This window comes from Silurus meridionalis, chromosome 5 (genome assembly GCF_014805685.1).
Source record: "Silurus meridionalis isolate SWU-2019-XX chromosome 5, ASM1480568v1, whole genome shotgun sequence".
In the NCBI taxonomy this organism is placed as follows: Eukaryota; Metazoa; Chordata; class Actinopteri; order Siluriformes; family Siluridae; genus Silurus; species Silurus meridionalis.
The window spans coordinates 23215171-23359349 of NC_060888.1; the positions used below are offsets into that span (position 1 = coordinate 23215171).

General features: G+C 37.9%; 8 protein-coding genes across 14 annotated transcripts in view; 3 read left to right on the top strand and 5 right to left on the bottom strand.

The window, feature by feature from the left end:
* nt5dc3 (5'-nucleotidase domain containing 3) overlaps positions 1-7190 on the top strand; it is a 10651-nt gene extending 3461 nt beyond the window's left edge. Inside the window, exons 6-14 of the mRNA XM_046850459.1 lie at positions 1145-1282; positions 2276-2336; positions 2453-2555; positions 2714-2815; positions 2903-2984; positions 3188-3274; positions 4445-4585; positions 5040-5104; positions 5654-7190. Coding sequence (XP_046706415.1) covers positions 1145-1282; positions 2276-2336; positions 2453-2555; positions 2714-2815; positions 2903-2984; positions 3188-3274; positions 4445-4585; positions 5040-5104; positions 5654-5915 — 1041 coding nt within the window. The 3' untranslated portion in view covers positions 5916-7190. The remainder of the gene's footprint in view (positions 1-1144; positions 1283-2275; positions 2337-2452; positions 2556-2713; positions 2816-2902; positions 2985-3187; positions 3275-4444; positions 4586-5039; positions 5105-5653) is intronic.
* A 3111-nt stretch (positions 7191-10301) lies between these two features.
* parietopsin lies at positions 10302-13143 on the top strand. The gene is made up of 2 exons (XM_046850496.1): positions 10302-12199; positions 12508-13143. Exons 1-2 carry the CDS (start codon positions 10742-10744, stop codon positions 12652-12654), a joined length of 1605 nt encoding a protein of 534 aa, XP_046706452.1. The 5' UTR covers positions 10302-10741; the 3' UTR covers positions 12655-13143.
* An 87-nt stretch (positions 13144-13230) lies between these two features.
* On the bottom strand, positions 13231-26382 carry cax2 (cation/H+ exchanger protein 2). Its single transcript, XM_046850495.1, has 20 exons — positions 26231-26382; positions 24737-24877; positions 24528-24637; positions 24305-24413; positions 21696-21812; positions 21542-21603; positions 20707-20859; positions 20243-20428; positions 19612-19705; positions 19328-19469; positions 18597-18780; positions 18405-18504; positions 17747-17871; positions 17590-17627; positions 17384-17496; positions 17121-17266; positions 16872-16966; positions 15729-15807; positions 15251-15359; positions 13231-14461 (listed from the first exon to the last, which is right to left on the bottom strand). Exons 1-20 carry the CDS (start codon positions 26286-26288, stop codon positions 14388-14390), a joined length of 2235 nt encoding a protein of 744 aa, XP_046706451.1. The 5' UTR covers positions 26289-26382; the 3' UTR covers positions 13231-14387.
* A 3072-nt stretch (positions 26383-29454) lies between these two features.
* On the bottom strand, positions 29455-33965 carry armc10 (armadillo repeat containing 10). The gene is made up of 6 exons (XM_046850509.1): positions 33632-33965; positions 33102-33247; positions 32430-32564; positions 32169-32345; positions 32014-32085; positions 29455-31005 (listed from the first exon to the last, which is right to left on the bottom strand). Exons 1-6 carry the CDS (start codon positions 33870-33872, stop codon positions 30754-30756), a joined length of 1023 nt encoding a protein of 340 aa, XP_046706465.1. The 5' UTR covers positions 33873-33965; the 3' UTR covers positions 29455-30753.
* Positions 33966-35838: 1873 nt separating this feature from the next.
* On the bottom strand, positions 35839-39915 carry fam185a (family with sequence similarity 185 member A). The gene is made up of 8 exons (XM_046848755.1): positions 39420-39915; positions 38664-38773; positions 38399-38491; positions 38163-38301; positions 37631-37672; positions 37455-37550; positions 36689-36820; positions 35839-36067 (listed from the first exon to the last, which is right to left on the bottom strand). The coding sequence occupies exons 1-8, from the start codon at positions 39796-39798 to the stop codon at positions 35955-35957; spliced, it is 1104 nt and encodes a 367-aa protein (XP_046704711.1). The 5' UTR covers positions 39799-39915; the 3' UTR covers positions 35839-35954.
* A 1293-nt stretch (positions 39916-41208) lies between these two features.
* Positions 41209-80878, bottom strand: ndrg4 (NDRG family member 4). 7 transcript variants are annotated; one of them, XM_046849078.1, is made up of 18 exons: positions 80713-80878; positions 78975-79048; positions 72766-72856; positions 70801-70929; positions 64539-64577; positions 55201-55306; positions 53146-53266; positions 52992-53054; positions 52725-52785; positions 52373-52516; positions 51533-51636; positions 51116-51172; positions 50569-50620; positions 48372-48419; positions 48219-48254; positions 46990-47041; positions 46592-46630; positions 41209-45262 (listed from the first exon to the last, which is right to left on the bottom strand). In XM_046849078.1, exons 2-18 carry the CDS (start codon positions 79046-79048, stop codon positions 45108-45110), a joined length of 1371 nt encoding a protein of 456 aa, XP_046705034.1. In that variant the 5' UTR covers positions 80713-80878; the 3' UTR covers positions 41209-45107. The 7 variants fall into 7 exon arrangements, with proteins under 7 accessions (XP_046705034.1, XP_046705037.1, XP_046705036.1 ...); XM_046849081.1 differs by lacking the exon at positions 70801-70929; XM_046849080.1 differs by lacking the exon at positions 78975-79048 and having other exon boundaries at positions 80713-80876.
* A 10399-nt stretch (positions 80879-91277) lies between these two features.
* gins3 (GINS complex subunit 3) lies at positions 91278-95485 on the bottom strand. The gene is made up of 3 exons (XM_046849326.1): positions 95136-95485; positions 94058-94291; positions 91278-91665 (listed from the first exon to the last, which is right to left on the bottom strand). Exons 1-3 carry the CDS (start codon positions 95304-95306, stop codon positions 91435-91437), a joined length of 636 nt encoding a protein of 211 aa, XP_046705282.1. The 5' UTR covers positions 95307-95485; the 3' UTR covers positions 91278-91434.
* Positions 95486-97597: 2112 nt separating this feature from the next.
* The window catches only part of znrf1 (zinc and ring finger 1), a 50035-nt gene continuing 3453 nt past the window's right edge, over positions 97598-144179 (top strand). Inside the window, exons 1-2 of the mRNA XM_046849325.1 lie at positions 97598-98946; positions 136586-136681. Of these exons, the coding sequence (XP_046705281.1) occupies positions 98514-98946; positions 136586-136681 (529 nt within the window). The 5' untranslated portion in view covers positions 97598-98513. The remainder of the gene's footprint in view (positions 98947-136585; positions 136682-144179) is intronic.

Sequence of the window (144179 nt, forward strand, 5' to 3'; positions counted from 1 at the left end):
TTGCTTTGATAATCAATGCATGAATTTCCTTACTAATGAAGAACAGAGGTAGATGAAGTACACAATTCCTGTACTCGAGTAAATGTCAAAATGATTTCCTTAAATTTTGCATTGGCATTTGTACTTGAGTAAATACACAGAAAAAATGTACTTTCGATTGGCTGTGAGTATAAAATGTCAGAAAAGTATGACAATTATATTTTAATCTTTCATGGTGCTCAGTGTTCCATTCTTCTGCTCATCAGACCTTTTATATAAAGAGATTTTTCTATAGTCTCAGACACGCAGTATGAGAATGCTTACTCCACAAACACTCATCAGAACAGTGGGGTTACGCTTGTGCTCTTGCCACAGCTTCTTATGTAGCACGGTTTATACCCTCGCTTCAAAGTAGCGAGGAATTTAATGTTTTTCAGAGATGTAACAAAGTAAAAGTTACCCATAATGAGGTATTTTGATAGTATAGATATTAAGTATATTAATGCAGTTAATATTAAAATACATAGATACTGTCCACAACTGGTAAAGAAAACCACACCTAGCAGGATTAGATTTCTTTGGAAAAAACTTTTTTGGAGTGCTTCTTTTTTCTTCATGCAAGGTAAAATAAAATAAAAATTGATTGATTGATTGATGAACTTTGATGTAATTATGTCTGAGTTTGTTAAAGGAAGGTATTTTGCTGGTTTTCAAAAGTCACAGAGAAATCCAATGCAATTTCCCAGACCTTCATACACATTTGAATGTGCTATTTTTCTAGTTTCACCATATAGTACATATCATTATAAATGCTATATTAACTATAAATTGACCCTACCACTGCTGCAGTGAGAATAAAATTCACAACTTTAGTCCTTTTAATTGGTTCTTTAGCTTCATGGTTGCTTGTCTGAACTATTCTAGCATTTAACTGTAGTTGTAATGTGAGATATTGGCGCTTCACCCTAGTGTTTTTATATGAAACAATTGGTGTTCTCCTCACGTTTGCTGACTAACAAAATTAGCAATCGGGTTCTATTAGCCCCTGATGTAAACTGATCGTATACTCACGATTCTCAAAGACATCGCCTTTGAATTCCATGTTGAACAAAGTACTTGTCTGGTTTTCTTCAAGTTTCTTCATATCATGTCCTGTTGTTTTCAGAGTTCCCAAGGACACACAATGAAACAGTTCATGGACATCTTCTCGTTGCCGGAGATGACCCTGTTGTCGTGTGTAAATGATTACTTCATGAAGCACAATATTGATTATGAGCCCGTGCATCTTTACAAAGATGTCAAGGTAAGAACAACGTACACCAAACGTTTCTAGTGACAATACAGATGAAGCTTATGTGTAACCTTAAATTTTGCTGTGGCATTTCTTCCTGCACAGTCATGCTCCATTGAGGTTGTGATAATTTTGACTGGTTCTTTAGCTCTAGAAATAAAAGAGGGTCCACATTTAGAGTTTTCTACTGCTGGTCCTTCTTGCAATTAAGCAAATTATACACGTTGTCTGTGGTGTTCCTGGGGTATCAACATGCTGATAATGATGTCATTAAATATATTGTTATATACACCGCAGTGCTGCTGAACTCTTGAATCTGATTGGTCAGAAGATTTCAATAACAGTATCTTGGACAGTAATGCTGAAATCCAGATAATAGGTTTATAATAATTTATAATAAACTCGTTAATCATTAACAAATAAAATAAATCTGCAGAAGTGACAAAGATTGCTGTGGTCTAAGAGGAAGAAATAGTTTAGAGGACCACCCCAACGGTATTACACCATCTCATCACTGTATATTTTCCTAACGGTGAAACGCTGAAACGCCGTTGAAATTAAAGTTGTTCAATGCGTGCACTCACTGTCTGAATATTGAATCTGCATTTGCGATTTCTCTCATTTGCATAAATTACATTATAGCAGGAGATTTTTGTTGGGGGGTTTGTTTTGTAATTTGTATTGCACTAACATTTTTAAAGGTGATCCTTTTATTAAAAAACCTAGTTTGAGACTTGCATCTCATTGTCCTTTTTTGAACAACACCCACCTCTGTTCTCCTTAGAAAACTGAATTTTGTTGAGCATCCTGTAGCCCTAATGTTTACTGATCTTTCAGGAGAAGTGCTTGGAAGTGTCACTTTTTCAAAAGTAAATGAATGAGAGTGCTCACAGGAGGGTGACTGGCATGGCTGCTGTGTCCACTTGGCTTCCTTTGAGGCTGTACACTGGGTCTTTTGTTCTCAGTTTTAATATTTTGTGCCTGGTTTATCTTTCATGTTTCCAGGAGGCCATAAGGGATGTCCACGTAAAGGGAATCATGTATCGAGCCGTGGAAGCAGATATTGGTAAGCTTTTTTTTTTTTTTCCACAAGAAAATAAATGATGAACATATAAACTAAATATAGTTTAAATATAATATAATGTCAGTATATTATTCACATACATACATGTTCTTTTGCAGAGAAGTATATCTGTTATGGTGAACAGACCCATGCCGTTTTAAAAAAGCTTTCAGCTAATGGAAAGAAAATGTTTCTAATCACCAACAGCCCCCTGGATTTTGTGTAAGCACATGACCTTTGCACTTTAGTTCAAATTATTTCTTTGTATACGCCTAAAGAAATGGGTTTTTGAACAGACTACATATTTGCTTACTTTATTAGTGCTCGCTGAGGCCAGGCTTTAAAAAATGCATTGTTTTTGTGCTTATGTGTGTGCTTAGAGATCGAGGAATGAACTTTATTGTTGGAAAAGACTGGAGGGAGCTGTTCGATGTCATTATAGTGCAGGCCGACAAGCCAGGTTTCTTCAATGACCGTAGAAAGTGAGTTCTAGGAAATGCAGTGAGTAATTATAACTGAAATTGGCAGTAGTGAATTAGTCTTGTGTGCGTGTTTGTGTGTCTTTAAAGGCCATTCAGACGAGTTACTGATAAAGGAGTGTTGCTATGGGACAGAATTCACCACTTGGAGAAGGGGCAGATTTATAAACAGGTGCTGTATGCCCTTTAGGCTGAACCTAAAAATGGCAGATGGCTCATGTATATTCTCCCAGTGCCACTTCTGTCCTTTACATTTAGATGGCATTAGATCCTTGCCAAGACTCTTATCTGTGTGTGTGCTTTGATTATTAGTTATTTTGTTTGTTTAGTTTTTTAAGCTTGTGCCAGTTACCGTGTGCATTTTTTTGTTTCCAGGGAAACCTATATGAATTCTTGAGACTCACTGGCTGGAGGGGCTCAAAGGTTTTATATTTTGGAGACCACATCTACAGTGACCTTGCTGTAAGCAACTCATGCATACACACCAATAAATTATGCTTGTAAACATAATAGAACAAGGCATGACTGGTGGAAAAGGATTAATGCCAAGTTCACCGAAGCATAAATTAAGCTGCATTTATATCATTTTGGATCGAAGAAATACAAATAATGTTTACTAAAAATTGACTTTGTATCAAAGGGTAAGGATGGGTTACAATATGTCACCGTAAATCATTATGATTTTCACATTACATATCAGTTCATATATCATTATAATGTTATGCCACCAGTTTAACATATGAAATATAATAAGTAAAGGTATCACTATACTTTCTTCAATACCTATACTGACACTGAAACCTGTATCAGCCAGTATCTAATATTTTATTCATCAAAAACTACCGAGCTTAAATGTATTAATTTTTCTTTTCAAAGCACTTCATGGAAAGAAAAATTTAAGGAATAATCCATTGCCAAAACTTACAAAAAGCAAAATGGCAATTTGTTTTCAGTTAAACACAAAAAGAACATATAAAAATGTAATAAATATATTTTTTTAATATGTTAGTTTTATTTAGGAGTATTTGTAGTTCTTTGTTGCCTCTAATAGCAAAACCTTTAATACTTTGCTGATAATACATTTTATATGTACAATTAAACATTTACACTTTTTTTTTTTTAATATTAAAAGTATATTTTATTAATTTACAAAACTATTTGTACATATAAATGTATACATGATTTATAATTAAAATGATTAAAAATGAAAGTTATATATTTTAACTTATAACTTAAAATAGCATACATTTAAAAAGTTAATTTTTTTGTTAAAATATTAAATAGAAAAAGAATTTATGAAACAAGGTAAAATGTAAAAACCTGCCTATACATGTTTTTAAAAGAGTAGTGAAGGACCAGATATTTATTGAATTCATAAAAGCAAAATACACTTTTCAAACGAATGTTTATTAAGAAACCCACTTACGTTGGTTGGTTTATTGTTCAGTTCTAACTACACAAAAATGTATTAACATTCTTACTCGGTGTAAAAGCTACTGACCGATTAGTGAAACATTATGAGAACTGAGTCACATATGCAGCATATGGAGATCTGCTTGGATAAACAGTACAGTGGAGTGAGTTCCCGGAACTCTAATTTCAGAAGAAACCAAATGAGTGATGTGTTTTTAGGACCTGACCCTGAAGCATGGCTGGAGGACAGGAGCCATCATCCCCGAGCTACGCGAGGAGATCAAGATCATGAACACTGAGGAATACGTACATTCCATGGCATGGCTACAGAGTCTGACCAGCTTGGTGGAGCAGATGCAGGTGGGAACTTGTTGAGTGATTACATTGGATTGGACTTCTGACTGGACGAATAATTCAGCAGCACCCTTATAAAACCACTTTATTATACATTATGGTGATGTTTTGTGTCATTCTGAGAGATTACTAATGCAAAAGTCTGACTGTATTATTATTTTTTGGATATATGAGGTAAATTCTGTGTATGTCAATAGACAATGCAAAGCTAAAGTAACAAAATAAATTCATATTTCCAGATTAAATCATTATTAATAGATTCTGTAAAACAAAATATGATTTTTGGCTCATCGAAAGAGGGGAAAGTAATTGTAGGGATTGCATTGTTGGATCATTGGTACAGGGGTAGGTAATTGTAGGAGTGGCACCGATTGGAGTATATCCCATTTCAAAAAGCCTAATATAATATTAAGAAACATACAGGACTTCCTTGAAATTTTGCTTAATTTATTTGTTATAGGTGCATCGAGATGCTGCGTCGCAATCAGTGATTCACCAGTGGATCAAGGAGAGGGAGTATGTGAGGTAACCAAGCATTCCTAATCATTTAATTTGACCTAAATATAATAATATTTACCTAAATATTGTAGCATCAATAATAATTTATGAACAAAGTATACAGAATTCATACAGTATATCATATCGGAATACAGGGCTTTAATCGTTTTATCAATTGTTTTCATTAATGAGGCAACTATATTGGGTTCAGGATGGCTCATCGTCATTTTTTTTGTTCTAAATCAAGCCATATGATATTTTGAATAGCTATTGCTCTACTTTAACAAAATTGTACCATGGCTTCAGCAACCCCCTAGCCCTACCTTCAAATGAACAATAAAATCATTATTTTGCATTGCAGTATTTTTAAATAAATGTAATATCAGCAAGACTCGGTAAAAAACATGCATTAATATTATTGTGCCTCCTGTTTCTGTTTCTCAATAAGAAGTTACGTTTTCATTTATTCCATTCAACTGATCACCTCATATAACTAATATGATAATATAATATTTAAATGCTGCCCATGCAAGCTACATTCTCTACCTGTGAATAACCGTGATCTTGATGTGGCAGGTCTCAGGCAAAGGACATGTTCAACAGTCAGTTCGGCAGTCTGTTCCGCACGTATCACAACCCGACGTATTTCTCCCGCCGCCTCTCGCGCTTTGCAGACATTTACATGGCTTCCCTTAGCTGCCTGCTCAACTACGACCTGCAGCACACGTTCTATCCTCGTCGTGCTCCACTTCAGCACGAGGCCTCGTTCTGCCCAGAGCAGTCCAGCACAGGAGCCGTTAAAAATCCCTTCCAGAACCATCACACAAACTCTGACTAGAGCAGGGCTAATAATGTGTTATTATTACATAATCCACAACAGCACTGCAGTGCTTGTATTCTGATTGCAGATTGATCAGCCACATACAAGTGATTTATAGTAAAGACTGGTAGTGGTGAAGAAACCGAAGTACACATGAAGGTTTTAACGTTGTATGTGTGGAAGGGAAAAAAAAGAAGTAGAAGGTTTGCATGTTCTTCTCAGTATATGTTTAGATTTTAGGGCTTAGCTCTACTAGGCCTAAAATTCATAATTCAGGTGACATGCTACAGTAGGTCAATGTCTCCCAGCTATTAAATGCTGTAGCGCTTTAGTATTTTAATATGCCAATACCTTATTTTTATATTTGCAGCATACTTATTCTGTGTTTAACTCTTCAGTGATGTATCTCTTGACTGCCATTTTTTTTCTGAACTGTGTTATGAAAACCTCGTAATGTGGTTTTGATTATTACATTGGCATTGGGAGCTTATTTACATCCATTGCATTTAATATTTGAAAAACATTTTAATGGAATAAAATAATGCATAGATCACTTTTACAGACAAACTGTACAAAGTTGCTGAGGCATTATATGCTTTTAAACAGCTTTTGTGGTGTATGCTGCTTTAGTAGCAGACGTTTTAATTGGCTAGACATTGCTATATACTATATATATTACTATTCTTATAAATGACTTAAACCTCTCATTCTAAAATTGTGTCTGGTTGAAGCAGCTGTCACTTAGTCGAGTAACCAATACATTGTCTAGTGTAATGCAATAAGCTTCCAATATAAGGAATTATTAATGACCGTATTGTAATGTATTAAAAAAAGAATCTTTGCACTAAATTTTCATCCAGAAATGACTTAAATAGAACTAGTTTTATTAGATGTGCTTTTTTAATTGAATTGACTGGGAAAGCTCTATTAATTTTGTTCATGGTTTATTGTATTTGCTTTGTGATGGCCTTCATTTGAAATCACTTGTGATTTATTTATTAAACAATTTCACGGGAGATACTTATTTGTATCAAAATTGTATTTTATTTATGTTTACATTTTAATTTTTGGGTATTTTATGATTTGTAAAAAAAAAAAATAATAATAATAATTACATGCAATGGAGTCCTTTCTGTTTTAATATACATTTATATATGTTTGGATATCAGGTAATTAAGTACACTGCTGCTTTATTACTTGGTTATCACAGATGGAAAGATTGCTATTTTTTTCATTTATTACATTTAAACGCTCTGTTCTAGGTGTGGAATAAAACCTAACATACACTACATACATCACAGGATGATTGTAATTTCCTCTCTGAAGTGATTTTTTTTTGTTTATCTCACCATGTCACAGTGTTTATCCATCTTGTACTACAGCAAATTGCCAACAAATTTATTATATAATTTATGGAATTTATTAATGAATAGCGTGAATTCATGTTGTAACCTTTTTTTTCTCCACGAAACCCAAATTGTTTCCTCAACAACCTATTTTTTCTTGTTAAGATAAAAAGAAAAATAATTTGCAGTTACAGAGAAACCACAATTCTTTATAATTCTTAGCTATGTTGGAAAACAGTACAAGTTAGTACAAGTTACAGCTCAGAATCTCATGGTTATAAATTGCTGACACTGGAGACTCCTTTAACAAATGTCCTGGCAAAAAGTCTCAAAATCACCTACAATGGGCACCTGAGCATCAGAAAGGGGAACATCAAGCAAGGAGGCTTGGTCTGATCAATCAAGTTTTCTTTATCACCATGTAAATAGCCAGGTATGTGCAATTAAAAGAATAATTCCTCCCACTAATTGAAATTAAGCAAACAATTCAAATAAGATATATCTAAATATATCCAGTCAGATATATTTAAAATGCTGTAAAATAACTATTGTTCCAAATTACTCTTTCATAACAACAATGTAATGGGTTCGAAACCGACCTGATCAAATTACATGCACTATACGTGATTTGCTGCCATAAGGTGCAAATGTAGACGTTGCGCATGCGCCTTACAGTTGGAATAAAGGCGGCAAGTCAGGAATAATTCATGCAATACCGATTCATCGACAAAGGAAGATATGGTTGAAAAGATGTGGATATTTTACAAGGTAAGATATTTTCTATATTTTTGAATGATTTACATTTAAACAAATGATGTTTATGATTTAATCGGTCTTGATTTAATAAATATCTATCTGCCGTGACTGGATTTATGGGGAATTAACTATTTCCCGTTTTCTGTTAAAATATATATATATATATATATATATATATATATATATATATATATATATATATACATACAGTACAGCCTAAAAGTTTGGACACACCTTCTCATTCAAAGAGTTTTCTTTATTTTCATGACTATGAAAATTGTAGAGTCACACTGAAGGCATCAAGGGCTATTTGACCAAGAAGGAGAGTGATGGGGTGCTGCGCCAGATGACCTGGCCTCCACAGTCACCGGACCTGAACCCAATCGAGATGGTTTAGGGGTGAGCTGGACCGCAGAGCGAAGGCAAAAGGGCCAACAAGTGCCAAGCATCTCTCGGGGAACTCCTTCAAGACTGTTGGAAGACCATTTCAGGTGACTACCTCTTGAAGCTCATCAAAGCAGTAATCAAAGCAAAAGGTGGCTACTTTGAAGAACCTAGAATATGACATTTTTCAGTTCTTTCACACTTTTTTGTTATGTATATAATTCCACATGTGTTAATTCATAGTTTTGATGCCTTCAGTGTGAATCTACAATTTTCATAGTCATGAAAATAAAGAAAACTCTTTGAATGAGAAGGTGTGTCCAAACTTTTGGTCTGTACTGTGTATATATATATATATATAGGGAGAGAGAGAGTAACTTTGATCATTTTAATATGTAGCGTTGATGTTTTGCAGGAGATGTTTTTTTTTGTTTTTTTTTAACAGCTTTGTCATCTCGACGTACGTTTTAATTTGCTAATATGCTAACTCTCAAACGTGAAGGTTTTCTGTTTGTAACCAATTATGGGATTTCTCTGTTAAACAAATCTTTAGTAAATATTTCACTTTAATCATTTAAATAAATTACGTGTATGTGATTTTTCCTCTCAATGTTCATTTTGCTTAGCCAGAAAAATCCTTTGCAAATAAGCCAAAACACATTTACTCGACTGTATATAAATGCTATCTACATTTAAAGGTTTGACATTTCATGTTTAAACAAATTGTGTACATGAAGTGAAACATACATGAATGTGCTGAGCTTTTACAAAACAAATCTAACTATAATCTGTTTTTACTATTTCAGAGACCTTACCGATGTTACACCATTCCAGAGTTTGTTTTTTTTTCTTTCAGCTCCGGTTTGGGATTTTATTTATTTTTTTTATAAAAAACTGAAATTTACTTATGTAATTCCTTTATAAAATGGTTGCTGTATCTTGTTTTCTTTTTGACATTATTCCAACATTTTTGACTCAAGTTTGGGCCAATCAAATGCAGTGTTTTAAGTTCCAGATCAGGAGAAAGTACAAATTGATACAAGGATACACTGTGGGAGGTGAGCTTGCAGAGGCAGTGTGATTCTCTGGGCAATGTTCAGCTGCAAAAATTTGGGTCATAGCTTTTATGTTGACAGGTACCACCTAACTAATCATTGTTGCATTTCACCTAAATCACACCCTTTAGCAGGATGATGCTCCATGCAACAATGTAAAATGGTCTGAAATGGTTTCTGAATTTCTAGACTCAGACTCCAAATGCCCAAACAAGGCTTATTAATGGAGGCCCAAGCTCACAGCTTACAGAATTTAATAATTCTGCTGATAACATCTTGTCCACAGATACCACAGAACACATTCAGAGGTCTTAGGGTGGTCCAGGCCTTTTGGTTTTGGTGGCACCTACATAATATTAGGCAGGTGGTTTAAATGTTATAGCTGATTGGTGTCTATAATTCTCTGCAGAGAATATAGTGAATTTGTCAGACTATAAAATCATGAAAATTGTGTAATATTGTTTAATGCAAATTCTCTCCAAAAAAAAAAAATCTAAATCTTAAATCTTTTTATCTATCATTTATCATCAGAATCTACTATTATTATTAGATGCATCTTAGACAATTCAAAAGGGAAAAAATGATAATTTAATCACGTTCACCCCCTCTGTGTGTAATTGGCTGTGCCTCAGGATGGATTTAAATGTCTTTGTGCTAATGAATTGACTTTATAAAAACAACAATTCCCCCATGATTGTGCCCTGGCAGGGTGTTAATTGAAAAATGGCCATACAACGTAAGCAGTGCGGTTGTCATGGAGTTTCCAGGCTAAAACAAAAAGCACTTGCAGTTGCTCAAAATACAGAAGACTCAACTGAAGACGCAACGATTATTCGAGTTTTCTCGTTTTCACTCAGTGAAAACAACAGGGATGGATTAAAAATCAAAAGCATAGCACCTGTTATTGATACTTAAAAATCAGTAGGATATTAAGCAACAAGAGATTTAGAAGATTGAGCCTAATTTCTGAGGTATGTTAACTGTTATTAAATATTAGATTTATAATCATATGTATGTTTTAGGATTTGATTCTCTATTTAGTTAATACATGTTTTAATCTGACCACTCAATTTACAAAAATGGAGTATCTGCTATTGTTATCTGTCTGTTCACAACAAAATTTACTCCCAGTGTAAAACTTTTCTCCCCAAAACATTTTTAGTGAAAATATTTTCATGTAGTGAAGGCTCATGGTTGTATGTGAAATGTTTCATTGTGATTAGTAGTGTGTAGTCTCTTTAGGAAATTAAAGAGAAAGAATCGATAATAGGTGCTATGTCAGTATGTTAAATGCAGCTTGGAAATGATTGGTAACTTCACTAATCCTTGGGGACCAGTTGATAAGGATACATGGCAAAAAAATGTCCATTTGGCCATCTTGATTATCAACTGTACAGTGTTGCTTGTAACGTTTTTTGTAGGAATTGCAGCCAACCTTTTTGTCACGTATGCTGTGTATAATCAGAAATCCCTCCAGACCTCCACCAATGCACTGTTGGTTAATCTCGCAGTTATAGACCTGCTGCGATGTGCTACTGACTGTCCATTGCTCCTGGTTGTCGTCTTGAATGTAAACAACACCAGAGACCTCGGGGACCTTCTCTGTGATGGCCAGGTGATGTCATTTTCCCTCAGCTGTTGTGTCCAGTTGTTCACTCTGGCAAGCATTAGCGCTGAGCGACACCAAGCCATTGCGAATCCATTTAAGGTTGCTGAGCGAAGAAAACGAGTTAAAGTGTGGATCCCGCTCACTTGGGCCATGGCCATTGTGGTGTCAGCCCTGTGTGTCATATTTGCCAAAGACTCCTCGGTCTATGTTCAATGTAGAGCTTTGCATTGGGATGCTGTAAAGACATATGGCTCATTTGGACGTTACGTCTTGTTGCCTGTATGGTCTGTGTGCTTGGTGCTTATCGTTGGGTTTTATTTGCACATATTCATCCTGGTCAAAGCACACAACCAAAAGATTTTTGACAAGGGCACTTCTGCCCCACCTTACCAAAAAGTTCTTGAAGGCAAGACTAAAGTGCAAGAAGCTGTGGAAACCAAGGTCACCATTGTGACTGAAGCAGTGACACAGAATGAAATTCATGATACACATTTCATGCAAGAGGCAAATAGGCCAGAACATGGTACCAACCCACGTAGCAGAGGTCATGAGAGCCAAAAGACTATTTTAGCTGTTGCTAAAAGTCAACCTCTTTTTATCGACACCAAAACCTTGCTTGTCAAGACAGAGGAGACACTTGAATATTTAAACCAGCAAAGTCTGATTCTTGTTTCTGAACTTCACCACAACACAACCAAACTGATAGATCTGGAGAATGGGGGTGAGAATCCAGGTGATCCATCTAAAGAGGCTGAGAAACCAAACTCTGACCAGGTTCCCCAAGCAGCAACCAAAAAACAATTTGTGACTATTGTTTTAGAAATGCAAAACCACAATACTGAACTAACAGATCCAAAGAACGTTGAGAGAAACCAAGGTGATCCTTCAAAAAATGAAGAGAAACCAAACTCGGAGCAGGTTCCTCCGAAAGCAGATGATGCTCAAACTGCTTCAGCAGGCCAAACACTGGAGATAATTGGCGAAGTGTGTATGATGCCATCCTTTGCCAACAAGGACAGGAGCAACAAGAAGAAAGAGAGCAAGCTGGCCAAGCGCTCTGGTTACATTATTCTTACTTTCATAGTCTTTTGGATGCCACTGATTGGGACAGTGCTCCTGAACATGTTTCTGAACAGAAATCAGATCTGGGATGTAAGTCTGATGCCACACACATTCTAACATGTCAAGCTGATGAGTAAAAGCAAATAGTAAAGCATGATTAATATGTATGAGTTATGCGTTTATGAAAATTAGTGTAAATCTTTTGGTTTAATCTGTATATGACAATCAGCTAAAGCTAAACAAATTAATGCAAGTTTAAAGCCTGTATTTGTTTACCATTTAAATATAACCTTAATGACATGTAAATAATGTATCCACAGCACTCAGACACACGAGCTTTTACCTAAATATATATTTTGATAGAATGACACTTCCTTCTTAACATTTCTATTTCATAGCTCATCGAGGAAGTCGAACTCCTTGTGGTCTCCTTTGCCTGCATGACATCCCTCACCAACCCGATCATTTACGCAGTGGTGAACCCTCAGTTCCGCACAGAATTCTATAGCCTAAAAGCGAGATGTAAAGCATGGTGCAGAAAATAACGCTTCAGTCCATCCATGTCAAACTTTCGCAACTCTCCAAACCAGATATGTTTGTAAATGCAACCATGAAACACCTACTTTACTGGTTTCAGTAGGAGAATGCATGCAAACTTGAGTTCTGTATAGCTTAACTTGGTATCTGACCATTTATCGACTTTCTATAAACAGAGTTACTTACATCATATATACATCATATTTTTATGAAATGGTTCAGTGACAATCTGGGATTTTGATTTTACCCAAATCTGGAAATGAACAGAAAGTTTTTTCATTCTTTTACAATTAAAAAATTAAGAAAATAAATTAGCTATTTCTAGATCTTTATTTAAAATTAAGCAAATTTGTGATCTTGGGCATATTAACTTCTTTGTAGAAATGGCTAGATTTGTTCTCGTCTTAACTTTTCCATTAAAGCATGTGTTCAACCAACACACATGAATTTGGTCTAACATGGATTGTCAGGTTTTGAAATCCATGCTTCAGCAAATATAGCATGTAGAGATTCACGAAGATTTCGCTGATAATGTGTAATAAAGTATATTACATTAAATTAGTAACCAATGCAAAATTGAAGTATTTTCATTAATGGGATTTTATTTTGAGTCTCAATTGAACATTTTAAATAAAAAAGTTTTGTTGATGTACATGATATTCAAAAGCTTGTAACAGATCTAAAAAGGGCTTTAATATTCCTACAACCTTAACCTGATTTGGATGTAAATACTCGAAACAAACTATGCACTTTAAAGTCCTATCCATTATTTAATTTAAATCACAAGACACTGTGGTAGACAGCAGAAAAAAAAAGGGAAAGAAAAATATTGATGTCCAAATATGTATGGACCTTAGTGCACCTTCTTGACAATAAAATAAACAAATTTAAATACATTTTCCTAAAATAAACAGTAAGACATTAAATGCCATAGATTTCCATAAACATAAATGGTAAATAATGTAATAAAAAAAGTAATTAGTCCAACATATTTTGTAATTTTTGATACACAAAAGGAAGAAGAAGAAGGCAGGATATGGAGGGAAAAATAAATAACTCATATAATGCCGATTTGTAAAAAGAAAATCACAGGTGAAATTAATTCATCTTGATTCATCTTAATTCAGAGATTATGAATTAAACTACAAACCCCCAAAAAATTATATTTGTCATTATAACTAGTTTGTTTCTACATTAGCTATTGGATTAAAAATACAAATAAAGGATAAAATGTTCAAAAGTAGAGAGACATGTTTGTTTCCCTGACACTGCAGCACATAAGAAACTAGAAAAAACACACAGTCTACATAATACTGTTTAAAGGGTTTCAAGTGCAGACAAAACTTTGCCCCGTGGTTTGATATCTAAATAAAGTCCATGATGTCGTAAAGAAAATTTCAGACACACATTCATACTGTAAATCTACACCTTATTAACGACACAGATGCTGACAAGAAATCAAAATACTAATGCGTCATGAGATCCAGTAAATTTAGTGTATCATCAAGAACACTTTCAGCAGTTAATTCAGCACTTCAATGCATTTTAAGAGAATAACTGCAGTAATGACTTAATTTATGCAAATTAATGCTTAATTGTACCTGTTTTTCATTATTGATTATAATTAATTTTGTGCATCAGTCAGCTGCAATCCAGAATGTAGATATGTGATGACGTGTCAATACAGTAAAAATTGTTGTTGATTTAGTCCAGAAAAGTGCAATTGAGAGCAGTCTTCTGATTAACAACCGGCTGGTGAAGGAGCGAAGAAGTAGAGCGCAAGGAGGATGAGATACACAACCACGAGAGCTGTGCCTGAGAAATAATTTGAATAAATCACAATACATTTTTTTTATGTACAAAGTTATTAGATCTTTTATTAGACAGATTTGTGGAGATTTTTCTTTTAAGCATGACTTGAAATGACTTTTAAAATCTGACAAGATTTTTTTATTTGTGTTTGGGTATTACATTTCAAATATTTGGGCTGGGATTTAAAAATTATGATTGGGATTATATTTTAGGTTCTGGTTTACCACTTTTAACCAAACGATCAGGAACTGAGAAAATCTGCCTAATAAAATCATTGTATTAGCTGTATAAAAGAAGTAACATAAACTGGTGCCAGGATTCAAGAAAGTATTTCTTTAGTATGATCAAAAAGGTAAGTCAAAATGTCTGAATATGATTTGATGTTTTACAGCAGAAGAATGCACCTGAGGAGGCAGGTGGGGATGATCTTCTCGAGGAATTAAACAGGACTTTGGTCATGTTAAAACTTTTGCTGCATTTTAAACAGACTTAGACTTTGTATTTACTTTGAAAATTGATGGAAAATTGATGAAAGTTGAGAATAAACATACAATAAAATAAGCAAATATTGTTTCAATCTTAGAAAACCCCTTCAAAAAGCCAATAAAACACGTGTTTTTTAATATTAAATATGATTTGACATAAAAGGCAGGATGTATTGGGATGCAACATGAACTAAACCCAAGAGTGTGTGCTATCTAAAATATTAGAGATCACAATTTTATTTATTTCCTTATAACAGAGGAGCATCCATGAACAGATTATACCATATGACCCATTAAAACTCATTACCTTGAAAGTAATCAGACTTTCCATCCATAAATATGTAGTTGACAAGGATGACACTGAAGATGCTGGCCCACAGATGCAGGTCGCTGAAGATGAGCACAAAGCCCACATCCTATTTACAAAAAAAGAAAGGAGATAATAATTCATATAATTTATCTGTAAAATTTTCACTGATATGTTAATTTAATAGTCACAGTGCTATTACAATGCAGCTTTGGAAAAACTCTTGATTTTAAATGCATTTTACAATTTGTACATATATGTATATAATTATCATGAAATTATAAAAATGTTCACCTTCCCCTTCAAAGCTGTCTAATTTTTTATAAAATAGCTGAGTAGGTTTTGCTTTTAAAGACCCAAAAAAAGCATTTTCTTCAAAAAACAAAACAAAAACAAATTATGCATAACCAGTTCATTATATTAAATGATATTAAATGCCTGAGTCATTTGCATTAGAGTGTTTTCCACAGCGACTTACGTAAAAGGCATTGAACAGGATGAGTATAGGGATCTGAATCATGCACACCTGAACCGCAATGCAGCGTCCGACCTCTAAACTGAAAAACACATCATCACAGCAGCGATATAATTATACAGAGCAGACAAGCATCACTTGACACAGACAGTGCCTTGAATTAGTATTCACCCCCTCTTAACTTCATGTTTTGTCACATTACGACCTGGAATTAATCATTCGTCTAAACATAGTCAACTGTTTAGTCCTGGGTTGATTCCTGGAGGCTGACTAGATTCAACAAATGGACTACAAAGGTAAAATAAACGAATGTACCCAAAAATTCCCAAACAATTAGGACACTGTGCAAAATGTGAATAAAACAGAATGCAATGAATTCAAATCTTATAAATCTCGCAAATGTCATTAAATAAAATGACAGCGATTTAACCAGGATTTGTGGATGGCACAGCAATCTGCGTTCATAGACAGCGATTTCTGCGGATTTTCAACCTTGTGCCTTGAGATTTCTCCAGATTCTTTAAAACTTTTGTTGATATTATGTACTGTAAATGATAAGATATTGAACTGTTTTGCAATTTCATGTTGAGGAACTTTATTCTTATATTTATCCACAATTTGTAGACACAGTCTTTCACAGATTAGTGAAGCTCTGCCCATCTTTACTTCTGAGAGACTCTTTATCTTTAAGATACACTGTGTATACACAATCATTTTTACTGACCCGTTGCCAATTAACCTATTTAGATGCAAAATAATTCTCCAAATATTTACTTTTTTGAGACGTGTTGCAGCCATCAAATTTAAAATGACCTTTTTTTAATTAAAAAGGTACATTTTCCTCAGTTTAAACATTTGTTTTATATGTTTTATTGTGAAAAATAAATATGGGTTTATAAGATTTGCATATCATTTCATTCTGTATATATTTTACACAGTGTCCCAACTTTTTCTGGAATTGGGGTTGAAATAAAAAAGCGCACATTAGTGATACAAATAAAATGGCACCACTTGTGCACACAGAATAATAAGTGTGTAGAAGTGTGTAGCAGTGGAACACAGACATCTCACAAAGGATTGAGTATCTGCTACCTCACTGATGCACAATATTAAAAATGTGTTCTTGTGTATAAGCAGGAAACTCACCTCAAGCTGATATTATTCTGAAGTGCAAACTGTATACCCGTAATTATCTCTGGGATTTCAGGAACCATGGCAAGAACTGTCACACCTATAAAGTACTGATAAGATGCCAGCAGAGGGATCAAAGTAAGATGAACATAAAAAGCAAAAAAAATTATTTATGTGTGATGTTCAGTGTACTGTGAGAGTTCTGAGTGTTCTGAGTGGAGTTAACGTGATTTCTATTGTGTATGTGTTTTTTGCAGGACATGCCTGGGAGATGTTCGGGTGGCTCAATATGGAATGGATGTGCTCAGTGACGAGGTCAGCACAGGCGGACATGAGCACTGTGGCGACAATCAAAATGAGCAGAGCTCTCCAGCGAGACCAGTGGACCACTGCATCGAGATGACCTGCTGCTACTCACTCACACACACAAGCAAATTTTTTCAATAATACATGTGAAGTGTTTTATGTTTTTCCATGTGCTCATTCAGTGTTTCATTCAATATTTCTTGGTGTAGCTGAAACCTCACCGCTTGCATCACCAACATGAATGTCATAAATGTGTGAATGAGTCTTCAGAGTGAACAGAAGGCCGATGATGTAGGACACTGGTAGGAGAACGGACACTGTGTACACCAGGGGTCTGTGAGACAGCAATGAAAAATCTACTGCTTAACCCAGAGGTGCTTTAGGAATAACATGGGAACGAAGCTAAAAATAAACAATTGCTCCTTACTCAATATGGCTATGAAACAGGCTGTAGTTGTTTTGACTCTAAAGAAACAAAGAAAGAAATTTAAATAATTGAGGATTAATAAGCTATTCAAGCTAATTATTTTACATAACAGCTTTATAAGAAGGGCATTTAAGATCTGAGTGTAAAAGTTTCCTACCAGGTCATAGTGGCAGTTCCTGCAGGTGAAAGACCCATTGCTACTATTGGTCGCAGAGGAGTTAGTGCAGTCTTCACACACCAGATTCCCATAGGCCTTAGAGAAGAGTGTGGGGGCAAACACACCTATCACAGAAAGACGTCATTTTTTAGTTTGCTGTCGGAACGATCAGAACCAAAAGTCCCTGAACTAAACGGAAGCTAAAGAAACCATTTTACAACCCATATTTCCAAACTGTGCCGTAAAAAAAAAGCATCAGTAGATGAGTTTTGGTCATATATTTATGTCATGTTTACAGGTATCATCTTTCAACTTTCCACCATTTTGTACTGTAAACAATCAGCAACAAGCATGTGATGTTCCATAAGAACCTAAGCTACTTTTGTTCTGACACTGTGTTGATGTGCTCCTAAATTTCCTCTCATCGGTTTTCGATGATGAGTTTTTGGTTAATACATTTTGTATTCACATCTACCTGGGAATCTAGTGTGAAATACATATAACCATCTGAGGAGGATGACACAATTCAAGGACGCAATGTAATCAGTACTAGAAGTGGTGTTTTTCAACACACAGGATCACTGTGGAATGTGCAGTAAGTGAGATAAGAAAAATAGAGAGATGGAGAGAGAGAAAGAGAGGCAGAAAGATTACTCACCCCCAACAGATATAAAAAGTAGAGAAGCACTGACTCCAGCTGAGCGGCTATTAAACTTCTGCTCCCTGTGTTTCAGCCCTCCGATGATCATACAGATCCCCTTAACATTATTTGAGAAAGGAAGAACGAGAGTAAGAGAAAGCTTACAGACTGTGTAACTACATAGGGATGTGTCTGGACTGGATCTCTTACTGGGATGAATAGAATGCATCCAAGCAATGTCCCAGTCAATGCTGCTTTCACAATCTCATGTAAACATTTGTTGCCCTGGTATCGGCCCCTAAGCAAGGCTGTAATGTAAAAGGTCAGCTCGATGATCGAGCCAAACGTGGCATTAACCACTGCGCCGACTGCAAAGTTACTCTGAGCTGAAATACTATATACAAACAAAGGCAGAGACAGACAACAGTGTGAATCCTCTGAATACAAACTGAATACAAAATATTAAAATCACTTAGTATTGGCCAGTAAATGCCACTGATTCTATTAGATTCACTGTCATGCAGATATAGATGTATCATTCCTTTTTAAAAAATCTAAAAATGTGCACAAAATATCAAATAACAAATAAATAAAGATATATATATATATATATATATATATATATATATATATATATATATATATATATATATATATAAAAGTGTGTAATAAACTCAGTTTATTCATATATTTTATACTATACAATGTGTGTGTGTGTGTGTGTGTGTGTGTATATATGTGTGTGTATATCATATATATATATATATATATATATATATATATATATATATATATATATATATATATATATATATATATGAATAAACTGAGTTTATTACACACACTTTTATATATATATATATATATATATATATATATATATATATATATATATATATATATATATATATATAAAACCTTACTTTTATGTTTTTGCTCACCTGGCGATTCCCATTCCAATATAGTAGGACAAAGGGATGAGTGAACATATTGAAGTGGTGAACTTAATCTCAGCATTGACGAACTGGTTGCTCTGGTCCACAAAGCCAATCACTAGAGAGACGATGACCAAAGGAAGGAGATCTAGAAACAGTTATCTAAGGAAACCTACGGGGAAACTTGACAAGAATACTAAAATTAATATTCACATTGAATGTCACATATTAGAAACTTCCATTCATCTATCAATCTACATCACTTCTACTTGCTTTATTTAGAAGGATACTGACGGCAAAAACATTGATTCCATCAACTGTGTACTTGTAGTAGTAAAGATTCACTGCATGGTAGCAGCACAGGATGGCTTGACCTTCGCTTTCCTGCAATTTTAACATAAAAATAAAATAAAATAACAGACAAATAAATAAAAGATGCAATAAACAACACTATATGTACAAAATTATTAGGACCCCTGACTTCTCCAGCCAAACAGTTCAAACAAAGTTGGAGGCACACAGTTAAATAGGATGTCTCTAGAGGTGACTTTACTAACGTTACTAACTTCTATCTAAACAAGCACACTACAAAATTTAGTAGAATATCTTCCCAGAAGAATAAATGAATTATTATTTCTCAAATGGGGAAAAATATTGTATGTTCAAAAAGCACATAACAATTTTACGGTCAGGTTTCCACAAACTTTTGTCCACATAGTGTATGTTTAGCCAAGCTACGTAGCATATGTCCATGATTTAGCATAAAAATAGTTAACTTCACATCTCGCATCAAGCTCATTGGAAAACTGCTAATTGTTTCACAGCATGTATGACCTTAAAACTAGAACTATATCCATCTTTATAGTACATTACACCATAAAGTACTGCAAAATGTACATTTTTATAAAAAAAAATTCTCACTCCATTGGTGTCATTTATGAGAACTTGCTCAGGAGGCATTAGTAAGACATTGCTCATGGTTCGGATACTCATTTTGGACACAGGGATGGTGACAACCAAAAGCCAGGAGAGTACACACAATATGAGATGGGCCACAACCAGAGGGGGGTACCCCAGCAGCACCCAAACATACACACTTAGATGACTCTGGAAAGAGAAACACAGTTAATAGAAGTTGTTATAAGTCCGTTTGTCAAGAATGGCAAAGTAGTACAAACGAGAGGTGTTTTTTCAAAAGTAGAAAGGGGTTATGTTGTATGCAGAAATCTTTTTTGTTGTTAAAAATCAGTTTGGAGTTTTCAGTTTTGTTGTCTGATTGAATTTAGCAACATTTGACAAATCTTAAAAGCTTTAAAAGTTTATTTGCAAAAATAATAATGCACTCTTTTTATTTTTTTGTTTTGATATTTTAACTGGTACTCTACCCAGTACGACTGCTCTGGAGGCCTGCATGATTCCACCACATCCTCTACCACTGGAGTGGCTCTTAGTAGGGGCGAGGCTGGATTCGCTTCATCCCCTTCACCTAGCAAATCAGTGCGTTGTTTAGCACTGACATTTGACACTGAACCACTCGCCTGAAAGAACAGACAAAGAAGCTCATTTTTGACATTCTGACAGGTGGTTTGTTCTGTACTGAGGTACTCTATGACAGTGGTCCCCAACCCCCAGACCGCGGACCAGCGCCAGTCAGTGGGTCAATTGTTAAAAATTACATTATTTTCATTTGATTTATTATCTGATTCTGAACGATATTTCATTTTGAAAAATTAACGAATTCTCTCCGTCACATCTGTCTTTGACTCACTCTTGATGCATGTCATGATGCCTCAGTCACATGTCTTACCTACATACACTACCTTCTTACAAGGGCTGCCCCGGCCACTAACACATATACATTACCACCAAATTGAATCCCCCAAGCTAGCAAAATGAGCAAAAAACAACACAGTGGATTCACGTTTATTATTATATATAAGAAAATACCCGTTTTATGCCGATCGTATCATTTTATTTTGTTGTATTTATCCGTCACACCTTCCGTGAAAATATTGTCTGACATTAAACTGGGGTGCAAAAAAGGTTGGGGACCACTGTTCGACATCTTTATACTACACTATTCAAGGCATTTGATTTAAGACTATTAAATGCTTTAAATGAAATATTCTCACACCTATCTATGGCTATTGCCACTTTATCTAAAAAAGATACTATGACAACAATGCATGCAGAATAATGATATGATAGTAAAAGGTCAACCTTATGTACTGCTTTTCCAAATGGCCAAAGAACGTAACGGGACAATCTGAAACACAATTTACCTAAAAAGAAGCAAAAGCTAGTTTAAAAAAAGGTAGTGAAAAAAAGTACACAGTTTAGATGTTGTAAAGACTTTGTTGTAAACGCAGATTACCATGAGGCGCTCCAATAACGGTGATGTACATCATGATACTGACGAGAAGGTACACAAGAGAGATCCACCAACCGAATAAAAATATATACACAACATTGCCACATGTAATTAAGGAGCCTGACAAAACAGAGGGAGGGAACAGGAGAAAACTGTGAGATTATTAAAATTATCAATATTCTTTTATCAAAATGTATCATTTAAAAATATCATTACAATTAATATGTGGTAATAATTAAGATAATTACACACAAAATGTTATAATAATAATAATAAACCTAACATTTACTTTTCTTGTTACATTTATTTATGTATTTATTTATTCAAATAAATAAGTTGATGTGATGTTTCAGTCTTATTTATATGTATTTAATACTTCACCCTTGTTTTGTATGTATTAATAGTGAGTGAATGCAAATGGTTTTGATTCATTTCAGCCTGTTCTGTTTGGTTAAGTGACATTAAGCATTCAAGTCAAGTCAAGTCAAGTTTATTTCTATAGCGCTTTTCACAACAGACATTGTCTCAAAGCAGCTTTACACAAATCAACAGTGAAGGTGAATGGTGTGAATTTGTCCCTGATGAGCAGCCTATGACTGTGGCAAGGAAAAACTCCCTTAGATGTAATGAGGAAGAAACCTTGAGAGGAACCAGACTCAAAAAGGGAACCCATCCTCATCTGGGTGACATCAAGAGTTTGATCATAAATCTTTCAACAATACAGAACACTGGACAGTGAGAACTAACATGATTACTGGAGTATAAGATTATAAGTGATGTTCTTTCTGCAGTCTTATACAGTCTAATACAGCATTGAATCTAATCATTTTTTTCAGTATATTTAAACATTGTTTGACTTAATATGTATTATTGAATCTGTCCTGTATTCCGTTTGGCTTAATTTAGTTTAATCAAGTCTGAGCTAATGATTATATCTGAGTCTAAATTTTGTTTTGTTTAATTGCGTTAATTGAGCCTGTTTATTACCTAATAATGTTTGAGGAGGATATTGTGATTTGTGGTGAGAGTAGGGAGCAGGTTGAGCAGAGCCTGGAGAGGTGGAGGCACACGCTGGAGAGAAGGGGAATGAAAGTCAGTAGGAGTAAGACAGAGTACATGTGTGTAAATGAGAGAAAGGGCAGTGGAGGGGTGCGGTTGCAGGGAGAAGAGGTGAAGAAGGTAAAGGAGTTCAGGTACCTGAGGTCAACAATGCAAAGTAATGGAGAGTGTGTTAAAGAACTGAAGAAAAAGAGTGCAGGCAGGATGGAGTGGGTGGAGAAGAGTGATAAGAGGAGTGATTTGTGATAGAAGGGTATCTGCAGAAGTGAAAGGGAGAGTTTATAGGACTGTGTTGAGACCTGCGATGTTGTATGATTTAGAGACAGTGGTATTGAGTAAAAGACAGGAGGTGGAGCTGGAGGTAGCAGAGCTGAAGATGTTGAGGTTTTCGTTGGGAGTGACGGCGATGGACAGGATTAGAAATTAGTTTATTAGAGGGACAGCACATGTAGGATGTTTTGGAGACAAGGTGAGGGAGGTGAGATTGAGATGGTTTGGACATGTGCGGAGGAGGGACATGGGGTATATCAGTAGGAGAATGCTGAGGATGGAGCCATCAGGAAGGAGGAAAAGAGGAAGGACAAAGAGGAGGTTTATAGATGTGGTGAAGGAAGACATGCAGGTGGTTGGGGTGAAAGAGGCAGATGTAGAGGACAGGGGGTCTAATAAGTGTCTCTAAACTGTGTGAGTCTGCCTGGTTTCACATAACAAGCTTACTTATGTTTGGTTTAGTAATTTTGAATAAATCTAAACTGTGTTTGGCTTTAAAGCCATTTAGAGAGTATGACCTGTGTTTTGTTTAATAATTATGAGCGCATATGTTCAGTTTAATAATTTCGAGTAAGTCTAAATTGTGTTTGGTTAATTATAATTTACAGAGTCTGATGTGTGTTTGGTTTAGGGCTGCAGCGATTATTTTAGTAATCGAGTATTTTTCCGATAAGGCGATTAAAAGAATAATCAGATAAGAAGTACTTTGTGTTTATTAAAGAGCAATACTTACTATCCATAAACCCTTTTCGTGCATTTAATTGCTATATTACATTAAAATGCAAATACAAATATGTAAATAAAAAAGCATAAATAAAATATAAAAATAAATGTTAAAAAAAAGGTGAATGTAATGTATGGTGTTATCTTTGTGCTTTCGTTTGAAATTATCTCTCTCCGTTCCTCCATTTTTTATTATGCACCCTCTTCTGTGGTTCTCTGTCCAGGGGTCTCATTTATAAACACCACTTTCCATGCAAAGGTTGTAATTTATAAAATAAAAAATTAAATGGGAGAAAGTGCACACTTGTAAGTAGAGTCTAAGCCCTGCATACGCGCAAAGTTGAAACACAGAAGGTGAGAAAAGGAAGTGGCAACACAGCGTGCATAACCTTTGCATGAAAATTGAATACAAAAAAGTGAATTTAAATACAAAAAAAGCCTGTTTTTTAGTGCTACTAGAGGAATCGTTTCAGCCGTAGTTTGGTATAGTCATATTGAGTGAGTCTAAACTCAGTCTGGTCTGACCTGTGTTTGGTTTAATGTAACTGAGTGAGCCTGACCTGTGTTTGTTTTAATGATGATGAGCTCTGAATAAAGCTCCTTCACAATATCTGATCTCTCCTCAAAGGGCCGCTCAGTCACATGGCTTTTCCACTTTCTGAATCCAAACTTTACATGGAGGAAACACATGATCACAAAAACGCATAAATAAAAGTAAACTAAATAAATGGGTGCATACAAAAAAAAAAACAACACTCATTGGCTATGAATAAAACCACTTACCTTGTAATTATTGGCAAGTTTTTGTGCCTCCACCTCATTTTCAGCACTTAAAGTGGTCTTACTACATGTTACTTCATCCCACGTTTCATTAGCAACGTGTGAGCTGGGTGCTACACACAGAGAGTAAAAGTGGAAAATGAGTGTGAGCAAATATAGCAATATACTGAATACTAAAGCAAAATAAAATGACAAAAATAGACTGTGCCCACCTTTGTTTGGGTGTCTGTGTATGCAATTGCAGCAATGCACGGGACAGTCAGAGGACCTGACTTGCTGGTCATCAAAGGAGCCAAATGGATAACTACTAATGCCGGCATAAGCTCTGACACTACCGTGGTCCCATGAAAGCTCTGAAATCAGTTAAAGAAAAATAAGAAAACACACACACACACACACACACACAGACCTAAACAACCAATACTAGTGGGGATATTTCTGTAATCAGGTCAACAATAGAACTCTTGTAGTCCCCAAATATGCTCTAAAAATGGACAAATGCAATCTACTTAAATAACAGCCTAATGCAATCTACTTAAATAACACAGCCTATTGTAACTATTTTTAGATGTGGGCTGAAAGTCTTTATGACTCATGACAAAATCACGCAAAGAATTACAGAACCTTATAAAATAAATGCAAAGACGGGATGCAAGAAGAACTTTTACATTGGGGACCGAGCTTTGGAAATAAATCTACATTAGTTTATTAGATGACAGAGCAATATTTCCTTTTTATTTATTTATTATAAAATATTATGAAATCATAAATAAGAGAAACCATGGCAACCATGGCAAATGGCTCAGGTGCAGCTTCTGCTTGGTCAGAATGAAAACCTGCACCCACACTGGCACTTTCTGAGATAGGATTTGACTCCTCTGGTCTATAGATTAAAAGTGTTATTGAGTCTTTTTCAGTCTTTTTTTTTTTTAGTTTTGAATGATTAAAACATTTTTTATTGCAGGCTATTTACATAAGGACATTGACAGCCATTTTTAGAGTTGTCTAAACCTAAAATACCCAGAAAATCTTAAAAAAAAAAAAAAAAAATGTTTTCACCTTTTAAGTTCAGATTATAAATCTAGAAAACCATGTGTCCTGTACAGGGTGTATTTTTCTGATGCTCTTGACACACCACAAACCAGACCAAAACAATGAGCCAAAATGATGCCTATGATACTGTAGGTTGTTAATGTAGCATCACCATCAAATCACTTCTCTTTTTTGGGGGGTGGTTCATGTATAAAGGTGCAAAGCAAGGAAATGGTTAGAGGAAATGTGAATAGACTTGTGGGCTTAAAGGTCTTAAAAAAGACTGAGAGAGAAAAGTGTGCAATCAGACATTATAACTTACAGTAATTACAGCATTATATATATTTGCATAATATGGTATGATTTTATATATATTTGCATGATATAGTATGGTTTTATATATAAGTATATTTGTATGATATGGTATGAAAAAATGCACAAAGGACAAACATAGCCACAGAGCTTAATATGCATGTGAGAGAGCATGTATGAATAATATACCGGTTTATACCGGTAACAGGTGCGAGGTGCGCACTACAGGGGAGTGCAGGAGTTTGTGGTTTGGGACGCGGCCGCAGTTAATGCGTGCAGTGTTCACGTTTCTTTATGATAATTTAAGTAGAAAATGTGACAGCAGTTATTTAAAACAACGAACAAAAAAAGAAAAATCATACCTTCATTCTCGTGGTCGGTGGTAGTTGGTCTTCTCCGAGTTTCTGTACGAGTAGACATTACAGCTCCTGGGCTACAATAACAAAGCTCATGTGATTGCAGCAGCGCTAAGCTGCCTACCGGCTAGCAGCGTCACACTAGGGCTTGTGGGAAATGTATTTCTGAATAAATGGTATCACACTGGCATGTGGATTGTTCACAGTAATGAGCAATACCTTATACTGTCTATAACAAAAATGGCCCATTACAAAACCACCAAAGATCAACACCAGATCAATATAGACCTATCACAAATCAACACAAGATCACTAAAGATCCACCACAGATCAACACCAGATCAATATAGACCTATCACAAATCAACACAAGATCACTAAAGATCCACCACAGATCAACACCAGATCAATATAGACCTATCACAAATCAACACAAGATCACTAAAGATCCACCACAGATCAACACAAGATCACTTTAGAACCACCGATCATAGTTCACATCACAGACCATCTTCTATGGTGTGGTCTGCTGGTGCAGCAGCATCTCTACTGCAGACAGGAAAAGACTGGACAAGCAGATCAGGAAGGCCAGCTCAGTCCTGAGGATTCCCCTGGACACTGTACAGGAGGTGGGAGAAAGGAGGACGTTAACTAAACTGTCATCATAACTGCAGAACGACTCTCAACCCCTGTTCCAGCTCCTTCAGTAACAGACTGTGTCTGAAGGAGCGATAAAGACGGTCTTTTCCTCCTGCTGCTATTAGACTTTACAATCAGAGCTGCTCCCAGTGAACCAGTCACTTAAAATATGCACTGTTATTACTGTTCAATTGTGCAATCATAACAATAACAAAGTTTTATAAGCAACACATGTGCAATAACAATTATTTAAAACCGTGCAATAGTACCTGTGTGCAATACGTTTGATAGCGTAACTACTTACTCGTGGTCTCTTTTTTCATCTTTGTTGTTGTTGTTTTTTTTTTTTTACATATTTGCACATTTCTTTTTCTTTGCTGCTGTAAAAAAAAAATTCAGAGAAGTCTCCCCATTGTGCGACGAATAAAAGTATATCTAATCTTATCTTATCTTAGACCTCTACAGAACCTCCATGTATCACAACAAAACTACATCCCAGCCCACAAGACCCTACAAATAAATCACAGTAACTATGGTACCACCACAGCCCACTCTAGAACATCCACACACCACTACATATCACCATAGGGTCACCTTATACCAGTACAGATCACTAACACACCACAGGCCAGTCACAAGACCCCTACAGATCAATTACAGACACCATGGTACTACTGCAGCTCACTCCAGATCCACAATCACAAATTCACCAATGAACCATCACTGAGTAAAGCACTCAAGTTTCTACCGTCTAAAAGTGGTGGTGAGATCAGAACCTGAGACTGATGGTAAGACTGTTGCAGTGAACACAAAATGCATTCAAAATATGAACTACAATTTCTGTATATCATATAAAATAGGATTGTAAAACAGTCTATAGTATTACACATGCATGTAACCATTGCAATGAAAACAACTGCTCTGGGAATGGTCCACTTCCCTAACAATATCTAGTAACCAGTGGTCTCATTGGGGGTCTTGCATAATCCTTGGTCTGAACCGAACTTCTACCAGTGGGGTACATTAAGTAATTGTTCACTTACAGTTCCCCATTTATTAATCTTCTGTAACCTCAATCCTGGTCAAAGTCACAGTAGATCTGAAACCTTGCACATGAGAATAGTAAAACTGTGACTAATGTAGCTGGAAAAAGGAATAAAAGACAAAAGCTAGATGTAGTAGATATTATTCAAAGTCACTAAGATTACAGACACATGTGCATACACTTTATATTTTATTACCTGCATAAATAGTGTAAAAAACAAACATTCGTAAATAATACTTATCCAAAATAAAATACTTTATTTCAAAGATTTTAATACAAACAATAAAATAAGCCTGAATTTAGCAATCATTAACAGCAAAGGCAGGCAAGTTACACAACTGTGAGAAGAAAGAATAATAAAAAAAAAAAACATGACAAGTCGACTAAAATTTACACAACTACAGTCCAATTCATGGACAAATTCACATTACTGGCTTTTCCATTTATAATAATATTAATGACTCAAACAAGCCCTTTAATTCCACTTCTGACATAATGCAGAGTTAAACAATGCATAGGCAGGCAAACATTTGCGCTGAAAATGCATGCAGAAAAATACACAGAGCTGGAGAGATCAAGCTGGAAATCGATTATCCTTCATTTCAGGCATATTTCACTTTTGCAATAAAAGATTAGCTAAGAAAAGAAAAGGTACAGGAAGCACTTTGTGTGAAGGAGACCAGCTAGAGTCATTCATTGGTTAGAAAAGGTTTTTGGCACTAGCAACTTGATATGTGGCAAAGGAGTGGCACCTCTCAGGAGGCATTCACTGAGCACACACTATACGATGAAACTTCTCTGAGGAAGTAACATTCTATTATCAGACAGGTGACAAATTTATGGGAAAAACAAATGAGTCATCAGAACTGCTTTAATGCCCCTTGGCAAACTCCAAGTCTCTACGACTAAGAATGAATGAACACCATTCTTCCAAAATAGAATCACACAATTAGTGTTCATTGGTCCAAACACTTCCACACCTCATGAGTGGACACTAATGTATCACCTGTATGCATATATATTTTACTTCCATTTCTTGTCTTTAAACTCGTCCCATTTCCTTTGCCATCATTCAGGAGGGACGTAGGCACGAATGAGTGAAGAATTGGGAAGAAAAAAGAAAGACATCCAATTTTCTGCTAACCAACAATGTGTATTTAAAGTAATACTACACAGTAATTCCAATATAATCAGGATATTGGGTAGTAGATAAATATTTATGCTGAGTATGTATTTTTGTGAAACAAATTAAAGAATTTGTGGTTACACAAAACTTCATAACAGCTTTCTTTTACATCTCTTACTTCATCCTAAGAACCTAGTCTCATCAATATTTCTGCATTATATATTTAAAACTGGCCTTGTTTTTTCTTCTCTGTAAGGAAATGTGTCTAAACTCTTATGTGGTAATCACAGAAAAAGGTTCCAGTGGTTCTTTGGTTTGTAACAACTCTACAGCAGAAGGGTTCACAAAAAAAAACAAGCTAGAACTGTTAACAATCCAAGTAAACCTTACACAACTACAGTCCAATTCATGGACAAATTCACATTACTGGCTTTTCCATTTATAATAATATTAATGACCCAAACAAGCCCTTTAATTCCACTTCTGACATAATGCAGAGTTAAACAATGCATAGGCAGGCAAACATTTGCGCTGAAAATGCATGCAGAAAAATACACAGAGCTGGAGAGATCAAGCTGGAAATCGATTATCCTTCATTTCAGGCATATTTCACTTTTGCAATAAAAGATTAGCTAAGAAAAGAAAAGGTACAGGAAGCACTTTGTGTGAAGGAGACCAGCTAGAGTCATTCATTGGTTAGAAAAGGTTTTTGGCACTAGCAACTTGATATGTGGCAAAGGAGTGGCACCTCTCAGGAGGCATTCACTGAGCACACACTATACGATGAAACTTCTCTGAGGAAGTAACATTCTATTATCAGACAGGTGACAAATTTATGGGAAAAACAAATGAGTCATCAGAACTGCTTTAATGCCCCTTGGCAAACTCCAAGTCTCTACGACTAAGAATGAATGAACACCATTCTTCCAAAATAGAATCACACAATTAGTGTTCATTGGTCCAAACACTTCCACACCTCGTGAGTGGACACTAATATATCACCTGTATGCATATATATTTTACTTCCATTTCTTGTCTTTAAACTCGTCCCATTTCCTTTGCCATCATTCAGGAGGGACGTAGGCACGAATGAGTGAAGAATTGGGAAGAAAAAAAAAGAAAGACATCCAATTTTCTGCTAACCAACAATGTGTATTTAAAGTAATACTACACAGTAATTCCAATATAATCAGGATATTGGGTAGTAGATAAATATTTATGCTGAGTATGTATTTTTGTGAAACAAATTAAAGAATTTGTGGTTACACAAAACTTCATAACAGCTTTCTTTTACATCTCTTACTTCATCCTAAGAACCTAGTCTCATCAATATTTCTGCATTATATATTTAAAACTGGCCTTGTTTTTTTTTCTTCTCTGTAAGGAAATGTGTCTAAACTCTTATGTGGTAATCACAGAAAAAGGTTCCAGTGGTTCTTTGGTTTGTAACAACTCTACAGCAGAAGGGTTCACAAAAAAAAAAAAACAAGCTAGAACTGTTAACAATCCAAGTAAACCTTAAGAAACCATTCGATAGTTTAGGTTGAAAACGCTCCAGAATTCTTTTCATTTTTAGAAAGAAACTGAGTTAAAAAGTCTGTTTTTCTATATAGACCCAATATGACACACATAACTGTAGTTCTAAGTGCACTGGTCAGGTGAGTTCGGACCTTAAACACAGCAGGTCTAAAGGAGTTCAAGATGGAGTCCAGAGGAGGGTTTAAGCGAGAAGTCGCACCACCTGAGCTCTGACCTCTGCGTCAGGGTGGGAAAGGAGTAGAGGGAGTCTGTGGTGTATCTGAGAGCAACTGTCTAGTAGCACACAGTAGAGGGAGTCCTGTTGCCTCCTCAGAGCTTCAGCCACCTGTGCAGATGGTCTCCATGCCCGCAGGTTTCCTATGAAGACCAGAAGGCGAAGAAGCACTTCTGTGCTCGTGCAGCAATCGAAGAGCAGCACCAGCGAGGCCGGAGCCTGTACAATCAAATTCAGTTCATCAACTTGATATGTTGCATTTTATTATTTTTTTTTGTTTATATATATGTTTATACAGTACATTATATAGAAATGATTTCAACCCCCATCACTGTTTTCAATTTTATGTTTCAGCCTGATACTAAAGTTGTTCAGATTGGGTTTTTTTTTAATCATAATAATTTACACTCTGTACCCCATAATGAGAAAGTGAAAACAGAATTCTAGAAATGTCTGTAAATTATTATAAATTAAAAATGTCCTCAGTTGCCTCAGATTTCTCTCGATTGCTGATGTTTCTACACCTTAACTGGAGCCTACCTGTTGAAAAGTATATTGATTGGACATGATTTGGAAAGGCACACCTCTCTATAGAAGGCCTCACAGCTGAGAATGCATATCTGAGCAAAAACCAAGCCATGAGGTCGAAGGAATCACCTGCAGAATGTGGAGACAGGCTCCAAAGATTGCTGCTGCACTGAAAATTCCCAAGTACAGTGGCCTTGATAAATCTCAAATGGAAAAAGTGTGGTACAGACTGGTCTCTTTTAAGACAAACTGAGCAATCGGGGGAAAGGGCCTTTGCAAGAGAGGTGACTAAGAACCAGATGGTCCAAATGCACTGTATATAGCATTATACTTTTTTTCCCTTATTTATATTTATACATTGTGTTGTGTATAAAGTGTGTACTATAGTATGAGTCTAATCTTTTATATATTTGCATTTATTTTTCTTTGCTACTGTGACAGGGAAATTTCCCCACTGTGGGACGAATAAAGGTATATCTTATCTCTTATCTTATAATGATACCATATACTAATAGTAACATTAACAATAACATCTATCGCTCAAAACTGATATACTGACACTAGTGAGAGTGCATGTGCTGTTCATTAATATTTTATCCCTAAAACTTTACAAAATTCTCACAATAACCCATACAATAAGAGTTTAGTAGTTAAAGTTAGGCAGATTTAGTAGTAAAGTCAAAATTAGCCATACTTTACCTGTGCTTGTACTAGCTCATCCATTATGTCTGGATTGGATGATAAATTGACTAAAACCTTCAAAACCTGGATCTGCAAGCAAAGAGCAAAATGTTAACAAATATACTCAATGAGATTAAAAGTATACAAAACAAAAACCATACTGATTAAAGCACCTGAAGAACATCGTTGCTCACTACAAGTAGAGACAAGAAGAGTGTGATGGAGCTCTTCAGTAAATGTTGATGGTTATCCGTGACTGTCAAATTTGTCAGTAACCTCAGTCCGGCCAACTGAAGGTCCGAGTTCACCGGGGACATCTCGATCAACTCCAACACTGCTGGAGCATAGATCTGAACAGGAGGAGATTGGAGATTATTGCAGTGCTGGACAAGAGTCTTTGTAATGAGGGTTGTGTCAAAAAAAGTAAAGCAAACCTTCAGCTGTTCTTGATTGCGGATGTTCATGCTCAGGTTATTCAAGGCGTTCAGGGTTTGCACTCGGACGTCGGGTTCAGGGTCAGAAAGGAAGCTGGCGATGACGTGAAGACCTCCGAATTCACGAAGGAGATCCTGGGAGGAGGAAAAAAATGGAAGGAGAACTATTTGGCTATTAACATTGATATTAATTAATATAAAAAGTGTTTTGGTTAATGAAACAAGGGAAAATGGACCACCATAAAAGCACTAGTGCAGCAGTGATTATTAATGTACAGTATCAAGTCAGGGGACTTCAACTGGTGCACTTAATGCAAGTGAAGAGTTTCAACAGACAAAACCTTAATTGTGAAGAACTAGAAGTTATAATCTACTATAGCAAAGTCATATGGTTCAGAGTTGTGATGCATGTAACAAGTATGAATTTGATGTGCCAGCGAGGAAATTAACGCCAATTAAACTTTTATAAATCATTTATGACATTAAAATTAGACTTCTTATCAAAAGGTCATGAGTTCAAGTCCCCACACCATCAAGTTCTCACTGCTGAGCCATTGAGTAACCCTCAACTGCTCAGTTGTATACGTGAGAAAATTGAAAGTTGCTGTGTAACTTGTAACATCTGGCAAATGCTGTAAATGTAAAAGTAAATGTAAGTTTCACATGTAATACCTGGTTCACTGTAAACGCTGCAGCATTTCCTAAAGTTATAAGGACCTGTTTTCTTTCGGTTGGGTTCGGGCTTCTCTGTAGAAGAGAGAGAAGCATGCTGAGATGTTTAGGCTCCAGATTGCTGGGGGACTTGGAAAGAATTTCACCTGGAGGAGCAGGATGGAGAAAAGCAATGGTTCAATCAATGGTTAGCAATATGGAAAACTCAGCAAGGAAAGCAGAATAACTATGCTAGCAATATTAATCAAACCCCGCCCCCAAAAATACCCCATGACGTCAGTGGGGCAGATAAACACAACTTCTGATGGGAATATTGAGATTTCAACACCATCTACGAAATTAGCAGCAGGATCCCTAAACACGTCATTAATATTTCTATATAAAACATGTGATGAGTGTCAGGATGGACTTTCCCCTTAAAGCAGTAATCATTCAGAGAGCAGGGATGCTGTAGATGCCAGGTTCTCAGCCCTGCTCCTGAGGCTCTGGAGGATCTCAGATCATATATCATGTCATGCACTTGGGCCTACCTGATGCAGCTTCTTTGCTCAGGTTCGCACTAACCACATGAAATCCAGACACTTTGGCCATCAGACTTCCTGGCTGGATTCCTCCACCGTCTCTCGTCTTTACTTTCTTTCTCTCGGGATCGTCTCTGCTGGCGCGCAGCACCATTTTGTAAAGTCCATACGAAGCTCCAGCTCCTGCTATGATGCCCAGCAAGGCCTTCATATTACCCAGTTTGTGTATCACCCCGTCCTCTCCCATCATTAAATCACGACTGTTTAAAACACACTTCCTGCAAAAAGACACCTTCTTCCAGTCGACCCATAGCACTTGTTTCTCGCTCCCGTGAAACTCCGTGGGTTCAATGTTAAACGGCTGTCAGCGATGACGTAGTGCACTACATAGGGCGCAGAAGCCTTTACTCCCAACCCCTTTGTAGTGCGCTAATAGAGGGAATGTAGTTCGCAGTGAAACTCGGCCAGGTTTCCAGGGTCTTGCATCAGTGGCCCATCAAAAGGTTTCACGGAGTTTCTTGGATGCCGCGCGATAGAGTATAAATAAAACTAAAGGCGAAAGATATTCCTATTATATTATTTATAATAATATATATATATATATATATATATATATATATATATATATATATATATAAATATATATAATTATTATTATATTTTTATATTTTATAATAAATTATTATATAATAGGAGTATTTTTATATTATACATTTATATTATTTTTATATATATTTTTTATACATATTATGTTTAATTATTTACATTGTAAGATTAATTGCAGAGTACATTTGTGTACATGTACTGCCTAAAAAATGTAAAAACAAATTCTCAAAAGCAATTAAAAGTAAAAATAAATAAATAATAAAAAAAAAAAAAAATATATATATATATATATATATATATATATTCCTTTTTTTAAATATATTTTCTTTATATATATATATATATATATATATATATATATATATATATATAATGTTTATTCAATTATTTTTTTTACTTTTATTTGCATTTGCTTTTGAGAATTTGTTTTACATTTTGGTTTAGTCAGGTTTTAGGCAGTACGTGTACACAAATATACTCTATGCAATTATTCTTACAATTATTATTATTTTTACAATTCTTTGACATTGATAATAATGGTAATAAATAAATACATAAATAAATAATGAAAAAAAAAATTCATTTCTAATTTGCAATCTCCCGTTTTCCCACAGTGTGTCGCTGTAAGCACGGCATCCTCTTTCTATAAAAAGGATCGAAACACTCCATTCTGAAAAGTTAAGCTGAGTACATTACAGACTGAGGTCCAGGAGACCTACAGATTCACATATAAATTCACAAGATTCAGCAGGCTTTTACAGCTCTTTACATTGCAGAATCTGTACACAAATACACCCCATGTAATTATTCCTACAATTCTAAAACATGGAAAATAAATCTATAAAAAGAAGACAAGAAAGAGGAAGGAGAAAAAGAAACTCATCTCCAATTTGCAATCTTTTATTTGTCCACAGTATGTAAATCACATTCTAAAAAGCTGAGTACATTACAGACTCTGGACTATGAAACCTGAGCAGAACAGTTAAATTCATATTCATATTCACCAGATTCGGCAGACTCCTACTGCCATCTTGACATTGTACAATTTGTACACAAATATACTATCTATTTAATTATTTCTACAATGATATAGAGAAAAAGAAAAAATAATCTCCAATCTCCCCTTTGTCCACAGCGTGTCGCTGTTTTACATTCTGAAAAGTAAAGCTGTGCACATTATAGACTGATCATGAAACCTGAGCAAAACTGATTCACATTCACAAACATCAGCAGACTCCTACTGCCATCTTTACACTCTACAATAGTTTTTAAGCTACATAACTTGATTTATGTTACATTGCCATTTTCAAATAACTATACAGTGGTTCAGGAGCCTTTTCCAGGATCACTTGGTTTGAATTAGGAATAGTGTAAACCATGATTGTGGTGCCAGTCCATCACAGGCTACCATACAAATCCACCCTCACACCCGAGGGCCAAATTAGACTACCCCAAAAATAGAGAAGAAATCCCAGAAGAAACCTGTAGGGCATAGCCTGCAAAATCCTACATATTCAAGAGACCCGAGATCCATAATTGTGTGTGTATTACATTTATTTATGAACATCCTGTAAATGTACCAATTTCTTAATCAAGTTCACACCATTGAGTGGAATATATTCTTTGTTTATTTATCTTATAAACAATAAAGATACACTGTAAACATAAAACCAAAGTCGTACCTACTAACTAATATTCATCTTCAAATTTAAAGGCAAATATGCATTCAGCTCCCCAGTTTGAGCGTCTCAAACCAGCTCTGGGTCTTGATGCTCACTGTGCCTCTGTCAGCAATGGCACTGATCCAGCAGTCCTCTCGAGTGCCACCATTCAGCGGCCCTGTACACACACCAAATCAATGCGGTAACTGTAGTAGGGAACAATGAGCACAAAGACTGACACGTATCTAACGGATTCACTGCATTTATTTGCCTTTAAAAACCCAGTTTTCTTATTTTTTGGTAAAATGTGGTAAAAAATTTGACAACCCAAAAAACATGACTGGCTGTGAAGAGAAGTACTGTGAACTATCATTTCATCCACCACCAACATGACACCACTACAAAAAACCCTTTTTGGAAATGATTCTTCACCTCTATAAGGCTATAAGAGTGTGTTTTAATTGTTAAAACACAAGCGATCATAAGGCACAGGAGTATGGTGGCATCTGTTTTTATGTAAAATGTAAACAAGGAAACTTTTCCTATTGTCAGACGCATAGTTACGCTGAAGTGCCATTATCACCATTGTATTCTCCTCAACTTCAATGCCATGAGCACTCATGATTGCACATACAGGAGCACACATTTCACTGGGTGAGGTTTTAGTCAATAGGAGGAGATTTTTAACGCTTTTGTTTCACTTCTTTCTGTTTAGTGGAAATGAAAAGTTTCTTGAATTTCTTCATGATGCTTCTTGAAGCAATGGAATCTTGGGTTACACTATTATGACGCTACTCACCAGTGAGCACCGTTTTTCCTTCAGATGATTGGATTTGTGTCTCCTGAAGAATCTCTGAATTGCCTTCCACAGACGTCCCACAGAGATGCACCCAGGCCTTTAAAGTGGACGGCACACGGACACTCACAGCACCTTCACAAGGGAGTTGAAAGCTTTATAGATTTTTTATGATTTTTATGTGTGACTTCTTTCTATTATATTTCTTTACATATTGTCAAGCTGCGACTGTCATATCTTTGTGATAGATGTTTACGTTTGTCCCGAGAACAGTATGACCTTCTACAACGTTTTTGTTCCTCATGCACCGATATGTAACGCGATGGTCTCATAATCGTCACAGAGGTCTATAAGTACATTCTCTCTATTACTCAACTTTGTATATCTTTTATATACGTCCTGGTGTCTGTGTGACTGATATTTCCGGTTTCATATTGGAGAAACTGAAAAAGAACTGAAGGGGGATGAGACTCTCGGAGTTGCAGCTATCTGAGAGATATTACAATCCTAACATTCAGCGAAACATAGAGCATGACGTCATTTTAGAATGGAATAAGACCATTGTTACGCACGGGGCAACATAAATAAACAATCAACACAGGAATATTATATATTATATATAATATTATTAATAGTCTTATGAAAATAATTCTTAGACCTCCAGGATCAACTCAAGACCGGTGTGATATCAAAAACCAGCTTAAGCGTTCGATCTACTGTACAAATGTATCCAACATTCCAGAACTAGCAAGAAATATTGTTGAAATACCTTGCTGTGTATGAAGCTCGGCTGTTCCTGTTTGGCTCACATATGCATCGATGTTCCCAGCGTTAGTGTGTGCTGTTAGGACACCACTAGAACTGTCTGGCAGGATCAGAGTAAACCTTTATGAGTTGAACACTAAACATTTCTACATTCGAATTCGGATAAAAAAACGTGCGTACCGATGATGATATCTCCTGTGTCACTGTTCACAAGTGCTTCACCTGTTCAATAAATCAGAGGATATGTTTAAAATGTATAATTAATAACCATTTACTTATAGTAAAATGCAACTAAATGGGCAAATTGCATGATGGCTTAAGTACACAAAAGGCAAGGAAGAAAAACGGATATGACGAATTACAGGCAACAGAAATGCATAATTTTTAGATGATGTATATTTCTAGACAGTGTGATTATAAGAAATAACACATGACGATCCATTAAGTGAAGAATAATTACTTCTGAAAACTCCTGAAGACTCTCCGGTGTTCGGAAACTTGAGGATTACTCTAATAAATGTTACATAATGTATAAACACTGACACTGGAGACTCCTTCCATTAAAGATACATAAACATCTCAACACTGACACTGGAGACTCCTTCATCAACGGTTCTAAGATTTTTTTCAGTGCTGTTGTAACCCAACGTTTTTCTGAAGTAACCTCTTGAAAATACCTTCATTAAAATATTCAGGATCACTCGTTTCTTACCATGTATATGCCCAATATGGATTTTTCCCGAGGAGGATGCTACAGCACTCTTCTCAGCATAAATGGCTTTCACATTTAGTGGCCCATGTTCAGTGGAAATATTCATGGATGTTCCCTGGATCTTCTTAAGATCAACTCTCTAAAAAAAAATGTATGAATTGAGGTCATCTTGAAATGGTAAGAAATGGTAAAATACTGTTGTACAACAGTATTGAAGACTTTAGTATGTTGTTTACACTGTGTCCTGCAGTGATCATCTCCACATCGCCGTTGATGGTGCCCATACCAGTGATGTTTCCTCCACAAGACCGTACCTGCACTTTGTGACTCTAAAAATAAACAAATAAAAAACATATCACAAATTTGGACCTGGAAACACTACAGATGTGTGTATATTTATGATTGGAACAATTCAGGTCATTTTTCTCAACGTTAAAAAACACCTGATCAAATGTAAAATTTGTATACTGGCAGATAGTTTTCAGATTTCAGATGCTTTACCTTGACAGACTGAAGGATGCAGTGACCTCTTTCTGTCTGTACCTGGCACACATCACTCTCCATGTTCTGGATCTTCACATTGCCTTTCCCTTGACCAACGATATGAAGATCTGCAAACAAAAGCCGGAGTTAGTGCAAGTGTGCAAAGGCTTAATGGTCATTGACCATCCAGATCAGACACTGATCAGACTAGAACTATCAAGTAATAATTCATAATAACAATTTTGATGCTGATTCTGTTAAACATGCACAGATATTGCCATAGAGTCAGCACAGGGTTTCCTCTGGTTTCCTCCTACCTCTAGAAAAAAAATAAACATAGGCAGTCTATCAGTACTATCTTTATAGTACATATATATTTTAAATGGAATTATGTGGTCTAATTTTAACATGATATATTAGAAGGTTATTAGAAAAATGATACAAAATCTAATTTACTACTTTTAATATATATTTTAAAGGGTTCAAGGTGAAATATAGACATTAAAGGACTGAAAAGTATGCCCAATGACAGGAACACACCAATGAACCATACATTTGTGGTACCTTTGTAGGTGTAAATGAGTATGAGTATGTGTGTGTGTGTGTGTGTGTGTGTGTGTGTGTTTAGTGACCAGTGATTGGACAACTATTGTCTCATCAATTCAGGGAGGATTCAATACACCCAGTGTTCCCATTACAGTACATGCACTCCATGCAATCCACATTCACATTCCAACACAGAAGAAGAAATAAAGAGCACACACACACACACACCACTTTTAATAGGAGCTGTGAGCTCTACAGACAGATTGCTGATGGTCTCGTTGCTGGAAACTTCTAACTTCTTGCTCTGATCATCATAATGAACCTGAAGCGTTTCCTGGGTAGTGACGTCATCACGGCTGCGCCCGAGGAGAGTCACACAAACCTGTTCCGCTCCCGGAAGTGAGTGTTTGTCCAGGGGCTTTACAGACACACCACAGGATAACTGGCAATAAATTTTAGTAAAAGGACTGACTGTGAAACTCCACTGTTTTGGAGGCTCCTTAGCGGCATCCGAAAGAAAAGCCCGAAAAAGCCGGGAAGTACAGTGTCTCAAACCTTCGTGCGGGTATTTCAAACGAATAATCCCGCAAAATAAACTGGGCCTCATGATAAAACTGTAATTAAAATATCACTCATCACCATGGTGTGGATCAAAACCCTCCTCAACACGCTGCATGTCCACTCGCTCTACTGGCCCGCGACGCGCATGCGCTCTGATACGTAGCCACGATGCAACGCGATCTTTACCACGCATGCGTAGTAGGGTTACAAGTTGATCCGAAGTATTTTCTAAATCAGGGGTCACCAACCTTTTTGAAACTGAGAGCTACTTCTTGGGTACCGATTAAGGGCTACCAGTTTGATACACCCAGTTTTCAGTTTGATCTGAAATAACACATTTGCTCAATTTACCTATTATTATTTGTTATTATTAATAATTAATGATATTCATTTATGTGAAGACACTGATCATGTTAATGATTTCTCATAATAATTATCAACAATGATTTAACAAAGTAGAAACCAGCTATTTTTAGAAAAGGCCTGCGGGCTACTCATGTGGTCCTTGCGGGCACCACGTTGGTGACCCCTGCTCTAAATGGTCATTTAAAACAGTTGTGGATTTGCACTATACTTAAAGACTGGTGTAAGGTCCACGTGTAGTGGGCAAAGGGGGTAATTTTCAAATTATTATAGATTTAATAGGGTATGAAAATCATTCAATCAGACCATATCAATCAAGTACTGTCATTTTATTATTAAATAGATAGATAGATAGATAGATAGATAGATAGATAGATAGATAGATAGATAGATAGATAGATAGATAGATAGATAGATAGATAGATCCTTATTGTCATTGCATAGTACACAAGAGCGAAATGCAGTTTAGAATAAACCAAAAGTGCAGCATTGAACAAACTGACAAATCCAGATAAATATCTCAATGTATACGTTTATGTCTCTCTGGGTCTCTCTCTTATATATATATATATATATATATATATATATATATATATATATATATATATATATATATATATATATATATATATACAGGCAGAAACAACAGGCGGAATGGAAGTCAGGGTAAAACATATGTTGGGTGATGAACGAACAGAGCAAACATGGCTGGGCACAAATCATGAAACCGATGGACAAAAACTACATCAATCAGAGGCTTGGTAATGAATGCATATAGAGCTGACACTAAGCAATTGTTTGTGTAATGAGTGTGTAAAAAGTTTCTATTTATAGTGTGTGTGTGTGTGTGTGTGTGTGTGTGTGTGTGTGTGTGTGTGTGTGTGTGTGTGTGTGTGTGTGTGTGAATCAGTTGATTGGTGACTGTGGGAATTGGACATTGCAGAAGGTGAGGTCTGTAATGTTTTTATGCCGTGGTGATTGCTGGGATTTGGAAGTGTGATTTTGCTGATTTGTGACAAGTCGTGCAAACAACAACTACTGCTAACAACTACTGAATCGGAGCAATTTGTAACAGATACACCACACACTGAAGCAGGACAACATGACGTTTTATTGTTGCTTTCTTGTTTATTTATCATTGTTACATGATCAGTACACATATATTGATGGCTTCTATATACTGGAGATTTACATTTTACATGAACACTTGTTTTTAATCAGGCAGGAAAGGTTCAGTCCTACTGTCTCTACAAACTTCTTTTAGAGTTCTGAAAGAAAGAACCATCTCAAAAACACAATAACTTATTTATTGCTCAATACAAAATGATGGATAGTAATAATATTAATAATAATAGTAATAAGTTGGGCTGTGGGAATGTGAACTGTATACCTTCACAAGACAAAGCAATTCTTTTTGCTTGTATTATTATTATTAGCATCTACAAACAGCGAATATCTACAGCAAGAAGAGAGTGATGAGTGCTAAGGTGAAGATCAGGAAGTGAAAAGCAGGTCACAGAGTGATGAACCCAAAGTAGTAGTAGTAGAACTAGTAGTAGTAGTAGTCGACGTGGTTTGGGATGGAGCCACACTGACAACATGCTAGATCATGTCAAATCTGGCATCAGTTCTGTTTACTACATTGTCAAAGACAAAACCTGATCTCAGATCAGTGATGGGAAACACTCAGCTATGTGGAGAACAGGAGACATGCTTAAAAACCGGCAGACAGAAATAATAAAATACAGTCTAGGGTTTATACATTATCATGCAAACAGAGGCAGGAGAAACGTACATCTTATCCGATATATCAGTCTTCAGAACTTGATAACTGTTCTTCTACTGGTGGCTGAAACCTAGTCTGTTTTTACTCTAGTTTTGCTTGTTAATAAAACCCATTCATTTTATTACTTCACTTGAATTCAATGTTAAGCCTAAATCTGTTTTTTGAGCTTTGTTCTATTTCTGTTCTACATTATAGTTAGATTTGTTTACACATGCTTTAAACACTCTGAGCTACAGTTTAACACTTGTGCAATATTAATTCAGTTATTAGTGTCATGATTACCTCATTCCCTTGTTTCTAATATAAATGTTTCACAGTCAAATGCCGTCCAAATACTCAGACACCCTTCATGGCTACCACATTTGCTCACACACACACACACACATACACACACTTGCTCTCGTTTTCAGATAACCTACAACAGACAATTTATTTTAAATCTGACATATTGGTTCTATTAGGACGGCATACGCAGAGTTTGTGCACTCTAGGTCTGCACTAGGAGTGGTGCCTCGACAATAACAAGGTAACGAGGAGTCGATTAGCCCTTTGGGGCGACTGCAAGCGTCTGTAAGGGACGGGGCACTTTGAGTTTTTAAAGGATAGGGAATTTTGTGGGTTTGGGATTTGCCCTACATTCTGAGCTTGGAGCACGAAGCTCCAGAAAGCCCCGCCCCTCACAGACACAAATGAACAGGAAACACCCCTGCAGTAGTGAATAGATCACTTCCTCTAAGATTGAGGAAGGTGAGAAAAGTGACATTCAGTAAGGCAAATGGGAGAGAAGTTGAGGTGTTTGTGAAATGGGAGGGAACACAATGAGAGTGCAAAACCATTCTCATTTCATACACAATCAGGAACAGTTTAGCCAATCATCTCACAGCTCATGTGCTTAGAAATGCAGCTCATTATTACATTCATTTGTTTATCAGGGAGCCAGAGAAGAGTAGAATGCAATTATATTGTTGTAAGAATGTGTTGTTCTGAAGATTTATCTGATTACAGTACCCAGTGTGTGTGTGTGTGTGTGTGTGTGTGTGTGTGTGTGTGTGTCTGTTAGTGTTACTTTGGTATACATAAAATACAAGGAAACAAGGTCGCAGCCTTGACATGTTCCAGTTCCACAGACTGGCTTCTGACTTATGACCTCTCCATCTGCACACAGTTTCAGCCTCAGTTCGCGGTTCCGGTTTGGTTCGATTTGAAGGGTGATTGTCTACAGAAAAGAAACCGTAAAGAACCGATCTCAGGCAAAACCACTTCCATGCAAGAGGGGAGTGCACTCTACGATGAGCATATCAAATATAATGTAGAGTAGTAGACACTGAAATTACTGTAGTAGACTGCACTACCAGGATACTTTGGCAAAGTAGTGCACCGTATGTCAACGGTGGGTAAAGTGTACCAGAGCTGGATGAAGGAGTGTACACTACAATACAACAATAAAGTCAAATAGTAATCACTAGTCACATATCGCACACTAGTGCACTAGAATTAATGTGTGCACATTATGAGTACATAGAAATAAAATAGTTATTAGAGTAATATTTTATAAGTAGCACACTGTAAATATTATGTTTCCTGCAAAGAGGACACTTAAGTCAAAAACAGCTATAGAAGTGTACATTATTACACAGTAAGTGTACTACAGGTGGAGCAGTCACTGGTTGAGCAGTGAGTTACTGAGCACGAGGAGTATGCGACCCTTAGAAAAGACAGCACTTCAGTTAGAAACTTACATTTGATGGATTGTTCATGAGAGGAGATTTTACACATTTCGCTGAGTATACTACAGTTAATAGGTTGTAGCCTCTTTCTAAGGAGTGCACTACCATTAGTATACTAAAGCTCTATAGTTACGTACTACAGTGCACTTGAAGTAGGCACTGCTGGAACTATAGTTAACCTACTAAAGTGTAGATAAAGTAGTCATTACTTTTATACTATTTATGTACACTATAACGAGTATGCAGGTAGTACTGAGGAGGGTAGTGGACACGATTTTACTGTTTTTTTAGTTTTCCAGTTTTATAATACTATCTAAATTCATGTACACCTATTGACGTCCCACAATGCACTGCAATAGTTTAATGCCAAAACAACATATATCAAGATGCACAACACCTTTAACTGCTTTTGTAGGGAAAGGAACGTAAGGTAGTGTAGAATTTTGAACGCATGAGCAAATGAGCTGTGATGATTGGCTAAGAACTGACATCCTTAAGCCTGATTGGTTATAACCAAACAATCTAGAAAACTCGAATTACAGAAAGCTGCCACAGGACATCCCTTAACCTGCTACCTGCTTATAAACCCTAAAAAGAGAAATGCATGAAGTCCCACAGTACATCAAACAGACCCAAGAGTAGCCATATTTCTGGGCCAATGGTAACTTGAGTAGACTGAATAAAAAGAAAGCGCACCTGTAAACCTTGGGGGTATGCATTTTTTTTCTGATTTGTGCCATTTTTTTTTGTTGTCATTTAATCTAATGAGTGTATTTCCTTGTCTTTTTAGCTAGCTACATAATATTAGACAGCTAGCTTTTTACTGCCTGCACTGTGAATCCAGAACTCATGTTGCTTTAATACATTTCATCATTATAAGATTTTACAACACCACAGCAGCAACTTTACCACTAACGTATTCATCTCAATTTTAATAAAACTCGTACACATTTTGCAACAGTGGAGGTGAAAATGTCAGGACGATTATGCTGACTTTTTATGTTTTTTTTTATTTTTGAGTGGATGAAAGCACACATTGATTAGTCATGAATTTCTCCAGTTTTTCCACTAGAAAACAACGCTCCCCATTTTTTCTGTTTATTCTCTTTTCTTTCTCTTTTCTCTCCACTCAAAATCTATCTTAAGCCACCAGTCGTTCTTGGATATAGGACATGAGAGCAGGGAATAAAGAGAGTTGTTGTTAGGGCTCGGATGATGTAAGCAGTACAGAGGAAGACACTGGAGCAAAAAACACGAATACACTTTGAGCAAGAACAGAATTCATGAAACAAGCGGGAGAGAAATTGGAGGAGTGTGTGGTTTTACTGAACAGAAACACACAGAGGAACAAAGCTCTGCTCTTTCCTTGTACTCAGTCCCTACTGCTATCTGTTTCATGCCCTCCATCTACACATGTGTGTGTGTGTGTGTGTATGTGTGTGTGTGTTTGTGTGTGTGTCTGTGTGTCTGTGTGTAAGCTCAACAGGACACCTCCATGGTATGGCTGAGCTGGCCCACGCCTTCGGTGCTGTCTGAGTGTGTGCATGCTCGGTTGCGGGAGCCGTCCACGGAGCCGCCGCTGGTCAAAGAGGCAGTGCGAGAGCGCGCCAGACGAGTCATACTGGCAGAGGGCACTGTGAGGGGGAAATAGAGAGAGAGAGAGAGAGAGAGAGGAAGAGAAGTGTGAACAGTAATAAGATGTTGCTGTATGCATGCTATGAATTGAGAAGGGTGCTTAGGATGGCATGCTAGTGTTCCATACAATAGTTCATCAACCTGAATTCAGAAATGAATGTCAGAATATAAGATTTTTTTTCCTCATAAAAAATCTTTTAGCTTTTTTAAAAACAGTTTCATGCATTGGCGAACAGCAAATCCAGTCTCACGTTCCAATACTGTTCTTATCAGGCCCTTGTTCACTAACCACTTACTGAATACACTTATGGAAAGTGTTTCATTACAACCTCAAAATGTATTTTTTAAATTCCCAATAACAGTGTGGCTCGTTGCACAACTATTTAGCAACACTAACAATTAGCTCTTTATTAAAGAGGAAAACATATTCTGTATTATAAGTGATTCATATCATATAATTTTATCAATTAATGTTGTGTAACATCCTCATAACAGATTAGCCATCATTTACATTGTTGGAATTATTGCAATCATAAAATGAAAATCATAACATTAAAAATGATCACCTCACCTACATCAGTACCTGACTTTACTAAAACCCTTGTGGCTGAACAAATATCCACAAGCACACTTCAAACTCTAGTGGAACATCTTCCCGGAAGAGTGGAGGTTATTATAGCAACAAATGGGGACTAAATGTGCAATGGGATGTTCAAAGAGGACAGGTCTCAACGAACTTTTGTCCATATAGTGTAAGTAATTATTTTTTACTTTTATGTACTGCTGACTGGAGTCTTAATAAATTAGCATCTGTGTGATTTGTAGTATATTTTAAAAGTGAGAAAAATCTTAACAAGGGCGCATGAGGAACAGCTTTGGAACGATGCATGAGTTTCGCAGCTGAAGTGTCTGTTCTCAGGTTTCGATCTCCATAAATTTTCACCTTTCTCAGATACTCACATAATACAATGTTTTCATAAGAACATTCACAAGCTTCTTGCTAAAACACAATCACAAGCTTTCTGGTTGAGCAAGCCTCCTGCTGTATTTCAATGTTGCAATATTGTATACTGTCTATCTTGCGTGCAGTTCTGACGCTTAAACCTATTTTCACAAGCTTCTCCGTTTTTGGCCCGGAGCTGCCATTGTCGGCCATGCAGAGAGAATGATTGGACATTTGATGGTTGGTCTGCAAAATGACAACAAACCATCATAAATCACACATTCAAACAAGGACAACAACAGAAAAGAGGGATGGTAAAGACAGAGTGAAAACAAAAAGTGTTTATTTTTCAGATGGAGGAGGCAGGAGAGGAAACAGGAAATACCTGGCCCTCCACTCATCCTCCGATCCTTTATAGACGCGACTGAGAGAGGACAGGAAAACGCACACAAACACAAAAGGGAAAGGTTACAACAAAACTATGTATTCCTATGCACACAAGAAGCACCTACACATGCACGCTCTCTCTCTATCTCTCTATCTCTCTCTTTCTCACACACACACACACACACACACACACACACACAAGTACAAACAAATTTTTCACTAGCTTTACACACAAGCTGTCTACCTGATAATGATAAACAGACTGACTAAAGGCAATTCGGTTTTGTTTTTGAGATGCATTCGAATTTCTCTAATTATCTCAAATGAAATCAGCAGACAAGTATTGTTCTAATGCAAAAAAAAAAAAGATTAATTATAATTATTAATAACACTTACTGTAGCCCATTCCTTGCAGGAAGTACTTAAAGGCCTCGGTCAGTTTTCCAGGCTGAAGCAAAAACAGGGTTTTGAGCGTTAATGAACTCAACATCATGATCATTGATACATACACTCTGCACTCAATTTGTATGATTTTGCAAGATATAATTCATCAGCTAAAGTGCTTCAGCCTTTAAAGTTGCTGTTGGAATCATTGTGGCCATTTTGAAGCTGGAATCCCATTCTAGTAGAGTAGTTTGGGATCATGGCATTTTATTATTATTATTATTACTACTAATACTAATACTAATACTAATACTACTACTACACAAATATAATATTATTTAACTTTTTTAAAATTAATTTATACCTTTGATCAAGTTTGTAGGTGGGAAACTACAGGTAATAAAATTGGGAAAAACCTGTTAAATGTAATTTATTTTTTTTGCCACTAAGATAATAAAGTTTGCAGGCGGGCTACATTAGCCTCTTAACTCTGATAAACAAATACAATTTTAGTAAAAATTAACTTAAAATTCTATTTTTGCTAAAAACTGCTCCTTTAAGGGTTAGGGTTAGCATAAACTTTTAGAAATTAGATTTTTTTTCTTTAGTTAGCATCTTTTTTTTGTGCTTTCAGGATGCAATAGTTTGAATGCAATTGCTGTTTATTTTAATATTCGTCCACGTTTCTGTGTCTGACTGCTTTTGCCTGCAAGGTAACCAATTGTTAAAAACGAATCCAAACAAATGCGAATAAAAGAGACTAAATGAATTTTTTTAGGAAATGACTATACATAGCTCATGTTTAGATTTAAATCATGCATCCTTATGTGGGAAATTAAATTGGAAATTAAACTCTGTTATAAACCAACTACAGATCACTTTTAGTTTCAAAGTTTTAATTCCAAATATTTTCAGCAGAATTGAAATTTCTAATGGCTTGAGACTCCACAGGGCACAAAAAAATGCCAGAGGTACACAAGATTCTTGGGCATTTATAAACAGTGCTGATTAGGAACAAGTAGCTGAGTGGTTGCAGACCCTAGGTTTGTACTTTGTAGTTTGGATTCTGGGAAATGGAGCTCGGGTTGGTACATGGAACAAGGTGTCCTAAAGCCGTAACTTATTTTTACCTTCGTTTAAAAAAGTAGCTTGATTTCAGTGACTCAGTGGGCTGATTTAGTCCATGAAAAGAAAGCTCAATAGAAACAGCACACATTCTGATTCTGGATCAGTATTCTGACCTGTGTAATCTGAGGCAGTCCACCCGAGTCAGCCATCTGAAACGAAACACACAACCTCAGGAGTTATAGCCTCCATTGTATGCCTTTAAAATCACTAATAGATGGGAACATTATTATTTGTGGAATCTGTTGGCATTATGTTGATATGATTACCTTCAGGAAAGTGGTGTTGGTTGGGTCCAGCTTGGAGTTGCACTCAACCTGAGAATAGAAAAAAAAAGGTCTATTTTACTCCAGAAAGTCATATTTATACTGGTACAAACTTGCAGATCAACAGTGAGGGATTAAGTACTGGTCTACAGTAGTCACATTTGAAATAGATATATGACACAATGACACAGAGTTTGAACTGATTAAAAGTCTTTCTGATGTAAGACACAGTATACTATATTTTAGAGCAATGTAATATATTTAAACCAGTTAAAAACAGAACTAATAACTTCTGATAAAAAGAGAAGGCCAAAGCGATTGTATGACAAAAAGACAAATGGCACAGGGCAATTAATTTACTATTAAACACAATAATCACAACAACAAGCAACTAAGGAAGGAAAAGAAAAGAAGACCTTCCAGAGGGCAACTGACAAAACAAAGTAATAAACCATGAATCATTGTATCTACAGTTATAACTTGTGAGATAAAAAAGGAAAGAGTATATTAATAGGTCAAATACAGCCAAGGATCATTGCCGCATTAGGCTGTGTGTGCAGCTGGTGGTCTGGAAACACTTACAACTCATGCTAGCATGAATTCTGCTTCGCTATTAGGTGAAGATCTCCCAATAAGATAAAAAATAACACTCAAATAAATCTGCACATAAAAGAATGAAGAAGGAAAGTAAATGTTTTACGATCTTAATCACTGGTTTTGATCATTTTTAACATAGAAAAGAGCCCAATTTATTTATTTATTGCATTAATTGTTTTAAAATACCTGTTTTAGTGTAAATCTACAGTACATAAAGTCAACATACAGTATATATAAAGTTGAAATATCATTTTATGGATTAATTTCTTTCTTAAAGGCTTCCAATAATGAATTAAAAGTTTGACTATGTAGTGAATAGTGTGTATTGGGTCTCAGGTATGTTTGAGTTGAGACATGGGAAAAATTGCGAAAGTGATTTAGTTAGTGTAGCAGTACGTGTTTGAATTCCCTAGTTTTGAATGATTGTTGTGATTTTTGCATGTGTGTGTGTGTGTGTGTGTGTGTGTGTGTGTGTTGACCCAGTTATTTCAGTACTACATAAGTCACTCCAGCAGTAGCTGCACAGCTGTCAGTCCCTGAGGTGTTAATATGTGCAGAAGCACACAAAAACATACAAAGTTTTTAATACACACACACACACACACACACATGTTAAGAATATACAGTGCACTCACACCTCACTCTATCAATGTACTTTTGTGAGAATTCCCATAATGCACTGTGACATTTAGAGATGCTGTGTAATTTGGGATATATCCACAGGAAACAGGTGCACTTTCTTTTACAAATGAATATAATTATTGTATAATGATTTATGTACCTAGCTAGTTAAAAGTATTATTTTAAGGCTTATCTATAAGGCATACTATGCATTATTAGATTGTACACTACATAGTATATATATCAGATAAATATCAAGTGGTATTCAGCTCAAATTCTTGCTCTGTCATGTTTTTTTCTTTCTCATACACATGCAGTCCCTCCTCTTTGCTCTTAATCTCACAGTACCTCTTCCTTCATTCCTCCTTTTTGCCCTACTTTTTTTGGTCTCTTCCACTCAATGGTTTGATGTGATATGATTTGATGTGATGTAGCAGTGACCCGGGATTCATTCGTAGCTGTAAAACTTGAAATGACCATGCACGTGGTCCAGAAGACCTAAATCCTGCACCATCTGTCACAGAGAGAAAAAGACAGAGCGGGAAGGCTGGCTTGCCTCTGCTTTTCTGAAAGACTGCCAGAAAACCCACAGGGACCCGAGAAAATGTGTAGGAAAGTAAGATGTTTGGTATTGCACCCTTGTGGTATGTCCTTTATTCAAAATAGATTTCGGAAAATATTTTCCACCATAATCAGTATCTTATGACCCCACAGTGAGTTTTTATATAAAAAACAAATGGTGTCATAAAAATTAAATATATCTTGTGAGAAAAGTATTTCAGGTTAATATGCAGATTGATAAGAAAGCATATATTTGTCTCAGCCTGAAATAATTCACAAGAATCAAGACAATTTAGTGTTAGTGTTTAATTAGTGATGCACATTGGAGAAACCTTTAGCCCACACTCCATGTACCTATGAAAGCTGTGGATGAGGAGAAGAAGAGTGCAAGGAAGAAAAAAAAGAAAAGAAAAACACTCACCACGCCCTCTTCCGCTGGAGCATTATCTCCAACCACCAGCATCACGGGGCATCTAGAAGACATAACAGAGAGAGGAAAGACCAAGATTACACACAGCGCATATACAATTATTCACAAAGCTAGAAACACAGAAAAAGCAGTGGAAAGAAAGGTAAAAAAAAAAAGGAGGGAAAGTCAAAAGTGCACTATTTTCGGAATAGCTAGTGTAATTCTACAGTCGGTACGGAATGTAGGTTTTATCACTTTCTGAAAGAAAGATATCCATAAGAACTGAAGTTATTGAAAATGCAGCATGACCTTTATATTTATTTATCAATTATTTTCTCAAGTGAGGAAGTGACAAAAAAAAGAGACAATAGATGGTGTTATGTAAAGAGAGGAATAAAGAGTGAGGCAGAGAGCATGTGGATGAGAGAAAGTAAAAAAGAGAGAAAAAGTCTGCAAACACATGAAGGTGTGAGGTGGAAAGGGAATGATTAAAAAACAGAGAGAAGTACATAATAAAAAAGGCAAAGGTAAAGAATAAGAAAGATGTATAAAATCATACCTGATTGTCTTTGCATTGAGCACAGTCCCACTCCGATTCATTTCCAGATCTCTACGGCTAAATGATGGACACAGACAATTCACACCGATAAGCTGGTTCTGAATGAACAGATTCTTTTATAGTCAGTTGATGTGTTAAAATGGAAATGTCTGACCGTATTGAATATCTTAAATTAGTGACAGAACAGACTGATTCCATCCCTGATATATTACTAAAATCACCATCACACTGTGTGTTTTAAATTCAATTATTCAACATCTGAAATGTATGCAGTATTTCGGTCTTTCATGATTGTATATTAACTGACGACCGATCAACCTCTAAAATCATCACATCCAATATAATCTATTTAGAATGATGTCTAATTTTGCATCTATTTGCACATGCGTAAATCTTTCACACTCTTATGCAAATTACCCGTTGTACATGTTCCAGAAGAGCTGCAGGTTGAACTGGTTGATAGTGTTGCTGATCTGCTGCCGGTAGCTCTGCACAAGCTCACTGTTGTTCATCAGCTCCTCCTACAGATTATAGATGCAAAGTATGTGTTAAAGATCTGAAGTATCTTCTACACCTATAGCTCACTTTATCATTGCCTTGCTTGGTGATAATTCAGTCTGTCCTGTACTATTTGAAAACCACCCTAGTTGACCTTCTTTTTTTAAAGAAGGCATTGTGATTTGACTTCTTTCTTCTCCATTACTTTCTAAGATGTCTTTAATTGCAATGACGATTGCCTTAGCCAATTAAACAAGCCATCTCAAAGAGCCACTATGAAGAATCATTCAGTACTGGAGTCAGTTTTCTTCAATGTAGACTTATTTTGTCCAAATTCCTACTATTTCAGTTGGTGCTCCACTAAATCCCATTGCTTTAAGTGTTTGAATTCATGTGCCCATTTCTCTTGTTGTTACAGAACAGAGGTGCCAGATTAATGCTGCAACCAACAATTACCATAGCATTAGACCATTTGAAAACTGCAATGTCAGCCCTTTTATATTTAGCTGCATGCCAAACTGATTCATCAGCATGTACCAGGGAGAACATCACTGCCCAATCTATAAAGCTTTTAATGTAGTATTTTCTGAAAGACTTTAAAAAGTTGTCCTTTTGTCTCCTTTTCCAGGGTAATTTTGCACATATGCTCACTGACGATAACATCTTATCGAGTATTGAACAGACTCAATTAAGTCTCAATCAAGCAATCAGCATATTTAATAGCAGGTTTTCAGATTTTTTGTTTGTATATGTGTCCACCTGGCTGAAGAGGTGAGGTAGGACCATGTCAGGCAACGTGCTGGTCAAGCCAGATAGTTTGGAAGCAGCCCAGTCGATCCAACCTTTTCCATTTGGGTCGATGTTGAGCAGAACCAAACCCTCAACATGGTCTGGAAAGATCAGCTGGTGAGAGAGAACGACAGAGAGAACATGTGAGAGAAAAATATTTATTAGGTGTACCTTTTTGTTTCTATGCATGAATGTTAGTCAAAGAATTATAAACTTACATACTATTACACAACTGCTATTCTCTATGATGGGTTTAGAGAATATCAGCCAGCCGAGTAAAAGTGAGAGTAAGAAAGAAAGAGAGGGAAGGAGCGATACTCACAGCAAACTTGGCAAGGATGTATGCACCGGCTCCTACTCCAATTCCCACAATGCTCTTAAATCTGAAGATTGGTTGTAATAATAAAACAACTAAATTAGGTGATCAGTACATCTATTTAATATCTAACAATACTAATAGTGATAGTGATATGAATCTAATGATGCTCTAATACTGTATTATTATCACTAGCCACTCTCACACACGTTAAGCCATAGTTATCTGAACATACTCATTTGTTCAAAATCAAGTTATTTAAACTATACTTACCCAAAGTGCTGAACCACGCTTGGCAGCATACCTGCCAGCTGGTCCATGGTGGGGTACTGATACCTTCAGACAGATGTGCAAAGAAATCAGAATGAATGCAATCATATATATGTGTGTGTGATCATATATGTGTTATATTCATATAGATGTTTACCCTGCTGGCATCTGAGGGGCTCCGACTTGTTGCCCAGGAGCATCGATATGGCAAACCACAAAATGTTTAGTGATCTCCTGCATGTCCTCATTATGAAATAGAGTATTGAAGCACAGCTTATCTGTGAGAGAGAAATAGAGAAAGAAAGAGAGATTTGAGGCAGATATAGAAAGAGTGGCTTTAGCTGTTCTTTATTTGATCTTTGCAGAAATGTGCGTATGCTTATATAAGTGTCCAGTCTATTGATATGAAGTACAGTGCTGAGGTTTAAAGAAGCCCTGAGCTGAAAAATTATATATATATTATATATATATAATTTTTCTTTGGTTCGTTTAAAAAAATAATTATTCAAATATTTTTCAGCAAAAGAAAATCTCTATTTCCTAATTGAATATTTATACAATATTGAAAAAATTTTAAATTTATGTTGCTTTATAATGGTAAAGCTACAAAGATGTTCTTCCTAGGTGATCAAAAGGTAAAACATAATAAACAATATAATATTTGATCCTTTTAATAATTAAAAATATTATTCTTTCAGATGAAATTCAGTGAGCCAACAGTAATCAGAACCTGAACAGAACCGTAACCACTGTTCTAGCACACTAACACAGTTTATTCGTGTAACACACAGCAAATAGTATTTAATGGGAAAAGAAATGAGACTTTCATCGAGACTAACAAATCTCTTTATCTGGGACGCATGCTGACTGAGGGATGAATAGTCATAAAATCAGAGCATGAGTCATCTTTCTGCCCTGCTTCTTGACCTATTTCTCGCTTTATCTCATTCCTCATATTGACCTTTCTGTCTCTTTCTCATTGTCTGAGTCTCGTCTTGCTTCAGGGTTTACTGCGCATACTAATGAGCAAGCAAGGTCAGATGGATGGAAAGAAGAAGGAAGAGAGAAAGGTACACGGGGTAGAGGCAGTAAATAAACACAAACTCACGGTTTCTCTGCCGCACATTTGCTAGGCAACAGGAAAATATGGACACTGACCTTAAGCTTGCTACTGATGTATGGTGTATTGACTGTGGAAACATGTCACTAAACACACTAAAATTGTACAAATGGGAAATGTTATCTCTGTGATTATAGTTCTGGTTTACTGGTCAGAAAATCATGGGTTTCAGCCTTAATTTCATCAAGCTGCCACTCTTGGGCCCTTGAGCAAGGCCCTTAACCCACTGTGTTCCAGGGGTGTTGTATCATCTCTGACCCCAGCTTTTTAACATAACTGGGATATTCAAAGAAAGTTTGAATGTGACAAGCTAAAAGGACCCATTCCTTTACAAGCTCATTCAATCATAGTGTGTCTATAACATATTTGAAGCATCTATTTATTAGTAATGGGTAGGATGGGCAGAATTTTTTGAAGGCATAAACTAAACGATTATGAAAAGCAGGGATATGAATGTGTGTAAATTCTGCAATATCACTCCCTATTTCCCCCCCGGCCACCCCTCCCCCCACGTCTCTTTGTAAATGAATGGAAGCAGGAAATAGATTTTCTTAGACAGATGGATGCTACTGAGGCATTTAGTTTCACAGCTGACGGTCTTTTGTCAGGGGCCCCACCCCGAACACAGAAAGAGAAAAAGACAGAGAGAGAAAGAGAAGAAGAGTGAGAAGAATGTGTGACCTTCTCTCAAAACACCATGGTTATAAATTAAGTGTAACAATACGTGTTTGTCCTGATTTTTAACACTGTGGAGGTTTAAATAAAAGGTCTGTCAGCACACCTTGAAAATTAGGTTAATCTATTCCGAACAATAATTTTAAGTGATGTGTTTATATATTTTACCTTTTTGAATAGATGGATGGATGGATGGATGGATGGATGGATGGATGGATGGATGGATGGATGGATGGATGGATATAGACATACAATAGAATAATGTAAGGTGGCAAGTGGACTCTATGAGATAAGTGTATGATGTATTGTATTGGCCAACTGTTTCTCATTAAGCATAAAAATCTGATCATTTGGATTTTCTTTTTCATGAATGAACAATTTATTTATTTTAATAATTCGTTTATTCACAGTACTTACGATTGAGTCCAACATCATGGTATGTGAGTATAGCAGGCTTGTTGCCCTTTGGAGCCCCTCGGATCACCACATGCAGCATCCCATAGGGAGTCTCAATGTCATGTTCCTAACACACACACACACAAATATGTATATAGACACAATTGTACAACAAATCTAAACACTTTCTGTTTATTTTGAGAGTTTATCAGGAATCAATGTATAAATATATTCTATTATAAAAACAGCTGAAGATACCTGGGATTAGACACAATGACATTGTATTATTAAAAAAGTTAATAAATTTGTCCTATTTTATATATATATATATATATATATATATAAAATAGGACAAAGTGGTCAAAATCTGTTTAAATCTATAAATCAGTCAGGTATTTAGAGAATAACCAAGCTGGACAAATTTAATGATTATTATTATTATTATTATTATTATTATTATTATTATTATTATTATTGTCGTTATAAAATATAGTTGTAATAGTAGTAGAAATTAGCTGAAAATATGCAGAATAATTATTATAGTTAAACAACCATGGTATTGAATACCATACAATAAAATGTTGTTCATTAGTACTGAATGACAGTAAAGGTCCTCCAGGTCAACGTCTTTACTCAATTTTTTTTCCTCCAAATCCCTGAAACCAATTGTTATTTGCGGCTCAAGGTCAAAGATTTGTGTTTAAAAATACATCCGTAAATTGCTTATTTATCAAATATACACCCATTTAAACACAATGACACATTGTCTTTGTGAAAATTTATTGAATAAATCTAAACATAAACAGCCATGCACCCTCTGCCTGCTGAACACTCCCTGACGCATACCATCGGCTGATGCATTTGTGATTTGTGTGCGTGTGCGTGTGCGTGTATGTGTGTGTGTCTTGTGGGAATGCACACCAATGACTCTGCACCTGCACTGCCATACACAGATGTCTTAGCACAGATTTCATCCCCCGATAAATTCACTTATGACACACATGCGTCTAACATAGTGGTGTGTATGATATTGAAAATTTAATGATGGATAATCCTTTTTTTTTTTCAGCTGTATCGTATAAAGTAACAGCAGCATGCTGTAGTGAAATGCAGTCATTATAATACTTTATTACTTATTAATACCACCATCGCAATTTTCATATACTACAGTATTATATATTGCATCATTTATACATACAATATGCATTGCTGTAGGTTTATGCATTGCTGTGTTCTATGATTTTTTAAACATATTTATATACTGCTGTATAATTAGATATAGTATTGTATATTAAATGTGTAATTTTCTCTAAAACTATTTATCCATGACCCATCAATCAAAATGCAGAAATATGCAAAATAATTTTTCTTCAATTCGTTTTAATGCTGAACCCCTACACACACATCGGCATGCAAAGGAACACAATAGCACATGCTCAAATCCTTAAATAAACAATAAGGCCACATATTCAAACACAGACATCCATCATTCCCTCACGCAATCAGTCCAAGAGCACTCACCCCATCCCAACACTCAGGCATGGCTAAAGAGGAGGATGAGGATGCAAAAGAGGAAGGCTGAGAAGAGGACTCAGAAATAGATGAGTCAGCAGCCGGTGGCCCTTTTCTTTCAGGCGGATAAGGGTCCAGACAACAAGAGGATGCAGAGATGTTTCTGTTGCTACGGTGCTTTACTCTTTCTCTCCTCTCCTCATTCTGCACTTGTCTTCCTCTGCCCCGCCTTTACAGTACAACTCGGCCTTCTATTCGCCGCTGGTGGGATATGATTGGCTGGTTTTTCTGTCACTTTTACAAAGCCTGTTGTCATCCTACATTTTCTCCTCTGCAGCATTTCTGGGTCATGGATGGTGAACGTGGTCCTATCCAAATTCACCATCCCCCCCTTTCCTCAAGCTCTCCCCACCCCTTTACTGCCTGACTCCCTTCAGATCTGGTGCAATCTGGTCTCGAGCACTTCACATATGACCACAACAGCAGTAGTAATATATACAGCAGCCATAACAGTGGTAATAAATAACAGTACAAAAATACATCAGTATTAAATAAATAACGTATTTATATTTACTTGTTTGGTGGACACGTTCAATGCAAGACAACAAAGGGAAGGATCTTTTGTTCTTGTTATTCCCAGTAATAGAGGCCTTGTGTCTGTGGCTGTCATTCCCAGTAAAGGAGGTGTGGCCACTGTGTCTATCAGTCTCTGGTAAGGAGGTGGGGCTGCTGTATCTCTTAGTCCCAGTGAAGAAAGTTTGGCCTATGTGTCTGTCAGTTCCATTAAAGAAGGTGTGGCCTTTGTATCTGTTGGTCCAAGGCTTTAAACCAACATTTCATCAAGTCATCATCAATCTGTCTAACAAGGAAACTGAAAAATTCTCATATTCAATGATTATCTTTCACATTTGCTTTGCCTATGCTTCCTTGTTTGTTGGTGGCCAGCCATTAATACAAATCTGGTTCATGATTAGTTATATATTTTACATTATAGTATGCAATATTTCCTTTGTACAGTAAATGGTATGCACATTAACAAGTTGGAGTGACACATATCTGATTTTCTGGTTTAAAATAATACACGGCCTGTCACAGGTAACAACTGTACCCACAAAGGTCTGATTTGTTAAAAGAAGCTCTCAAAATTCTCAACATTAGTGTGCTACATTGGTATTGCAGGTTGCACATATTCTCAATAAGCAGATCCAGTAGCTCATCTGAGGCTGAGATTAATAATTAGCCTAATAATTCATGTGTGTTCAGGGTTGCTGGAATGTGGCAAAACATTTCATACATAAAAAAATATATATATATTTTACATAATAAAAATATTAACACAACATTAAAAAAAAACTATGCAAATTTTGGAAATAATATTATGTCATGTTTTTGTTTTCTTCCGCTAATAACATTTATACAGTATAATAATTAATATATGATTATTTTGTATACTGTTCGGACATATTAGACATGAACTATGAAATCTATCTATCTCTATGACATTCTTTGATTTCTTTAACTCATCCTAAGAGCATACAAGTATATGTGCATTCAGCTGTAGCTAACACCTTGTATGTGTTATCTCTACATCAATGACGGACTGAGCTTGTTTTTCTGTTTTTCAATATGCTGTTTGCTGAATGTCTCTAAAACAGTTGTTCACTTTTTTACCAAAAACATATTTCTTATTTTTTGCAAATTTCTTTCCTTCTCTCAAGCTGTCTGTAAGGTGAAAGGGGAAAAAGGAAGACCCAGGGGAGACAGACCCAGAAAAAGAGAATCATGTAAACGTCTACCCAAAGTAAACAGATTGGTTGCGTAGAGACTGATCAGTGTGAGTTTAAATTGTTTAAATTGACTCTAATATTAGGACAGTAGTAACACATCGATTACGGTTTTGGGTTATTGTCATTGTTGTCTGTCAGAATGAGAATTCTAGCACCACCAAGCCACCTCATATCCCTCACGTTGTGTCTGGCTCATCTGTAGAAGAAGACTTGTCTTAATCTGTAGAAGAAGACTTCTTGTCCCACCCCCCTTGCTGTCAGAAGTCTTGCGCAGCAATCGGCAAGAACTCAGATGAGCAGAGAGAAAGTGGAAAAAAGTCACAACTTGACGCAGACCTCGCATCTTACCGTGCACTCCTGACCAAATTATCTTCGGACATGACTTCTGCCAAGACTGCCTTCTACAAGGAAAAGCTCAAGGCCTCTGCACAAGATTCTCTTCACTACTCAACCCCCCTGCCCCTCCTGCTCCATCCTCCCTGACTGCTGATGACTTTGCCTCCTTCTATGAAAAGAAGATTAAGGAAATCTGCTAGGCCTTCACTTCCAGACTACACTACACAGCCAGGAATCATTAATTGTCAAGCTTCTCAACCTTAACAGAAGATGAGGTACTGCAAGTCATCCAATCTTTCAATCCCACCACCTGCCCTCTGAATCCAATCCCTTAAACCACGCTTCAGACCATCTCACAAGACCTACTGCCGTTCATCTCCACGATCATCAATGGGTCCTTAATATCTGGCCATGTGCCAACTATCGACAAGCAAGCAGGGGCTATTATCATCTTGAAGAAACCTGCTCTGGGTTCATCGGACATCAACAACTACAGACCAGTATCACTTCTCTCCTTTCTTTCTAAATCTTTGGAGCGCACTATTTTTAACCAACTGTCTGTCTATCTATAACTGAACAACCACCATGATCCAAACCAGTCTGGCTTCAAAGCAGCACATTCTACAGAGATGGTCCTTTTGGCTGTCACTGAGAAACTACATGCTGCTCGATCAGCCAAGCTGCTATCTGTACTCATCATCCTTGATCTTTCAGCAGCATTCGACAAAGTCAACCACAAGACTTTCTTGTCTAAACTTAGGAGCCTTGGTATCCGTGAAGCAGCATGGGAATGGTTTGCTTCCTACCTGGAAGGTCGCTCATACCAGGTAACATGGAGGGGGTCCACATCTGCCTCACGCAGACTCTCCACTGGTGTCCCACAAGGCTCGGTACTTGGTCCCCTCCCTTTCTCCCTCTATACCCACTCTATTGGTGAAGTCATATCTCATAGTGTTTTTTTTACCGCTGCTATGCAGATGACACTCAACTTATCTTTACTTAAACTGCCTCAGATAGCACAGCTTCCAGATTTTGGCATTGTTGATGGCCATATCTTTATGGATGAATGCTTATCCATTAAAACTTAACCCCAGCAAAAGAGAACTGCTGGTCATCCCAGGTGATTAATCTCCAGGTCAAGATCTCTGAATAACTCTTCATGACTCTCTTGTCTCCCTTTCAGCCACTGCTCGCAACCTTGGGGTAGCTATGAACAATCAACTGTCCTTCTCCTCACATATTGCTAATGTGGCTGATTCTTGTTGATTTCTTCTCTACAACATCTGAAGGATTTGACCATTTCTGATGATCCAAACGCAGCTGCACGACTTGTGACCCAATTTCTTCCACACCACGCCACTGCTGCGCTTCCTTCACTGGCTTCCAGTAGCTCCACGTATCAGATTTAAAACACTGATGCTTGCCTACAAGGCCAAAAATGGACCAGCACCATCTTACCTCGGAGACCTCATCAAACCTTGCACTGCACCACGCTGTCTGATACCTTCCAGCACTTCTCAACTGGTACCACCTTCTCTCAGGCTGAGAGGTAAGTATACTTCAAGGCACTTCTCTGTTCTGGCACCAAGATAGTGGAATGAACTTCCCCTAGATGTCCGAACAGCAGAGTTCCTGGCTTTCTTCAAGCGACAGGTGAAGGCTTACCTCTTTCTGAAACACTTAAACTAGCATTTTCCAAGTTTGCTTTGTGAAAAAAAAAAAAAAAAGAAAATATTCAATTGTAGGCTGATTTATCTTAAGTTTGGAATCTAGTGTACCAGTGTAGATTTATTCATTGCTAGAGAGTCAAAGCACTTTTGTACGTCACTCTGGACAAGGGGTCTGCCTTAAATGACACAAATGTAAATGTACAGTAAATGTAAATCTGTAACCCACTTTGGATAAAAGTGTTAGTTGACTGCAATTACTTTAGTGGAAAATGTATTTAGCTTGCTCCCAGAATGTGCTATAATGTCTATAGTCTATATAGTAGGTTCACGTTGCTGTTTAGTAGACCTTATATAGTAGTCCACTCAACTGCAACTGCTCTTGCTCCAAACATGCATCACATTTTAAAATAAGATAGATACCCTTTTTTTTTTCTTTTTTCAATCTCTTACATTTTATGATTGGTTGTGACCATAAAACATGTATCCTTTGTGCTAAGGCTGAACTGCAACCTCTGGACTTACGGTGAAGCTCACACTGGTACTGCTTTATTAATATGTATCTGTATAATTTCTACAGAACATTACAGCCGTGGCTCAAAAGGACCTTATTCGACTTGGTATTCAGCTTCAGCTAGGACATTTTTTTTCTAATTTTAATGCTTGAACAATGTGGAACAACTTACAAAACACTTAAAACTAACTGTGCTCCCTTCACTGGTTCAACTGATGGTAAATATAAATAGCATCGAGTTAAGGTGGAATAGAGGATGTGTCAGGGGACAGCCTGCCACGCCATTCCCCAGCTCCACACACACACGTAGTCTGTCCCCATCATACTAAGTATCGGCACCTGCGGCTCATTATCTGCCGCCCTACATAAACCCCTCTCATTCTCTCACTCACCGTCAGTTCTACTACTTCACGTATAGGAACATTGCGACCCAGCTACACACCATCCACCTTCCCGTGGATGCCCTACACGATCTCTAATTCCTCAGAGACCGCTCGGTTCTTCCTCTCCGAAGAACCGTTTCGTTCAGTCATTTGCATTTTGGTTGTTTTCTTTTCTGTTGCATCCTACCTCAGTAAAAACCCTTTTTTGCTACCCTGGTGTTTTTGCTTCAGTTACTTCGCAACCGTGACAGGATGCTTCTGCAATATTTGGTTTTATTACTAGGTATTATGTTTTCTGTTCAACTGATTTATAAAATCTTTACATTTTGTTCTCCTTTTTAACCTGTTATTGTTGTATTTTAACAATAAAAATATTACATTTAATATAAAAATATATTTTAACAATATAAAAATGATGCCTTCTTGGCCAGTTCACATGGTAAACTGGTATTTTATGAATAAGATATGAATGCAGTTACTAAATAAATAAATATCGTAATCACTTCAGTGTTCTTGTTCCATAACAAACTAGATTTGTAGATGTACAGTGCCCTAGTGTTCAATTTTCATTGGATTGCATTGAAGAGAAAAACAAATAAAAAAACACTGACAGTCATGGGTTGCCTCCACAGAGTCCAGATCTGAATAATTTAGCAGATCATCTGGACAGAGAAAGAAATTAAATACCACCCAAAACTAAAGAATACCCCTAGGAAGTGCTGAAAGCAGCCAATTCAGTGAACCTCAGGACAGTCTCAGCAAAAGAGTTCAAGACATGCTTAGTTTTAAGCAGGTGTCAAAAAATGCTGTAAAGTGAAAATGCTTCAAATAATACAAATGTAAATCATTTATTTTTTTTATCATTCAACAAAATGGAAAGTAAATAAATAGAAGGGAAATCAAATCACTATTTGGTGTGACCACACTTTGGCTTTAAGATTCTTACTTTTGCACACTTTGTACACTGCACAAGGTCAGAGGATCAGAGTCAGGTGCATAATTAACCACTTATACCAAGCAGGTGCTAATGATCAATTTCATGCATAGGTTGAAACACAGTCATTAACTGAACACAAACAGCTGTGTAGGAGGCTTCAAAATGGGTAAGGAACAGTCAAACTCTGCTACTAAGGTGAAGTTTGTCACAGGGAATATAAAATGGCAAGGCTGAGCACAGCAACAAGATACAAGGTATGTATTCAGCATCAGCAATGTCTCTCCCAGACAAAGATTTCAAAGCAGACAGGGCTTTCATTATGTGCTGTTCAAGCTATTTTATAAAAGAACAAAGAAACAGGAAATTGTGAGGACTGTAGACCCAGTGTTCGGCCAAGGAAATTTAATTAAGGGGATGAGAGACACATCATGCTTACTTCCCTTCAACATCAGAAGAGGTCCCTCAGTGCCATTAGCAAAGAACTGATGGAAACCAGTAGGACCCAGGTATACCCATTTACTGTCTGAAGAAGTCTGGCTAGAAGTGGTCTTCACGGAAGAATTGCAGCCAAAAAGCGATACCTCCGACATGGAAACATGGCTATGCGACTCAACTATGTAGAAAAACATAGAAACTTGGGTGGAGAATAATGGCAGCAGGTGCTTTGGTCTGATGAGTCAAAATCTAAAATATCTTCCTGTACCAGGAGGCAAGTTGTTTGCCGCAGGGCTGAAGAGAATTACAGTAATTAGTGTCTGAATGTAAGAGTGAAGCATGGTGGAGGTTTCTTGCAAGTTTGGGGCTGCATTTCTGCAAATGAAACTGAAGGTTTGGTCAGGATTAATGGCATCCTCAATGTTAAGAAATACAGGCAGATACTTATCCATCATTCAAAACCCAAATGTATTCTGCAACAAAAAAATAACCCCAAACATACAGTCAATGTCGTTAAGAATTATCTTCAGTCTTGTAAGTAATAGTTTTGGCCCCAACAGTGTCCTGACCTTAACGTCTTTGAGTCTGTCTGGGATTGCATAAAAAGAAAGGATTTAAGGCAGCCTACTTCCACAGAAGATCTGTTTGGAACAACCTACTTGCCGAGTTCCTTCTAAAACTGTTACAGTGTAAGTCTGTAGAAGAATCAATGACTTTTGCAGGCCAAGGGTAGCCACAACAAATATGGATTTGATCTGGATTTCTCTTCTGTTCATTTACTTTCCATTTTTTTTTAAATAAACAATAAACAATTAAGATATATATAGGAATAAATAATAAAAAAAATAAAAATTATATACATATATATATATATATATATATATATATATATATATATATATATATATATATATATATATATATAATTTTTTTTTTTTTATTATTATTTATTAATTTTTTAAAATGCATTCTTATACACTTAATTTATGTTGGTGTTTTACCTGCCAGAGAACATAATTTTTAAACATCAAATTCTTCAACCACTAGAAGGCTCTCTAAACCTGTTTATCACTCAGTTCTGTAGAGATCATTGTAGTCCTTCCTTGGATGATGAGATTTTCCATGTCATTCATTTTTCCTATTCCTCTTTAGACTACATTTGAAATAAAATCATAATACATTCTCAGAAAGCCTGAATGTGAACAGTTTTAGGGCATGTACATGTAGCATGAGGTCATTATGTAGATACACTATAAATAAAGCATTACCTTATGTCCTTCAGTCTCTTATGATGTATACTACACTGCACTTCAAATACAGTATCACTGTCATCCTGAAAGCTTGATATCTGATCATACGGTGCATGTACAGTATAAGGATCAAATAGCAAGACAAATTGACCTTGTCTTTACAGTCATGCTAGTCACAGTGATTCAGCTATACACAAATCCCTATTAGTCTTCCTTTATGCTTTATTTCTCATACACAAATCATAAGAGAGCAAAACTACTCTATTTATACATACATAATTAATACATCTGAGCTCTTACTTCTAGGAGCATTGGATCAATAGCTCTGGGCACAAAACTTTGGGCCTCCATTTATAGTCTTAGACCACATTAAAGTGTTTGCACAGTCACCATTCTTGCACACTCCACTTGCATCCTCCATTTTGCTTTCCTGAATTTGGTGCCCTTGGTTTATTACTGGATACCTATCTTTATAAATATTGCTGCTACTTGGGGTTTAGGAATTACATTGCAACCTGATAGAAAATATTTTCAGTACCTTCCAGTCTCCAACAGGTGTGAAGCTCTCACAGTTCTCCTGCAACACATGAACATAAATGCAGTCAGGACCGCTGGAATAACTACGCAAAAGTACAAAAACACAATTAGCATAACTGGAGCTGCTTGAAAGAGCACTAACTGGACGGCTATAAATCACTGTGAAATATTTTCTACATGGAGGGAAATGCTCGTCCTTTCCAGTTGCTCTCAGATGCACAGGACTGTTTTCATCACTTGAATACGCTGTAATACAGATGACTAAAAGGCTAAAGAGAAACAGAATGAAAACAGGAACCGGCTAGCATTTAGACAGAACATGATAACCGGTTCTTGTTTGTTTTCATTCTTCAACTGGATCATGGATCAATTCCTGCACAACAGTTTAGAGAAGCAGAGAGGTTAGTGTGTGTGAGGGGACGTCCTAAAACAACACACAGCAAGAATTACACAAGTGAAAAGGGTTAGCTTAGGTGTAGACATCAAAGTATGCACAGTGCTGTATTCAGAGCTGAGCTGAGCTGAGCGTGTTGCAAGAACGTATATGGTAATTGTGCACATGCAGTACTCAGGCCTCTGGCTAACAAGAAGGTGTGGTCAGTCCTCAACCTGGAGTTAAGCATGTATGTTTCTTGCATGAAATCAGCTTAAGTGAGGAGCAATTTAATTTTAATTCTACTGTTTGAAAATAGCTTCGTTCTATACATTAAAAATAGAACTATTGAATGCCTTTCAAGGCTACTAATAAATGTGTTAATATGCATACATGACATTAATATTTAATTATTAATGTTGTTTTGTTCAAATTTACAGCATTTTTCTTCTGCAAAAACAACAGCAGAGGACACACTGCTTATCCCGAGCATCTTCTATTGTTAGATAGACCAAATTGGCAGTAACTTATGTAATAAATACTGTTGCTGCAACAGGATATATTTGCGAAATACTGGACTACAAGACTATTAGATTTTCACTATATTGACAAAAGTTGGTGGACACCTGACCATAAGAGTTTTGGAAATCCCATTTGACATTTAGTCCCCATCTGGTGCTATAATAATGCTACCACATCCAAAGATATCCCATACAATTGTGTGCCTCCATCTTTGTGTGAACAGTTTGGAGAAAACCACACATAACTAGAAAAGTCTGGTGTTCCAATACTTTTGTATCTAACTGTTTTTTTTTGTTTTTTTTTTAACAATTTCCTTCATTTTAAATTGGGTCTTGTTTTTCAGTCTGCATTTTCTATCTCTAATAGTAAATGTTTAAGGTGTAACTTAAGGGTCAACATAAGCGGAATACATTTTCAAAGTGTTTTCTCCCCATATAAATAGCGACATGTACTTCGGTTGTCCACTCTGAATATGGCCAACTGTGTCTGAGCAGATTCTTGAAAGGGTTCAAAAGCGAAAGATTTTGTTATTTGAAACAGCAAAGATGCTGAAAATATAATACACGTTGATTGAAGTTGATTAAGAAAAAAGAAAACTGTACAAGAACATGGCTCAGCATGCATATCGTTTAAAACTCCACATAATGATATGCATGGTATTATTTATCATTGAAAATGATAAATAATAGATTAAACACGTATGCAAGTGGAGTGTTGGAGGAAAGGGTCACCCGTCCACCCGTCTTGAATCAGTAGTCAGAAGTCTATTGGATTCATGCTATATCCCCAGGGCCGGGTATATTCTTTCAGGCTGCATTGAAAATGGCGCATTTTAGCATTGGGTTAAAAAAAATTATAATTCCTTCAAAGTTTCCTGTGAAACAGGTGGCCCTGGGAACATAGATACTTTCCCTGCTGAACGATTAAGAGAGATGTGTTAGTAAAATATTAGTAATAGTACCACAACAACTAGTGCAAGATTATATAGCAAGCTCTGCAAAAAAAATATAAACTTACCATCCCTGGTTTTAACATCATTTTGGATACATTGTGTAAGTTAGAAGAGTAAGCTAATCTGGCTTGTGAGGGATAGAGAGACAAACAAGAGCTTGCAGTTGCATTCAGACTAGCGGGTTTCAGGGATTCACCAAAATAAAGCCTGGGAATGTGGTTATGTGATTATGGGATTCTTTCGGCCTGTGGTTAAACATGATGCAGATTAAATGCCGCCACTGACAAAACACTTAGTACAAGCCACAACACTGAGCGTGAACAAATCCAATGACACACAGAGTGATCAGTCATCTGCAAAAGCGTGAGCTTACTGACACACTAATGTGAGTCGAACGCCTCGTTCCAATAGTGTTTTAACACGCCCTCGTCGACTTCCCTTCATGACTGAGAAGTGTTTGCTACATACTGTAGATGAGCGTCCAGCTGCAGCTAGGAGACCAGACCAGTGGTTTTCAATTATATTTGGTATCGATATTAAGTTCAGCTCAAGTCATACTCTCAGAAGCTCTTTAATATTTTATCTCATTTCATTCTACTTTCTACTTTTCACTATAATTGTAAAACATGACCTTTTTCTTGGCATCAGACAAGAGATTTAAGGAGATGATCTAAATCTAAATATTAGCAAATGGGACAGTGAGAATGAGACCCAATTCCCAGCACTATAATCTTCTTGCTGCTATTTACACTCTTAAGTTTGTATTGTTACAGCAAGATAGTACAGTATCATTCGGCTAGTTATTATCATGCTAGCAAACATGAGAGATTTGGAGGAAAGTCTTAGTTAACACTTTCACTAATTTAATGTTAGTGACTAAACTCATAGATATTGTATTGCTTTTTAAGTTATTTTTAAGTGAATATGTTCAAAATCTAAATCACCCATGAATGTTTGGCTACCTTTTGAAACGTATTGGTTTTTTGTTCATGATTTCACCGAAAGATTTTGAGTTGTACTCAGTTTAGAAAGAAAAATCTCAACAACTAGCTAGTATCAAAAAGCAACAAGAATAATCACGCTTGCAAAAATGACAGATTCGAAATAAAGCTTAACGTTAGCCTGAATGTAAAAATCATACTGGATATTTATATAGTATACAGCATGCTGTCTCTTTCAGACATTCAGTAAATGTAAGTGTTTATACAATTAGGCTTTGAATTCAAGGAAATTCTTTTACTTGAATTAAGAAGTTCTGTACATGATCTGCCTGTGAACCTTATTGACTCTTTTCTGTTTTAAAAATGAACCTAAAAATGCTGATCTATCCAATTTCACTTAAGCATTCAAAAAAGTCATAACAGGAAATGATATTGGGAAGTCGACAAGAGCACATTACACACAGTACTGGAATGCAGGGAGACACTCATATGTTAAAAAAAAAAAAAAAAACCAAAAACTTAATCATCTTATCCTATTTACAGCCTCCTGACCTAACATGACTGGGGTGATTTATTATGATGAACTGATAAAAGTGGCGCTTTTACAAACCTGTGCACTGAAATTATTATTGCCCTTAAGCAGCGTTTACATAATCTCGATCAATTTATGCAATCAGAAATTATATAATTTTATTTTTGCTACCTAAAGAAGACGTATTCATAAATTAATCCTACTTACTTTAAGGTCCACAATAAACAATATATTAATACTTGAGTAATGCTTTCATGCTAATGAATTAATACATGCACTAATCTTTAGAATTCTTTCATTAGGAAATAGTTCAGTGCAGATATTAACAGACAACTTAGACATACAATGGATATATAAAATGTTTACACACCCCTGAACAAACTGCAGTATAGTGTGATGTAAGAAATGAAACCAAGATTAATCATGCAAGATGTCATTGAAACCAACACAAATCAAAAGAAAGAAAAAAAACCCAGATTTTTTTGGAAATAGTCAAAAAGTACAATAACCTTGATTTTTCGTTCTTAAAATCTTCACGGTTTAAGCTTTTTACAGGATCCCACTGGTCTATGATCAAAGGTATTGAGCAGGAAAGGAGTATAAAATATTTTCCAATATGGTTGATGGACCATGGAATACAATATGTTCCATGTGAATCAACATCAAAAAAAGAAACTGAGGCACACTAATGGCCTTAACAAGAACAGGACATCTTTACAAGACAAAACATTAATAGCAAGAGTGTCAAAAGACCTACATAAAATGTGTTGCACGAATATCCAACTGAATATATTCTTATATATAAATATATTATTTACATATCAGGGCTATGGAGTAGAGTGGTTAAAAGTAAACTTTTTTTGGATAATTCTCCTGCATTTGGTACAAACACAAGACACTCAATGATCACCATATCCAGAGTGAATTGTGGTGGAAGTATCCTGCAATTCTTTTCTCTTTAGACTGGGGCTATCTATTTTATACCTGTAGGTCTCTTCCAGACAGCAGAAGATGAAGAATACAATCACCTTCTGTCACAAACCAGAGTACAAATCCAAATAAACACATGATCTCACCTAAAAGGGCTGTTGAAAATTGCCAAATAGAGATGATCTTAGTTGCTAGATTAAAAAGACCCAATAGGACTGCATGCTATTTTTTAATTACGGTGTGTTCACACTTCTGCAACCAGGTTATTGATCTGAGATAATCTACACTATATGGGAGAAAGTATTGGGACACCTGACTTTTGTAGCCATATGTGGCTCTTCTCCAAACTTAGTAGAATAAAACTTTCTCTTTTACATGAACTAGGAGACCCAAACCTGTTCCAGCATGGCAGTGCCCCTGTGCACAAAGCCAGCTTCCTGAACCAACCCATGGTTTACATGGTTTGGAGTGGAAGATCTTGATTGGCCCACTATAGAGCTCTGACCTCAACCCTACTGAACAGCTTTGGGATGAATTGGAACATTGGCTCCCCCCTGGGAATTCTTCCCTCATATTGAAATATCACCCCAGAAGAATAAAGATTATTAAAACAGTTTTAAATTAATTAAATATGGAATGGGATATGTGAATCAAATATAGCACATATGAATTTAAAGTCAGATGTCCACAACCTTTTCTGTATATAGTGAACTTATCTTGACTCATCTTGATTACCTTACATCACAAAACGTTTATATCTGCAGTGTGTAGACTTTTTTATATCCCTTGTATATGAATAGTCATCAATATTCTATTCGGATCAGCAACGGTTATTAGTGTCTTTTTAACTAGTCTGAACTTTAAGATATTTAAATAACTACATACAGTGTGCAATCTAATGTTGATGATGATGTTCTAGCAGGAACTTGGCTCAAATTAAACACAGAAATTAATTACTTATACTAATAAAGCATAATAATATGCTAATTATGCATTTATATAATGATGATGCAATCTATATGTTTCACAGGTGGAAAAAGTCGATAGTATACTGGGTATTTACTTTTATTTATAATACTGTATGTCTTGGTTTCAGTTATAGTTTAGAATGGGGTGTGCTAAATAAAAAAAATAATTGAAAAAATAATAAATAAAATACAAAAAGTATTTTGTTTGCCTGTTAGTGTATACACTTCATTATTTCCTGATTAATGCAAAGCTTTATTCATTATTATTAAAGCGTTAGTATTAGTATATTGCTTATTTTTGGACCTTATAGTAAAGCATTTTCTATTTTATTAATGAAAAGGGCATTTATGTTCTGTTTTCTGAAGTAACACATCAGCAATGAACTATGTATTTCTGAAAAGCATATGAATCTACAATGACTGCAAACACAGTCACTTCAGAATCTGGATATTGTTGGCCAATTTATTGTATGTTTATCGACTGCAGAGTTTAGTATTTATTCATTCATTAGGCTGATGCTTTTATTCAAAACAGGGTTGAGTGAGGCAGAATCCAAGCCAAGCACTGAACTGGGATACAGGGATAAGAGCTGGGATTTGACCTCAACCACAAAACCTAAGATAAATGTATTGTTTTGGGATGTTTTTTTTGGGCTGTTATTCCTGCGAAAGGTGCTGATATAACAAGAGAACATTACTAGTACATGTATAGTGATGAAAAATGTGGAAAAGGTTTTGAGCTCCTTGAATACAAAATAACATGATTTGCCTGCACAGTCTAAATGACTAAAGCGTCGCTTTTGTTGTTCAGTGGTTAAGGTTTAAACCCCAGGTCAGACCGAGAACCCTGGTGAAACACTTGGCTGTGGCAGTCTGGATAAAAGCCTCTGCCAATTGCAAATAAAAAAAAAACACTAAGTTCTGCAGTTCTGTGATCCTCCAAGAGAGGAGATTTACTCCAAGCTACTCTAAGATTCAATTCTAAACAGGAATTTACTTCTAATCTACTGTTAGACGAAGTGGGCATGGCCTGTGCATTTGTTACCAGGATGCACCCCCCGCTGGTCCGGTGGCGGCGTGTCACACCGAGCCAATGGCGAGCGATCTCATGCCACTTGCGGGTAGGGCGTGCTGGCTGGGGGCAGGGTCCTGCGTTCACACATGCTCCTCTCGCCTGCCTCATTACACATAAACACGTGTTACAGGAAAAACAAACAGCGTCCTGTAGATGTGCCGACTATGACATGTACTAATAGAATAGAATAGCCTTTATTTGTCACATATACATCACAGCACAGTGAAATTTGTTCTTTGCATATCCCAGCTTGCTCAGAGGCTGGGGTCAGAGTGCAGGGCGGCCATGATACGGTGCCCCTGGAGCAAGGAGGGTTAAGGGCCTTGCTCAGGGGCCCAGGAGTGGCAGCTTGGCGATTCCGGGGTTTGAACCCCCAACCTTCCAATCAGTATCCCAGCATTTGTATACTATGCCGTATACAGATTTCACCTTTCCTGATTATGAACTTCTCAGTGTTTAGTACCAAAATCTTATAACCTTTAATTTGCTAAAGTAGCCTTGCAAAAATAACCACTAAGGAATATGTGTGGTGGCCTTGGAATAGGCCTCTTATTTTAACAAACGTAAATTTATAGCTATTTAAAATCTCGTTACTGGCAAAATGTTCCAATTTTCATTACAAGTTTTATGCCAATTCAATTAAAAGACATCAGCACAATGTCTCTGATTGCCTAAAAACAACAAATATTTATTGATTTTATTTGAATTGATTGCAATTAAAATATTTCCTTGAGTAAGATTAAGTTACTCCACTTACATTTGTAAGGAAAAAATTGCAGTAAGTTTAGATCTGTTAATTTCTACAATGTAGGTGACATGAATCATCGAAAATTTTAAGGGCTGAAATAACTGATTGTGTCTGTTGTTCTATTGGAATATAACCTACAACTTGAAAGCATGATGTTCAATGTGAGAAGAAAACTAATCAGCAAGCTAGCATTTTTGTTACATCTTTTGTTTTTTAAACTGGCTTGTTCATTTCTTAGTTTAATCTCTGTTAAAAAATAGCATTTCTGCATTTTTCTACATTTTCCTTATTTGATTTGGTAGAAGAATAACTTTGGTCTAAACGATGGGGTTTTCCAGACCACCACACATATAACACATGCATGAATTCACTGTATTTCTTAATGCCATTGGAATAAGAAGTAAACATATGTTTAATGATCTACAAATAATCTATATAGTCTATTATGGTACTTTATAGTCTATGTGGATCAAGTCCAGTTCCTAGTGTTTTTGGTTTTGACCCTTTTTGCCTGGACTTTACCACTGCAGTACAGTTTAAATTCTCTATGCTGATTCAGCCATGCAGTTTACATTATGCAGAATGTTTCTCTTGCATCTCAGAGTTATATTTTTGTTAAGATTTGCATTTGCATCGTTCCAGAAGCCTCATACAAGAATAAAACCTCTGAGTCTCTCTGCATGGCAAAATTTCAAATCACAGTTCAAAAAGTTTTTTTCCCCTTTTTTCAAATGATCTGATTAACACAGAAGTAAAAACACTTCAGCAATCAACCAGAGCTTTAATTAGTTGCCGGTTTACGTCATTCACTGTATGTGGCTTGAAATCCAACACAATTTTATGTACTCAAGTATACAGAATGTTCCAAGCCATAAAAAAAACAGGCTTTTATAAAGGTGTTATTTTCCACACCATTATTTTAGATGACGTCGTTCTCGACACCACCAACCACCGTCTCCCCCCACTCCCACCCCCGCCGCATTACGTGCTTTTCATATCTCTATATGCTGAAACTGAAATGGAGCACTATGTGGGTTCACAGACATACAAAATCATCCACACACATAAAATGAGGACACCCAAATCCCTACTTCATACACTATAATTAGATGCATCGAATGTAACAAACACACACACACACACACACACACACACACACACACACACACACACACACACAAACTCACCAATTCTGTCTCCTGGCCTCTGGTTTCTGGAAGTAACGGCTTCTCCTCGATGAATTGCTGTTCCTTAATGCCAGCCATCTTGGAGAGCAACCTGAAATCACCATAGCAACGACAAAAAAAAAATACCTGAGATTAGTCAGGCTGCTTCAGAGCATTCCACTGCAAAATCACATTTATCTCTTAGAGCATCCAAAATATGAGCATATTCCCCACACAATACACACACATTACTTCTACAATACAGCTGTTGTTAAGTAAACAGGGATAAACTAGCTCCATCACTCAGACCGACGCCTATTCAATAAAAAACAATAAGCCAGCCTGCTAATGCTAATCCTCCCAGCTGAATGGACTCGACAGGATGTGATTCATTGCAGGTCATGTCACCAATTCACACAGTCGACAACTAGCATCGTGCTGTTTTATCATGCTACAGCAAACAGATACTCACATACTTGATAATGCATTTAGGTAGACATGACAGAAATAACAAGTATAATCATTTCACAGAGAGCAGCATTGAGAAACAAACCAGCACAGCATTTGATGGTGATAAAGTGTTTCAAATGTATGGCTGCTTAATTCAGGAGAAAAGTAGTTCCTTTACACCAGGGCTGTTAACTCTCCAAATAATGTGAACATACGATCATAATGATATGTTATTAATGGTATACTAATAGAAATCTTTTAAAATATATTGAAAAAATACTGGTGTAAGCATTAACCTGTACTTCCTTCCTTCCTTCATTCATTATTTCCTACTGGTGTAAGTATACACCTGTTCTTCCTTCCTTCCTTCCTTCCTTCCTTCCTTTCTTCCTTCCTTCCTTGCTTCCTTCCTACCTTCCTTTCTTCCTTCCTTCCCTCCTTCCTACTGGTGTAACTATTCACCTGTTCTTCCTTCATTCTTTCCTTTCTTCCTCCTTCTTTTATTCCTTTCTTCCTTCATTCCTTCCTACTATGTAAGTACACATCTGTTCTTCCTTCCTTCCTTCCTTCCTTCCTTCCTTCCTTCCTTCCTTCCTTCCTTCCTTCCTTCCTTCCTACTGGTGTAATTATACACTGATTCTTGCTTTTTCCTTTGGTCCTTTTGGTGTAAGTATACACCTGTTATTTATTCCTTCCTTCCTTCTTTTATTCATTCATTCCTACTGGTAAAAGTATACATCGGTTTTTCCTTCCTTCTTTCCTTCCTTCCTTCATTCCTACTGGTGTAAGTACACATCTGTTCTTCCTTTCTTCCTTGTTTCATTCGTTCTTACTGTTGTAAGTATACGCTGATTCTTTCTTTTTTCCTTTGTTTCTTTTGGTTTAAGTATACACCTGTTATTTCTTTCATCCTTCATGCCTTTCTTCCTATTGGTGTAAGAATACACCTGTCCTTCCTTCCTTCCTTCCTTCCTTCCTTCCTTCCTTACTTCCTTCCTTCCCCACTTTCTAAAGTCCTCCTAATTCCTGTTGTAGACCTGGAAGTAAACCTTAGTTGATACTTCAAGTGTATCAAAATAAACTACAAAATACAGCAGCCACACCATGTATAAAAACAAACTACTGTATTATTTTTTTCATACTATGAAATTATTTTACAAGGGAGCATAAAATCTCTTCACAAACATTCCATAAACTGGCATATTTATTCTCTGTTCTTGTATCATTACACTGACTTTTTGATTAAGAAAACTATGTTTGATAGCAACAGCTTTTCTTGGGCTGAGTCACACAATAAATCTGACATATACAACCAGTTAACAGATCAAATATTCACATACATGTCGCCGTCATCTTCCAAATGAAGGCCTGTTCTAAAGTAACCAAGAGTTGAATGTTTAACAGTTTGCAAATGACTTTTATTAAAGATTTTAAAGGGGTTAACTTGTTTGTTTGTTTCAACAAATAAGTTTCCTGTAAGGGATCAATTAGATTACCTTATCATACTGGATAAGTATTCAATATGGTTTTAAATGTTCAGGTTTTTTACCCCATGTAATTTATTGGCCGTCAACCATTTGACTGTGATGGTGTGAGAATGATTCAGCAGCTCTTGAGGGGTTGATTAGTTTGGTTGCATAACAGCAGACAAAAATCACACAATCGAAGCCAAGTGTTGGGTAACTGTGACAACAGTGGCCAGCATGCATTCTAGCTCTTTCTCAAATGTGTTAATGAAGAGACCTGAAAACAAGGAGCTCTTTCACTCCAGACCCACTAAACCTGTTACATTATTCATCAAGTTAGATGCACTTATATATATATATATATATATATATATATATATATATATATATATATATATATATATATATATATATACTTTTTTTTAGAAAAAGTCCTTCCCTCACATAAAAGACTTCCTAATGCATGACTGTCTAAGTGCTCATTAAATCTGATCAGTTTCCTCATACCCCCTCCTCTGGCCAAAATCATAAACTGACATGCCACTAATGCTGACTCACAGATGTTTACGAGTTGTTCTCAGCTCCTGAAAGGAGACATCTGACATATTGTCTCATATTTGCCCCTTGCCCAAAATAGCACTTCTATCACACCAAACCATGATGACTTATACAGGCTTTTTATTGGGCTCTGCACCCATGCCAGTGTTGCTATGGCAACGTCAAGTAGCATGGGCAAATCCTGCTGGGTTCTTCTGTTTATTTCTGCTTCGACGTTTGCCCTTGCTTTCAATATGTATGCTATTTCAGGCTTTTATTTCATTAAATGGTAAAGTAACCTTTTACATTTCATTTTTAAAGCCTAAGTTCAATTTCGATACCTTTTTCTTTTTACTTTCCACAGAACTTTTGATCATGTGATGGCCTTCTCTAAGAGATATATATAAGTCCTTCACCCCACAACCACCCCCTCCACCCCCAACCTGAATTACCAAGGGTCTGACTTTGTTCTAGGCAAACAAATCTTGCACATACATGCTGCCTTCCCAGGCAACGTACTGCTGAATGGAACCTTGGTTTAGTGACACCCTACAAAAATTATTCTTTTCCACTAACACTATCTTATTTTCAACAATTATAACTTTAATGAAACATTCTTTTTCCTGTCAGTCAGAGCGAAACTAGCAAAACTAGCCACTCGTGCACTCAAGACTGTAGCGAGTGCAATCTTTTATTAAATTCAGTAGTACATGCAGAATTGCTTTTGCCTTGTATCTGCAGTAGCTGGGACAGGTTTTCAGTTTGGTTATTTCATGTGATGAAGAACTAGTTAATGGGTTCAACTTGGTGATTACTAAACTCTGAAAATTGGCTGAAAGAAAAATATGGTCAAATGTGTACGACTGTAAATGTAGTTAGAGTTGCATGCTGTTTAAATATGTCTAGCTGTTCACGAGAAATAAGTCTGACCTAGTATGCCAAATACCAGTCAATGGCTGAAAACTGGGCTGTGTGTAGGTGTGTGTGTGTGTAGGCACTGAGCAGTTATGCTTTTATATCGCTGCAGGGACCAAATTTCCTTACGCACATTTGTCTGATTGTTTGAAAAGACTGCTTTATATATGCTTTTATTAAAAATGAATTCGAGTTTCATTAAGCATTAGGTTTAGGTGTAGGCATCATCCACAAAGATGGAAAGACATGTGTGTGTGTGTGTGTGTGTGTGTGTGTGTGTGTGTGTGTGTGTGTGTGTGTGTGTGTGTGTAAACTTTAAAATCTGGTGCAGTTGTGTATATGGGGCAGCAGACTGAATTTGAATAACAGAGTCTGACTGTCAATAGCAGTAGCGATTGGCTCAATAATCTGGCAACAATCACAGACAAAATATTGACTCTTGTCCAGTCAAGACAAAGCCAATAAGGCCACAAAACAGCATCCTTCCTGTCATCTGGTCTGGTCTGTTTATTGTTATCCTAGATCTGGAATATAATAGACTCTAATTTGCAGTCCTTCAAATTATAATGCTAATGAGGTATACAGAAGAACACTGGAAACTCTTCTCATACAGAAAAAAAATTCCCATAGGTAAAAAAGGATTATTAAACATAGAATTAATGAAATGGAGCATGTAAATGTGGAAGATGAAATACAGAAACCAGATGAGGTTGAGAAAAAAAAGCACTAATAAACAAAGTCTGTTTTTTATGTTAACATTGCCGCAGGCTTCCACAGAGTTCTTTAGTCCTGAGGGCTGTCTCGTTAGTGGGCCATGGTTCCAGAGAGACCCCGTGCCTATGGAGGAATATACACCTGCATAGTTTGAGCGTTTCCTAAAATCTGATCTAGCTAATGGGTAAAGTATTTATCTTTTAATGTGTGCTAAACCAGATGTGTTGGTACTTGGGAAACTGATTACGGCAGTGAATTTAAAGTTAAGAGTTGAAAAACCCTAATCTTTAGCATGCTTGCAGAGGCCCACCAATCAACCAAATCCCAGAAGGTTAGCAAAGAATGGAAGGCTTTAATTTCCTTGAATTTTTGAAAAGTGTCATGTTCTTAAAGGCCTTGATTTACACCTAGAAATAGATAAATAAAATTTAAATTCCTTTGGCTGAATTGTAGTGTGAAAAGGGTGTGCCACTAGAGGGTGCTCCTCCAAATGGAACCTGTTTTGACGTTTTTGCCTTTCCTTTAAGTCCTTGTAATTTATCATGTTTTTTGCTTATCACACCGTATGAGAAAACCACCGCTAAAATCTTGGTTCGAATTATACAACACATTGAGCGATAGCACATTTGTTATTCATCTCTGATTAAACAATGAGAATAAAAATAGACCTGTATTTAAAGAACCAGAATCAGCAAGGTCTGAGCTTGTGCAAAAAAATGGCACTAAAGTACCTGTAAGTGTCCCTGAGAGTTTCAGGTTGTCCAATGCTGTCTTCCTGCTAGTGGCTTTAGAAGAGAATCACACTATGCTTTTAACACTTCCAGAACTTTATTGTTGATGGCGTTGACTTTGGTTTCAGCGGCACAAAACTTTAATCCAAATAATTATTTTAAAAGGTGTAACTTTCATCAGCTACGGTATCACACAAAAAAATTCGAGTATAGAGTACCCCTTTGAAATTCCAAGGTTGGTGACAACCAAGAAAGCAGCATCCCTGCAAAACAATGGCAAATATTTTGTTATCTTGCTCCATGAGCCCAGTTCAGACATCTTTAGAAAATCAAATACTCAATATGTACTGGAGAATATTTGCTTGATTACACTTCCAGCAACAAAACTGTAAACTGAAGGGAATCATTGAAAGGGTGCGCTCTTCACACCTCTGGTAGGAGTTTGGGTTATTGCCCATAAGCATAGTCCAACTATCCAGCATTCAAACTATAGCATCAGGGACACTCTATGCCTCTGGAGGAATTTCTACTTCCAGCTCCTATACACAGATTCCTACCATGACAGATCCAAGACAGAGGCACTGTGCCAGGCCAGCAGATGGTAAAGCAATGTGTGGTTTTCTGCATGACTGATTTTACCATTTCCAAAAGAAGGGACACTTTTAAGATGTTCCAGCTCAAACCCACCTTTAGGACACACTGACCATATCAGTCCACATTTCTTTTTTAGTTATTCAGGTCCTCACATGCAGTACCCTCTGCAAGATGTCAAAATCTAGACGAATCCTTTATTAATCCAGTTGTTGCTTTAAATAGAAACCCCACTATGAACCAGGACTCTCCGGAACAGCCAGAGGATCAAATACCCTTGTCAGTTGATAAGAGTCTATTTGACTGCAGCTCATCTTAGCATGTGTTTTTTGTTTTTTTTTTCTGAAAACTGTCAGAAAATTTTGATAGCACCTTCATCTCCATCACAATCCAAAAAAAAAGTCGGGTATATATGACAGTGAGATGTGCAAGCGTGCACGTTGTCAGCGAGTCAACTAATGCACTTTGTTCCACTGCCAAAGAAACCACAGGCATGGAGGAGTGGCTGTTTATTCAAGTGATCTCGATTTTTTTTGGCATAAACACTTGCACTGTTTGGCCAGTAAAAAACAACAACTTAGACAATCTATCACTATTAACCTGCAGTCTATGAATGTAGGACCCATGCTGTGCAATGATTGGTTGCTCGCATGCATCACAGATCTTGAAATGTATTCTCCTCAAGGTGACATGGGAGGACGTCACGATTGTTGGGTCAATGGTATGAATGGGAAATAAAAGACGGACAAAAAGAAATGAAGAGATGGACTGTATGCCAAAAAAAAAGAAAAGACTACGAGCTACGGTTGCAAGCAGAACTACGTACATCGTCTGCAGCAGGGTCTGTGAAACCGTGCAGCTAGTCTTGGAGGGGAAGTTCCAGAACAATCCGGGCCCCATCTAGCAGTACAAAACAAGAACCGTTGAAGTTTGCACTAAACACATAAAGAGCATTAAGGCATTTCTGTATTGAACTGTGGATGCAAAAATGAGCATCCAGTGATATCGGCATCATTAAAGGTTGAGGGGGAAAAAAAAAAAGGAAGGCAAAGCTTAGATGCTAAACAAGAGCAGACAAAATGGGAGCCTTTACAAACTCTGAGGTTGAATGGCTTTTTTTAATTTAAAAAGAAAGAGGCAAAGCAACTTCGCAGTATGATTTTAGACACAAAAGACAAACATTTGTCTGACTTTCTGCAGTCCAGACCGAAAAAGGGGGAATTGAGTCCATGAGATATATAACTGTGGCAGAAAGAAAGTTGGCAAGACTGTTTGTGTTGCATCGTTATGTAACAGGGAGCAGGCACTGCATGTGAGAATTCTCAATAGTTTGAGTCCGAGAGATCCCACAGATGGCAGCTTTTGCAACAGTTTATTGCCTGGTTATTGATGTTACACAGTTAATCTCAAGCCTTGTCCACCAGAAATGAACAAACCTAAGATAATGTTTCTGGTTTAAAGGAGTGAGGGTTTGCCAGCAGAGCCCAGTGCAGACTTAATGTGTGTATTGAAAAAAGCTTGCTGTTCACCGTCACTATGACAAGCTTGAACTTCAGCCAAACCTTACGTGTGTAAACAATATATGCGCATACATTCGTACATGCACACTGGGTACTTTAGAATACAGACTGCACATCTGTTGGAAACATATACATATCATGTCATGTTTTGTTATTTTACTCACAGGTGATCTTAATGTAACCCATACCAAACCATTTGAAAAGGTTTAATTGCTTTGGCATCTAGACCTTTCCTCAGTCTAGTTTGAACGCAATCCATCACATCACTACAGTTCAAATTGCATCCAGCGCTGAGACAAACAAAGCCCTTGACGCTGTGGCTGTTTCACGAATCAGAGTGCAAGGGAATGCTGGGAGGGGCCAGTGGTTTCGAAACCTGATTTCCAAAAACTGTGGCCAATTGAATCCAACGTAAAACGAGCCCCCGGTTCGGGAGCATACCACCCTAGGGAAGTTCCATCTCTGTGCTGCAGTCTGGCCCCTCACCAGCTGCTCAGGCGTCAAATATTATGTGAAGTGAGGCTGGTGATTAAGGCGAGACCAGAGAGCCATTGTTATCGGTTAGTACACAGCATCCAAATATATCCCAAGCACATAGTAGAGGCCAAAAGAATCCACAAGTGCCACCTGTTAAAGCTAAAGGTGTGTCCAGATTGATTTTCAGCAAGGTCCCTTCTGGCATCTGACGCAGCTCTTTTGCAGGTCCATAAATCTAATGTAACGACCTTCACCTCCTCAGCCAGACGTGTAGCAACTGCACAAGAAGCTCGTTCGTTCACACACTGCAAGCCAGAACATGTGCGTAGGAGTGAGCTGAGTGTTTATAAAGGTCATTAGGGGGGGCCTTAATCTGTTATACATTTGATCTCTCTCTAAGTATCCTCCAACACGTAGCCATTAGCTGTACACACCAACATAAAGTCAAGCTTACACACAACACACACAAAACACACAAAACACACGTTGGAGACTGGCATATGAGCTTCACAAATACAAAATAAATGAAACAATAAATAATGATATAAAGACATGTATATCTCCTACCTGGAGACCTTCTGTGTCTGCTGTTTCTTCAACGGAAGATGATTTCAGAGTGTTTGGCTTCTTTGTTTTTCTGCTTCTTCTATGAGCGTGAGCGTCCGTGTGTGTTTTGTTGAGATGCTGCTACCCTATGAGGACTCTGCTTTCTGAACCTCTATTTCTCTGTCTCTCTTTTTCGCCCTCCCTCTCTCACTTCCTTTCTCCCTCCCACCCGCCACGGTAATAAACAGAGAGCACGTGTCGTCCTGAATGATGCAGCATGAGCGCACAATAATCGCAAGAGACTGACAGAGAGAGAAAGTATGAAAGGGAGGGAGGAAACAAAGGAACTGAGAAACAAATATAGGCTTGGAGGTAAAGCAAAAACAATGAAATCACGGAAAGGAATGGAGCGATAATCTGTACATTTAGGGAAAGACAAAATCTAGATAGACTATGGCAAAAATAACTTCTTTATCAATTAATAATGTTGAGATCTACGAAACAAAAGCACACCAATGGTTAATGAAATCTAACTCCATACCAAAATTCAAAACATGCCCCTTCTAAGACTGCCTTTATTGATCTTCATTCACCACTTTATCCTGGGGTATAGTGGATTCTATTCCAGGATCGCTGGGAGTGAGGCAGGAATACATCCTGGATGAGATCCCAGTCCATCAAAGGGGACCATTCACCTTCTAATTTACACTAAGAGTAGCCAGTTTAGCTATTGACAGGTATTTGGAGGAACCAACGGAATACTTAAAGGAACCCACAAGGAAACAGCGAGAACATCTGAACATTTAAATCTTCACACAGACAGTAAACTGAGCTCAGAATAAACCCAGTGACTGCTGAGCAGTGAGATTGTAATCTTTTATGGTACCTGCTTGCATTAGTAGTAATTACTCTGATGTGCATCCATTATTTTTTTAGATTTTTCTCAGTACAGAATGGATAATTTACAAGTGTCTGATAACCAAAAGTAGCTACTTACTCCTACTACTTGCAGGTCAGCCAGCATACAACTGCAAGTTTCTTGTGGAATGTTTATTAGCTTAGCATATCTAGCCACTGGGACTGTTGCCCAGTCATTAAAGCAGGACTGCTCCAGCTGCTTTAATTTAGAGGGTTTGCACTTCTCTGGCTATTCAAAGATATTTAAATGTTTCCCTTCAAACTTTTCCAGTGGTCCTGCTGGAAGGTGAATCTCCATTCCACTATTAAATCTCTGCCAGACAACAGTTTTTCCTTAAGAATTATGCTGGATTTTTTTCCCTCTGTCTTTCCTTTAATTCTGACCACTTTTCAAGTCCCTGCCAATGAGAAACATTTTTACAGATTGATGCTACCACCACCATGCCTCACTTTGTAAATATATATTCAATCACATTTTAGGATTATTGAATTTTTACGTTTAACACAAGATGTTTTCATTTACAAACCAACCATTTTGAACTTATATTGTAGTTCCAGTATATCCATGTCAAATAAAAAATTCATGTGGTAAAGCAATAAAAGTGGAGTGGTAGTGGAGTGGAGAGGTGCTGGGTTACTGACCGGAAGGTCAGAAGTTGCCAAGCTGCTGTCCTTGGGCCCTTGAGCAAGACCCTTAACCCTCTGTGCTCCAGGGGCTCCTTATCATGGCTGACCCTGCGCTCTGACTCCAGTTACCGAGCAAGTTGCATATGCGAAGAAAGTATATCACTGTGCTGTACATGTGACAAATAAAAGCTATTCTATTTAAAACACCAAGGAGGTTACGCAAGGCACTGTGAGTATGTAGTCACACTTCAGTAAATTAGCATCATCCTGTGTTGTCTGACACTGAAAATCTTGTAAATCTCTTTCTCATTTCTGCAGCACATGCTATAGCAGCTAAAAACAACCCCCCCATCTCTGTTAATGTTTCATACATCTGGGATGACTTTGCTGAAATATGATGCATGATGAATATATAATGACTGAGCATTTGGCAGAAAAACATGTTCAAGTAAACTATATTTTCAGTTGTCGAATCACTGTCATCTTTTTTTTTTGTCAACTTAAAATGAATGTTATATATATATATATATATATATATATATATATATATATATATATATATATATATATATATGTATGCTAGCGTCCTCCATATTTTTTTCTTATATCTATAGCTATATCTTTTATATTGATGCATTAATTACACGTATATATATATATATATATATATATATATATATATATATATATATATATATATATATATGTATAGATAGATAGATAGATAGATAGATAGATAGATAGATAGATAGATATACATATATACATATATACACTCACCGGCCACTTTATTAGGTACACCTATCCAACTGCTCGTTAACGCAAATTTCTAATCAGCCAATCACATGGTAGCAACTCAATGCATTTAGGCATGTAGACATGGTCAAGACGATCTGCTGCAGTTCAAACCGAGCGAATGGGGAAGAAAGGGGATTTAAGTGACTTTGAACGTGGCATGGTTGTTGGTGCCAGACGGGCTGGTCTGAGTATTTCAGAAACTGCTGATCTATTGGGATTTTCATGCACAACCATCTCTAAGGTTTACAGAGAATGGTCAGAAAAAGAGAAAATATCCAGTGAGTTTCAGTTCTGTGGGCACAAATGCCTTGGTGATGCCAGAGGTCAGAGGAGAATGGCCAGACTGGTTTGAGCTGATAGAAAGGCAACAGTAACTCAAATAACCACTTGTTACAACCGAGGTATGCAGAAGAGCATCTCTGAACGCACAACACGTCGAACCTTGAGGCGGATGGGCTACAGCAGCAGAAGACCACACCGGGTGCCACTCCTGACAGCTAAGAACAGGAAACTGGGGCTACAATTCGCACAGGCTCACCAAAATTGGACAATAGAAAATTGGAAAAACGTTGCCTGGTCTGATGAGTCTCGATTTCTGCTGCCACATTCAGATGGAAGGGTCAGAATTTGGCGCCAACAACATGAAAGTATGGATCCATCATGCCTTGTATCAACGGTTCAGGCTGGTGGTGGGGGTGTAATGGTGTGGGGGATTTTCTTGGCACACTTTGGGCCCATTAGTACCAATTGAGCATCGTGTCAACGCCACAGCCTACTTGAGTATTGTTGCTGACCATGTCCATCCCATTATGACCACAGTGTACCCATCTTCTGATGGCTACTACCAGCAGGATAAGGCGCCATGTCATAAAGCGCAAATCATCTCAGACTGGTTTCTTGAACATGACAATGAGTTCACTGTACTCAAATGGCCTCCAGTCACAAGACTCAATCCAATAGAGCACCTTTGGGATGAGGTGGAACAGGAGATTCGCATCATGGATGTGCAGCCAACAAATCTGCAGCAACTGCGTGATGCTGTCATGTCAATATGGACCAAAATCTTTGAGGAACAGTACCTTGTTGAATCTATGCCACGCAGGATTAAGGCAGTTCTAAAGTATATACCGTATATACATCCCATTCCATATTTAGTATCCATTTGCTGTGATAATAACCTAAACTCTAAACTCTTCTGGGAAGATGTTCCACGTGATTAGAAAAGAAATTATATCTCTGGATTGGTTAAACTCTATTTAAAAATAGACAGATACAACTAACATACTGAATTAAATGTAACTATTACTCTTCAGCTGGCATGACCTAACACCTTTAACATATGAAAAACATCATTGTTATGATTTTTCTAAAAATGAAATGGAGATTTCTTGTAAACTACATGTACAGAGCATACACTACATCTTTAGTGTTTTGTATTGGGGTTCCTTGCTTTAGGATGTGGTAAAAACTGTTGTAGATCCTGAGGTTCACAACAATCAGCATTCAGTATAATTGCATAATGTAAAGAATGTTTGTAAATACTACTAAAAGTAGTTTTATGAAGTAGAAGAGACAAGGATAAGGATAGTCAGTTAAAAATCTCCATAAATGAACAACAGAAACACTTTTATCATTAGATATATGCTTTTTGACCATCCAATTCCACAGTGATAACAAATGTTCATTTAATCTGCGGTCCTAAACCATTGTAGCAGATTGTTGGTATTAATTTCAGTCCAAATTAATCCTCATGACAGATATATTGTAAGCTTTATCTACATTTTATTACAACGAGCTGAAAACACATTCTGTAGAATTCAACATTCTGTAAATACTATATAAAAAATATTTCATATTTTTTAATCCCTTTGGAACGTATACATACATGTTCCCGTATAATTTATTACTATGGAAATGTATTTCTTTATTTGTTATTTATTTCTACAGAATGCTCATCAATTTGACCTCAAAACAGATCTCTGTTTGTATAGTCGTGCCATTCTAACCTAAAAATGCAACTCGCTATTTGCCCTACTGTTGCCTGTCCAGACTTTAGGTTTCAAGTAAAACTCATAAACTACATTTACCGTGAGCTCCACCAGTGCTGCTGCAATGGCTGCCAGAGGAAGTTCTAGTGATGCTGCTTCCAATTAGCACACAATGAAAACAAGCACAGTGAGAAGAGCTGAACATCAACTGAACATCCTATATATTTAATAATAAATTATAAAACATAAACCAATATTTACCATATACTGTACTTTACTATATAACACTTTATGTGTGTTAAATATTAATGAACTTTTGACTGTTTGGTCAGAAGGTGTGGATTAATTTTCTATAACAGCAGCTCTGACAGTATTTATAGGTTCATATTAGTACACTTGTTGTGATATATAATGGTTTCCAGAGCAAAAGCTCAATCAAGGTGACTTTAACAAAGCTAGTACATACTTCTGCATGTCACATGTTCAACATGATGTTTAAATAATTTGTGAGAATAGAAGCAGTTAAAGATAACAGGTATTATTATTACTGTAGAATGTCAGATACAATAAAAAACACAGGACAGTAAATACACAACACCGAAAACTGGACCACATTACCACTCAAATGGAGTGTCTTGATCGGCAGGTGATTTAAGTTCCTGCACTCTTTCCTGACAAATACGAACAACGCTCTCCTCTGTCCATTTACATTTACAGGATTTGGCAGACGCCATCCAGAGAGACTTACAATCACCTCATTTATACACCTGAGCAGTTAAGGGTTAAGGGCTGTGCTCAAGGGCAAAACAATGGCAGATTGGTGGTGCTGGTATTTGAACTCATCTCCTTATAATCATATGTTCACCATTGTAAACACTGAGCTGACACTTGCCTCCCACCATCCAACAGTGAGGGTGTGTATGATGAAGCCGAAAAGAGCTCAGACGTCCGCGTGTTTGCCAAAGACATTTACAACCCAAAGGCACTAAAGCAGAGCAGTGTGCTGAACAAACTCCTCAAGATGTGGGGCAGCGCCAACAAAAATCTACCTCAGTACATTTCAGCTTCAAATGTTCCACTGTACTAGTAATGCTCACTTTTACAAGCAGGATGCCGCCGTGTGTCCTCACAGACACCTAACAGGCTCTTTTTTGCGACTAAGAAAGCGATATTTTTGTAATTATGTAGTGAATCAGTTCAAGTTCTTAAAAGCTACAATGCCAGTGTAATGGAAGTCTGACCTTAAATCCTTTAACAAACATATACAGATTTTAACACTAGAGCTGGAGTAGGAGCTATCCTCAAATAGACATTTCTAAAACTTAAAAACACAGTATGTACAGTATGTTTCAAATGTTTAGTCAGAGCACTAATCAAAACACATATCAAAGCTGGATATAAACCCACATAATCCAGAAGCTACTCTAATGTTTTACTTAGTTCTTTAGGCTGAACAATAAAGGAAACCAAAGATGGCACAGAAACAGCAGACTAATAGGAGCCAGACATGTGTGAATGTATTTTGTGGCTCGTGCGGATGATACGCATCATGATATACACCTGACCTTCTGTGTTAGCTGGAGCCCAACTAAGCAGTCTCCTTAGGAAAGACGATGATGAATCACAGCTAATCGAAGTGTCCTCGTTCGATTTTTAAAACACAGGGAACTGTTCTGTGCTCCTGGGTGACATTGAATGTGTCTCACTCTACAGCCGTTGCACGGCAGCAGTACTCGATGTCCATGCACTTGACATTTCTTGTGATTTGCCTGCTAATGCCAGTACTATTATATGCACGCATGTTGAGGTTTTCCACAAGAAACAGAGATATCCGATCACAGAGCACTTTATTAGGAACATCTGTATTTTTGCTAGTTTATGCAATTAGGTAACATCAGCATAATGCATAGAAATTGCACTTATGTCGAGTTTTTTTTTTTTTTTTTTGTGCATCACATCAGAATGTCACAATACACACCTCATAAAGCAATGAGTCTCAAGAACTTTCTCAGGTTTTAAAGAACAAAAAACTCTGGCAATTACATACTTCACTAGCATCCTGTTTTGATGCTTTCTGTTGTTATATTGCTATTGATTTTTTCATTATCACTGATACGATGATTTCGGTTGGCAGCACTAAAATCACTAAGCTCTAATTTCCGTCCAGGCAAAATAACTTTTATGCAAGCTATGCACAGGATATTGGGCTTATGTGAAACAATAATGAAGGATGTGTGATCTGAGATGCTGGCAGAGAAGGGGGTGATAGGAGATAAGAAAAACACTAGTGGCAGTCTGAGTTATCTGGTGTTTGCACGTCACTGTGTTATTTCAACATGCTCGAGGTATTAGCTAAGTGTTAAGTAATATTAAGCAGACAACCGATCACAAGTTTGAATTCTGATGATGCTAGATCCATCGGGGGCGGAGAAGCAAAAGTGTACTGTAATGACTTTTGTTGCCAGCTATTTTGAAAATAATGAATGTATGTTGAGTTATTTTTTTAAAGACAGTAAAACTATACTGCTATACAGGCAGTACATTCTAAAATATATCCAAGTTTTATTTCTATACTATTGTCTCTTGGGAAGATATACTAAAATGGTTGCTGAAATGTGAGGGGTGTGTGTATATATATTTATATATATACATACATATTCACACACACACACACAAATATATGTGTATATTAGTGAAATTCTTTTATTACATATCCCAGCTTGGTAGGAAGCTGGGGTCAGATTGCCTGGTCAGCCTATCTTGGGCATCTGTGACTTCATGTATATAGCAAAGTAAACATCAACCACCTGGTTGGTGGCTGGTTTGAGATGTTAGAGAATTAGTAAAATCGGTTGAAAATGACAGCTCATATAACTGGGATAGAACCTTGGGGTTTTTTATATTAATGGATAGATGGATGGATAGACAGAGAGATAAATAAATGGCTATATAGATTTGTAGGTTTGGATGGTTGGATGGATACATGGATGGATAAATGAATGGATGAGCTTTAACCCAACAAAAAAAAAGAGTATAAAAATCGAGTTAGAGAAGATGGAAATTAAAGAGACAGAGCTGATTGATAATATTGGTGGAGACAAAATAAGAAAAAGAGAAAGAGAAAACAGAATACACTCTGAGACTCCCACCTAATTAAAATGCTGTATATTGTTAGCAGCAAAGGAGCAGAGAGATTAACAAATGGAGGCTGAGTGTGGGTGTGTTATCACAGAGCCGTCTAATCCTCACACCTCTTTCTCTCTCTCTGCCTCAGGGACTGTCTGTTCTTTTTCGAAATATAGTCTTGAATGTAAGCTCTCATGGCTATATTTCTTTCTCTCTCTCTCACACACACAACACACACTTGAGCATTTACCACCTTATTCTGATGCTGATGCTTCAATACTCTGAGCAAAAACAAAGGACCACAATTCCCTTCACTCCAACATTCTCGTGTCTGTGATGTTCCTGGACCCATCAAATGTCTCCCAGTTGTGTCTCATGCAGGTTCTTCAAAAAGAAGCTCTGAATCTTTGAAAAGGAAGTCCAGGAGGCACACAGATATGATCGCACAGAGAGAAATCAAATCATCCAATCCAACACATTAGACATATTACACCCTTCTACTGTTTCAATAAAGCCAGTCTACACGAGATGCTTAATGTAATATGCGACTCTTCATTTCTCTGGGGTTTGGAAGAAGGTGCCAAAAGTATCAAAGCATCTAATTTAAAGCCAGTTTCTAGTTTCTATCCTCTAGCAATATACGTACATCGTGATCATCTAATAATACTCATTGTCCTACATATAAAAACACAGTTGAGTGTTTTTCATAAAGGACCCAGTTCTCTGGCGATCCACCACAAATTACATTCCGGTCACTGGTCTCTCAAAACTGGTGATGTTCTATTAAAACTGATTTAAACCAGACATGTGTAAATCGAACAGAGATAAATTGCATCATCAGATAGGACAAGATAAGGTTTTTAAACAAAAATTAATAACGTAAAGGATTTACATAGTCGAATCAGAATTAAGTCTTACTTATAGTCGCCTTATAGTCGAAACATGTTTGGGCTAGACAACAACAATGACACCAGGTAGTTTTAAAACTATGGACAGAACATCACACAAAGATGAGGAAGAAATGTATATAAACATTTTGGATCAATAAACCTACAAAAAATCACAAAAAAATAACAAACTAAAACAAAATAAAATTAATTTACAGAATTAAATTATAACAGAATATACCATAACAGCATCGCCCAAACATTGTTAAATATTTAAATCCCCGCCGCCAAAATGCTCCTGGGTTGGTCACGGATTATAGAAAGTAAAACTTCTGAAAAAATCTGTCACAGGATGGGGGTTGGATTTTTTCATGCATTATAATAGGCTGTATATTAACTTTTTGGAACCAGTAGCTCTATGTGAAATCATACATTGGGCACCCCCGTATAACCGAAATGGCACAATCTTCGTTTCATAACACGACTGCAAAGATTTGACTGTGAGATTGGTAGGCGAATCAGGTTCCTCCTTTCAAAGCATTGAATATTCAACTCTTCATGGTCACCCTTAGACATACATTATGGCTTAAGCTACACAAATGTATGTAGATATCATACGTACTTCCTATTTTGAACGAATGTTTTTTTTCTCAAATATTTTTCATAATCAGGATTTTATATTCAAAAAAAATCCAGTACTTATAAACATTACTTTACTGTGTACAATACAAATACTGTTTATTACTTACAGCCATGGAGCATTTCATTCCTGACCTTTCAAAAGACAGGACAGATTTGGGTTGAAGGCCTTATTTTTATGGTACTTAAATATGGATTAAATCCAATTCAGTTCCATTCCATTAAACCACTCAAACTAGTTGATCACAATAATCTGTCTGATCTCAATAATTTTGATTCATTTTAAATTCAGCAACCTCCTGCCGACGCTTTAAAGAGTGCACTTTGCAAAACACTGCCTTATAAGATGAGTACTGTGGCTTAACAAATTCCACACTAGAAGACCAAATAACATCTCATGACATAGAATAAACTAGGACACTAAACAGCCATCTTTTTGATTGGACAGTTTTCCTGTAAAAGTCGATCACATCTGCCTGGTCCAACAAACTGAGGCTGTTCAGACAGTCTGCAGTGATTGCATGGCCGATACGCCAGAGGCCAACGTCGATAACTTCCATCACAGAAATCACAGCCCTGACCTCCATCTCTCATCTGTTTCATTTGTGGTGACTCTCTAATGCATGTATTGAAAGATTGAATGAGATGAGAGATGTGTGGAGATTTGTTTCATGGACCCAAATGAAAATTTGGACGCTCACCCACACACTTCTTCTCCAAGCCTGGCATCACAGTGGAATATCTGAATGTCAGTTTTAATATACAGACCTCAGACAACCCTGCCTAAAAGGTCCCCACACAAACACACGGTGTATATGCTACCGCTGACACACAGATGTTTCAGTGTAATTTAGAGTTTAAACTGACCTTTAGTTTGTCTCCTCTGCAAGCGCATAAACATGGCAGCACAGAAAATGCGCCCTCTGCTGGCCAAACAACTCATCTCTATTTTAGGGACGTTTGGAGACGCATCGAGTTATTCATGGTATGGAAGACACGTTTATATTACACATGAAATTTAATACGATGTAATACTGTTTTTTTATCCAAAATCATTGCTTTACAGAGACTGAAAAAAACGGGGGCCACACTTCCAGAAAACGCCACATTGAGGCAAAGTTTTTATATTAAAATATTTGTGATGTGTTTAGTAATAATGGTGCTAATTTGCGATTGTTTCAATTCTCAATTCAGCTAAATAATCGTCAAAATGCTCTGTCTCAGAGTAACGTAGTAAAACATGTACAATGGTATTTAATAGAGATCAACTAATAAATCTGTTTTGCTAATTAATCAGCACCGATAGTTGATCACTGGAACTATAAGCAAAAATACATTTCGATAGTTTTTCCGGCTTCCGTTCCGATCTCATTATGAGAGAGCAGAAAGTGCTAGATTTATTATTTGTAATATAATTATGATATAATTATGTTTATAAATTAAAAAAAATTAAAGAAATGTAAATTTATTATCAAGTATCAAGTTTTAAATACTATCGGTTGATTAATCGGTTATCTGCAAGTACGATCGAGACTAGCTATCGGTAAAATCTATTGTCTGTCGACCTCTTGTATTCAATATAAGACAAACTGAACAAATGACCTATTCTTACAAAGCAGCAGTAAAGGCTTAGCTTTATTAAAAGTAATTTAAACTTCACAGATACATGACAAACTAAATTCCATCTCACACTCATTCTCTCACACATGCACACGTCTTGCTCTCTCTGAGCAGTGTCTCTGTTCGTGTTGCTCGGCTGCTCAGGAATGCAGCTCTGTGATCTTCCTCTTGCGGTAGTTAGTGACCAGGCTGGAGGCAGTGAGCTGGGATGCTCTGCCTCTCTCCCATAGCTGGAAGGCGTTAAGGCCGTTCTGGCCCGAGCGGAACAGCGCCCTCTCCAGGCAGTCCAGCCGCTCCAGAAGCGCAGACATGTCCTCGTTATATGCGTTCTGGGACGAGTCCATGGTGCGGCGGAAACGGCCGATAAATGTCTGAACAGGAAGAAAAAAATTATTAACAGAGGGAGTGTATGAGGAGAAAAGCGTGTCTGGTCCTGAGCCTCTAGTTCAGTGACTGTACAGCTTTAACACACGGAACAGGAAATTAAACAAACTGTGGACTACAGGCATCCTCCTGAGCGCCACTTATATTTGTCATTAGTATAACGAATAATATTAATAATGATATTAAAATAAAAGACATTTCATTTATTTGTTAACTTTCCACTGTGTAAACACAGACATTATGCTGATTTTAAACATACAGAGTCAACCCTGCTAATGCTCCTCAATGGCACCACAGAAAAGAGCCGTAAGCTGGTGCACTTTCCCTCAAATGCAAAAGATGCAGACAGCTAGCCTCACATTTCTCAGAGAAAGCCCGCACTGCTTTGTAGCCGTCATGTGATAGGAAAAACTGTCTGACGAGAGGGACTTAGTCTTATAAAAAAAATCATAGAGGAAATAAATTGTGTTCTTTATTGTTATGCTTTGTTGCACATATGCTGTTAACATTAATGCGGCTTTTCTAATCCTGTTGTGTGCAGCGGGGTAATGCACCAGCAGTCACGCAAACCTGAAGCTCAATTTAACACTTCGAAAGCATTTTCAGAGCTGCATGCTTTTGGGAAGGTGTTGTGCTAAAACCTTATGAAATGCTTCCTAATGGAAATACAAGTAAACTGTGAGGAAGCAATCCAGTGGAAAATTGATTCGTTTTTTTTAAAGGATTAAAACAAAATGCTGTTTAAAAGATTCACTGCATTACAACAGGCCATGTTCACATTGAAAAACAGCTTCTGGAGTGAACGCTGGCTCTGTTTGCTGCCGCTGCTCCCAGGAGAGAAATAATTTATTTTGATACATTTATTAATTTTACTGCATTTTCAGCACCTGGGTAGTAGTTTAACTACTTTACATTAAAGCCTGACCTGTCTATTTGACCAGGGTTGCTGTACAGATGGCTAGTCACAGTTATTAGCGACTACTGGTGGCTGTTTGCGGATATTTGGCGGCCGCTCAAGGCCATTGATGATCACCGGCCGTAGACATTGGCTGCTGTCAACTAGTGGCGGCTGCTGTGGCTACTCACGTCTATTGGAGGCTGTTCATGGCTATTGGTGAGCTGCCGGTTTTGGCTACACTTGCTTGGATCATCCACTCATTTATCGGCCATCCAGTAGCCTCAATATGCTATACGGCATCGGAACTTCTTTAACTTCCCATCTCTCATTACTCCAAGCTGCAATCAGAACTGCTCTCCTATAAGGATGTCATTTGCATACCTTGCCGTAAATATGTCTCACATGATATTTTATTAGATATATTGCAGTCTATTGGAATTGTAGACACTTCCTTGGCTTGGTTTACATCTTATCTTTCTGGTCACATTCAATTTGTTTAGTTAGGAAAGTTCAAATCTAAAAACTCAAGCATTACTGCAGGTGTCCTGCATGGTTCAGTTCTGGGCCCCTTACTATTCATCATTGATTTATTGCCACTTGGAGGTATCTTTCGGAAACATGGTATCCAATTCTACTGTTATGCTGATGACACTCAGCTCTAATTGTCCTTCCTCCATCTTCTCTTTTTAACTGTTTGTCTGCATTATAGCTTGGTTCTCAAATAACTTTTTAAAATTGAACAGTAATAAAACTAAAATACTCCTCGTGGCCACAAATAATAATCTTTCTAAGACCCGTAGTTTCTCAATGTGTACTGACAGATCCACAATTGCTCCTTCGACACAGGTTAAGATCTTAAGTGTTATCCTTGACAACACCCTCATCTTTTAAAGAACATAGACAGCTTGTTACCACATGCGTAATATAAATCGCCGGCCCTCCCAATGAGATCCTGCTTTTTGTTTATAAAGGCCTACATAGCATGGCTCCTTCATATTTACCTGACCGACTTCTAACATATATCCTTCTCAAACTCTTAGATCGAAGTCCTCCTCCAACTTAGTTCTTCCTCGTATACTTTTGGCATCTATAAGATTCCAAGCTTTTAGCTTCACTGCCCCATACCTGTGGAATGTTCTTCCTTTTGAAATCCATAACAGCAACTCTGTCTTTTCAGGCAGGCAATGACGTATTCGTACGTCTTCCTGGTTGTATAGTTTTTCATTATTTTAAACTGTTAATTGTTGTGTTTTTTTAATTGTATGCAAGGTGTCCTTGAGTGTTATGTAAGGTGCCCATAAATAAAATATATTATGCAAAACCGATTAATCGGTCGACCTCTAGTGACAAGAGTTTGGGATAGAACCACATATGCTTCAGGTGTAAAACCTTATAATCATACAAAAACGGTTTTACTTTTACTTTACATTTTGGAAAGCACAGACATCTGACACCATCCTGATTAGCCACCAATCACCCACCTGTAGAATAGACTGGGCGATCTCTGGGTTTTCTGCATTCTCAAAGTGCAGGATCTGAGATCCCAGGCCGTAGTAATAAGGACCCATCTTGTGAAGATCCACCATGTTGGCATCAGCACCGAAAACCGTCCTCCACCCCTCGCGGTACACTTTGGGCAGATCCACTGAGATCACATGCCTCTTCCTCTCATACAGACCCTTCGCCATCCACAGAGGCATCTCCATCTTAGTATTCTTTAACACAAAAAGATAAGCAGGCACATATCAGAGATGTAGCTTTCCTTCAGATAAGCGCCTAACCCCTTCAGAATAATCAAAATGTTCTATACTTAATAAACAACCATGTATACACCACTTGTATTTAGTAACAATTCTTTTACTCGAGTTGTAGATTTTGTTACTCATTCCACCTCGTGTCAATTGGAGACACTCTGTGCAGCTGAGGAGGTTCCACGTGACCTGCCTAAAGATCCATGAGGTTACTAGTTCTCTCTCTCTCCAGTGTTCTGTATTGTTGAAAGATTTATGATCAAACTCTTGATGTTACCCAAATGAGGATGGGTTCCCCTTTTGAGTCTGGTTTCTCTCAAGGTTTCTTCCTCATAACATCTAAGGGAGTTTTTCCTTGCCACAGTCGCCACGGCTGCTCATCAGGGATAAATACACACCGTTCACCTTGACTGTTGATTTCTGTAAAGCTGCTTTGAGACAATGTCTGTTGTGAAAAGCGTCAAATGTCTGCATTTAAGCGTCAATCACTGAACACCTTAACAATGATGGAACTGTAATGAATGGACATTCAGTGATGAGGTTCCCTTTTGAGTCTCAATCATCACAGGTAGTTTTTCCTCGTCACTGTCTTGATGATAAATGCAAAGGCTTTAACATAAATTCATAGTCTTCAGCCTGTGTATTTCTGCAAAAGCTGATTTAGGAATGTGCATTGTTAAAACGCTTTACTTAATTAACTTAATTGAATACAATTAAGATATTGATTGGTCGATATAACAATATATGGCGATATCAATGTCTTAGAAATGAATATTTATCACTTATCAATCGGATATTTAAGTCTTACCTCGGGTATATCGTGTGATTCGCTGGTTTTCTCCAGAAATCCGAGTTTAGGGAAGGATGTGTCTGTTTTGCAGGGAAGCCGCTCATGTGACAGCAAAATGTCGTCCAGCGATAAGAAGTTCTCCTCCATCCCAACCCCTGGAGGAACAGGCATGTAGGACTGTGTATCCATTAGCGACAGTGAGATAAATACAAACAAAAAGAAGCCAGACCAAACAAAAAACAAACAAACAAACAGGTAGCAGCAGTCAGACTACACCCGCGCGCACGCAATAACACAGTTTGGCGCGGGATTTCGAATTGCCAGGGGCACGCGTCGATCCGCGATCACATCAAACAGATAGGCAGAGTTAATCGATAGCAGAGCGTCGCGTCCTTTCACAGCCGACCTCAATCAATTATAGAAAGCGAAAATCGATCCGCGTACGATCTACAAAAATAAATTAAATTACTACAAAAAAGTAGAGCCGATTTTGTTTAGAAAAAAAAAAAACGTTTGTGTATCAGTCAAGAAAGCAATGCATTACCTGATTTTTGAGTCTGTTTTTATTATTTTTTATTTAAAATTAAGTAGTATTTGTTTTGTTTGTTGTTTTTTTTACTGTACCGTATATGGTTTAAATTACAATAATGGTCACTTAATTTGAATTACGACATTTTTTCGTGCTGTTTTACGCTTTGGCCAGCAGATGTCGCTATTTCACAAAAGTTGCTTTGATGAGCTAATTTTGGATTTTTTTGGTTGTCGATAAATTCCGTGTCCTCACCCTGGGGAACTCCATGCCCTGTAAATTTGGGTATTTTTTCTGTTTAAACACACAAATATTCTTGAAAACCTGACCTCTGCCTTTTTCTGACCGTTCTTCTCCAAAAGGTTGCCATAAATGTGCTCAATTCTATAATGCCGCTGCTCGCTGTAACATTAAGAATTTATCTTTACTGGAAACTGAGAGGCCCAAACTTGTCCCAGCACGATAATGCCCCATGCACAAATAGAGCTTCACAAAGGAAAGATTCACCAAATTCGGAGTCGAATAACTTGTTTGGCTTGCTTAGAGCCCTGACCTCAACCCCACTCATCAACATCAGAATTACTACACACTAGGTCTTCTCACCAACATCAGTGCCTGATCTCACTCATGCTTTTTTAGCTAAATCCCCACAACCATGCTCCAAAAATCTAGTGAAATGTCTTCCTAGAATATCACCGCTTGTGGCACCGTTTAGTCGGGTGTCCAAATAATTTTGGCAATACTGTCGAGCTGAAGATGGTTTGCCGTGAGCAAGGAAGCATGTGTAGAGACAGGGGATGATCCAGATCTTGGATGATCGGCTCTTTTTTTGTGTGTGTGACATACATTGTAAAGCGTCTTAAAAATTGTGATTTGATTGTAAAATAGTTGATGTATATGTGAAAATGATCTGTGCAGAGGTATGTATAAGAAGTAGGCCAATATATTATATGATTATGATATGATATACACTATATACTATATTCTGATTTTTATTGTGTTGAAGACTATAAGCAGTATCCCTCTTTTCTCTGTATCTGTGTGTGTGTGTGTGTGTGTGTGTGTGTGTGTGTGTGTGTGTGTATATACAGTATATATGTGTGTGTGTGTGTGTAAAATAATTGTTGTACATGTTTTATGTTGCCTGTAAGGCCATGATAAAATAATATTAGAACATCAGTGTGCTGGAATGAATACAATGTTTAAGAGAGTAACACATACTTAATTCTCTTTTGTGGTTTTTCCATCCAGGTTGTATATTGATTTCTATTTTGTTTTATGTTAATCCAAACTACTGGAGCAAATCACTTTTCGACATTAATAAAGCCTTGGTTTATCTGATCTTATTTCCTTTCTAGTGATATGCACAAATAAAGACCAATCATTAAATTTTAGACAAGTTCAAGGTAAGAGTTTATATATTTACAATTAACTATTTGCTCACTGCCATCATTTAGAGTGCCTGATGTTTCTTGTATATGTTATATCTTATACCAATCTTTACATTTCTCTTTTTTCATTGCTGTAAAATATGCACAGGAACAAAAATTGCGATTGTTCATTAATCTTCAGTAACCATTTTATCTTGGTCAGGCACACAGGCACAAAGCTGAGAGTAACCTGACTCCAAAAACCCTGAAGGTGTGCGGTGTTAATGTTACCTGCAGTACCACTGTCACAATCTAAGATAAATATTGTATCATAATACTTTTAAAAGCACATATTTTTTACATATACATTCCAGCACAATAAAATTCTTTCCTTTGTATATCCTAGCTTGTTAAATAGGGCATTGCGCAATGGCAGTCCTGGGGCTTGGACCCCCCAAATTTTCTGTGAATCTCTATTATTGATATCTCACAATAAAAAGCTGTAAAGGCAACTTTATATATAATTGTTTAAGGGGGAAACAATTGTCTTTTTATGTGTTCATCCTGAATATTTATATGTATTAAGATAAGGAAAATGATTAAAAGATTTTGAAAATATATAAATTACTATAATGTATAATAAAAATGTGTTTGGTTGATTATTTATTAAATTCTGTATGTAGGATATCTATGTGGTCTCCATCTTTTCTTTCCAGCTGTATCCGCGCATGCGCAATAAAAGCAGCCGTTTTTTTTTTTTTTCTTTTTCTAACCACGCTGCCCAATCCGCGCATGCTCAATAAAGCATCTGTCCAATCTGGTATTTGGCGAGTTTGCGCTTGCGCGGTAACCGTCTTCCATTGTCTACCAGCAACAGCGGCACCACGGCGGAGAGCTCTGGAAGCGCAGCGCACCTGGATTATAAACGCCGCCGCCGGACGCAAACACACATTGACACACACTCTCATACATGCCGCATGCTGAGTGACATGCGGTGCCACATGTCATGGCCTGATGTTCCGAGATTATTGGGCTTGAAATGACCGAGGAAGGAGCAGCGTGCGGTGTGAGCGTGCTGCGGATTCGTCCTCAGCGCCGCGGGCTTTGTCATCGTTTCTGCCGTGATTTCGCTCAGCCTGTCCTGTCAGTCACTTGACGAGGGCGTGCGTCGGTGTTTCCGTTCCGTTACATCAAAACTGGCCCTTTTTTGTCTTTCTTATATTTTGATCTTTTCCTGGTCTTGGAGTTGATTTCTCCATGACTCGACCGAGAAAACGGGCTCTCTCGTCTCCCGGACACAGCTGCTTCAGTCAGACTTGACAACCCGGATTTTTTTTTTGTTGTTGCGTTTTGTCGGCACTCAATTGAGGAAGCCCGACTGAAAAATCCCCTCACTCGAGGGGCGACTCGTGTCCTCTTATTTCCGTCACATAACCCACCCCCGGACCCTTTACCCCACCCCACCCCTCTTCCTTCCGCGGGAACCCCGTTTTTCACATGGGTGGTAAGCAGAGCACGGCGGCCCGTCCGCGGCCCCCGTTTCCTGGTGTGTCCACAGACGACAGTGCGGTGCCGCCGTCGGCCCACTTCGGCCACTTCCGAACGGCGGGGACGATGGGGCTCCGCAGCCGCTCGGTGAGCTCTGTGGCGGGCATGGGCATGGAGCACAACGGCGCCGTGCCCTTCGGTTTCTACACCTCCACCACCAACGCCTCCACACAGGCCGCCCCGCCCAGGGCGACGGAACCGGACCGGGCTGCAGCGGGACAAGGCTCCGGTTCGGGCTCGGACTCGGTACGCGCTCACGGCTACCGCGAGACACCCGGGGATGCGCGGCACACTGACGGCGTGTTGTACCTGGGCTCGCGCGGCTCGCTGGCGGACACGTTGCCCCTGCACATCGCGCCGCGCTGGTTCAGCGCACACAGCGGTAAGCAGTATGCAACATCATCATCATCATCATCATCATCAACAACAACAACACGCCATGACAACATGGCTGTCAAACACACCGTCTCGTCTCTATCTAGACAATTAGTGCAGACACACCTGGTCACCACATGAGCTCATCATCACACACTTATCAACTAATTCTGTGACAAGGATGAACTCTCTAAACGTGTTTCTTATCATACTTAATATGAATTTAACCAAACTGGGATAACTCAACCAGTTATTTACACCTCATTGGGGCAATTCTTCTGCTCATCTGCCCCAATGTAACCTACACATTGAGTTAAGGAGTATTTTCTGATGAGTGTATTTTCATTACAACAGAAACATGTTATATTTAACTACTAAGTTTGTTTTTGAACCATGCATTCAGACATCCATCCATATCTTCTCATCCTCTCTGTAAGGGTTTCTTCTGGGTTCTCTGGTTTCCTCTCTTTCCATTAATATGCAAGGTGGGTTGGCTATATTAAATTGCCACTCTGTGTGTGTGTGTGTGTGTGTGTGTGTGTGTGTGTGTGTGTGTGTGTGTGGGTGGATGGTCCCCTGTGATGGACTGGCATACAATCCAGGGTGTATTCCACGCTCATGCCCAGTAACGGAATTCCCTGGAATAGGCTCCAGCACCACCAGAACCCTTACCAGGAATGAATAATTGACATGCCTGTCTTGTTAGAAACAAAATATTGTAATTCATATCAAGCAAATGGATTTAATGGTTGCATTACATTTCCCACATATTGATTGCAGTGTTTTGCTCAATTTTTTTTTTACAGTTTCTAGTGTATATATGGTATATTCTTAAAAGAAATGAAAATACTCTGACAAGATATCCCAACTGTTAACGGGTAAGGCATGATAAGAGTAAAAGTCAAGTCAGAATCAGATCAACTTTGAGGTCAGGTTGTGATGTTAACAATGAAGGCAGTATTCGGGCAGGTAGACAATGAGAAATATGAGGACAGAAGGGCTTTTTTTTTTTTTGTACCCCGCGCTGAAGTGTTTCTAATGCTCTACTCGTGTGATTGGCTAATGATTTGTGTCAGGTGTCATAACAGTGGGGGTAAAGAAGCAGGATTGGGTAACGTCTGTACCAGACATACAGTCATGTGGGACTTAAGTGGATGAACATGGCTTACTGCTCGAGTCACATTTGAGTGTTTGTCCTGGTTTAACTGAACTCATGTGCCATGCATGAGAAAAAACGACTGGCACAACCAATCACTTTGGCAAACGCACTTTTGTTCTTTTTTTTTCTTTGTGTGTATAAATTCCATCATAGTATATTTACTAGTCATATTATTTACAGTATACTGTTAATCCTAGAGGTGTTCACCTGCTTTTAAAATATTATACATTATTGATATTGGTTCTAATAACCGAAACCAAGTGTTACTGCATGTGATTGGACAATCTGTAGATCATAATGTAGTAAATAGTTGTTGTTTTTTTTTTTGTCAGTGGTACAATTTGGCAGGGTTTTTTTAGATCCTAGACTCTACGTGGCTACAACAAGGGTTTGACTTTAGAGGCGCAAACGAGTACAGAAGCTGATAAATTAGCCCCAGCCTTGCAGATTGCTTGCTAGAACTGTTTTTTTGTTTGTTTGTTTGTTTTTTCTAAGAACTGAATGCTAGCCAGAATGCCAATCATTAAACACATAAAAATAAAAGATAATACTTCTTGAATTCTTGTATCGTGTAAACTATATAAACTCGTTGCTACGACATGACTGTTCGTCCATTAGGGAATTCCCGTGCCTGCACACGAACCAACATCGCATCCAGCGTATATTTCTGACACACCCAAAGTTTCTGGGAGAAGCTCCAGATCCAGCGTGAAGATAAAGTGGATATTAAAGTCAAATGATATGAATAATAGAACTCGAAATTCTGGTTGAGGAAACCTTTGATCCTGGAGAATTCCTTTGAACATAAATTGAATTTCTTTGACAAAGAGCTCATATTACTGAACCAGAGAACCTGTCAGGAAACTATGGAAAGTTATAATTTTTGTTTATCGCGTTGTCTTTCCCTCTGTTGCATCTGATTGAACTCATTGGCTCCTCAAGAAGCTCTGCTTGAGGTAAAAAAACGAGCGTGCTAAAGTACAAAAAGCACCGATCAGTGACTTCCCCACTCTAACGCCTGCGAAACCTGCCCGCAGACTGCCGACTTGAGTCTGGATCATTGGAGCAAGAAAATACAAAAATGTGCAGAGGACGACTAAAGGATCAAGAATTGAGAAACTCCGACTTAATTAGGGAGAACAGGGGTTCGGGACATTCTTATCCTTTGCATAATCGCGCATGATGCAACATCTACAGGATGCTTTCCAAACTGTTTCTGTGCACTGCACATATTACAGTTTTCTTGCTCTGACATGCCTGCCTCTTGTCATCAGTTCATCAACACGTCTTCCATGAGCTTTACACACCTTTTGGGTGTGTTAAAACAGGATATACTCCAAACTGTGCTGCACACAGGGGTGCTTGGAACAGGTTCGGGAAGCGTTGGGTTTCCCATGGCTTAACCTCCCTTTGGTGCTCGTTAGTGAAACCTAAATGAGCTCTCCGGAGAGACACGAGTCAGATGTCAACATCTGAGTTTGTTTTCCTGGTGCACCTCTCCAAAGGTCATGCTTTGCTCCATCCAGAGGAGCTTGAGCTCAGCTGGTCAGTAGTAAAGTAGAGAAAGGTGCAGGTGAGTCAGCCCTCAAGCTGTAGACCAACATGTTTTTCCATCCTGATCAGCTTTTCTGAAGTAATTGAGTTTAACGAGGATTAAACAGTAAGGTTAAGTGGTGGTGGTAAAATATACCAATAATATAAATAATTTAGTGGAACATCCAATGTGTTACTTATTCCCAAATTCTGGTTGTTTGGAGTCCTAATAGTGATTAACATAATAATAATAATAATAATAATAATAATAATAATAATAATAATAATTGATGACCTCAAAGTCTCCAAGTCGATGACAAAACAAATGAGTATGGCATTTGTAAACCTAGCTACCAACCTTTGTCTTACAAAACATGAAGCTCTTTCTTTTGCTGTGGAACGTATTTGTAACCATCATTAAAAAGAAACACGAGTATCCAGGAAACATCTGTTTGTTTGGCTGCTGTTTTATTTATTCATGATAAGGTATACCCCAAATATTACCAATTTAAAGTATTGTGGAACGTATAATACTTGAAGCTCTTTGACTGATGAACAAAGAACGTATCTATTTTTGCCCAGATTTTGCTTAGAAGTTGATATGATGCCTTGCCTATGATCGTGAAAGATGTATCTCAGATGATAAGGACATGTTTTTGTTTTGTTGCATTTTAGGACCTAAAAGTTGCTATGCTAGGGTTTGTAGGATGAGTCAGCAAAAAAAATAAAAAATCGCCAAGAAATGGAAAAATAATAAATTAAATGACATATTTGATTATGTAGGTATATACAATTTGCAGCACTCGGCACTGAACATCGGTTTGGTTTCAGTAGGTGTTTTGACATGGAACAAAACGCAACAGATAAATAAAGCTACTTTGTTAATGAGAGTTGGATAACGATGTTAACGTTGCGATGACACCCTCGCACCTAGTGGACTCTGCATGACTGGAATCTCAGAATTGCTGTACTGCTTGCATAACATAATTTTGCACTTGAAATCTGCTATAGAAACAAATGCGGCATGGCGCACACATTGTGATTCTTCACTAGGTCCTGGATTCATCCTCAGGTCCTGCTTTCTTACGAGATGTATTTTTTTATGTTGAAACAAGCACAAACGAGAACAATTTGGGAGATGTAGCTAGCAAGAATGGACTGTTCTGTAAAGAGAACTGGAGTATATCGTAGAGCTTCTAAATGCTGTCCTCCTGAAATTGATCATTTGTCATATATAAAATTCGACATATGCCTATTGCATGCTTGATAATACCTTCCATACTAGTCTACTTAGTATGGATGGTGCCTGAGAGACAACAGTAGCTTTATTGTTCAAAAAGCCTTTCTACTGTGAAGTGCAGCCAGCGCCTCGAGTCGGCGTCTCCCTGTTCCCTTCCGTCATGTGCAAAGTAAATATCGTCTCGCCAGTGACCATGCTTGGTAAAACTTTCGTTTATCTCTTGAATATATCACAGATGCAACTTGACTTTTTATTTTTTTTTCCCCCTCTTTCTTTGGCATGTGTTAGCATGCCTCTCCTGCTCTTGAATGTTGCTGTGTCCTTGAGGAATAAGTCCTTATCCTGCCTTCTGAATGGAGCAATTTCTATCTGGGGAGCACAAACACTGTTCAAAAGTTCAGCATGCTAAAACAAAGGAGCACTCATTTCTGAAGTGTCCACCATGAGATACATTTCTTGGCACTTGCCTAACGAGCACATGTATCGTTCTGCAGTCGTGTGAGCTGCCAAAGTAGGCGCATTCTCCAAAGATCCCTGTGTCATCAGGGGGCATTTTTCCTGAACAAGCATAAACCTTGCATTCAATGGGGTTATCAGTGTTCATATACATTAGGGGTTTTCTTGACTAGTCAATCGATATACAGTAGTCTTTGCTGTGGGCTGTAGTCAGTGCTAGTCAGGTGGTAGGAGAAGAAAAAAAAAAAACAGTAGCAGATAACAGTAAATTCGTTTTTTTTTCAGAAAACATTTAAAGCCAGTTCTACAGGCTTTTGTAATGCAGGGAAAAGGGCTGTGGGTTGCACATCATTATCCAGTCCCACTTGGGCCACTCTTGAATGTTTCAATCACTGCTTGTTTAAAGCTTACCTGTGGTGCAGAAACATGGAGATTTAACTCCTGGGTCATTATCAGGCTGGAAAAACCTCCGTGATGCTGCTATAGGCAAGTTATTTTCCACTGAAGGAAAACTGGTCATAAGGTTTAATGCTGCACCCTCATCTGCAGAGTCGCCCTTTTCAGCTGAGACACATCCGCCAGGTTTTCCATACAAGAGCATTTTAAGAATTGATGAATCCTTAAACCGTGTCCCACAAAAAGCTAGTTATTTTTTATTGCACTGATTTAGTTGTGTTTTCTAAAAACAAATGAAGCTGGAAATTTGTAGCCTGTATATGGCTGTTAATTGAAGTTTAATTTGTCACCTTCATTGCTGTTGTTTTGTGAGCAGTAAATGCACAACACAAGGAGTCAAACAACCCCTGCAAGCCAACAACACTAATTTATCAAGGTGACTTTTGTTCAGTACTGCTCTCCAGGATTTCACCTTCTCTCAGGTTCGATCTCAAACTAGCAGCAGTTAATCGTGGCTTCTGGAAGCTCAGTGGTTCATATGTTCAATTAGGGAGGTGGTTGGTTAGTGGTTAAAGCATTGGCCTTTGGATAGAAAGGTTGTGAGTTCTAAACCCAGCCACACCACCCTGCCACTCCTGGACCCTTGAACAAGACCCTTTACGATAGCTGCTCAGTTGTGGAGACCGTCTGCCAAATGCTGCAAAATAAATGTGTGTAGTGTGAGTTAGATTGATGTATACGATGTTGGACTTATGATCTGGAGGTCACAGGTTCAAATCCCGGCACCACCAAGCTGCCACTGCTGGGTTCTTGAGTAATTGTTAGTTGTAAGACTGAGATAATTGTAAATCGCTCTGGATAAGGAAGCCTATTTCTGATTTGAAAGGTTGCGAGTTCAAATCCCAGCACTAGCAAAATGCTGTTCTTGGGCCCTTGATTGAGGCCCTTAACCCTCAGTTGTATAAAAAAAATTATAAGTTGCTCTGGATAATTATGTCTGCCATTTACACACACAAACATTCAGAAAATCTAATTCCATATTCTGGACTCCGAAAAGTTTAGCAGTCTTATAAAATACGAACTTCGGATTTGAAAGTCATAATGTTTAAAATTTTATAAAAAATTTATTTGAAAGTATCCTTAATTCTATTTTTTTTTTTAGAAATCTTTTGGAAATTGTTTTGCTAGCTACTGGTAATGGTTAACATGTTTGCCACCTATGCTTTGGGCTAGTGTTAGGTTAGACAGCTGGTTTAACAACAGAATTAATTCTGAAGAATTTTTCTGTACAATATTTACCATTTTATTAAGTTATAAAGTTTTATAAAACCTCCTCAGCCATGTTTTTTTTTTTTTTTTTTTTTTTTAAATGTCTGTAGCATTTCCTTTTTCAATGAAAAGGACATGTGGAGCTGACAGCAGTTCAGAATGCCTCAGGGACACCTTTTGTTTCATGGAAATGCTACCTAGCTAGGGAGCGGCCTTTTGATTAGAATACAGCAGAAACCTGACTGGTGTATTTGTTTATTTATCATTTAATATTGCCAAGTTACTTATGTAAGATATTGTGATGTTATTCAGATTGTATATTTAGATGTATTTTTGTATGTAGACACCAAGTTCAGATTTCAAAGCTTAGCTCAACTCGAGCACGTTCAGATAAAGACCCGGCCAGATGTTCATCCAGCAATTTCCCTGTGTATGTTAGCAAGGGCTCAGGGCCAAATAAAGACAGAAGCAATCGCCTTGTGTCTTTTTAATTACTCTCCTGCACTAGACCAGAGTAATCACTTACTGAAGAGGACAGTAAGTAATGAGTCATGTGGGTCGTTTCAGACCTCCGTCTGGGTCACTGAGTCTGAGCTTATCGATCACAAATGAGATGATTTCACTTCTCTGTAACATTATCTGTCACACGTATTTTAGTTTTGGGATGTGTGTAAACTCAGGTTAGGAAAAGGTGATATGATTTGTTTGCTTTTTAATATCCTTTTATTACTGTTGATGTTTTGGGCTTCAGGTATCACAAAACATCATGAAACGATCAGGTTCTGCTATGATGCAGAGTAAATTATAAAAAACAATAAAAAATAAAAGTAATTTTCACCAAACAAAAAAGATAAAAGTTTATAATAGGCTGATATTTATTAAATCCAAACATTTATTAAATGTCACTAATTCATTTATGCTGTTAGCATGGAGTCGTTTGAGGGGAAACATTTTCTCTGAAGTTGTTTGAATATAGGTGGCTTAAAATTCATTTGTTTGTTTATGTAGCCAACTGAATAGTCAGCTTTAGTTTTTGGATATGTTGTATGAATTTAGCTGATGGTGAGACCTACAGTGGCACAAGATAGAATCCAAAGAGTTCCATTCATTTTTATTTGTATAGCGCTTTTAACAATGGGCATTGTCTCAAAGCAGCTTTAAACAGATAATTTGCTAATAAAGATTGTTCTTTATAAGTGTAAGGTTGTCCCTAATGAACAAGCCATTGGCGACCGTGGCAATAAAAAACTTTCCTGAAATGGCATAAGGAAGAAACCTTGAGAGACCCAAGAGGGAACCCATCCTCATCTGGCATCGAATGTCCATTTATTTACAGCTAAACGATGTTGAGGTGTGCAGTGATGACCAAATGCAAACTGTAGTCCTGAGACTTAGGACTGTACATACAAAGGACTGTGCTGAAGAACTCAAGGATGTACTAACATTGTGTTTCAAAGCCACCACAATAATTCCAGTCCCAAAGAAGCCACACTCATCCAGCCATAACGACTACCAGCTCATTGCACTGACCCCCATCAATATCCAATGATTTGAGTGACTGGTCATGCAGCACATAAAATCCATTCTTCCTCCCTCCCACGACTCTTTCCAGTTTGCATACAGAACCAACAGGTCCACGGAGGATGCCATCTCAGCCGCTCTCTATCCAGCCCAGCAGCTAATAAACAAACCGACACCTGAGTCTCAACTCCCATTTTTGTAACTAGGTGCTGGACTTTCTATCAGGGAGACCACAAAATGTACGGGGCGGTGGAAAAACATCTAAGACCGTCACGCTAAGCACAGGGGCACCACAAGGGTGTGTGCTTAGCCCGCTGCTCTTCACCATGTTGACCCATGATTGTGTACCCAGTTACAGTACCAACCACATCGTCAAGTTTGCAGACGGCACAACTGTAGTGCGCCTCATCACCAACAACAATGAGGCCAGCTACAGGAGTGATATAATGACAACAGTCTCTTTCCCAACGTGGGGAAGATAAAAGAAATTGTTATTGACTTCAGAAAAGGACTCCCACAGCACCTTTCACTAACAATCAACGTTGCTGCAGTGGAGAGTGTGAGCCGCACCAAGTTCTTAGGAGCGCATATCTCTGAGGACCTCTCCTGGATGACAAACACCACATCGCTGGCCAAGAAAGCTCAGTCACGCCTCTACTTCCTCCGCAATCTCATGAACGCACGAGTCCCACCTCCCATCATGTGCTCCTTCTACCGGGGCACCATTGAGAGCATCCTCACCAGCTGCATCACTGTGTGGTACGGAGGCTGCACTGCATTCTTCATAGTGAATGCAACCAGCAAGATCATCTGTGTCTCTCTGCTCTCTCTTATGGACATCTACCACACCAGTCAAACCTTCACTTCAGCCTCCCGCCTTCAGAAAGAAGGTACCAGTCTGCTCCACAAGGCTTTCAAACAGCTTCATCCATCAGGCTGTCAGGATGATGAACTCTGTCCATTACGCCCCCCCCCTCTCCCACCTACTCTTGAAAATCTACAGCTCACCCCACACATCTTTCATTGCACATAAGACACTTTTATACCCTCTGCAGGACTCTGCACACATGGACCTAATTACAAACACCTACTTAAAAAACCAAAACAAAAAAGCGTTATGTACATATTCTTTGAATCGGACACTTTTGTACTTTTACACATTACATTCTTTTGCACTACTGTCATACTACTGCTATCTGTCTTGCACATTACAAATGCCGTATTCTCAGAACTTCAGAATGTTTACATATATTTGGATGTATATTTGCACCTATGAATTGTTTAAATATATTTGAATATGAACTAAATTCACTGTTTACGTTTACTCAGATGTATTTTCATTTAGAAGTTGAAAAAATATTTTCACTCTGTTTTTTATTTTTATATATATATATATATATATATATATATATATATATATATATATATATATATATATATATATCCATTTATGACCAGTATACTCTGTTACCTTTATACAAAATCGTTTATATATTGCACCGACTGCTGATATTTGTATACAAAAACTTTTATGTTGCATTGACAATGTAAACACTTGATGAGAGAGAAGAGAAACGGCATTTCAATTCCTTTGTATGTCTGCACATATGCTTGCATTGACAAATAAAAACATTGAACCTTAAGTCAGTGTATCAAAGAATGACATCATTTCAAGAGGATAAGCTCTTTAAATTTTATATCTATAATATCTAATACAGGGAGTGCAGAATTATTAGGCAAGTTGTATTCTTGAGGATTAATTTTATTTGAGGATTTAATTTGAACAACAACCATGTTCTCAATGAACACAAAAAACTCATTAATATCAAAGCTGAATATTTTTGGAAGTAGTTTTTAGTTTTAGCTATTTTAGGGGGATATCTGTGTGTGCAGGTGACTATTACTGTGCATAATTATTAGGCAACTTAACAAAAAACAAATTCATACCCATTTCAATTATTTATTTTTACCAGTGAAACCAATATAACATCTCAACATTCACAAATATACATTTCTGACATTCAAAAACCAAACAAAAACAAATCAGTGACCAATATAGCCACCTTTCTTTGCAAGGACACTCAAAAGCCTGCCATCCATGGATTCTGTCAGTGTTTTGATCTGTTCACCATCAACATTGCAGCAGCAACCACAGCCTCCCAGACACTGTTCAGAGAGGTGTACTGTTTTCCTCCTTGTAAATCGCACATTTGATGATGGACCACAGGTTCTCAATGGGGTTCAGATCAGGTGAACAAGGAGGCCATATCATTAGATTTTCTTCTTTTATACCCTTTCTTGCCAGCCACGCTGTGGAGTACTTGGACGGTGTGATGGAGCATTGTCCTGCATGAAAATCATGTTTTTCTTGAAGGATGCAGACTTCTTCCTGTACCACTGCTTGAAGAAGGTGTCTTCCAGAAACTGGCAGTAGGACTGGGAGTTCAGCTTGACTCCATCCTCAACCCGAAAAGGCCCCACAAGCTCATCTTTGATGATACCAGCCCAAACCAGTACTCCACCTCCACCTTGCTGGCGCCTGAGTCGGACTGGAGCTCTCTGCCCTTTACCAATCCAGCCACGGGCCCATCCATCTGGCCCATCAAGACTCACTCTCATTTCATCAGTCCATAAAACCTTAGAAAAATCAGTCTTGAGATATTTCTTGGCCCAGTCTTGACGTTTCAGCTTGTGTGTCTTGTTCAGTGGTGGTCGACTTTCTGCCTTTCTTACCTTGGCCATGTCTCTGAGTATTGCACACCTTGTGCTTTTGGGCACTCAGTGATGTTGCAGCTCTGAAATATGGCCAAACTGGTGGCAAGTGGCATCTTGGCAGCTGCACGCTTGACTTTTCTCAGTTCACGGGCAGTTATTTTGCGCCTTGGTTTTCCACACGCTTCTTGCGACCCTGTCGACTATTTTGAATGAAACGCTTGATTGTTCGATGATCACGCTTCAGAAGCTTGGCTATTTTAAGACTGCTGCATCCCTCTGCAATATATCTCACTATTTTTGACTTTTCTGAGCCTGTCAAGTCCTTCTTTTGACCCATTTTGCCAAAGGAAAGGAAGTTGCCTAATAATTATGCACACCTGATATAGGGTGTTGATGTCATTAGACCACACCCCTTCTCATTACAGAGATGCACATCACCTAATATGCTTAATTGGTAGTAGGCTTTCCAGCCTATACAGCTTGGAGTAAGACAACATGCATAACGAGGATGATGTGGTCAAAATACTCATTTGCCTAATAATTCTGCACTCCCTGTATATACACTTTATGGTAAGTATTGGGACACCTGACTTTTCCCTTCAGTTGAACTTGGAGACCCAAACCTGTCCCAGCATGACAATGACCCTGTGCACAAAGTCAGCTCTATGAAGATCTAATCTTTATATTGGTTGGATTGAAAGATCTTAAGTGGCCCGCTATAGAGCTCTGATCTCAACCCTATTGAACACCTTTGGGATGAATTGGAACGCTGGCTGCACCCCAGGTCTCCTCACCTCACCTACATCAGTACCTGACTTTTCATAATGCCCTTGTGACTGAATGAACACTAATCTCCACAAGCACACATAGTAGAATATCTTTTTGGTGGAGTGAAGGTTATTATAACAGAAAATGGAGACTATATGTGGAATAAGATGTGCAAAAACCCCCACACATCATATGGACATTTGATGATTTTAAAGCCATTTTTACTTGCCAGAATGGTGTTTTTTTTTGTAGTGTATCTATCAAGATGGATGTTTGTCACACTTTAATGTTTCAGATCAGCAAACTAATTTAAATAATAGTAAGAGATAATACAAGTGAACATAACATGCAGTTTTTAACTGAACTGTCCAGCCACACCCAGGCCTGATTACTGCCACACCTGTTCACAATCAAGAAATCTCTTAAATACGACCTGCCTGACAAAGTGAAGTAGACCAAAAGATCTTTAAAAGCTAGACATCGTGCCAAGATCCAAAGAAATTCAGAAACAAATGAGAAAGTAAGTAATTGAGATCTATCAGGCTGGAAAAGGTTATAAAGACATTTCTAAAGCTTTGGGACTCCAAAGAACCACAGTGAGAGCCATTATTCACAAATGGCAGAAACATGGAACAGTGGAGAACCTTCTCAGGAGTGGGCGGCCGACCAAAATTACCCCAAGAGCACAGCAACGACTCATCCAAAAGGTCACAAAAGACCCCACAACAACATCCAAAGAACTGCAGGCCTCACTTGCCTCAGTTAAGGTCAGTGTTCATGACATAAGAAAGAGACGGGGCAAAAAATGGTCTGCATGGCAGAGTTCCAAGACCAAAACCGCTGCTGAGCAAAAAGAACATAAAGGCTTGTCTCAGTTTTGCCAGAAAACATCTTGATGATCCCCAAGACCTTTGGAAAAATACTCTGTTGACTGAAGACAAAAGTTGAACTTTTTGGAAGGTGTGTCTGGTGTAAAAGTAATGCCGCATTGCAAAAAAAAGACATCATACCAACAGTAAAATATGGTGGTGGTAGTGTGATGGTCTGGGGCTGTTTTGCTGCTTCAGGACCTGGAAGACTTGCTGTGATAAATGGAACCATTAATTCTGCTGTTTACCAAAAAAATCCTAAAGGACAATGTCCGGCCATCTGTTCGTGACCTCAAGCTGAAGCGAACTTGGGTTCTGCAGCAGGACAATGATCTAAAACACACCAGCAAGTTCACCTCTGAATGGCTGAAGAAAAACAAAATGAAGACTTTGGTGTGGCCTAGTCAAAGTCCTGACCTGAATCCAATTGAGATGCTGTGGCATGACCTTAAAAAGGCGGTTCATACTCAAAAACCCCCCAATGTGGCTAAATTACAACAATTCTGCATAGATGAGTGAAACAAAATTCCTCCACAGCGGAGTAACAGACTCATTTCAAGTTATCGCAAACGCTTGATTGCAGTTGTTGCAGCTAAGGGTGGCCCAAGCAGTTATTAGGTTTAGGGGGCAAACACTTTTTCACACCATATAGTTTTGGATTTTGTTTTCTCTCAATAATAAAAACCTTCATTTGTAAACTGCATGTTGTGTTCACTTGTGTTATCTTTTACTAATATTTAAATTAGTTTGATGATTTGAAACATTAGTGTTACAAACAAGAAAAAAATAATAATAACAGGGCACTTTTTCACACCACTGTATATAAAAGCTGCCTACAGTTTAATACAATATTAATGGGTTTTTTTTGTTTTTTGTTATACTGATCTGAACCGAGTTGTAATTCTAACTCAATTGTTTCTATTTGATTATGATGTTGGGTTGATTTTAGCCTTGTTTTCTGTCAGGATAGTGGGTGTCACTTCCCCAGGCCATATCTAGAGCCAAAATAAATTGAAACATGTCTGCAGGATGAGGTTAACTTTATTTGCCACTCCTTGTCTGGGAAAGGAAATTGGTTTGGCATGTTGAAACTACTCAACAGAGCATTTTACAATACTAAAACCCACAGAGAGATTTGCTAGGAATAAATATACAAGACTTCAGTGGGGTTTGATCCAAATCAGAACTAAGATAAAAACCCAAATGGGTGAGATGTCTGTCAGTTTATTATTAATGTATTATAATTATAAGCTTCTTACTATTCAACAGCAGTGGAGAAGTACAATTTAACATTCAGGTAAGCAGCAACATGCTTAAGTCTGCAGCCAGCTTTTGCTTTAACCTCAGAACCCAGAAGCAACTTCTTTCTCTTTTCCTTGCGAGCAGCGATGAGCGAAATTGAATGTAGCTAGTATTGTAGCATTAACGATAGCATAGAGAAATAGAACATAGAGATAGCAGAGAAAGAAATAGGAATTAGCAGACTGACTGGTTTCTGGTGAGATAATTGCAGTTCTGGGCAGTCGCCCCAGACGTCTACACCGAGGACTGGAAAAGGTCGTCCTGTAGTTAATTAGCACACAGCCGCCACAGAGCCATCAGCTTGATAATAGACAGTAAAATGTGAGCTCAGTGATTTTTTTTTTTTTTCTTTTTTTTTTTTTCTGTTGCAATAAGATTAATAAATGTTGTTCATTGTGAACCGGTTTACTCACTGTGAGCTTCCACTGTTCCTGGAGTACACTTTTATTTTAATTTTTTTTACAATTGTTTATTCAGTATTTAGTCGGGAATTAGTTTTAGTAGTACTGTATAGTACATACATAAATTTTTATTTTTATCACACACATTCATTCAGTGTACGACATGTAGTAAAATGCTTTTTACAATTGTCCAAAATGTAAATCGAAATATTAAAAATAAATAAGTATAAAAGTAAAAAAAACAACAAAAAAAACTATACAATATATACAAAAGATGTGAGTGTGTGTGTATATTATATGAGTACACACTTCACATTTCATCCACCATTTTATTATATGCTCTCAAGGGACAATACTATAGAAATTAAACTTGACTATTTTAGTCAATGTGCAGCTCATATATCAGTATAGATTTATTGTCCTCTGAAAATAACTCAGCATACAGTCATTATTGTCAAAATAACTGGCAACAAAAGTGAGTACACCCTAAGTGATCTCAGCTGTATGTCGTGTAACCAGGCAAAGCCACATGACCTATTCATCATGTTCATGTTTTTGTTTGCTTGTCAGGACTATACACATTTGTGTATCTTGTATTAGAGCAGTTACAATTTGGTGCTTTGAGTACAATTCTCTCATACTGACCACTGGATTTTCAACATGGCATCTCACTGCAAAGACACACAATTGTTGCTCTTCACAAAGATGCCGATGCTATAAGAAGATCGATAACACCCTGAAACTTGCAGTACAGTGGCCAGGGTCTTACAGAGGTTTTTCAAGACGGGTTCCACTCTGAACAGACCTTGCAAGGGTCCATCAAATAAGTTTCATGCCTCATGCTGTGCGTCAGGTGCAAAAGAAAAGGTGCACATTGACTTTTCTAAAATATCCAAGTTTTATTTCGATATTATTGCCCCTTGAGAACATGGTTGCTAAAATGTAAGGGGCGTATTTTATTTTTGTGAGATACTGTATATATAAATAAATATATATAAAGCGTATACGACTTCAATAAGAGATTGAAACGGCTGACTAAAAAAAAAAAAAGGAATTAATTTTTTTTCGTCATCTTTTCTAGTTTTTTTTTGTAAGTGTTCTAAGTTGGTGGTGATAGAACTTGGTGTAGTCTTCTGCTGTAATAGCTCATTCTTCTCAAGGTCAGACTTGCTGTTTTAGCTGAAATGCTTTTCTGCTCTCTGTGGTTGTAAAGAGCGATTATACGAGTTACTATATCCATCCTGGAATCCTTTTTTTGTTGTTGTTGTTGTTGTTGTTGTTACTCCATTCAGCGTAAACTCCACTGATTGTTGTGTATGGAAATCCCAGAGGACAAGCATTTTTGCAAATGCTCAAACTAGTCTATTGAGTACAAGCATCCCTGACACCGAGTTACCAAATCAAATTCCATTTCTGATGTTTGATTCTGAGCGTTGACTAAAGCTCTTGGCCTGCATCTGCCCGAATCTATACATTGTGCTGCTGCCACGTGATTGACTGACAGGAAAACTCAATAATATGGATGGTATTGCTTCGTATCAATGCATTAGCGTAACAGTTAACATCGATTAAAAAAAAATAAAGTGTGCAACTGATAAAAGCTGTCATTTGCTGCATCGGTTATTTTTTAAATATATATATATATATATATATATATATATTATTATTATTATTATTATTATTATTAGATGTGCTATAGTTTTATTATTCAGAAAGTGACCAATAATTTGTGACCAATAATTTATATGTAGATTGATTTCTTCACAATAAGCTGTTTCCCACACTACGGAGTGTCCTGAGAGTCAAATAGAATACAGATTAACATGGCAGAGGTAGAGCTGTAACTTTCTGGAGACGGAACAGGAAAGGGTCTGGTTTTTATTTCATATTGTTTTCTTTTTTCTTTTGCACTACAAAGGCATGCGAAAGGGTCATGCGTTAGAAATCAGAAGGCACTTAAGTAGGGGAGAGATCTAGTGTTTTTTTCTGAGGATGTATTTTTAAGAGAGGTACACAATTTATTGTCGCGCCTCAGCTGTACCACAAAGCAAGAAGGATCCGAAGTGATCTCCGGTGGTCCTGATTCACCTCTGTAGATCAGTGCGTCTCAGTCAGAGGAATGCAAGGTCGCAGCCGACGAGTTATCTCAATGCGGTAGATAACGAATCGCAGCATTGTTCTCTCTCTCTTTTTTTTCTTCCTTTTTTTTTTATTTTTTATCTGTTTTGGCCTGAGCCAAGAGCCAAACCTGACACCAGTAGAGGAACAATTTATGCTGGCTGTGTGGAGGGTTGTGTAACACAGAGTTTCTCAAGTGATCTCAAGAGACCCGTGCGCTTTCCTTGTGATTAGATTTAGTCATCCGTGTTGAAAAGGAAGCTTGTGATATTTTTGTGGGATTCACGTCCCCCTTTTAAGTGGCACACTGGCGCTCTTGAACAACTGCTCCGAAGCTCAGCCAAGGCGATACAACAGGGATTATTAGTAAGCGGTCATATGGCAATCGGTGTCTTTTTAAATTTATCTGAAAATTCCTATAAACAAATATATTATTATTTTGCAAAATAATATGAAACATCTGCTCCGATCTGTGAGGGCACAATTCAGTAGTATATGTCACTCAGCATTCCTTTCTCTCTCTCTCTCTTTGTCTTTCTTTTTTCCCTTTACCACTGTATGTAAAACGTTTATGCAAAGCTGCACACACATTCAACAAATGCAAACACACACACACACACACGCAAGGCAGACCATAGACGGATATGGTCGGATGTTGCTGTGACAACCTTGTCGCTTGGCATGTCATTTTTTTCCCGAGCTACTCAACCCTTAACTAGCATTTATAGAGAGAAAGAGAGAGTGAGAGACAATAAGATGGAGAATCAAGAAAAACAAAGGGGAGGAGAACAGAAAAGCAGAAGAAGGCAAATCAGGAAGAAAAAGATTTGGGGAATGAGCAGCAGCAAAATATATAAAAAGGGGATGAGCGTGATAGAGAAGAACAAATAGGACAAAAATAGATTGTGCAAAAACAAACATGAGAAATACGGGGAAAAGTACAACAGGAGAAGGAGACACTGGGAAAAGGATGTGGCAGGAGGGACACAGGCGAACAAGCATTAGGAGGGGGAGTGTTGTGAAGAGCAGAGACTGAAGCTGAGAGACATTCAGTTTGAAATAATTCTAAATAAAGTTGGGAGAGAATCTGAGAAAGAGTGAGACATTGGACAGGGAGAACAAGAGACAATCAGGACTGTTGAGGATCGGGAGGGACAGAAAAAGGATGAGAAACCAGGATGACTATAATGTTTAAGGTGAGAGAGGAAAACTGGGATGATATTCTTACGGGTAAGAGAGAGAATTGGACAAAAAAGGAAAGCAGGATGAACGATAGATGGACATATAGAAACAATGAGCTAATCTGAGAAAGCGAGAGCATTAGGGAGAGAGAGATAGAATAAAAAGCACGGGAGTCAGCCTGAAGGGGAAAGGAGAAAGGAGGAGTGGAAAAAGGAAGAGAGATTGAAACAGGCATAGATGAGCAAAGAGTGGAAACAGAAACAAAGGAGGACAAAAGACAGTCAGTGTTTCATCCTCAGCGACAGGAAGTGGGAAAATCATCTGGGATGAGAGGGAGAGAGAGACAGACAGAAAGAGGGAGAAACTAGAAAATGTGTGGAGAAAATGGAAAAGGGAGGGAATTCTGAGAATTGAGACTGAGCATTAAAAAGATGCGTGAGAAGAGCAAAAGCAGACAACCAGGTAAGGAAGAGCGAATGAGAAGATTGGTCCTAGATGAGGAAAGCGCAAGATGGACATGCAGAGAAATTAAAGAGGATAAGGCTGATAAATAGGTGAGGAAAAGAAAGAAGGAAAAGGTCTGGGGTGGGTCGTCGGGGGTGGTGATGGACAGCCTGAGATGTGGAAAAGAGAGTGTCAGGACATTGAGGAAGAAATAAAAGATGGATAAGAAAAAAAACAGATGATAAACAGATGGTGGATGGGAGTGTCCATTGTGGGGAGGAAAAGAGATGAATTGTTTTAGACAGAGAGAAGTGGAAGAGAGTGTTGGAGATCAGGGTGAGAGACGAGAAGAAACAAGGGGATTAGAGATGGAGGTGTGAGTGAGAGAGAAGAAAAAACAATCAGGATAAGAGATGAAAGTAAGGACTTTTGGCTAAAAGACCAATGGAAGATGACTGTGAGACAAAAAGGGAAACTAGAGGTTAAAATGAGACACACTGTTGATGAAGGTGAGCGACAAAGGACAAACGATGAATGTGAAGAAGACTGTTGGGAAACTAGAAGTGACTGATGAAAGGACGAGAGACAACTGGAAATGGGGCTGAGAAATAAGATAAAATTTAAGAGACAAAAATTAAAGGAAGAGAGACAGTTGAGATAAAGGTGACGGGCTGTGAGAAGAATGCAAGCTGGACAGTTGGAGATGAGTAGCGAGAAGAAAGGGAACACGATAGATATGAAATTGAGATAGATTGTTGGACATGGATGTGAGAGACAAACGAAAGACCTTTGAGGCGTAAAGGCAAAAAGAAAGGGAGCGCAGTAGAGATTAAAGTGAGACTGTTGGAGATCAAAAGCAAATAAAACAATTGAAATACAACTGAGGGACCGAATGTGAAGAACTGTAGAGATGGGCAGTTGGAGAAGCGTGTGAGAGATGAAAAGAAACAAAGAGAGGCGGTGAGACAGTAAAAAAAAAAAAGAGAGAGAGAAGGTGAGTGTGAGAGATGAAAAGAAAAAGTGTGGGACAGACGAAAGTGAAAGAGACTGTTGGAGATGAAGGTGAGAGACAGATGGAATGAAACAGAGGGGAAGAAGAGTCACTCGGAGGTGACTGGGAGACAGGCAGTCTAACATGAGGATGCAAGAGAGAGACTGCACAACTTCCTGTGTGTGTGTGCATGCGTGTGTGTGTGTGTATGTGTGTGTAAGAGAGAGAGCGCGAAGCCCGCCAGATTTCCCGCCGTTACCGCAAACGAGTGACCAATTAGGCGAGCAGAGCTCTGAGCGAGAGGCCATGACAACTGTTGCCATAGAGCTCATGGAGACTAAAGATAACGCATCAAGACACACACACACACACACACACACACACACACGTATAACAAGACTCGTTCTTTCATGCCCTACTATCTCCACATTTCCCACAATCCTTTGTGACTGCATAGCTACAGCTCCGTTTATGCTTCTGTCTGAAAGCAGAGCGACGAAGACGGCAATCAAGACATCGGCGGCGTCCTCGTACAGAGGAGAAACAATGAAGCCGTGTGCCGCTGTCACTGTGTTACAGCCCTTTCCCTTCACACACACACCCTGCTTTTTCTCTCCATGTCATTACCTCGCGCTCTCATTTGGCTGTTGCCATGGAAACAGCTGTTCTTTTCCAGCTGAAGGTAAAGCATGCAGCAGTGAGTGAGAGAGAGAGAGAAAAAGAGAGAGCGAGAGGTGCTGTGATGTCATGGGAAGATCCATGTTTGGGCCGATTTAGCTGTTCCAGCTTTGAAATGGGGCCGGGTCTCGTGAAAAGAACGCGATTGGCTGAAAGGGAGCGATCCAGAATGAAACAGCGTCACCCACAAAAATCACGCACTTCACACGCCGTCTATTCCGAATCCAATCTGAACACGACACACGCTCGCAGACATCACGAACAGCTCGAAATATCACTCTTCCCTTTTAACCATGTCGTGATCTTCGTTTATTCCGTGTCTATTATTTATAATTATTATATCAATTATAAAGTCCCCTTCAGAAGTATTGGAACAACAGGACGAGTTCTGTCTTCTGAAGATATTTAATTTAAAAATTAAAAAAAATGTGTCTGAGCTGATGGATTAGAACGTCAGCTTTCATTTCTTGATATTTACTTCGAAATGCATGAAACAAAACGGTTGCAAACATGTTTTCTGGTGGCAGAACCCCCTGGTGTCGGTAAGCAAAAGTATCATATTTTGTGAAATCGTAAAATGTAAGATTATAAGGATGTACACGTTAAATAACTTTTAAATAAGATCCGGAGATAATAGTGTGAGAACAGTGATGGGAATTCGCGGGGAAAAACCAGTTTGTGCGAGAGTAGCGAGAGTGTAGCGAGAGACGCACCGTTTGATCCGCTGTGGCTGGTATACGAGTTTCACCTCCCGATGTGTGAAAAGGTGTTGTGATCTCCTGAGCTTCTTGTCGTTGTGCTAAAGGAAGTAGTGATAAACCGGTCGGCAGAACACAGCCAAGAACCCACGTACACATGCGACGCGAACAGAACAGTGAAGGAGACCACATGCGTTACATGTGTTTATGAGTAGATGCTCTATCTTCTTCTTCTCCTTTCGGCTGCTCCCATTAGGGGTCGCCACAGCGGATCATCCGTCTCCATACCCCCCTGTCCTCTACATCTGCCTCTTTCAAACCTACTACCTGCATGTCTTCCCTCACCACATCCATAAAACCTCTTTTCCTCCTTTTTGGTGGCTTCATCCTCAGCATTCTCCTACCGATATACCCCATGTCCCTCCTCTGCACATGTCCAAACCATCTCAATCTCGCCTCCCTCACCTTGTCTCCAAAACGTCCTACATGCGCTGTTACTCTAATAAACTCATTTCTAATCCTGTTCATCGTCGTCACTTCCAACAAAAACCTCAACATCTTCAGCTCTGCTACCTCCAGCTCCACCTCCTGTCTTTTACTCAGTGCCGCTGTCTCTAAACCGTACAACATCACAGGTTTCACCACAGTCCTATAAACTTTCCCTTTCACTCTCACAGATACTCTTCTATCACAAATCAGAGTGGATGCTCTATACTTTTATTAATCTAAAAGTGACCAATAATTTGTGACATATTTTATATTTTTGGATTGATTTCTTTTCTGTTTGAGTGCATTCCCTCAGCACCACCTCAGCGCTTAAGTAAATTGATAATTTGTTGTCTGTCTAAACCAAAGAAATATAAGCAAACTATCTGTTCCATATTGACTTGCAATGGATCATTTCTTTTCCATTGCTAAGGTCTGATGATTTGCACGTCCAGTCTAAAACCCTTTTACCTTCCTTGCTTGTGGTGTTCACATTGCATTTCCATCGGATCCAATGAGATTGGATGGATGGATTAGAGGTAAACTAGCATACAAAATCTTGCTTAGACTTCTAAATGAATTTTGTTGCCACCATCATGAGTGACATCATCAGTAAACCGTAGTAGGTTTACTCCTGAAGCAGCCATGCAAGCCCAAGCTATAGCCATGTCGTCACCTCCTAATTCTTTAATGAGGATTATTTTAATCCAAAATAATCGACTTTGCTGTTCCAATACTTTTGAACGGGATTGAATATGAAAATGCTCCTTATCATAAAATCAGATTCCCAGCACTGGAAGCTCCTGATTTGAAGTGTATGTCGTGCATGTCTTTCATAATAACATGTTTCAGGAACTCGGCCTCCTTCCTTTTACGGTGCACGACCCGTCAGTGAGAAATCACAAGATCCGCTCGTCATTTCATTTCCCGGTGTTTTTGCAGCACTGGGTCAGTGTATTCCGCATGACAAATCAAATCTCCGAAAATCAGCTCATCCAAGTTCTCATCAGAACAAACGAATTCGATAAACAGTCTGGAAATGTTCCTTCTGCATCCTAATACTGTATTCACAAACAACCGAGAGTGTTGTGTGCAAGAAGGTGCATAGGTTCACTATGGGACAAAAAAAAAAAAAAAGAAAAAAAGAAAAACTTAATGAAAGTGTTTGCAGATTAATGATTACAGATATTAAATATACGAGGGGTGTTCCTGTCAAACTGGTCAATTTTACAGGTATAAAAATGGAAGCTCGCGTGGCGGTTCTACACGCTGTAGTATGCGGCTAGTGTGTCCTATTACTAAAAGACGGTGCACATGTCCATAATCAAGACCAGTAATCAAGATGGCAGACAAAGTGCTAGTGTGCGCATGGAACAGCGTGTGGTGGTGAGGTTTCTTGTAAACGAAGGCCTAAAACCTGCAGATATCTACAGAAGACTTTAAGCACAGTGCTGTAATGAGACGCTCAGCCGCGGTAAGACGTTTGATTGGTGTAAACGTTTTGAAGATGACAATCCCGGTCGTGATGGTTCTCAGCCCACGGCAGTCATACCTGTGAACGTTCAGTGTGTAGAACGCCTGATCCTGGATAATCAATGCATATCCTGTGGTGAAATTGCACAAGAGATTAATCTTTCTGTGGGAACAGTCAAACGACTCTCCGAGGACAGTTCAGGCGTACTGACAAAATCTTTCTACGCCGAACCTTTCCAGGCATTAGTTAAACGCTGGGATAAGTGTATAAACGGAGCATTAATGCAATTTTCCCTCCTTGAAATTATTTTATTAACTCAAACGTCAAGGTTCGAATTGAACGCGGCTCAAATTTACATATTCCTATCAAATATCTCAGATATCACTGATTGCTGTATCTAAAATGGACCAATTGTTAAGTAGCACAACACTTTAGCTAACTAGTTCAATTGAACACAGATCTACACAGATCAACTATCTGTAGACACCTAACTATTAGATTGGTATGTGATTTTTGAACATCCCATTCCACATTTAGTCCCCATTTGCTCTTATAATAACCTTCGCTCTTCTGGGTAGATGTTCCAATAGGTTTTGGAGCGTGCTCGTGGAGATTTGTGAAAATTTATCCAGCCGCACAGGGTGTTATTAAAGTCAGTTACCGGTGTAGGTGATTTGAGGAGGCCTGGGGTGCAGTCAGCTTTCCAATTCACCCCGAAGGTATTCACCAGGGTCGAGGTCAGAGCTCTATAGCAGGCCACTTAAGATTTCCACCCCAACTCCTGTAAACCATAGGTTGAAGAGCCTGGCTTTGTGCACAGGAGCATTGTGATGCTGGAACAGGGTTGAGTCTTGTAGTTCAAATAAAGGGAAAGTTTTTATCCTACCTTTTTAAAAAATTTAAATAAAGACGTCCTATTGAATTTTGTGGTAACAATTTGCTGAAGAGCCACACATGCTTTAATCTCTTAATCTAACTCAATTAAAACCTTTTTTAAGTTCCCTGTTCAGCCATTACAGCAGACACCGCGTTTTGTTATGAGTAGTCAGTTAATGCGTCCGATTAATCAAGTGTTTATTGGACTCTGGTTTATATGGTGTGTAAATGTGGAATGCCTCCAAAGCGAGGCAGTGAAGCTCCATCCTGAAACATCTCATCGTTGACACTACAGCGAGAAGCCAAAGAACCGGCTTGAATCTCGAATCAGGTTACCGACTATTGATCCCTACGCACGCAGCAGGAGTAAAGAATCCACTGCGGTTTTTACACACTCGCACTTGTTCACTATTGATCACGTCTGCTGATCCTCTTGTGCACAATTGGCCATTTGGTTTGTTTATGGAGCACGGATCTTCTCAAACCGCTCCGGGGAGAGAGACGGATCAATGCGCTCGCTCTAATGACGGCACAACGAAGCCATGCCGGTTTCAACTTCGACTAAATCCAGTACAGTTGAGCTGTAGGTTTATTTCTTGTTTTACTCATGTGAGTGTGTATGAGCTGCGTCTTTGTATCTATTCTGATGCCTACAAATGGTTAACGGCCGGTCTCTCAAGAGATTGATTCTGATTTTGATGATCAGAGTAGTGTTTAATGAAGGTTGGAAAATTTCTGTTGTTTTAGTAATGATTGGAGAAATGTGAGTGGAAAGGTTGTAAATGTTGTGCACCACAGCATTGGGAATATAGGGAAGGGGGGCTCAGTGGTTGAAATATTGGTCTTCTGGTCGTAAAGGTTTTGAGTTTAAATCCCATCACCACCAAGCTAGTGCTTTTGGGCCCTTGAGCAAGGCCCTTAACCCTCAACTTCTCAGTTGCTTAAATAAGTGTAACTGTTAAAGGAAGATGTTAAACTACTTGTTGTAAAATGTCATTTACCATCAGGGCACGTTTAATGGGTGAAGTGGAGGGAAAAGAACATGAATGGTTTTTAAATCTGCTTGGTCATAACGTGTATAAAGCTACTACAGTGTATAAAATTGCCTATAAAATGTAGGCAACGTTTTGGATTACAATTCCAGCTGCTGTTTTAAGCTACCTGTAAGGGAACCCTTCTCAAAGCAGTTATTAGTGGTCTGTGTTATAGATTTAGGTACCAAGTCTGTATATTATTCGATCCAAAGCTAATACTCGTATAAACTAATTTAAAGGTAAAGAAAAGACTACTCTGAGTTTAAATTTGAATCTGGGATTTGGGTTTTTGTCTGTTTTTGTTAACAGGTTGTAGACAGGAAATGATCTTTAATTAAGAAACTTGAACTTGGAACTGCACCCCAAAATGAAATTGAGATGAATTTATTGTACAGTCTTTAACTATCATTGTAGCCTGTAGTTTGTGGACATCTGTTTCACTATTGATACAAATGTTCAATTAATGCTGCTGCACATTTTATTTTATTTTACTTAACGTATATTTTATGTATGAATATTTACATTTTCTTGTTTTTTTAATTTATTTTACCCTAACCTTAAATTTTTCTGTGAACAACTACAACCCAACAATTTTGGGGGATCAATAAGGTTTTGTGATTCTTATGAAAATTCAGATAAACATATCGTAAAACCTTGATACCTCTCGATGTCGTCTTCAAGAGCTTCCTCCTAAAAATAAAGTCAAGTCAAGTCAAATTTCATTTATATAGCGCCTTACAGCAACCAAAAGGAGCACATGGCACTTTCCAGTAAAAAATAACAAAAATAAAAGTCAGCTGAATATCATGATACTGTAATGAAAACGATTATCAGCACATACCCAGGGCCAAGTAATGATCTGTGTATGTTGGAGACAACACACAGAGCTACGACCATTTTTTTCAGCGTCGCTCTTTTTGTTATTGGCAACTTTTTAAGGCCGTGACACAAATTCAGTGAGGCGGGTGAGAGCGGTAAGCTGGACCGCTTCAGGAAATTGGTTAGAAGTGAACGTCAGATACAAGGAGGATCTCTGCTGAATTGAAATTGCAATGAACTAAATGCAATTGACCCGAGCCTTGGAGATAAGACTAAAGGTTGACAAGCTGAAGGTGATGTGAAGGGAGGAAAAAAGTAGCTGTAGTTTTCTGTCTGTGTAGATGAAAGATTACTCATGAACACCTGATTGGCTTGTGTCTGTCTGTCTTTCTGCCTGTTCATGTGGGTGGGTGTGATGAATAGGCGGGACTGTGATTCCATTGGCAATGGTTTTGTTTCATTTTTTGTTTTAGATTTACGTCACTTGAAATTGTCAGCTCTAAATCAAGTGAAGGTTATCTAAAGGATGTGTTTTTGTAAAAACGTTTCTGTGATTGTTTGAGAAATCAAGTGCAAGATGCAGCTTGTCATGTTAAAGAAAAACCTTCACTGTTACAAAGTCACAGCAATTTGTGCAAAATTGATGTTCTCAATAGTCCTGAAGACTGTCTGAGAAATAACTTCTGACTTTGAGAAAGCACTGGAAACGTCTTCCTTAAAATAAACATCTAGCCATTACGACTGCAATGCTGTGGTCTCGTTTTTTTTAATACCTCATTTTGATTGCCCCCTCCTTCATTTGTTAGTCGTATTAGCATTGTCAGGCTTTGCTCATCTGAAGCAAAACGTATTGGCTAGAAACACATTTGCATGTTTCTCATGTTTTTCAACAGTTTGACCTGGAAATTTGTTTCACTTTGTGAAGCATTTGGATGAAAATTTACAGATACGATACTGAATCTGAAGCTGCTGAAGAAGCTGCAGTCTTACAAATGGTTTGGATTGTGGAAGGAGAATTTCTCTGAACCTTTCTCTGACTGTTACCTGAAGGCATGCTGTGTTTAGATGAACAAAGCTGGGAATTTGAGATTTCATGACAGATTATCACTTAATTATCACAGAAAGCAGATGTAGAAGCTTTAATCCACACTTGACCACCTTTTGTTGGTGGTCTGGTCAACCAAATGTTCTCAATAGATATTCCTTGAAAACTTGGAGATGTTTTATTATGCAGAGTTCTGTTTTGTTGTAGTTGATGTGTTCTGAACTTTTGATTGGGGAGTAGTGATAACGTATGTAATGCTGTTAGAGGCGCTAGTCTTTAAAACAGGGGTTTATGAATCCATCATATTAATGTTGTGGTTGTTAAGCAGGAATGCTGACCCTCAATAGGTTTTTTTGTTTGTTAGAACGGCATAGCAATCTGTTTTTCTCCATCCCTACATTCAGCAAATCATTCATTGATACTTTTACTCAATGTTTTGGGTGTCAGACTCGAATTGTGCTTAGTCATCGTTCATTACCGCGGCAGTGTTCAGTGCAGTGTCCCACTGATCTACAGCTGTTCCTTTACAACACCTAAAGTGAGTCACAGGGATTAAGGTCGGACACACACACACACACACACACACACACACACACACACACACACACACTCTTTCCCAAATCCTTTTAAACTTTGTGTCTACTGTGTGACCTCCATTGAGCTTATTATGGTCCAGAGTTTCCCCCCATAAGCTCTGCTTCAAATTAGCAACACAGAAAGGTTTGTATTACCGTCTTCAATATGGATTTACTGTCAGTATGTGCATTCAATCCTAAAATAAATCCCACGTCTATATTAATAACATTTTGAACTACTAATTTTTTCCAAAAAGAAGATTGTTGACAGTAACTTAGGAAGCTACTAGTTAAGAGAAGTTTAAGTTCATCCCAACTTAGTGCCCATTACTAGGTGTCTACAAGTTTATAACATTTGTTTTTTACCATGTATTCAATACCAAGAAATGATCTCAATCTCAAATCTCCTACCTGGCAATTTTTTTGTACATTGGGGGAAAAAAAATCATGATTTGACCCCCTGCTGATTTAGTAAATTTACCCCTTTTCAAAGAAACGAACAGGTTGAATACCTATGGTAGGTTTATTTTAACAGATAAAGAAAGAATATATAAAAAATCCAGAATTTCTTTTAATTATTATATATAAATTAATTTGTATTCGATTGAGTGAAATAAGTAATTGATCCCCTACCAACCAGCAGAATTTCTGACTCCCACAGACCCAAATTGGTTCTGTCTCTTTAAGAAAGAACTCCTAATATCAACTTATGTGTATAAAAGGCACCGTTCAAATACAAATTAATTTATAACCTTTCTTTATTTCTTTTTTTTTTTTTAATGGATTTTATTTTTATATTCTGTCTCTCTCTGTTAAAATAAACCCACCCTAAAAATTCTAGACTACTCATTTCTTTGTAAGGGGGTAAACCCACAAAATCAGCACGGGATTGAATTATTATTCCCCTCTGTATTTAGTGTAAATAAGGTCTCTATTTGAGTTTGTTTTCCTCTTCAGAAAAGACAGTGCCCCAGCCCTCAGCATTGTGTGAGACCTTCACATCATTGCTCCACATCACCAGCATGAGTAAATAATTGATGATGGTATTATTGAATATGTTGCTTGTTAATTGTGGTTGCCAGCTCCACAAATTCTGAGCTTGGATTCCTGGAAATCTGATTAACTGATACAAATAGCAAAGCTGGGAGTATCATTTACGTTTGTGGCAATTGGCAGATACACTTATCCTGAGCAACTTATAGTTATCTCCTGTTTATACAAGTGGGGTTAAAGGGCTCAGCAGTGGCATCTTTGTGGTGCAGGGAGTTGAACTCACGACCTTCCATCACATCCACATAGCTACCAGTTAGCTACCATTCTCTGGAAAAAAGAGAGGAGAATCGCCTTTTATTTTGTAACTTCCAAACATTGTTGCTAGTGATTTAAGCTTTCTAGAGGAAAGAGCTGAAAAAATAAATCAAGCTAGTCACTGTTCTGTGTCAGAATATCTTTGGTTTACTTTAAATTACTTTTTTTTTTTACATTTATTCATTAGCTAATGAAAGATGTACAAAAACCCAAAGCTTTCTTGAACGCTGGCTCGCTTCATGTTTGTATTTAACATTTTTTAGTTTTTGTAGCTGAGCTAGTGCTCAGACTAGACAATCCTTGTTTAAATTTGGCAGTGCAGTCTATTGGAGTTATTCGATTAGCCACAACACGGAGTTTGAATCTAATATATCAGGGATGGTAAGATTCCCCCATTTGCATCGGCGTAATGGTTAACGAACGATTTGAAAAAGTTTGAAAGTTGCCATTTGTATCACAGTGCATTGTTTTTAGCATATTTGCATTAGTAAAAAACGATTAATTTATATATAATTATTTAGTAGATGCGCTATACTTTTTATTATTTAGAAAGTGACCAATAATTTGTAACCAATATTAGATATGTATTATTTCTTCTCGTTAAACTGTTTCTCAAGCGCGTTCTCTCAGCACCACTGCTGCTACGTGAACGTGGCGTGTCACAACACTACGGGGACCAAGGCGTGTCCTGAGAGTCGCATAGAATACAGATTAACATGGCAGAGGTAGAGCTGCGTCTTTCTTGAGACAGAACAGGAAACATGCATTAGAAGTCAGAACTGAAGCAAATAAATTAAAGCGAACAATTTGTACCCTATTGAATTGAGTAGCACTGTAATTTTTCCATTGCATCGTATTGGGTTGAAGCCCATAGTGCGATCCGATTTTAGATTTGATTCAACAGTGTCGTAACGGGTTAATTGCATCAAATCGGTAGCTGCTTCATATGTATCTTTAATATATCATATTATTGGCTGTGCAACGAGATGCGAAACACGCCTCAGTTATAGGGATACACATCAATAATATATATCATTGTAGTGACTTTTAGAGGCCTGAACTTTTTTAAGAGAAAAACTACTTGGAGTGTATCATAAAAATAATGGCTAAATAATGTTAGAAACTTTATTTTATATAACATGAATGAAAGCGTCCATTTATCTAATTGTATGTTTTAATTTTGTTCATAAGGCTATATAACTAGGCATAGGTTTGTTTAAAACTTGTATGATTGTTACAGTGTGTTCATGGTTAAGCTCTTGCATAGGAAGGTATATTCGCCCCTGTGGTATAAACATTATAACTCATAGATGGTGCTTGGCCCCCTTCGCTACCTGCAGCTGTATTTCACTCTTTGCATCTCTTAGCATTGGACATTTTCTGGCCCCCCACCCCTCCGTAATCCTAGTGAACATTTCACCACGGCAAGATCAAAACAAAGCTCACACTCCAAGCCCACAATGCATCTGCCTTGTGCTAACAAGAATCGTCTTTCACAGAGTCTAAGTGTCTACACGCTGTACTGTGTACATGATTAAATATTAATACTGATATTTTCAAAGAGAATATGATCCTGCACTCTTATCCAGCTGACCGGGTCTGGTCAGTAGGGATCACACTTGTGCGTAGGAGCAGCGTAAGATGGTCATTCGAGGTCATTTACTAATGAGTTTATGTCTAATTAGTTGATTAACATGTGCGTGTTGCGTTAAGGCCTTCCTACGGTTGCTCAGTGCCCTGCGTCACACACTTCGGAATCATGAGATTGTCTTCGCTGAGAAGGGCACGAGGAACGCTCCGTTTTAACTTGTCTGAAATGAGAAAGCTTAGAAACTAACATTGTTTTATTTGTCGTCCAATCGGGACAGACTTAAAAAATTAATAATTTATGAGAGCGTGAAAACCCGACTCAAATCTTCCGCTTACTTCACCAGAGAACGTGAATATTTGATCTCAGATTATTTTTACAAATGTTACTGTTTGTTCTCTTGCATTGTGTTTCTTTCTTTCTGTCTCCCTGGTTGTTTTACTTTTGTTTGAGACAGATAACAAACATCTATCGTGCTAACCTGACAGGATATCTGAGGACACGTTTACTTTGATTACATTTACTGCTAAGCTTTACTGCTAACACTACTTTCTGGCTAATCTAAGATAACCTGACACGATAATTTTTTTAGCTGTTCTATTTGAAATATTCATGTTAATAAATGCGAAGTTTCACTGCTCATGCAACAATCATTCAAGGGATTTATAAGTAATATTTGCATTAGCTGGTTTAGATAAGTTAGCTTTATCTAAGTATGTGGATGTATGAGTGCTGTGCCTCATAGAAAGAACCTATTTGGGCAATAAAATGTTTTTCTTCTTTTAACAAGGGCATTTTTAGGAGCGAAATGTGCAACTTTCCATATTGTAAGGACTCTACTGCTATCATTGGGTTATGTTAGCTAGGTCACTGCTATGACAGGATTTCTGAGGGGATTTTATAGTCGTATTTGCAGCTTGTTGAATGAGAAGACTTTTTACACAGGTCTTTGTCTAAATCTGCCCTTCTATTGCGCAACTTTCAAGCCACAGAATGATTTTTTTTTTTTTGTTGTCTTCTCATGGATTTTGATTACTTTTGTTTCTTCTAGTGTTGCTCATTATCCTCAGAAATTGTCTCTTATTTATTATGTCCCACAACTTTCTCTATCAACTTCTCTACTGTCAAGTAGTCAGTATGTCATTCTGTTTTTCACTGAATGCACTTTTCTTTTTCCTTTTTCCAGCAACAGTTAGAAAGCAACCACCAACATCCAATTATTCAGGACAAGGATGCCTCTCTTATTTGTCTTATTTGTTTTCGACTTGGCATGAGTTTTTGTGTTGTCAAGTTCACTTGAGACGAATTGCTAAATGCCAGATCTGTTATTGTTTATAGACTCCACTGAAATCAGTTACATTACTTTCAATAATTAGAAGGTAACACCTTCCTAAAAGAAAAAGACCGTAACCCTGTTATTATATAAATAAAAAAAAAAAAAAAATTCCGCTTTAACTCGTGCATCCAAATTTTGCAAGCTTAAAGTTATACGAACTTGATTATTAAGCGTAAAATTAATCTTTACTGGAAGCAAAATGGTTCTTACGTCCATTACCTCTTGAAGTGAATTGGCTTTATGTAACCTTCAACAAATATTTGTTTCACTTCAGAAATTTTATCCTTCAAGTGTCTGTTTCATGAATTATCAGTTTTTTTGTTAATGTTTTCTCATGCTTTTCTCTCATAGTATTAATACACTTTCTGTCTTTTGTTGCGTCCTTAAAGAGCCGCTGAAAATAGCAGCCGGGGCGAAAGTGGGTCACTGGTTGGGGAGGAGCAGGAGACGGGAGTGTGTGTGTGTGTGTGTGTGTGTGTGTGTGTGTGTGTGTGTGTGTGTGTGTGTGTGTGTGTGTGTGTGTGTGTGTGTGTAAGAAGCAGGCCGGAGGTTTGGGGGTAAAGGAGGGCTGCATGGAGATTTGATCCCATTCTCAAGGCTTTTTAGCAAACTTAACACTGCATACGTCTGTAACAAATTTATTAATCGCTTCTCCCAAAGGCCGTCTCTGCTTCTGGTGCTTTACAGACAGTGATGTAATAATAATATCGATCGTGCCTCGTTCTCTCACCTAGAAAGAAAATTAAATGAATGAATAAAGACTGTCCCATGTGTGGCTCAAGGGCATGCAGTAGGATGGAGAAATTGAGCACAAAACATTTCCTGTTTGACAAAATCTGGTTTTATTTGGTGTCTGTGTCATTGCTTTTGCTAAAACACACATGCATATTTTATCCCCTGATATTAATTAAGATAATCATTTGAGTAATTTATTCAAAAATATTGAAATTATTAGTAAAAATTTAGATTAGTAAAAATTATTTCTGTTCAAAATGGATGTGGACGCAATTCACATTTCGTTGCATAGTCAATGATACATTAAAGATACATATGAAGCAGCTAAAGATACTATTCATTCTGACAGTTTTAACAGGGGGGCAAAGACTTTTTCACACAGGGCCATGTAGTTTTTCCTTCACTTAAACTAGGAGACCTGTTTTCAGCAAAACAATCTTTCTGTGCACAAATCCAGCTCCATGAAGGTATGGTGTACATGGGTTGGAGTAGAAGATCTTAAGTGGCCTGCTGTAGAGATCTGATCTCAACCCTAGTGAACACCTTTGGGATGAATTGGAACACTGACTGCACCTCATACCTCCTCCCCTCACCTACATCAGTACCTGACTAACTGACTAAGGCCCTTGTGGCTGGATGAGCACAAATCTTCAATGCCACACTCCAAAATTTAATGGAACAACTTCCCAGAAGGTTATTATAAAAGCAAAATAGGGACTATTTTGGAATTGGATGTTCAAAAAGCTTTTTTACATATACTTTATATAGTGAAGTTTCTTCTTCTTCTTTTTTCGGCTTCTCCCATTAGGGGTCGCCACAGCGGATCATCTGTCTCCATACTACTTTGTCCTCTACATCTGCCTCTTTCAGACCAACTACCTGCATGTCTACCCTCACCACATCCATAAACCTCCTCCTTGGTCTTCCTCTTTTCCTCCTTACTGGTGGCCTTATCCTCAGCATTCTTCTACTGATTTACCCCATGTCCCTCCCCCACGTGTCCAAACCATCTCTTCTCCCTCACTTTGTCTCCAAAACGTCCTACATGCGCTGTCCCTCTAATAAACTCATTTCTAATCCTGTCCATCGTGGTCACTCCCAATGAAAAATTTAACACCTCCAGCTCCACCTCCTGTCTTTTACTCAATGCCGCTGTCTAGTGAAGTTTATTAATGGTGAAATAATTTATAGAATTGTTGCGTCTTAAACTGCATTTGTTTTTTGTAGTGGTATCTACATTTGAAATCATGGTGCGTTGTAACTTTATCTTCACTAGAATTTGCATAACGTTTGCTTGGGTAAACAAAAGAGGACCAGTAGAAGGGTTTCCTCAAGGTCAGACCTATCGTTATGGGGATATTTGTTTATTATAAAAGCTTAAAGCCATCACTCAAACACACACACACACACACACACACACACACACACACACACACACACACACACCGAGTACTCCAAATCCATTGTTCACATTCCCATATGGTTTTTAGGCTGAGACCAATGAGATTAATGCATTCCCTCAAAACTGCTTAGTCATGCTGAGTGAAAAGTGTGTGTGTGTTGTGTATGTGAGTTTGTGAGCGAAAGAGAGAGAGAGAGAGAGAGAGAGAGACACAAAGAGAGAACAACACTACTGTCGTTTTGCTAAAGGAGGACATGTGGGATGCTTCAAATTAAATAACGAGCCTTTATAGACGGCTCTCATTACATTGGGCCAAGCGACGATAATAAACCGCATACTTCCATACGAAGCGTAAATTAGATCAATATTAGATTGTTATTATTGCGTTAATATTGTGTTGTATTTAGAGGCATATTGCGCAAGATTATCGTTGTGCGCTTTGGTGTTTGGTTAATTCACACTTTGAGGGTTGAGCCTTCCCTTTCCTTTTTCCTGCCACTGTCTTTCCACTTTTCTCATTCTCGCTACTAAAACGGTCCCTGATGTGTCGTATACCTCGGCTTCGAGTCGTCCTGAGCGAAAGAGAAAATTGAAATATCGGTCATAACGGTTTTGTATATTATTTTTTATTGTAATGATATTCACATGCACCGATCATAATAGCGTTGTGGTTTGCTGAGTTGTGTGTGTGTGTGTGTGTGTGTGTGTGTCAGAGGGTCAGTGTGTCCCATAGCGGGTCAGTGGGCAATGTGAGAGCCATTAGGCATGTCTGGATGTTTGTCTGTGGGTGACCTAGCGCTGTGTGTGTGTGTGTGGGTGGTGCAGAGGAGTGCAGTGAAGGCTGGCACAGTTTAGATTACGTGTGTGAATGACTCTGTAAAACACTTCCCCTCCAGCTCTGTCGCTGATGCCATGCTAGTGTGTGTGTGTGTGTTGGTTTTTCCACACCTTATTCAGTCCTAGAAAACACATAGCACTAAGACGGGGGAAGTGGTTGCTCAGTGGTTAAGGCTCGGAAGGTCGGTGGTTTAAGCCCCAGTGTCTTCAAGCTGCCACTCTTGGGGCTCTTTAGCAAGGCCCTTAACCCTCTGTGCTATAAGGAAAGTTGTATCATGGCTGACCCTGAGCTCTGACCCCAGCTTCCTATAAGCTGGGATATATGCCAAGATCTCTGTGAGATCGATAGAGTATTCTTAAATAAATAAATCAATAAATAAATAAATAGATTAATAAATATGCAGGTTGTAGACTATTTAGATGTCACAATGATATCAATGATGATATGTATTGATTAATAAAGAGGGCGGAGCTAATCTTGTAGGTCAATCTGCATAAGCTTCAGTTTAAGCGCATTAATTCCTCTCTGAGTTTTTTAAATTTTATTATTACAACTATATCGTCAATATACAACAGTCTCAAAGGATTAGCAACATTGTAAGATAAGTCGTTCTAATGGTTTAATGGGTTATAGTTATTAAAATTGTGATGCAATGTTAAAGTAATAAAGTCTAAAATGCTTAATGATCAGGCAAACTGGAACACACTTTTAACACAACTATAATTCTGTTTGATTTTATTTGTCTTTATTTTTAAATCATTTATACCAAAGCACTGTTGAATTAAATTCAGGATTCCGATTGGTCAGAGAGTTTTTTTTTTTGTAAAATCAGCACTTCAAAAAGTTACAGGTTTCAAGTAACAGAAACCGTGCTCGTCACATCACAACAGCGCGCTGTTGATAATTTTCTGCAAGTCCACCAAATCTTTTTCATTTCTCAGTTAAAAGTCGTGCATGCCTCATGTATTCGTATACCGTCAGAGATTATTGTTAGATCTCATGAGCGAGTGTGAGCATGTTTTTAGGATTTATATGGAATTCTCTCTGTGACCATCAATTGAGATGAGAGCTGTGAGCTGGAGGGGTGCTGGTCAGTTTTTGTTTTTGTAGGCGAGCATCAGTGTTTTAAATCTGATGCATGCAGCTACAGGAAGCCATTAGAAGTCAAGTTTATTTCTATAGTGCTTTTCACAACAGACATTGTCTCAAAGCAGCTTTACAAAAATCAACAGTTAAGGTGAATCTTGTGCATTTATCCCTGATGAGCAGCCGTGGCGACTGTGGCAAGGAAAAACTCCCTTAGATGTTATGAGGAAGAAACCTTGTGAGGAACCAGACTCAAAAAGGGAACCCATCATCATTTGGGAAGGAGCGGGGTGATGTGACCGAATTTGGGACGGTTGCAAAACAAGTCATGCAGCTGCATTCTGGATCAGGTGCAGAGGTCAAACTACTTTCAGAGGCAGATCTGCCAGGACCGAGTTGCAGTTTTGAGAAAACGAAGGACTGAACAAACACCCGAATATCGTATGTGGACAGAAGTGCACAAATTCTCCTGTTGTTGTAAAGAAGTTGTTGACATGAGCGTATTAGAATCGTAAGGTTAGAAGTAAAGGACAGTTTATTGTTAATGGCTACTGTAAGGTTGCTTGCAATGTCTGAAAGAGAGATCTAGGGCTTTGAAGAGATTAGATGTTTTGCTTATTATAGCTATATAAAACCTTAATTCGGGGTATTTATGTATATAAGTGTACTTCAAAAATGCAAAAGCCACATATTGAGATGAACTATTTTTAATTTAGATATTGTAAAGCTCATAGTAGCTGCTTGTTTGGGAGCGCATGGGGGATTTCTCCTTTAAACAAATTCACTCATGCTGGGTTGTTTCTTTCTGTAAAAAAAGATATAACCACCTGAAATATATAATGAATTCAATTTTGTATAATAATGAAATGATTATATGCATAAATTAAATATACAAACCTTAAAAACAAGCATTCGAACGTAGTGAAACGGCAGTAAATCACGTTTAAAAACATAAGTTACTGTAAAAGAGAAATGCTCTAAAAAGAGAAACACAGCACGCTAACAGGCTCGATTTAAAAAATAAAAATAAAAAGAAGAAGGATAAAATACGTATTGGTGTACAAAGGCATAGGGACAATCCACATGATCTTACTTCCACACCCACTTACTTGTAAACAGAGCCAGATTTAAACTTGTAAGTCAAGTCAAGTTTATTTCTATAGCGCTTTTCACAACAGACATTGTCTCAAAGCAGCTTTACAGAAATCAACAGTCAAGGTGAACGGTGTGTATTTATCCCTGATGAGCAGCCATGGCGACTGTGACAAGGAAAAACTACCTTAGATGTTATAAGGAAGAAACCTTGAGAGGAACCAGACTCAAAAGGGCAACCCATCCTCATTTGGTTGACATCAAGAGTTTGATCATAAATCTTTCAACAATACAGAACACTGGAGAGTGAAAACTAACATGAGTGCTGGAGTATAAGATTATAAGTAAATGTTCTTTCTACAGTCTTTGGTATAAAAGTAGGAGCTACTGAGCTCAACATTTGTGATCGTCACAGATCCAGCATCAGCTTCTTCATGCCAGAGCCTTTAAACACTTCAGGAGGTCCAATGTCAAACTCCACACATGCAGTGGGATCCAATTGGCACTGGTACGTCTCTAGATGGTTCAGGATGTTTGCGAGTTGTAACCTGGTAAATAGAATACATAAAGCCTTATAATGCATGGCATAACCTTAGATGTGTTCATTACCTAATATGCATTCATTCTGTACAATTCCAGTGCAAGATGTTTAACCTTAGCGTCGAACATGTAAGCTGTCCTCACCACATCTCTATCTGAACCTTCCACGTTCTCAATCGAAATGAGATTTATTTTGTACTCTCTCGCCTTATATAATATGAATAAGCAGTAGTGAGCGAAGCACTGAGGTTGAATTAAAAAGCTTTTATTTGTGTCAGTAAGCTAAAAGCTTTCCCAGCATGAGGGTTTGAGGACGGAGCGTGCCGGGGCCGCAGTGTGCAAGACTTCTTATTTCCGCCTAAAATTCTGCGAAAGAATAAAAGGAGTCGTTTTTTTGGAATGCTGCTATGCACATGTAAATGTTGTGAAGAGAAACTCTCAGCAAAACCTTATAGAAATATACGACCAAATTAAATTGCTTCAGCACGACAGAGACACAAATACGGCGTGCAGCCGCTCTTGACTTCACGACCGCCGGGGTGTTGAGAGGTCTGATGTACAGTTGACATATTTGAACACCTGTTGTACATTTGACACACTTAATCTACTCAAATACGTCACTCAGGCACCTGTCATTGAGATGAGACGTTACAGGCACGTTAACCTAGTTCAGCAGTAAACGTGGCATGTTGAAAGTCTAAAAACTCGCTAATTAAGTGCCACTCTGATTAGTTTAGAAAACATTTGCTTTATTGTAAATTGTTCTTTTTTTTTCCCCCCAAAAAAACCCCCCCAGATGTCGATTTTGTGCCTTTGGATTTGATTTCCTGTGCAGGCTGAGAAAAGGTTGGATGTGTTATTGACTGCGAGGCTCAGTGGCGTCCTGTTAAAGTAGTAAAAACGATCCTCGAACGAGCAACTCGGCTAGAAATGAAAAGTCCAGGCTCCTATGTGTAGATGCCGTAGTCAAGAGAGCATATTGGACCCCGCTTTCTAGGTGGAAGACATGTTAATACTCTCCCCCCTGGTCAGTCAGTTTGCAGGCATCTGTGAGCTCATGTATGAGCAAGTTAGCACTTGTTCAGCCGTCCTGTGACACCGCATGAGCAGCAGCTTGAAAACATCATGGCCTTCACAGCCTTCACTTTATGGTAGCAGCCCTGATGCAGCAAGCTAGTGGGTGGGAATTGGGCAAATGAAGATCCACCATTTTTTAGATGTTTATCTGTGGGATGTTGTTATATCCAGTTAAGGGAAGCTTCTTGCTTGACCAGGTGACATCATGAATGAAATTAACTAAATGACTTTTTTTTTCCATTTCTTCATATTGATAAATGAAAAAACACCCCAGTGGGTTGGTTGATTGCCAAATGAGCCATAGATGTAAATGAGCTTGTCAATGTGTTCCGTGTGATGGACTTGATGCAACGTCTGAACCATGGATCCAGTTAATGCCCTCACACTGTGGACTGTCTTTTAAATTACAGAATGTATATAAAAAATGTTATTAGTGTAATTACTCATGCAGCCCTTATTAACTCTTAACACAAACCATAAATTCTGGCTAAATTGTGTGCTTTTGGATTCCGCTTTCTGATTGGCTGTGCAGTTTGATTGACAGCCTCTCCTGTCCAGCGTCTGACTTTTACACACTCCTGTCTGTGTCTTTCAGGCTTCAAGTGTCCTGTATGCTCCAAGTCGGTGGCATCCAATGAAATGGAGGTTCACTTCATCATGTGTCTCAGTAAGCCCCGCCTTTCCTACAACGGTAAGCCCCGCCTCTCAAGCACCTCACGTGCTGGCCGCTCGCCGCATCTCTGTTCACCCAGCTTTCTATTTTAGTCATCTGTTAATGATGTCTCTCTTTCTGTCTCCCTTATGTGACTCATTGATAAGAACCTGTGTCTTTAAACTTGACCCCCAGTCTTCGTCCCCACCGTTCCCTGTCTCTCTCTGTCTCACTCTTTGTGGTTTATTCTCTTAAATTCTTCGGTGTGTGTTATGATTAAAAAAATGATTGTCTAACAGTTTACTATGTTCTATAATATCAGATTTTGCAAAGTCTGTTTGATTTATAGGATTAAAAAAAGAAAAGTTCAAAAGGGACAGTTTTATTAGGGAGCCATGCTTATGAACAGGAAATTGTCACCAACACAAGGACAACCGTCTATACTGAGGGCCATAACTGTATTTTAAACTCATGACCCCACCAGAATGCCAGCAAGTCACTGGCCAGGGTCTAGTTTACATTCTGTCTTCGTGTCAGACATCAAAGGCATCACATCTATCAAGCCTATACGTTTAACTACAAAATGTTCGATCCTTGAAGCAGCTGATTTGCTTCTGTTTTTCAACTAAATCTTCTGTGCATGAAAAAAAAAAATGTTGGTGCATTAATAAAACGATTCTCTCTCCGTCAGTGTTTATAGTGCGGCAGGTGGCAAGATTTCAAATGACGATAGCGTCACGAAAAAGCATGTATCATGTCAACGTATATACTACATAAAACCTGTAGTTTTGCATGTCATCAATATTTCTGCTGACGAGATATAATTATTATTGACACTTCCTTCCCCCATTTCTCTTTTCATCTTCCTCTCTCTCTATTCCGCCTTTCAATTCCTCAATTTCTTTTTCAGTCCACTGAATACTTTTTCTTTTGGTTTTTGTGGTGCGATAGAAATACTTAAAACTCTACTGTGGTTAAATAATAAGCCCACAGTCTGCTTCATCTGCAATTATTTTATCCCCCAATGTTGATTTTAGTGCCAGTAACCTGTTATGTGTATAATGGCTGAAGCGGAGGCAAAGCCCAAGAGTGTGCATGGCAAGAAAAGTGCTTCGGGTCAGATCTGTAGACGGTACCACAGGGAGCAGATTTCAGGTTGAGGATGTTTTTTTTTGCAAATCAAATTCAATTGTATGTTGGTCAGGGATGTGTTACAGCAGCCTAGCGTAACCAGATTTGAAGTGTATGAATAAGCTATTTTGTCATCACGTACAATACTAGACATGAAATATGAATCAGGACGTGGAAAAAGCTATGAATCTGGAATGGTTTCGGAATTTCTAATCACTGAGTGACTGGTGTGGTTGGCTGGAGCTAGATAAGCAGATATGGGAAATATGCAGCACTGTTTCTAGGTATGGGCAAACTGGGTAGCAATTAGCTTGTGGAGTGCCAATGAGCAACCCCTGCTTTGATGCCCCTCGCTTATTTAAATTATTTACCTGTTTGTCTGCTGAAGTTTAATATACAGTATATAGTTACACAATTGAATTCAGGCAATTTTGCAATAATTATTAAATGTGTTGACATGTTTGTATGGAAGGTTGCAAATGATTTGATGGTATTATTGGGGGTATGGGTTAGGGTTAGGGTTAGGATAACCATAAATCTGCATTAAGTGTGTTAATGACAAAAGACAATCCTAATCCTGACTTTTGAACATCAAGTCCGAGCACTTACGACGTCTTCGGATGTGGCAGCAAGACAATGTTTCTGTGCACTATGCCAGCGCTATGAAGATATGCTTTGTATGGGTTGGAGTGGAAGATCTTGATTGCGCTACTATAGAGCTCTGACCTCATCCCTATTAAACACCTTTAGGATGAAACAGAACGCTGTTTGCACCCCAGGTCTCCTCACCCTACTTTATTAAAAACCCTTGTGGCTGAATGAGCACAAATCTCCACAAGAATACTCTGAAATCTAGTGGAACATCTTCCCAGAGGAGTAAATGTTATTATTAACCACAAATGGGGACTAAATGTGAAAAAAATCATCACATTCCAATCTAGCACCGCAGCTATCGATTATTTTTGTAATCAGATATTCCTTCGATTTACCGAGTAATGTGATAAGATGTGCTTTTTGTTCATTAAAGAGCAATACTAAATATACAAAAAAATAAAAGACGGGTCTCTTAAAATAAAAACAAGTCATTTGTTTCCTCTTTAGAAACAATAAAGTTTTTATTGCTAAAATTGCATACAAGAACATCTGTAAATACAAATATATCAGTCATAAATAACAATATAAAAATTAATTCTTTCTTTAGGTTTTAGTTTGAAATGACCCCAAATTTTGGAAACTCTTATGTCATTTTCTTTCATTCTGCAGCGTCTTCTGTTTAACCTGTCCAGAGCGTGCCATCGGGTGGTGCGTCAGTAACAATGGTCCGTGGGGAAACACTGCCCCTGTGTAGTTAAATTGACTAAATGAAAAATTATTCGTCTCTACTCTTTCTCATATTCAAATTACTCGAGGAATGTTTTTTCTCCTATTCCAGCCTAATGGTCAGGTGTCCACAACCTTTTTTCCATATAGTGTATCTAGTTTTATTCGCTTATGCTAAAGGCCAAGTTGTATAGCTTTCTTCACAAGTGGACCAATTTTGTACCAGTGATTGATCACCAAAGAGCAGGTCACCCTCAGGAAAATAAACATGTCAGAGATCCACCTGAGAAAGTTACTGCTTACGCTAGGCAGCTTTGCTCACTACGGCTGAATCTGACGAGCAAGCAAAATGGCTAGATATATTGTGTGATCTGCAAGCTTGGATACGCTGAAGCTTTAGATGGATGGATATGATTTTAGGCTTGATATAAAGTCTGCAGAACATCGACAGCTGCCCTTTAAGGACAAATCACTGTTTACTTTCCTGGAAGGTGTTGGAAATCATGACAGGCTGAATGTGCAGCATTAATTTTCCTTTAAAATGACTATATTGTGATCAAATGTTACAGATACAGTGCAGGATATACTTTGCAGCTTTTTAACACCAGTCAATAGAAAACCCCTTTAAAGCCGTGTGTGTGTGTGTGTGTGTGTGTGTGTGTGTTTCACAGTACAGGCTTTATTGATGATGATGATGATGATGGAATGAAGCAGGTCTTAACACGCTGTGTATCTGGGGCCTTTGCTCTGTTCCTGTCAGCTCCATCACACAAACACTTTCCAGTAACTTCACAAATGCCCTACATTTGTTCATTTACAACAAGTACAGACACACCAGCAAATTCCCACTTCTTTTTTATGCTGCTACGTAAAGCGAGAAATTTTACTAGAAATGACGGGAATAAGTGAAACCCTGCGATGTTCGTTAACATCACGCAAATTCGTACAAGCGAATCACCAACCAGCTGTAGCTTCCATCAAAAGATGGAGATGAAGTCAACTCTCAGGCTTCGTGCATGACCGGACGATCGCATATAAAGCAGATGTTTTAATATAAACACACATCTGTGGTCGACTTTCACAGCTGTTACAGAGGTTACCAATTGAAGGCTTTTTTTTTCCTCAATGCTGTTTAAAACACTATATACAGTATCTTACAAAAGTGAGTATCTCTCACATTTTAGCCATGTAGTCAATGTGCAGCTCGTACAGCAGTATAGTTTACAGTCCTATGAAAATAACTCAACATACATCCATTACTGTCAAAATAGCTGGCAACAAAAGTAAATACACCCTAAGTGATAACAGCTGTATGTTGTGTAACCATACAAAGCCACATGACCTTTTCATCATGTTCATGTTTTTGTTTGCTTGACAGGACCATACACATTTGTGCATCTTGTATTGAGGCAGTAATAATGGATGGATGGTTGGATGGATTTATGTTCAACGTGGCACCTCATGCAAAGACTCTGAAGATTTGAGGATTAGAATTGTTGCCCTCCACAAAGATGCCAAGGCTATAAAAAGATCGGAAACACCCTGAAACTGAGTTACAGTACAGTGGCCAAGGTCAGGGCCCTCAGATGTTTTCTGGAGGGTCCATCAAAGAAGTCGAGTCCTTGTGATGTGCTTCAGGTGCAGAAGCTGCTTCAAAAAACAGATGCGTGAGTGCTCCCAGCATTGCCTTAGAGGTTGCAGAAGCGGAAGGTCTCCTTGTCAGTGCTCAGACCGTTTGCATTGCCATCATCCCAGAAGGAAGCCTCTTCTGAAGCTAACTCACAAAAAGGCCTGCTAAAGAAAACTTGTCCAAGAGTATTAATTACTGGAACCATGTCCTGTGGTCTGATGAGACTAAGACAAACTTGTTTGGCTCAGATGGTGTCCTGCACCCAAAGGTGAGGAGTACAAAGAAAATTGTGTCTTGCCTACAAGCATGGTGGTGGTAGCATCATGGTCTGGGGCTGCATGAGTGCTGCTGGTACTGGGGAGCTGCGGTTTATTGAGAGAAACATGGATTCCAACTCTGTATTACCCCTGGCCATTGTTAGCGTAACTCGGATTCAGGGTGTTACCTATCTTCTTATAGCCTTGTCCATCTTTGTGGAACAACAATTCTTATTCAATTCAATAGATTTGTATTTGTATAGCACTTTGGACATTGGCTTAAAGCAGCTGATGATGTGGTAAGAAAGAATGAATAGAGGCGACGGTGGCAAGGAAAAAGTCCCCGAGATGGCATAAGGATGAAACCTTAAGAGGAACCCCTCCACATCCGAGTGACACCAAATGTCAATTTATTACAGATAAACGATGTTGAGGTGGGAAGTGATCGTGATCAAATGCAAATTGTAGTCATTGTAGCAAACTGTTGACAAGCACAGTCCAAATCCATCCTCAAAGCTCCTGGGTTACTCGATAATATCATGGATCCCCAGTCTGTTGATGTGAATCCATCCCCAGCTGCACAGAGTGGCCTCCAATCGAAGAGAACACCATCCAGAGCCAGGTGGGGACGAAGCAGGCAGATCAGAGGAGAGGCGTGAGGTTCCATATTGAACATCCAGTGGTCAGTATGAGAGAATTGTACTCAAAGCACCAAATTTTACCTGCTCTAATACAAGATGGTCCTGACAAGCAGACGTAACCATGAACATGATGAATAGAACATGTGGCTTTGCATGTTTACACGACGTACAGCTGTTATTACTTGCGACATGAACAGTGAAGCATAATATAGGACTGCGTCTGAACGGTTATTTCTGCTTGTTGTCATGGTTACAAAGTGTGACGGATGTTTATTGGAACTGATTACATTTTCGACCTATAATAGACGAGTCCAAAATGTTTAATGGCTCTCTGTGGCTCACTATCCCTCTCATAATCAATATATCTGTCTGTCTTTTATTTCATTTTTTATCTCCCTACTCTTTCTCTGTCTCTCTTTTTTTTTGTCTTTATATCTCTATCTCTCTCTCTCTTTCTATCTGAATCTCAAGCAGTCTATTCCCTTTCTGTTTGCCTTCTCTTAATCTGTTTACTCTGTTTCTGCCCATTTCTATCTATTTCTCACCTCTTTCCTCCTTTCTCTGAGTCTGTACTCTTGTGGGGTCTAGGGTTGGGGCGCACAGCGTGATTAAAGGCACGGGGTGGTGGATGGGAGTGTATTTGGTATATGAGTGATGAGAATGGAAACACAAACTCTCTCTCTCTCTCTCTCTCGCTCTCTCTCTCTCTCTAGTGTCTCTCTCTCTCTCTCTCTCTCTTTCTCTCTCTCTCTCTCTCTCTCTAGTGTCTCTCTCTCTCTCTCTCTCTCTTCTCTCTCTCTCTCTCTCTCTCTCTAGTTCTCTCTCTCTCTCTCTCTCTCTCTCTAGTTTCTCTCTCTCTCTCTCTCTCTCTCTCTCTAGTTTCTCTTTACACTCCAGGAGCTAAATGTAAATTCTATTTATAAGGGGTATGGTGCACTAGTCAGCTTTCCTCTGCTTTTCAGTGTGTGTATATATATACACACACACACACACACACACACACTCACAAAGACACAGTTTTGTGTGAGTCAATCACTCCTGGGCTTAAAACTGTAACAAAAATAATTACTCTTGTAAAACTCTAATGTTGTTACTACCAAAACAACAGCATGCAGAAGGAAGTCCATCAGGATCGGACTGCTGTTTACCGGTCTGTTCTTCATTACACCCTTCCTGACACTCATATCCAGGAAAGGAAATACAGAAGGCTAACAAAGGACTGAAACACACACATGCACCTTTTCTCTCTTTCTAGCACAAGTCACATTGTGTGTCAATAATTTGACCTCTGTTTTTTTTTTTCTGGGGTTACAGTGGAGGATTTTTCTGGAACGAATCAGTTCCTTTATTTACTAATCTGCATAAAATGTGAGAAAATCCCTATTCGGATGATTGGTGGCTCTGTGCTGCTTGTCTACACAGAAAATAACTGTTGCTTGCTCATTTAAAGTCTAGCTGTTATTGTCTTTAACAGTCTGTAGCTTTCTCGCTCTCCATCTGTCTCCTGCCCCCCTTCACCTCAACTGGCTATAAATCTCTCACTCGTATGTCTCACTCATGCATGTCTCTTTCCTGCATCTCTCATTCAAGTGTCTCTCACTCCTCCTACATGTCTCTCTCATACATCTCCCATTAATATCCTCACTCATGCGTCTCTCACGCATACATTTATCACTAATACTCTCATGCATGCATCTCACTAATGCTCCTGCAGATTCTCTCCTGTTTTTTAGTCTCTGGTAATTTTAGAAGGCTGTGCTGATAGCATTTACTGTTAGCTAGTGGCTTAACTTCCGAATATAGAATTCCTCTAGGCTGCATTAGCTATAACCCTGTCTGTCAATACACACACACACACACACACACACAGCCATGCAGGTGTTTCCAAGGGAAGTGGCTAATCTTAAAAAAGACTGTGTGGTACGTGGTGTGGGTTGTTGTATATTTCCTTGCTTTGCAAAAAATGTTTATCTGTAGCAATGGAGACGGCGTCTGTGTGTGTGTGTGTGTGTGTGTGTGTGTGTGTGTGTGTGTGTGTTCGCGTGCGTGCGTACACGCCTGTCCTCAGATATCAGCTCAGAGCAAAAGAATTTCAGGTTTCAACATGCATCTGAGGGCAAGTGCTTGTTCTCTTCACTTCACAGGTGACTATAAGAATACAGGGTTGCTCTCCAAACTGCCCCCTGTTGTCAGTAGAATGTCACTTCAGCTCTGTTACTCACTCGTTCACTCACTCTCACACACACTCTCACTTAGACACACACACACACACACTGCATTTTAGAGGGTTTTACAGATACCAATAGCTAGGTAGGATCGTACTTGCTGATAATTGATTAATCAACTGACTAACAGATTTTTTTAAATGGATATTAAACAAAAAAAAACAAACAAAAATATACTACATATAAAATAGTATTGAACTTTATTAGACAAATAAAAAAAAAATGCTGAATCATGAAATTGTGCAAAATAAATGTGAAAATATTAATTATATAATAAATATTGAGAAAAAAAATCATGAATTTAAACTAAAACAAAAAATTAATAATAAAAAT

What these genes read in the sequence shown, in the direction of transcription:
- fam185a (XM_046848755.1), bottom strand. Translation starts at nt 39,798, where the DNA reads ATGAGGCCCAGTTTATTTTGCGGGATTATTCGTTTGAAATACCCGCAC. An exon ending in GCATCCTTCAGTCTGTCAAG is followed by an intron (nt 38,492 to 38,663) that starts GTAAAGCATCTG and finishes GTTTATTTTTAG; the next exon opens with AGTCACAAAGTGCAGGTACG. An exon ending in CACAGGAGATATCATCATCG is followed by an intron (nt 37,551 to 37,630) that starts GTACGCACGTTT and finishes TGATCCTGCCAG; the next exon opens with ACAGTTCTAGTGGTGTCCTA.
- cax2 (XM_046850495.1), bottom strand. Translation starts at nt 26,288, where the DNA reads ATGTCTACTCGTACAGAAACTCGGAGAAGACCAACTACCACCGACCAC. An exon ending in AACTTGCCAATAATTACAAG is followed by an intron (nt 24,414 to 24,527) that starts GTAAGTGGTTTT and finishes CTCCATGTAAAG; the next exon opens with TTTGGATTCAGAAAGTGGAA. An exon ending in TCATAAATGACACCAATGGA is followed by an intron (nt 19,706 to 20,242) that starts GTGAGAATTTTT and finishes TTAAAATTGCAG; the next exon opens with GAAAGCGAAGGTCAAGCCAT.
- gins3 (XM_046849326.1), bottom strand. Translation starts at nt 95,306, where the DNA reads ATGGATACACAGTCCTACATGCCTGTTCCTCCAGGGGTTGGGATGGAG. An exon ending in AATCACACGATATACCCGAG is followed by an intron (nt 94,292 to 95,135) that starts GTAAGACTTAAA and finishes TTTGTGTTAAAG; the next exon opens with AATACTAAGATGGAGATGCC. An exon ending in TCGCCCAGTCTATTCTACAG is followed by an intron (nt 91,666 to 94,057) that starts GTGGGTGATTGG and finishes CTTCCTGTTCAG; the next exon opens with ACATTTATCGGCCGTTTCCG.
- armc10 (XM_046850509.1), bottom strand. Translation starts at nt 33,872, where the DNA reads ATGATGGGAGAGGACGGGGTGATACACAAACTGGGTAATATGAAGGCC. An exon ending in GAGCAAAGAAGCTGCATCAG is followed by an intron (nt 33,248 to 33,631) that starts GTAGGCCCAAGT and finishes CTGCTCCTCCAG; the next exon opens with GTGAAATTCTTTCCAAGTCC. An exon ending in TGAGCAACGATGTTCTTCAG is followed by an intron (nt 32,086 to 32,168) that starts GTGCTTTAATCA and finishes CTTTGCTTGCAG; the next exon opens with ATCCAGGTTTTGAAGGTTTT.
- ndrg4 (XM_046849078.1), bottom strand. Translation starts at nt 79,048, where the DNA reads ATGGGGCCCGGATTGTTCTGGAACTTCCCCTCCAAGACTAGCTGCACG. An exon ending in ACATCCTTGCCAAGTTTGCT is followed by an intron (nt 52,517 to 52,724) that starts GTGAGTATCGCT and finishes CTCTCTCACCAG; the next exon opens with CTGATCTTTCCAGACCATGT. An exon ending in GAGGATGAGTGGAGGGCCAG is followed by an intron (nt 45,263 to 46,591) that starts GTATTTCCTGTT and finishes TCCCCCTCACAG; the next exon opens with TGCCCTCTGCCAGTATGACT.
- parietopsin (XM_046850496.1), top strand. Translation starts at nt 10,742, where the DNA reads ATGATTGGTAACTTCACTAATCCTTGGGGACCAGTTGATAAGGATACA. An exon ending in ACAGAAATCAGATCTGGGAT is followed by an intron (nt 12,200 to 12,507) that starts GTAAGTCTGATG and finishes TCTATTTCATAG; the next exon opens with CTCATCGAGGAAGTCGAACT.